Below are 138,036 nucleotides of genomic sequence, written 5' to 3'. Positions count from 1 at the left end.
AGCGGGATCAATGCCCGCATTCTCCACTTTTCTTTTGGCTCGGGTAATTGTTCAGACGCAAGAGTTGTGTCAGGTGTGGTGTGAGCCCATCTGCTTCTGAAGGTCACCGCAGGTTGAGGGACATCAAATCCTTTGGTGTGCTGTCTCAGCAAAACTTTCCGATTTTTGCATGAATGCAGCTGAAATGAAAGAAGGAAAAACTTCTATGCAAGTATCAACGCCTTCTCTAAGGATCGAACTCAGGACCTTCAGATTATGAGACTGACACGCTGCCTACTGCACTAAGAAGACACTTGCCAGCTTAGTAACTGGAGAATGTGACCAACTATGTTCGCTTCCGTGGCATCCAAAGCCAGAATGCAAAGATTGCAAAAATGCTCGAGCCAGGTAGGAGCCGAACCTGCAATCTTCTAATCCGTAGTCAGACGCGGTATCCATTGCGCCGCCGGCCCAAGCTGTGAAAAATAGCTGCGACATCAGGAAGTACACAAGACGGGCAGCATTGAAAGGCATGCGGCAGAGAATCACCAAAGATAGGCACCTCTGCCGCTTCCCTTCGATTGACAGGTGGGGAGCGGAGCAGTGCAGTCGAAAACAAAGCAAAGCAAAGTCGTCCTTAGGTGGTTGGTTGCACTCCGTCTTGAAGCAGTGCGCATTCTTTTGAAGTAAGTATGTGCGTGGTAAGTGGCAATTCGCTAAAGGCAGAGCTCATAATATGACGAGCAGTTTGCAGCTGAACATGTTGCAGCTGAGGCACAGGACAGTGCCTTCGCCGTTTTGCTTGAACACTTGCATGTGTGTGTCAGCAGGGAGTGCCTTTGAGCAGCAATGCATGTAAAGAGCCAGCACTTTCTTTCAGGCAAAGCCTCAGGCAATAGAAGTCATCTGTCCATCAGTCAGACAGGGCTCTCGCCTGCTCCCTCTCGCTCGTGGCGGCTGCGACGTTGCGCTCAAGTCGCTTCCCTTGCGCAGGCTCGAGCTCTTCTCGGCGTCTTTCACCATATCCATGGCTTCCAGTCCTGCCCTTGCTCGCCTGCTATTTGCTCAGTAACGTCGATTGGAGCAAAGCATTGAAAGTGTTCAGTGAGCAGGCCAACCTGAAGCAGGAGATTTCTGCTGGTCGTGGAATAGCGAGGAGGCAAGTGATAAGGGGCTAGTCAGATGCAAACTGGGAGCTAATGCCAGACGTGAATGGGGAATTAGCTCAAATGGTAGAGCGCTCGCTTTGCATGTGAGAGGTAGCGGGATCAATGCCCGCATTCTCCACTTTTCTTTTGGCTCGGGTAATTGTTCAGACGCAAGAGTTGTGTCAGGTGTGGTGTGAGCCCATCTGCTTCTGAAGGTCACCGCAGGCTGAGGGACATCAAATCCTTTGGTGTGCTGTCGCAGCAAAACTTTCCGATTTTTGCATGAATGCAGCTGAAATGAAAGAAGGAAAAACTTCTATGCAAGTATCAACGCCTTCTCTAAGGATCAAACTCAGGACCTTCAGATTATGAGACTGACACGCTGCCTACTGCGCTAAGAAGACACTTGTCAGCTGAGTAACTGGAGAATGTGACCAACTATGTTCGCTTCCGTGGCATCCAAAGCCAGAATGCAAAGATTGCAAAAATGCTCGAGCCAGGTAGGAGCCGAACCTGCAATCTTCTAATCCGTAGTCAGACGCGTTATCCATTGCACCGCCGGCCCAGGCTGTGAAAAATAGCTGCGACATCAGGAAGTACACAGGACGGGCAGCATTGAAAGGCACGCGGCAGAGAATCACCAAAGATAGGCACCTCTGCCGCTTCCCTTCGATTGACAGGTGGGGAGCGGAGCAGTGCAGTCGAAAACAAAGCAAAGCAAAGTCGTCCTTAGGTGGTTGGTTGCACTCCGTCTTGAAGCAGTGCGCATTCTTTTGAAGTAAGTATGTGCGTGGTAAGTGGCAATTCGCTAAAGGCAGAGCTCATAATATGACGAGCAGTTTTCAGCTGAACATGTTGCAGCTGAGGCACAGGACAGTGCCTTCGCCGTTTTGCTTGAACACTTGCATGTGTGTGTCAGCAGGGAGTGCCTTTGAGCAGCAATGCATGTAAAGAGCCAGCACTTTCTTTCAGGCAAAGCCTCAGGCAATAGAAGTCATCTGTCCATCAGTCAGAAAGGGCTCTCGCCTGCTCCCTCATGCTCGTGGCGGCTGCGACGTTGCGCTCAAGTCGCTTCCCTTGCGCAGGCTCGAGCTCTTCTCGGCGTCTTTCACCATATCCATGGCTTCCAGTCCTGCCCTTGCTCGCCTGCTATTGCTCAGTAACGTCGATTGGAGCAAAGCATTGAAAGTGTTCAGTGAGCAGGCCAACCTGAAGCAGGAGATTTCTGCTGGTCGTGGAATAGCGAGGAGGCAAGTGATAAGGGGCTAGTCAGATGCAAACTGGGAGCTAATGCCAGACGTGAATGGGGAATTAGCTCAAATGGTAGAGCGCTCGCTTTGCATGTGAGAGGTAGCGGGATCAATGCCCGCATTCTCCACTTTTCTTTTGGCTCGGGTAATTGTTCAGACGCAAGAGTTGTGTCAGGTGTGGTGTGAGCCCATCTGCTTCTGAAGGTCACCGCAGGTTGAGGGACATCAAATCCTTTGGTGTGCTGTCTCAGCAAAACTTTCCGATTTTTGCATGAATGCAGCTGAAATGAAAGAAGGAAAAACTTCTATGCAAGTATCAACGCCTTCTCTAAGGATCGAACTCAGGACCTTCAGATTATGAGACTGACACGCTGCCTACTGCACTAAGAAGACACTTGCCAGCTTAGTAACTGGAGAATGTGACCAACTATGTTCGCTTCCGTGGCATCCAAAGCCAGAATGCAAAGATTGCAAAAATGCTCGAGCCAGGTAGGAGCCGAACCTGCAATCTTCTAATCCGTAGTCAGACGCGGTATCCATTGCGCCGCCGGCCCAGGCTGTGAAAAATAGCTGCGACATCAGGAAGTACACAAGACGGGCAGCATTGAAAGGCATGCGGCAGAGAATCACCAAAGATAGGCACCTCTGCCGCTTCCCTTCGATTGACAGGTGGGGAGCGGAGCAGTGCAGTCGAAAACAAAGCAAAGCAAAGTCGTCCTTAGGTGGTTGGTTGCACTCCGTCTTGAAGCAGTGCGCATTCTTTTGAAGTAAGTATGTGCGTGGTAAGTGGCAATTCGCTAAAGGCAGAGCTCATAATATGACGAGCAGTTTGCAGCTGAACATGTTGCAGCTGAGGCACAGGACAGTGCCTTCGCCGTTTTGCTTGAACACTTGCATGTGTGTGTCAGCAGGGAGTGCCTTTGAGCAGCAATGCATGTAAAGAGCCAGCACTTTCTTTCAGGCAAAGCCTCAGGCAATAGAAGTCATCTGTCCATCAGTCAGAAAGGGCTCTCGCCTGCTCCCTCTCGCTCGTGGCGGCTGCGACGTTGCGCTCAAGTCGCTTCCCTTGCGCAGGCTCGAGCTCTTCTCGGCGTCTTTCACCATATCCATGGCTTCCAGTCCTGCCCTTGCTCGCCTGCTATTTGCTCAGTAACGTCGATTGGAGCAAAGCATTGAAAGTGTTCAGTGAGCAGGCCAACCTGAAGCAGGAGATTTCTGCTGGTCGTGGAATAGCGAGGAGGCAAGTGATAAGGGGCTAGTCAGATGCAAACTGGGAGCTAATGCCAGACGTGAATGGGGAATTAGCTCAAATGGTAGAGCGCTCGCTTTGCATGTGAGAGGTAGCGGGATCAATGCCCGCATTCTCCACTTTTCTTTTGGCTCGGGTAATTGTTCAGACGCAAGAGTTGTGTCAGGTGTGGTGTGAGCCCATCTGCTTCTGAAGGTCACCGCAGGCTGAGGGACATCAAATCCTTTGGTGTGCTGTCGCAGCAAAACTTTCCGATTTTTGCATGAATGCAGCTGAAATGAAAGAAGGAAAAACTTCTATGCAAGTATCAACGCCTTCTCTAAGGATCAAACTCAGGACCTTCAGATTATGAGACTGACACGCTGCCTACTGCGCTAAGAAGACACTTGTCAGCTGAGTAACTGGAGAATGTGACCAACTATGTTCGCTTCCGTGGCATCCAAAGCCAGAATGCAAAGATTGCAAAAATGCTCGAGCCAGGTAGGAGCCGAACCTGCAATCTTCTAATCCGTAGTCAGACGCGTTATCCATTGCGCCGCCGGCCCAGGCTGTGAAAAATAGCTGCGACATCAGGAAGTACACAGGACGGGCAGCATTGAAAGGCATGCGGCAGAGAATCACCAAAGATAGGCACCTCTGCCGCTTCCCTTCGATTGACAGGTGGGGAGCGGAGCAGTGCAGTCGAAAACAAAGCAAAGCAAAGTCGTCCTTAGGTGGTTGGTTGCACTCCGTCTTGAAGCAGTGCGCATTCTTTTGAAGTAAGTATGTGCGTGGTAAGTGGCAATTCGCTAAAGGCAGAGCTCATAATATGACGAGCAGTTTGCAGCTGAACATGTTGCAGCTGAGGCACAGGACAGTGCCTTCGCCGTTTTGCTTGAACACTTGCATGTGTGTGTCAGCAGGGAGTGCCTTTGAGCAGCAATGCATGTAAAGAGCCAGCACTTTCTTTCAGGCAAAGCCTCAGGCAATAGAAGTCATCTGTCCATCAGTCAGAAAGGGCTCTCGCCTGCTCCCTCTCGCTCGTGGCGGCTGCGACGTTGCGCTCAAGTCGCTTCCCTTGCGCAGGCTCGAGCTCTTCTCGGCGTCTTTCACCATATCCATGGCTTCCAGTCCTGCCCTTGCTCGCCTGCTATTTGCTCAGTAACGTCGATTGGAGCAAAGCATTGAAAGTGTTCAGTGAGCAGGCCAACCTGAAGCAGGAGATTTCTGCTGGTCGTGGAATAGCGAGGAGGCAAGTGATAAGGGGCTAGTCAGATGCAAACTGGGAGCTAATGCCAGACGTGAATGGGGAATTAGCTCAAATGGTAGAGCGCTCGCTTTGCATGTGAGAGGTAGCGGGATCAATGCCCGCATTCTCCACTTTTCTTTTGGCTCGGGTAATTGTTCAGACGCAAGAGTTGTGTCAGGTGTGGTGTGAGCCCATCTGCTTCTGAAGGTCACCGCAGGCTGAGGGACATCAAATCCTTTGGTGTGCTGTCGCAGCAAAACTTTCCGATTTTTGCATGAATGCAGCTGAAATGAAAGAAGGAAAAACTTCTATGCAAGTATCAACGCCTTCTCTAAGGATCAAACTCAGGACCTTCAGATTATGAGACTGACACGCTGCCTACTGCGCTAAGAAGACACTTGTCAGCTGAGTAACTGGAGAATGTGACCAACTATGTTCGCTTCCGTGGCATCCAAAGCCAGAATGCAAAGATTGCAAAAATGCTCGAGCCAGGTAGGAGCCGAACCTGCAATCTTCTAATCCGTAGTCAGACGCGTTATCCATTGCGCCGCCGGCCCAGGCTGTGAAAAATAGCTGCGACATCAGGAAGTACACAGGACGGGCAGCATTGAAAGGCATGCGGCAGAGAATCACCAAAGATAGGCACCTCTGCCGCTTCCCTTCGATTGACAGGTGGGGAGCGGAGCAGTGCAGTCGAAAACAAAGCAAAGCAAAGTCGTCCTTAGGTGGTTGGTTGCACTCCGTCTTGAAGCAGTGCGCATTCTTTTGAAGTAAGTATGTGCGTGGTAAGTGGCAATTCGCTAAAGGCAGAGCTCATAATATGACGAGCAGTTTGCAGCTGAACATGTTGCAGCTGAGGCACAGGACAGTGCCTTCGCCGTTTTGCTTGAACACTTGCATGTGTGTGTCAGCAGGGAGTGCCTTTGAGCAGCAATGCATGTAAAGAGCCAGCACTTTCTTTCAGGCAAAGCCTCAGGCAATAGAAGTCATCTGTCCATCAGTCAGAAAGGGCTCTCGCCTGCTCCCTCACGCTCGTGGCGGCTGCGACGTTGCGCTCAAGTCGCTTCCCTTGCGCAGGCTCGAGCTCTTCTCGGCGTCTTTCACCATATCCATGGCTTCCAGTCCTGCCCTTGCTCGCCTGCTATTGCTCAGTAACGTCGATTGGAGCAAAGCATTGAAAGTGTTCAGTGAGCAGGCCAACCTGAAGCAGGAGATTTCTGCTGGTCGTGGAATAGCGAGGAGGCAAGTGATAAGGGGCTAGTCAGATGCAAACTGGGAGCTAATGCCAGACGTGAATGGGGAATTAGCTCAAATGGTAGAGCGCTCGCTTTGCATGTGAGAGGTAGCGGGATCAATGCCCGCATTCTCCACTTTTCTTTTGGCTCGGGTAATTGTTCAGACGCAAGAGTTGTGTCAGGTGTGGTGTGAGCCCATCTGCTTCTGAAGGTCACCGCAGGTTGAGGGACATCAAATCCTTTGGTGTGCTGTCTCAGCAAAACTTTCCGATTTTTGCATGAATGCAGCTGAAATGAAAGAAGGAAAAACTTCTATGCAAGTATCAACGCCTTCTCTAAGGATCGAACTCAGGACCTTCAGATTATGAGACTGACACGCTGCCTACTGCACTAAGAAGACACTTGCCAGCTTAGTAACTGGAGAATGTGACCAACTATGTTCGCTTCCGTGGCATCCAAAGCCAGAATGCAAAGATTGCAAAAATGCTCGAGCCAGGTAGGAGCCGAACCTGCAATCTTCTAATCCGTAGTCAGACGCGGTATCCATTGCGCCGCCGGCCCAAGCTGTGAAAAATAGCTGCGACATCAGGAAGTACACAAGACGGGCAGCATTGAAAGGCATGCGGCAGAGAATCACCAAAGATAGGCACCTCTGCCGCTTCCCTTCGATTGACAGGTGGGGAGCGGAGCAGTGCAGTCGAAAACAAAGCAAAGCAAAGTCGTCCTTAGGTGGTTGGTTGCACTCCGTCTTGAAGCAGTGCGCATTCTTTTGAAGTAAGTATGTGCGTGGTAAGTGGCAATTCGCTAAAGGCAGAGCTCATAATATGACGAGCAGTTTGCAGCTGAACATGTTGCAGCTGAGGCACAGGACAGTGCCTTCGCCGTTTTGCTTGAACACTTGCATGTGTGTGTCAGCAGGGAGTGCCTTTGAGCAGCAATGCATGTAAAGAGCCAGCACTTTCTTTCAGGCAAAGCCTCAGGCAATAGAAGTCATCTGTCCATCAGTCAGACAGGGCTCTCGCCTGCTCCCTCTCGCTCGTGGCGGCTGCGACGTTGCGCTCAAGTCGCTTCCCTTGCGCAGGCTCGAGCTCTTCTCGGCGTCTTTCACCATATCCATGGCTTCCAGTCCTGCCCTTGCTCGCCTGCTATTTGCTCAGTAACGTCGATTGGAGCAAAGCATTGAAAGTGTTCAGTGAGCAGGCCAACCTGAAGCAGGAGATTTCTGCTGGTCGTGGAATAGCGAGGAGGCAAGTGATAAGGGGCTAGTCAGATGCAAACTGGGAGCTAATGCCAGACGTGAATGGGGAATTAGCTCAAATGGTAGAGCGCTCGCTTTGCATGTGAGAGGTAGCGGGATCAATGCCCGCATTCTCCACTTTTCTTTTGGCTCGGGTAATTGTTCAGACGCAAGAGTTGTGTCAGGTGTGGTGTGAGCCCATCTGCTTCTGAAGGTCACCGCAGGCTGAGGGACATCAAATCCTTTGGTGTGCTGTCGCAGCAAAACTTTCCGATTTTTGCATGAATGCAGCTGAAATGAAAGAAGGAAAAACTTCTATGCAAGTATCAACGCCTTCTCTAAGGATCAAACTCAGGACCTTCAGATTATGAGACTGACACGCTGCCTACTGCGCTAAGAAGACACTTGTCAGCTGAGTAACTGGAGAATGTGACCAACTATGTTCGCTTCCGTGGCATCCAAAGCCAGAATGCAAAGATTGCAAAAATGCTCGAGCCAGGTAGGAGCCGAACCTGCAATCTTCTAATCCGTAGTCAGACGCGTTATCCATTGCACCGCCGGCCCAGGCTGTGAAAAATAGCTGCGACATCAGGAAGTACACAGGACGGGCAGCATTGAAAGGCACGCGGCAGAGAATCACCAAAGATAGGCACCTCTGCCGCTTCCCTTCGATTGACAGGTGGGGAGCGGAGCAGTGCAGTCGAAAACAAAGCAAAGCAAAGTCGTCCTTAGGTGGTTGGTTGCACTCCGTCTTGAAGCAGTGCGCATTCTTTTGAAGTAAGTATGTGCGTGGTAAGTGGCAATTCGCTAAAGGCAGAGCTCATAATATGACGAGCAGTTTTCAGCTGAACATGTTGCAGCTGAGGCACAGGACAGTGCCTTCGCCGTTTTGCTTGAACACTTGCATGTGTGTGTCAGCAGGGAGTGCCTTTGAGCAGCAATGCATGTAAAGAGCCAGCACTTTCTTTCAGGCAAAGCCTCAGGCAATAGAAGTCATCTGTCCATCAGTCAGAAAGGGCTCTCGCCTGCTCCCTCATGCTCGTGGCGGCTGCGACGTTGCGCTCAAGTCGCTTCCCTTGCGCAGGCTCGAGCTCTTCTCGGCGTCTTTCACCATATCCATGGCTTCCAGTCCTGCCCTTGCTCGCCTGCTATTGCTCAGTAACGTCGATTGGAGCAAAGCATTGAAAGTGTTCAGTGAGCAGGCCAACCTGAAGCAGGAGATTTCTGCTGGTCGTGGAATAGCGAGGAGGCAAGTGATAAGGGGCTAGTCAGATGCAAACTGGGAGCTAATGCCAGACGTGAATGGGGAATTAGCTCAAATGGTAGAGCGCTCGCTTTGCATGTGAGAGGTAGCGGGATCAATGCCCGCATTCTCCACTTTTCTTTTGGCTCGGGTAATTGTTCAGACGCAAGAGTTGTGTCAGGTGTGGTGTGAGCCCATCTGCTTCTGAAGGTCACCGCAGGTTGAGGGACATCAAATCCTTTGGTGTGCTGTCTCAGCAAAACTTTCCGATTTTTGCATGAATGCAGCTGAAATGAAAGAAGGAAAAACTTCTATGCAAGTATCAACGCCTTCTCTAAGGATCGAACTCAGGACCTTCAGATTATGAGACTGACACGCTGCCTACTGCACTAAGAAGACACTTGCCAGCTTAGTAACTGGAGAATGTGACCAACTATGTTCGCTTCCGTGGCATCCAAAGCCAGAATGCAAAGATTGCAAAAATGCTCGAGCCAGGTAGGAGCCGAACCTGCAATCTTCTAATCCGTAGTCAGACGCGGTATCCATTGCGCCGCCGGCCCAGGCTGTGAAAAATAGCTGCGACATCAGGAAGTACACAAGACGGGCAGCATTGAAAGGCATGCGGCAGAGAATCACCAAAGATAGGCACCTCTGCCGCTTCCCTTCGATTGACAGGTGGGGAGCGGAGCAGTGCAGTCGAAAACAAAGCAAAGCAAAGTCGTCCTTAGGTGGTTGGTTGCACTCCGTCTTGAAGCAGTGCGCATTCTTTTGAAGTAAGTATGTGCGTGGTAAGTGGCAATTCGCTAAAGGCAGAGCTCATAATATGACGAGCAGTTTGCAGCTGAACATGTTGCAGCTGAGGCACAGGACAGTGCCTTCGCCGTTTTGCTTGAACACTTGCATGTGTGTGTCAGCAGGGAGTGCCTTTGAGCAGCAATGCATGTAAAGAGCCAGCACTTTCTTTCAGGCAAAGCCTCAGGCAATAGAAGTCATCTGTCCATCAGTCAGAAAGGGCTCTCGCCTGCTCCCTCTCGCTCGTGGCGGCTGCGACGTTGCGCTCAAGTCGCTTCCCTTGCGCAGGCTCGAGCTCTTCTCGGCGTCTTTCACCATATCCATGGCTTCCAGTCCTGCCCTTGCTCGCCTGCTATTTGCTCAGTAACGTCGATTGGAGCAAAGCATTGAAAGTGTTCAGTGAGCAGGCCAACCTGAAGCAGGAGATTTCTGCTGGTCGTGGAATAGCGAGGAGGCAAGTGATAAGGGGCTAGTCAGATGCAAACTGGGAGCTAATGCCAGACGTGAATGGGGAATTAGCTCAAATGGTAGAGCGCTCGCTTTGCATGTGAGAGGTAGCGGGATCAATGCCCGCATTCTCCACTTTTCTTTTGGCTCGGGTAATTGTTCAGACGCAAGAGTTGTGTCAGGTGTGGTGTGAGCCCATCTGCTTCTGAAGGTCACCGCAGGCTGAGGGACATCAAATCCTTTGGTGTGCTGTCGCAGCAAAACTTTCCGATTTTTGCATGAATGCAGCTGAAATGAAAGAAGGAAAAACTTCTATGCAAGTATCAACGCCTTCTCTAAGGATCAAACTCAGGACCTTCAGATTATGAGACTGACACGCTGCCTACTGCGCTAAGAAGACACTTGTCAGCTGAGTAACTGGAGAATGTGACCAACTATGTTCGCTTCCGTGGCATCCAAAGCCAGAATGCAAAGATTGCAAAAATGCTCGAGCCAGGTAGGAGCCGAACCTGCAATCTTCTAATCCGTAGTCAGACGCGTTATCCATTGCGCCGCCGGCCCAGGCTGTGAAAAATAGCTGCGACATCAGGAAGTACACAGGACGGGCAGCATTGAAAGGCATGCGGCAGAGAATCACCAAAGATAGGCACCTCTGCCGCTTCCCTTCGATTGACAGGTGGGGAGCGGAGCAGTGCAGTCGAAAACAAAGCAAAGCAAAGTCGTCCTTAGGTGGTTGGTTGCACTCCGTCTTGAAGCAGTGCGCATTCTTTTGAAGTAAGTATGTGCGTGGTAAGTGGCAATTCGCTAAAGGCAGAGCTCATAATATGACGAGCAGTTTGCAGCTGAACATGTTGCAGCTGAGGCACAGGACAGTGCCTTCGCCGTTTTGCTTGAACACTTGCATGTGTGTGTCAGCAGGGAGTGCCTTTGAGCAGCAATGCATGTAAAGAGCCAGCACTTTCTTTCAGGCAAAGCCTCAGGCAATAGAAGTCATCTGTCCATCAGTCAGAAAGGGCTTTCGCCTGCTCCCTCTCGCTCGTGGCGGCTGCGACGTTGCGCTCAAGTCGCTTCCCTTGCGCAGGCTCGAGCTCTTCTCGGCGTCTTTCACCATATCCATGGCTTCCAGTCCTGCCCTTGCTCGCCTGCTATTGCTCAGTAACGTCGATTGGAGCAAAGCATTGAAAGTGTTCAGTGAGCAGGCCAACCTGAAGCAGGAGATTTCTGCTGGTCGTGGAATAGCGAGGAGGCAAGTGATAAGGGGCTAGTCAGATGCAAACTGGGAGCTAATGCCAGACGTGAATGGGGAATTAGCTCAAATGGTAGAGCGCTCGCTTTGCATGTGAGAGGTAGCGGGATCAATGCCCGCATTCTCCACTTTTCTTTTGGCTCGGGTAATTGTTCAGACGCAAGAGTTGTGTCAGGTGTGGTGTGAGCCCATCTGCTTCTGAAGGTCACCGCAGGTTGAGGGACATCAAATCCTTTGGTGTGCTGTCTCAGCAAAACTTTCCGATTTTTGCATGAATGCAGCTGAAATGAAAGAAGGAAAAACTTCTATGCAAGTATCAACGCCTTCTCTAAGGATCGAACTCAGGACCTTCAGATTATGAGACTGACACGCTGCCTACTGCACTAAGAAGACACTTGCCAGCTTAGTAACTGGAGAATGTGACCAACTATGTTCGCTTCCGTGGCATCCAAAGCCAGAATGCAAAGATTGCAAAAATGCTCGAGCCAGGTAGGAGCCGAACCTGCAATCTTCTAATCCGTAGTCAGACGCGGTATCCATTGCGCCGCCGGCCCAGGCTGTGAAAAATAGCTGCGACATCAGGAAGTACACAAGACGGGCAGCATTGAAAGGCATGCGGCAGAGAATCACCAAAGATAGGCACCTCTGCCGCTTCCCTTCGATTGACAGGTGGGGAGCGGAGCAGTGCAGTCGAAAACAAAGCAAAGCAAAGTCGTCCTTAGGTGGTTGGTTGCACTCCGTCTTGAAGCAGTGCGCATTCTTTTGAAGTAAGTATGTGCGTGGTAAGTGGCAATTCGCTAAAGGCAGAGCTCATAATATGACGAGCAGTTTGCAGCTGAACATGTTGCAGCTGAGGCACAGGACAGTGCCTTCGCCGTTTTGCTTGAACACTTGCATGTGTGTGTCAGCAGGGAGTGCCTTTGAGCAGCAATGCATGTAAAGAGCCAGCACTTTCTTTCAGGCAAAGCCTCAGGCAATAGAAGTCATCTGTCCATCAGTCAGAAAGGGCTCTCGCCTGCTCCCTCTCGCTCGTGGCGGCTGCGACGTTGCGCTCAAGTCGCTTCCCTTGCGCAGGCTCGAGCTCTTCTCGGCGTCTTTCACCATATCCATGGCTTCCAGTCCTGCCCTTGCTCGCCTGCTATTTGCTCAGTAACGTCGATTGGAGCAAAGCATTGAAAGTGTTCAGTGAGCAGGCCAACCTGAAGCAGGAGATTTCTGCTGGTCGTGGAATAGCGAGGAGGCAAGTGATAAGGGGCTAGTCAGATGCAAACTGGGAGCTAATGCCAGACGTGAATGGGGAATTAGCTCAAATGGTAGAGCGCTCGCTTTGCATGTGAGAGGTAGCGGGATCAATGCCCGCATTCTCCACTTTTCTTTTGGCTCGGGTAATTGTTCAGACGCAAGAGTTGTGTCAGGTGTGGTGTGAGCCCATCTGCTTCTGAAGGTCACCGCAGGCTGAGGGACATCAAATCCTTTGGTGTGCTGTCGCAGCAAAACTTTCCGATTTTTGCATGAATGCAGCTGAAATGAAAGAAGGAAAAACTTCTATGCAAGTATCAACGCCTTCTCTAAGGATCAAACTCAGGACCTTCAGATTATGAGACTGACACGCTGCCTACTGCGCTAAGAAGACACTTGTCAGCTGAGTAACTGGAGAATGTGACCAACTATGTTCGCTTCCGTGGCATCCAAAGCCAGAATGCAAAGATTGCAAAAATGCTCGAGCCAGGTAGGAGCCGAACCTGCAATCTTCTAATCCGTAGTCAGACGCGTTATCCATTGCGCCGCCGGCCCAGGCTGTGAAAAATAGCTGCGACATCAGGAAGTACACAGGACGGGCAGCATTGAAAGGCATGCGGCAGAGAATCACCAAAGATAGGCACCTCTGCCGCTTCCCTTCGATTGACAGGTGGGGAGCGGAGCAGTGCAGTCGAAAACAAAGCAAAGCAAAGTCGTCCTTAGGTGGTTGGTTGCACTCCGTCTTGAAGCAGTGCGCATTCTTTTGAAGTAAGTATGTGCGTGGTAAGTGGCAATTCGCTAAAGGCAGAGCTCATAATATGACGAGCAGTTTGCAGCTGAACATGTTGCAGCTGAGGCACAGGACAGTGCCTTCGCCGTTTTGCTTGAACACTTGCATGTGTGTGTCAGCAGGGAGTGCCTTTGAGCAGCAATGCATGTAAAGAGCCAGCACTTTCTTTCAGGCAAAGCCTCAGGCAATAGAAGTCATCTGTCCATCAGTCAGAAAGGGCTTTCGCCTGCTCCCTCTCGCTCGTGGCGGCTGCGACGTTGCGCTCAAGTCGCTTCCCTTGCGCAGGCTCGAGCTCTTCTCGGCGTCTTTCACCATATCCATGGCTTCCAGTCCTGCCCTTGCTCGCCTGCTATTGCTCAGTAACGTCGATTGGAGCAAAGCATTGAAAGTGTTCAGTGAGCAGGCCAACCTGAAGCAGGAGATTTCTGCTGGTCGTGGAATAGCGAGGAGGCAAGTGATAAGGGGCTAGTCAGATGCAAACTGGGAGCTAATGCCAGACGTGAATGGGGAATTAGCTCAAATGGTAGAGCGCTCGCTTTGCATGTGAGAGGTAGCGGGATCAATGCCCGCATTCTCCACTTTTCTTTTGGCTCGGGTAATTGTTCAGACGCAAGAGTTGTGTCAGGTGTGGTGTGAGCCCATCTGCTTCTGAAGGTCACCGCAGGTTGAGGGACATCAAATCCTTTGGTGTGCTGTCTCAGCAAAACTTTCCGATTTTTGCATGAATGCAGCTGAAATGAAAGAAGGAAAAACTTCTATGCAAGTATCAACGCCTTCTCTAAGGATCGAACTCAGGACCTTCAGATTATGAGACTGACACGCTGCCTACTGCACTAAGAAGACACTTGCCAGCTTAGTAACTGGAGAATGTGACCAACTATGTTCGCTTCCGTGGCATCCAAAGCCAGAATGCAAAGATTGCAAAAATGCTCGAGCCAGGTAGGAGCCGAACCTGCAATCTTCTAATCCGTAGTCAGACGCGGTATCCATTGCGCCGCCGGCCCAGGCTGTGAAAAATAGCTGCGACATCAGGAAGTACACAAGACGGGCAGCATTGAAAGGCATGCGGCAGAGAATCACCAAAGATAGGCACCTCTGCCGCTTCCCTTCGATTGAGAGGTGGGGAGCGGAGCAGTGCAGTCGAAAACAAAGCAAAGCAAAGTCGTCCTTAGGTGGTTGGTTGCACTCCGTCTTGAAGCAGTGCGCATTCTTTTGAAGTAAGTATGTGCGTGGTAAGTGGCAATTCGCTAAAGGCAGAGCTCATAATATGACGAGCAGTTTGCAGCTGAACATGTTGCAGCTGAGGCACAGGACAGTGCCTTCGCCGTTTTGCTTGAACACTTGCATGTGTGTGTCAGCAGGGAGTGCCTTTGAGCAGCAATGCATGTAAAGAGCCAGCACTTTCTTTCAGGCAAAGCCTCAGGCAATAGAAGTCATCTGTCCATCAGTCAGAAAGGGCTCTCGCCTGCTCCCTCTCGCTCGTGGCGGCTGCGACGTTGCGCTCAAGTCGCTTCCCTTGCGCAGGCTCGAGCTCTTCTCGGCGTCTTTCACCATATCCATGGCTTCCAGTCCTGCCCTTGCTCGCCTGCTATTTGCTCAGTAACGTCGATTGGAGCAAAGCATTGAAAGTGTTCAGTGAGCAGGCCAACCTGAAGCAGGAGATTTCTGCTGGTCGTGGAATAGCGAGGAGGCAAGTGATAAGGGGCTAGTCAGATGCAAACTGGGAGCTAATGCCAGACGTGAATGGGGAATTAGCTCAAATGGTAGAGCGCTCGCTTTGCATGTGAGAGGTAGCGGGATCAATGCCCGCATTCTCCACTTTTCTTTTGGCTCGGGTAATTGTTCAGACGCAAGAGTTGTGTCAGGTGTGGTGTGAGCCCATCTGCTTCTGAAGGTCACCGCAGGCTGAGGGACATCAAATCCTTTGGTGTGCTGTCGCAGCAAAACTTTCCGATTTTTGCATGAATGCAGCTGAAATGAAAGAAGGAAAAACTTCTATGCAAGTATCAACGCCTTCTCTAAGGATCAAACTCAGGACCTTCAGATTATGAGACTGACACGCTGCCTACTGCGCTAAGAAGACACTTGTCAGCTGAGTAACTGGAGAATGTGACCAACTATGTTCGCTTCCGTGGCATCCAAAGCCAGAATGCAAAGATTGCAAAAATGCTCGAGCCAGGTAGGAGCCGAACCTGCAATCTTCTAATCCGTAGTCAGACGCGTTATCCATTGCACCGCCAGCCCAGGCTGTGAAAAATAGCTGCGACATCAGGAAGTACACAGGACGGGCAGCATTGAAAGGCACGCGGCAGAGAATCACCAAAGATAGGCACCTCTGCCGCTTCCCTTCGATTGACAGGTGGGGAGCGGAGCAGTGCAGTCGAAAACAAAGCAAAGCAAAGTCGTCCTTAGGTGGTTGGTTGCACTCCGTCTTGAAGCAGTGCGCATTCTTTTGAAGTAAGTATGTGCGTGGTAAGTGGCAATTCGCTAAAGGCAGAGCTCATAATATGACGAGCAGTTTTCAGCTGAACATGTTGCAGCTGAGGCACAGGACAGTGCCTTCGCCGTTTTGCTTGAACACTTGCATGTGTGTGTCAGCAGGGAGTGCCTTTGAGCAGCAATGCATGTAAAGAGCCAGCACTTTCTTTCAGGCAAAGCCTCAGGCAATAGAAGTCATCTGTCCATCAGTCAGAAAGGGCTCTCGCCTGCTCCCTCATGCTCGTGGCGGCTGCGACGTTGCGCTCAAGTCGCTTCCCTTGCGCAGGCTCGAGCTCTTCTCGGCGTCTTTCACCATATCCATGGCTTCCAGTCCTGCCCTTGCTCGCCTGCTATTGCTCAGTAACGTCGATTGGAGCAAAGCATTGAAAGTGTTCAGTGAGCAGGCCAACCTGAAGCAGGAGATTTCTGCTGGTCGTGGAATAGCGAGGAGGCAAGTGATAAGGGGCTAGTCAGATGCAAACTGGGAGCTAATGCCAGACGTGAATGGGGAATTAGCTCAAATGGTAGAGCGCTCGCTTTGCATGTGAGAGGTAGCGGGATCAATGCCCGCATTCTCCACTTTTCTTTTGGCTCGGGTAATTGTTCAGACGCAAGAGTTGTGTCAGGTGTGGTGTGAGCCCATCTGCTTCTGAAGGTCACCGCAGGTTGAGGGACATCAAATCCTTTGGTGTGCTGTCTCAGCAAAACTTTCCGATTTTTGCATGAATGCAGCTGAAATGAAAGAAGGAAAAACTTCTATGCAAGTATCAACGCCTTCTCTAAGGATCGAACTCAGGACCTTCAGATTATGAGACTGACACGCTGCCTACTGCACTAAGAAGACACTTGCCAGCTTAGTAACTGGAGAATGTGACCAACTATGTTCGCTTCCGTGGCATCCAAAGCCAGAATGCAAAGATTGCAAAAATGCTCGAGCCAGGTAGGAGCCGAACCTGCAATCTTCTAATCCGTAGTCAGACGCGGTATCCATTGCGCCGCCGGCCCAGGCTGTGAAAAATAGCTGCGACATCAGGAAGTACACAAGACGGGCAGCATTGAAAGGCATGCGGCAGAGAATCACCAAAGATAGGCACCTCTGCCGCTTCCCTTCGATTGACAGGTGGGGAGCGGAGCAGTGCAGTCGAAAACAAAGCAAAGCAAAGTCGTCCTTAGGTGGTTGGTTGCACTCCGTCTTGAAGCAGTGCGCATTCTTTTGAAGTAAGTATGTGCGTGGTAAGTGGCAATTCGCTAAAGGCAGAGCTCATAATATGACGAGCAGTTTGCAGCTGAACATGTTGCAGCTGAGGCACAGGACAGTGCCTTCGCCGTTTTGCTTGAACACTTGCATGTGTGTGTCAGCAGGGAGTGCCTTTGAGCAGCAATGCATGTAAAGAGCCAGCACTTTCTTTCAGGCAAAGCCTCAGGCAATAGAAGTCATCTGTCCATCAGTCAGAAAGGGCTTTCGCCTGCTCCCTCTCGCTCGTGGCGGCTGCGACGTTGCGCTCAAGTCGCTTCCCTTGCGCAGGCTCGAGCTCTTCTCGGCGTCTTTCACCATATCCATGGCTTCCAGTCCTGCCCTTGCTCGCCTGCTATTGCTCAGTAACGTCGATTGGAGCAAAGCATTGAAAGTGTTCAGTGAGCAGGCCAACCTGAAGCAGGAGATTTCTGCTGGTCGTGGAATAGCGAGGAGGCAAGTGATAAGGGGCTAGTCAGATGCAAACTGGGAGCTAATGCCAGACGTGAATGGGGAATTAGCTCAAATGGTAGAGCGCTCGCTTTGCATGTGAGAGGTAGCGGGATCAATGCCCGCATTCTCCACTTTTCTTTTGGCTCGGGTAATTGTTCAGACGCAAGAGTTGTGTCAGGTGTGGTGTGAGCCCATCTGCTTCTGAAGGTCACCGCAGGTTGAGGGACATCAAATCCTTTGGTGTGCTGTCTCAGCAAAACTTTCCGATTTTTGCATGAATGCAGCTGAAATGAAAGAAGGAAAAACTTCTATGCAAGTATCAACGCCTTCTCTAAGGATCGAACTCAGGACCTTCAGATTATGAGACTGACACGCTGCCTACTGCACTAAGAAGACACTTGCCAGCTTAGTAACTGGAGAATGTGACCAACTATGTTCGCTTCCGTGGCATCCAAAGCCAGAATGCAAAGATTGCAAAAATGCTCGAGCCAGGTAGGAGCCGAACCTGCAATCTTCTAATCCGTAGTCAGACGCGGTATCCATTGCGCCGCCGGCCCAGGCTGTGAAAAATAGCTGCGACATCAGGAAGTACACAAGACGGGCAGCATTGAAAGGCATGCGGCAGAGAATCACCAAAGATAGGCACCTCTGCCGCTTCCCTTCGATTGACAGGTGGGGAGCGGAGCAGTGCAGTCGAAAACAAAGCAAAGCAAAGTCGTCCTTAGGTGGTTGGTTGCACTCCGTCTTGAAGCAGTGCGCATTCTTTTGAAGTAAGTATGTGCGTGGTAAGTGGCAATTCGCTAAAGGCAGAGCTCATAATATGACGAGCAGTTTGCAGCTGAACATGTTGCAGCTGAGGCACAGGACAGTGCCTTCGCCGTTTTGCTTGAACACTTGCATGTGTGTGTCAGCAGGGAGTGCCTTTGAGCAGCAATGCATGTAAAGAGCCAGCACTTTCTTTCAGGCAAAGCCTCAGGCAATAGAAGTCATCTGTCCATCAGTCAGAAAGGGCTCTCGCCTGCTCCCTCTCGCTCGTGGCGGCTGCGACGTTGCGCTCAAGTCGCTTCCCTTGCGCAGGCTCGAGCTCTTCTCGGCGTCTTTCACCATATCCATGGCTTCCAGTCCTGCCCTTGCTCGCCTGCTATTTGCTCAGTAACGTCGATTGGAGCAAAGCATTGAAAGTGTTCAGTGAGCAGGCCAACCTGAAGCAGGAGATTTCTGCTGGTCGTGGAATAGCGAGGAGGCAAGTGATAAGGGGCTAGTCAGATGCAAACTGGGAGCTAATGCCAGACGTGAATGGGGAATTAGCTCAAATGGTAGAGCGCTCGCTTTGCATGTGAGAGGTAGCGGGATCAATGCCCGCATTCTCCACTTTTCTTTTGGCTCGGGTAATTGTTCAGACGCAAGAGTTGTGTCAGGTGTGGTGTGAGCCCATCTGCTTCTGAAGGTCACCGCAGGCTGAGGGACATCAAATCCTTTGGTGTGCTGTCGCAGCAAAACTTTCCGATTTTTGCATGAATGCAGCTGAAATGAAAGAAGGAAAAACTTCTATGCAAGTATCAACACCTTCTCTAAGGATCAAACTCAGGACCTTCAGATTATGAGACTGACACGCTGCCTACTGCGCTAAGAAGACACTTGTCAGCTGAGTAACTGGAGAATGTGACCAACTATGTTCGCTTCCGTGGCATCCAAAGCCAGAATGCAAAGATTGCAAAAATGCTCGAGCCAGGTAGGAGCCGAACCTGCAATCTTCTAATCCGTAGTCAGACGCGTTATCCATTGCGCCGCCGGCCCAGGCTGTGAAAAATAGCTGCGACATCAGGAAGTACACAGGACGGGCAGCATTGAAAGGCATGCGGCAGAGAATCACCAAAGATAGGCACCTCTGCCGCTTCCCTTCGATTGACAGGTGGGGAGCGGAGCAGTGCAGTCGAAAACAAAGCAAAGCAAAGTCGTCCTTAGGTGGTTGGTTGCACTCCGTCTTGAAGCAGTGCGCATTCTTTTGAAGTAAGTATGTGCGTGGTAAGTGGCAATTCGCTAAAGGCAGAGCTCATAATATGACGAGCAGTTTGCAGCTGAACATGTTGCAGCTGAGGCACAGGACAGTGCCTTCGCCGTTTTGCTTGAACACTTGCATGTGTGTGTCAGCAGGGAGTGCCTTTGAGCAGCAATGCATGTAAAGAGCCAGCACTTTCTTTCAGGCAAAGCCTCAGGCAATAGAAGTCATCTGTCCATCAGTCAGAAAGGGCTTTCGCCTGCTCCCTCTCGCTCGTGGCGGCTGCGACGTTGCGCTCAAGTCGCTTCCCTTGCGCAGGCTCGAGCTCTTCTCGGCGTCTTTCACCATATCCATGGCTTCCAGTCCTGCCCTTGCTCGCCTGCTATTGCTCAGTAACGTCGATTGGAGCAAAGCATTGAAAGTGTTCAGTGAGCAGGCCAACCTGAAGCAGGAGATTTCTGCTGGTCGTGGAATAGCGAGGAGGCAAGTGATAAGGGGCTAGTCAGATGCAAACTGGGAGCTAATGCCAGACGTGAATGGGGAATTAGCTCAAATGGTAGAGCGCTCGCTTTGCATGTGAGAGGTAGCGGGATCAATGCCCGCATTCTCCACTTTTCTTTTGGCTCGGGTAATTGTTCAGACGCAAGAGTTGTGTCAGGTGTGGTGTGAGCCCATCTGCTTCTGAAGGTCACCGCAGGTTGAGGGACATCAAATCCTTTGGTGTGCTGTCTCAGCAAAACTTTCCGATTTTTGCATGAATGCAGCTGAAATGAAAGAAGGAAAAACTTCTATGCAAGTATCAACGCCTTCTCTAAGGATCGAACTCAGGACCTTCAGATTATGAGACTGACACGCTGCCTACTGCACTAAGAAGACACTTGCCAGCTTAGTAACTGGAGAATGTGACCAACTATGTTCGCTTCCGTGGCATCCAAAGCCAGAATGCAAAGATTGCAAAAATGCTCGAGCCAGGTAGGAGCCGAACCTGCAATCTTCTAATCCGTAGTCAGACGCGGTATCCATTGCGCCGCCGGCCCAGGCTGTGAAAAATAGCTGCGACATCAGGAAGTACACAAGACGGGCAGCATTGAAAGGCATGCGGCAGAGAATCACCAAAGATAGGCACCTCTGCCGCTTCCCTTCGATTGACAGGTGGGGAGCGGAGCAGTGCAGTCGAAAACAAAGCAAAGCAAAGTCGTCCTTAGGTGGTTGGTTGCACTCCGTCTTGAAGCAGTGCGCATTCTTTTGAAGTAAGTATGTGCGTGGTAAGTAGCAATTCGCTAAAGGCAGAGCTCATAATATGACGAGCAGTTTGCAGCTGAACATGTTGCAGCTGAGGCACAGGACAGTGCCTTCGCCGTTTTGCTTGAACACTTGCATGTGTGTGTCAGCAGGGAGTGCCTTTGAGCAGCAATGCATGTAAAGAGCCAGCACTTTCTTTCAGGCAAAGCCTCAGGCAATAGAAGTCATCTGTCCATCAGTCAGAAAGGGCTTTCGCCTGCTCCCTCTCGCTCGTGGCGGCTGCGACGTTGCGCTCAAGTCGCTTCCCTTGCGCAGGCTCGAGCTCTTCTCGGCGTCTTTCACCATATCCATGGCTTCCAGTCCTGCCCTTGCTCGCCTGCTATTGCTCAGTAACGTCGATTGGAGCAAAGCATTGAAAGTGTTCAGTGAGCAGGCCAACCTGAAGCAGGAGATTTCTGCTGGTCGTGGAATAGCGAGGAGGCAAGTGATAAGGGGCTAGTCAGATGCAAACTGGGAGCTAATGCCAGACGTGAATGGGGAATTAGCTCAAATGGTAGAGCGCTCGCTTTGCATGTGAGAGGTAGCGGGATCAATGCCCGCATTCTCCACTTTTCTTTTGGCTCGGGTAATTGTTCAGACGCAAGAGTTGTGTCAGGTGTGGTGTGAGCCCATCTGCTTCTGAAGGTCACCGCAGGTTGAGGGACATCAAATCCTTTGGTGTGCTGTCTCAGCAAAACTTTCCGATTTTTGCATGAATGCAGCTGAAATGAAAGAAGGAAAAACTTCTATGCAAGTATCAACGCCTTCTCTAAGGATCGAACTCAGGACCTTCAGATTATGAGACTGACACGCTGCCTACTGCACTAAGAAGACACTTGCCAGCTTAGTAACTGGAGAATGTGACCAACTATGTTCGCTTCCGTGGCATCCAAAGCCAGAATGCAAAGATTGCAAAAATGCTCGAGCCAGGTAGGAGCCGAACCTGCAATCTTCTAATCCGTAGTCAGACGCGGTATCCATTGCGCCGCCGGCCCAGGCTGTGAAAAATAGCTGCGACATCAGGAAGTACACAAGACGGGCAGCATTGAAAGGCATGCGGCAGAGAATCACCAAAGATAGGCACCTCTGCCGCTTCCCTTCGATTGACAGGTGGGGAGCGGAGCAGTGCAGTCGAAAACAAAGCAAAGCAAAGTCGTCCTTAGGTGGTTGGTTGCACTCCGTCTTGAAGCAGTGCGCATTCTTTTGAAGTAAGTATGTGCGTGGTAAGTGGCAATTCGCTAAAGGCAGAGCTCATAATATGACGAGCAGTTTGCAGCTGAACATGTTGCAGCTGAGGCACAGGACAGTGCCTTCGCCGTTTTGCTTGAACACTTGCATGTGTGTGTCAGCAGGGAGTGCCTTTGAGCAGCAATGCATGTAAAGAGCCAGCACTTTCTTTCAGGCAAAGCCTCAGGCAATAGAAGTCATCTGTCCATCAGTCAGAAAGGGCTTTCGCCTGCTCCCTCTCGCTCGTGGCGGCTGCGACGTTGCGCTCAAGTCGCTTCCCTTGCGCAGGCTCGAGCTCTTCTCGGCGTCTTTCACCATATCCATGGCTTCCAGTCCTGCCCTTGCTCGCCTGCTATTGCTCAGTAACGTCGATTGGAGCAAAGCATTGAAAGTGTTCAGTGAGCAGGCCAACCTGAAGCAGGAGATTTCTGCTGGTCGTGGAATAGCGAGGAGGCAAGTGATAAGGGGCTAGTCAGATGCAAACTGGGAGCTAATGCCAGACATGAATGGGGAATTAGCTCAAATGGTAGAGCGCTCGCTTTGCATGTGAGAGGTAGCGGGATCAATGCCCGCATTCTCCACTTTTCTTTTGGCTCGGGTAATTGTTCAGACGCAAGAGTTGTGTCAGGTGTGGTGTGAGCCCATCTGCTTCTGAAGGTCACCGCAGGCTGAGGGACATCAAATCCTTTGGTGTGCTGTCGCAGCAAAACTTTCCGATTTTTGCATGAATGCAGCTGAAATGAAAGAAGGAAAAACTTCTATGCAAGTATCAATGCCTTCTCTAAGGATCGAACTCAGGACCTTCAGATTCTGAGACTGACACGCTGCCTACTGCGCTAAGAAGACACTTGCCAGCTTAGTAACTGGAGAATGTGACCAACTATGTTCGCTTCCGTGGCATCCAAAGCCAGAATGCAAAGATTGCAAAAATGCTCGAGCCAGGTAGGAGCCGAACCTGCAATCTTCTAATCCGTAGTCAGACGCGTTATCCATTGCACCGCCGGCCCAGGCTGTGAAAAATAGCTGCGACATCAGGAAGTACACAGGACGGGCAGCATTGAAAGGCACGCGGCAGAGAATCACCAAAGATAGGCACCTCTGCCGCTTCCCTTCGATTGACAGGTGGGGAGCGGAGCAGTGCAGTCGAAAACAAAGCAAAGCAAAGTCGTCCTTAGGTGGTTGGTTGCACTCCGTCTTGAAGCAGTGCGCATTCTTTTGAAGTAAGTATGTGCGTGGTAAGTGGCAATTCGCTAAAGGCAGAGCTCATAATATGACGAGCAGTTTTCAGCTGAACATGTTGCAGCTGAGGCACAGGACAGTGCCTTCGCCGTTTTGCTTGAACACTTGCATGTGTGTGTCAGCAGGGAGTGCCTTTGAGCAGCAATGCATGTAAAGAGCCAGCACTTTCTTTCAGGCAAAGCCTCAGGCAATAGAAGTCATCTGTCCATCAGTCAGAAAGGGCTCTCGCCTGCTCCCTCATGCTCGTGGCGGCTGCGACGTTGCGCTCAAGTCGCTTCCCTTGCGCAGGCTCGAGCTCTTCTCGGCGTCTTTCACCATATCCATGGCTTCCAGTCCTGCCCTTGCTCGCCTGCTATTGCTCAGTAACGTCGATTGGAGCAAAGCATTGAAAGTGTTCAGTGAGCAGGCCAACCTGAAGCAGGAGATTTCTGCTGGTCGTGGAATAGCGAGGAGGCAAGTGATAAGGGGCTAGTCAGATGCAAACTGGGAGCTAATGCCAGACGTGAATGGGGAATTAGCTCAAATGGTAGAGCGCTCGCTTTGCATGTGAGAGGTAGCGCGATCAATGCCCGCATTCTCCACTTTTCTTTTGGCTCGGGTAATTGTTCAGACGCAAGAGTTGTGTCAGGTGTGGTGTGAGCCCATCTGCTTCTGAAGGTCACCGCAGGTTGAGGGACATCAAATCCTTTGGTGTGCTGTCTCAGCAAAACTTTCCGATTTTTGCATGAATGCAGCTGAAATGAAAGAAGGAAAAACTTCTATGCAAGTATCAACGCCTTCTCTAAGGATCGAACTCAGGACCTTCAGATTATGAGACTGACACGCTGCCTACTGCACTAAGAAGACACTTGCCAGCTTAGTAACTGGAGAATGTGACCAACTATGTTCGCTTCCGTGGCATCCAAAGCCAGAATGCAAAGATTGCAAAAATGCTCGAGCCAGGTAGGAGCCGAACCTGCAATCTTCTAATCCGTAGTCAGACGCGGTATCCATTGCGCCGCCGGCCCAGGCTGTGAAAAATAGCTGCGACATCAGGAAGTACACAAGACGGGCAGCATTGAAAGGCATGCGGCAGAGAATCACCAAAGATAGGCACCTCTGCCGCTTCCCTTCGATTGACAGGTGGGGAGCGGAGCAGTGCAGTCGAAAACAAAGCAAAGCAAAGTCGTCCTTAGGTGGTTGGTTGCACTCCGTCTTGAAGCAGTGCGCATTCTTTTGAAGTAAGTATGTGCGTGGTAAGTGGCAATTCGCTAAAGGCAGAGCTCATAATATGACGAGCAGTTTGCAGCTGAACATGTTGCAGCTGAGGCACAGGACAGTGCCTTCGCCGTTTTGCTTGAACACTTGCATGTGTGTGTCAGCAGGGAGTGCCTTTGAGCAGCAATGCATGTAAAGAGCCAGCACTTTCTTTCAGGCAAAGCCTCAGGCAATAGAAGTCATCTGTCCATCAGTCAGAAAGGGCTTTCGCCTGCTCCCTCTCGCTCGTGGCGGCTGCGACGTTGCGCTCAAGTCGCTTCCCTTGCGCAGGCTCGAGCTCTTCTCGGCGTCTTTCACCATATCCATGGCTTCCAGTCCTGCCCTTGCTCGCCTGCTATTGCTCAGTAACGTCGATTGGAGCAAAGCATTGAAAGTGTTCAGTGAGCAGGCCAACCTGAAGCAGGAGATTTCTGCTGGTCGTGGAATAGCGAGGAGGCAAGTGATAAGGGGCTAGTCAGATGCAAACTGGGAGCTAATGCCAGACATGAATGGGGAATTAGCTCAAATGGTAGAGCGCTCGCTTTGCATGTGAGAGGTAGCGGGATCAATGCCCGCATTCTCCACTTTTCTTTTGGCTCGGGTAATTGTTCAGACGCAAGAGTTGTGTCAGGTGTGGTGTGAGCCCATCTGCTTCTGAAGGTCACCGCAGGCTGAGGGACATCAAATCCTTTGGTGTGCTGTCGCAGCAAAACTTTCCGATTTTTGCATGAATGCAGCTGAAATGAAAGAAGGAAAAACTTCTATGCAAGTATCAATGCCTTCGCTAAGGATCGAACTCAGGACCTTCAGATTCTGAGACTGACACGCTGCCTACTGCGCTAAGAAGACACTTGCCAGCTTAGTAACTGGAGAATGTGACCAACTATGTTCGCTTCCGTGGCATCCAAAGCCAGAATGCAAAGATTGCAAAAATGCTCGAGCCAGGTAGGAGCCGAACCTGCAATCTTCTAATCCGTAGTCAGACGCGTTATCCATTGCACCGCCGGCCCAGGCTGTGAAAAATAGCTGCGACATCAGGAAGTACACAGGACGGGCAGCATTGAAAGGCACGCGGCAGAGAATCACCAAAGATAGGCACCTCTGCCGCTTCCCTTCGATTGACAGGTGGGGAGCGGAGCAGTGCAGTCGAAAACAAAGCAAAGCAAAGTCGTCCTTAGGTGGTTGGTTGCACTCCGTCTTGAAGCAGTGCGCATTCTTTTGAAGTAAGTATGTGCGTGGTAAGTGGCAATTCGCTAAAGGCAGAGCTCATAATATGACGAGCAGTTTTCAGCTGAACATGTTGCAGCTGAGGCACAGGACAGTGCCTTCGCCGTTTTGCTTGAACACTTGCATGTGTGTGTCAGCAGGGAGTGCCTTTGAGCAGCAATGCATGTAAAGAGCCAGCACTTTCTTTCAGGCAAAGCCTCAGGCAATAGAAGTCATCTGTCCATCAGTCAGAAAGGGCTCTCGCCTGCTCCCTCACGCTCGTGGCGGCTGCGACGTTGCGCTCAAGTCGCTTCCCTTGCGCAGGCTCGAGCTCTTCTCGGCGTCTTTCACCATATCCATGGCTTCCAGTCCTGCCCTTGCTCGCCTGCTATTGCTCAGTAACGTCGATTGGAGCAAAGCATTGAAAGTGTTCAGTGAGCAGGCCAACCTGAAGCAGGAGATTTCTGCTGGTCGTGGAATAGCGAGGAGGCAAGTGATAAGGGGCTAGTCAGATGCAAACTGGGAGCTAATGCCAGACGTGAATGGGGAATTAGCTCAAATGGTAGAGCGCTCGCTTTGCATGTGAGAGGTAGCGGGATCAATGCCCGCATTCTCCACTTTTCTTTTGGCTCGGGTAATTGTTCAGACGCAAGAGTTGTGTCAGGTGTGGTGTGAGCCCATCTGCTTCTGAAGGTCACCGCAGGTTGAGGGACATCAAATCCTTTGGTGTGCTGTCTCAGCAAAACTTTCCGATTTTTGCATGAATGCAGCTGAAATGAAAGAAGGAAAAACTTCTATGCAAGTATCAACGCCTTCTCTAAGGATCGAACTCAGGACCTTCAGATTATGAGACTGACACGCTGCCTACTGCACTAAGAAGACACTTGCCAGCTTAGTAACTGGAGAATGTGACCAACTATGTTCGCTTCCGTGGCATCCAAAGCCAGAATGCAAAGATTGCAAAAATGCTCGAGCCAGGTAGGAGCCGAACCTGCAATCTTCTAATCCGTAGTCAGACGCGGTATCCATTGCGCCGCCGGCCCAGGCTGTGAAAAATAGCTGCGACATCAGGAAGTACACAAGACGGGCAGCATTGAAAGGCATGCGGCAGAGAATCACCAAAGATAGGCACCTCTGCCGCTTCCCTTCGATTGACAGGTGGGGAGCGGAGCAGTGCAGTCGAAAACAAAGCAAAGCAAAGTCGTCCTTAGGTGGTTGGTTGCACTCCGTCTTGAAGCAGTGCGCATTCTTTTGAAGTAAGTATGTGCGTGGTAAGTGGCAATTCGCTAAAGGCAGAGCTCATAATATGACGAGCAGTTTGCAGCTGAACATGTTGCAGCTGAGGCACAGGACAGTGCCTTCGCCGTTTTGCTTGAACACTTGCATGTGTGTGTCAGCAGGGAGTGCCTTTGAGCAGCAATGCATGTAAAGAGCCAGCACTTTCTTTCAGGCAAAGCCTCAGGCAATAGAAGTCATCTGTCCATCAGTCAGAAAGGGCTTTCGCCTGCTCCCTCTCGCTCGTGGCGGCTGCGACGTTGCGCTCAAGTCGCTTCCCTTGCGCAGGCTCGAGCTCTTCTCGGCGTCTTTCACCATATCCATGGCTTCCAGTCCTGCCCTTGCTCGCCTGCTATTGCTCAGTAACGTCGATTGGAGCAAAGCATTGAAAGTGTTCAGTGAGCAGGCCAACCTGAAGCAGGAGATTTCTGCTGGTCGTGGAATAGCGAGGAGGCAAGTGATAAGGGGCTAGTCAGATGCAAACTGGGAGCTAATGCCAGACGTGAATGGGGAATTAGCTCAAATGGTAGAGCGCTCGCTTTGCATGTGAGAGGTAGCGGGATCAATGCCCGCATTCTCCACTTTTCTTTTGGCTCGGGTAATTGTTCAGACGCAAGAGTTGTGTCAGGTGTGGTGTGAGCCCATCTGCTTCTGAAGGTCACCGCAGGTTGAGGGACATCAAATCCTTTGGTGTGCTGTCTCAGCAAAACTTTCCGATTTTTGCATGAATGCAGCTGAAATGAAAGAAGGAAAAACTTCTATGCAAGTATCAACGCCTTCTCTAAGGATCGAACTCAGGACCTTCAGATTATGAGACTGACACGCTGCCTACTGCACTAAGAAGACACTTGCCAGCTTAGTAACTGGAGAATGTGACCAACTATGTTCGCTTCCGTGGCATCCAAAGCCAGAATGCAAAGATTGCAAAAATGCTCGAGCCAGGTAGGAGCCGAACCTGCAATCTTCTAATCCGTAGTCAGACGCGGTATCCATTGCGCCGCCGGCCCAGGCTGTGAAAAATAGCTGCGACATCAGGAAGTACACAAGACGGGCAGCATTGAAAGGCATGCGGCAGAGAATCACCAAAGATAGGCACCTCTGCCGCTTCCCTTCGATTGACAGGTGGGGAGCGGAGCAGTGCAGTCGAAAACAAAGCAAAGCAAAGTCGTCCTTAGGTGGTTGGTTGCACTCCGTCTTGAAGCAGTGCGCATTCTTTTGAAGTAAGTATGTGCGTGGTAAGTGGCAATTCGCTAAAGGCAGAGCTCATAATATGACGAGCAGTTTGCAGCTGAACATGTTGCAGCTGAGGCACAGGACAGTGCCTTCGCCGTTTTGCTTGAACACTTGCATGTGTGTGTCAGCAGGGAGTGCCTTTGAGCAGCAATGCATGTAAAGAGCCAGCACTTTCTTTCAGGCAAAGCCTCAGGCAATAGAAGTCATCTGTCCATCAGTCAGAAAGGGCTTTCGCCTGCTCCCTCTCGCTCGTGGCGGCTGCGACGTTGCGCTCAAGTCGCTTCCCTTGCGCAGGCTCGAGCTCTTCTCGGCGTCTTTCACCATATCCATGGCTTCCAGTCCTGCCCTTGCTCGCCTGCTATTGCTCAGTAACGTCGATTGGAGCAAAGCATTGAAAGTGTTCAGTGAGCAGGCCAACCTGAAGCAGGAGATTTCTGCTGGTCGTGGAATAGCGAGGAGGCAAGTGATAAGGGGCTAGTCAGATGCAAACTGGGAGCTAATGCCAGACATGAATGGGGAATTAGCTCAAATGGTAGAGCGCTCGCTTTGCATGTGAGAGGTAGCGGGATCAATGCCCGCATTCTCCACTTTTCTTTTGGCTCGGGTAATTGTTCAGACGCAAGAGTTGTGTCAGGTGTGGTGTGAGCCCATCTGCTTCTGAAGGTCACCGCAGGCTGAGGGACATCAAATCCTTTGGTGTGCTGTCGCAGCAAAACTTTCCGATTTTTGCATGAATGCAGCTGAAATGAAAGAAGGAAAAACTTCTATGCAAGTATCAATGCCTTCTCTAAGGATCGAACTCAGGACCTTCAGATTCTGAGACTGACACGCTGCCTACTGCGCTAAGAAGACACTTGCCAGCTTAGTAACTGGAGAATGTGACCAACTATGTTCGCTTCCGTGGCATCCAAAGCCAGAATGCAAAGATTGCAAAAATGCTCGAGCCAGGTAGGAGCCGAACCTGCAATCTTCTAATCCGTAGTCAGACGCGTTATCCATTGCACCGCCGGCCCAGGCTGTGAAAAATAGCTGCGACATCAGGAAGTACACAGGACGGGCAGCATTGAAAGGCACGCGGCAGAGAATCACCAAAGATAGGCACCTCTGCCGCTTCCCTTCGATTGACAGGTGGGGAGCGGAGCAGTGCAGTCGAAAACAAAGCAAAGCAAAGTCGTCCTTAGGTGGTTGGTTGCACTCCGTCTTGAAGCAGTGCGCATTCTTTTGAAGTAAGTATGTGCGTGGTAAGTGGCAATTCGCTAAAGGCAGAGCTCATAATATGACGAGCAGTTTTCAGCTGAACATGTTGCAGCTGAGGCACAGGACAGTGCCTTCGCCGTTTTGCTTGAACACTTGCATGTGTGTGTCAGCAGGGAGTGCCTTTGAGCAGCAATGCATGTAAAGAGCCAGCACTTTCTTTCAGGCAAAGCCTCAGGCAATAGAAGTCATCTGTCCATCAGTCAGAAAGGGCTCTCGCCTGCTCCCTCTCGCTCGTGGCGGCTGCGACGTTGCGCTCAAGTCGCTTCCCTTGCGCAGGCTCGAGCTCTTCTCGGCGTCTTTCACCATATCCATGGCTTCCAGTCCTGCCCTTGCTCGCCTGCTATTGCTCAGTAACGTCGATTGGAGCAAAGCATTGAAAGTGTTCAGTGAGCAGGCCAACCTGAAGCAGGAGATTTCTGCTGGTCGTGGAATAGCGAGGAGGCAAGTGATAAGGGGCTAGTCAGATGCAAACTGGGAGCTAATGCCAGACGTGAATGGGGAATTAGCTCAAATGGTAGAGCGCTCGCTTTGCATGTGAGAGGTAGCGGGATCAATGCCCGCATTCTCCACTTTTCTTTTGGCTCGGGTAATTGTTCAGACGCAAGAGTTGTGTCAGGTGTGGTGTGAGCCCATCTGCTTCTGAAGGTCACCGCAGGTTGAGGGACATCAAATCCTTTGGTGTGCTGTCTCAGCAAAACTTTCCGATTTTTGCATGAATGCAGCTGAAATGAAAGAAGGAAAAACTTCTATGCAAGTATCAACGCCTTCTCTAAGGATCGAACTCAGGACCTTCAGATTATGAGACTGACACGCTGCCTACTGCACTAAGAAGACACTTGCCAGCTTAGTAACTGGAGAATGTGACCAACTATGTTCGCTTCCGTGGCATCCAAAGCCAGAATGCAAAGATTGCAAAAATGCTCGAGCCAGGTAGGAGCCGAACCTGCAATCTTCTAATCCGTAGTCAGACGCGGTATCCATTGCGCCGCCGGCCCAGGCTGTGAAAAATAGCTGCGACATCAGGAAGTACACAAGACGGGCAGCATTGAAAGGCATGCGGCAGAGAATCACCAAAGATAGGCACCTCTGCCGCTTCCCTTCGATTGACAGGTGGGGAGCGGAGCAGTGCAGTCGAAAACAAAGCAAAGCAAAGTCGTCCTTAGGTGGTTGGTTGCACTCCGTCTTGAAGCAGTGCGCATTCTTTTGAAGTAAGTATGTGCGTGGTAAGTGGCAATTCGCTAAAGGCAGAGCTCATAATATGACGAGCAGTTTGCAGCTGAACATGTTGCAGCTGAGGCACAGGACAGTGCCTTCGCCGTTTTGCTTGAACACTTGCATGTGTGTGTCAGCAGGGAGTGCCTTTGAGCAGCAATGCATGTAAAGAGCCAGCACTTTCTTTCAGGCAAAGCCTCAGGCAATAGAAGTCATCTGTCCATCAGTCAGAAAGGGCTTTCGCCTGCTCCCTCTCGCTCGTGGCGGCTGCGACGTTGCGCTCAAGTCGCTTCCCTTGCGCAGGCTCGAGCTCTTCTCGGCGTCTTTCACCATATCCATGGCTTCCAGTCCTGCCCTTGCTCGCCTGCTATTGCTCAGTAACGTCGATTGGAGCAAAGCATTGAAAGTGTTCAGTGAGCAGGCCAACCTGAAGCAGGAGATTTCTGCTGGTCGTGGAATAGCGAGGAGGCAAGTGATAAGGGGCTAGTCAGATGCAAACTGGGAGCTAATGCCAGACGTGAATGGGGAATTAGCTCAAATGGTAGAGCGCTCGCTTTGCATGTGAGAGGTAGCGGGATCAATGCCCGCATTCTCCACTTTTCTTTTGGCTCGGGTAATTGTTCAGACGCAAGAGTTGTGTCAGGTGTGGTGTGAGCCCATCTGCTTCTGAAGGTCACCGCAGGTTGAGGGACATCAAATCCTTTGGTGTGCTGTCTCAGCAAAACTTTCCGATTTTTGCATGAATGCAGCTGAAATGAAAGAAGGAAAAACTTCTATGCAAGTATCAACGCCTTCTCTAAGGATCGAACTCAGGACCTTCAGATTATGAGACTGACACGCTGCCTACTGCACTAAGAAGACACTTGCCAGCTTAGTAACTGGAGAATGTGACCAACTATGTTCGCTTCCGTGGCATCCAAAGCCAGAATGCAAAGATTGCAAAAATGCTCGAGCCAGGTAGGAGCCGAACCTGCAATCTTCTAATCCGTAGTCAGACGCGGTATCCATTGCGCCGCCGGCCCAGGCTGTGAAAAATAGCTGCGACATCAGGAAGTACACAAGACGGGCAGCATTGAAAGGCATGCGGCAGAGAATCACCAAAGATAGGCACCTCTGCCGCTTCCCTTCGATTGACAGGTGGGGAGCGGAGCAGTGCAGTCGAAAACAAAGCAAAGCAAAGTCGTCCTTAGGTGGTTGGTTGCACTCCGTCTTGAAGCAGTGCGCATTCTTTTGAAGTAAGTATGTGCGTGGTAAGTGGCAATTCGCTAAAGGCAGAGCTCATAATATGACGAGCAGTTTGCAGCTGAACATGTTGCAGCTGAGGCACAGGACAGTGCCTTCGCCGTTTTGCTTGAACACTTGCATGTGTGTGTCAGCAGGGAGTGCCTTTGAGCAGCAATGCATGTAAAGAGCCAGCACTTTCTTTCAGGCAAAGCCTCAGGCAATAGAAGTCATCTGTCCATCAGTCAGAAAGGGCTTTCGCCTGCTCCCTCTCGCTCGTGGCGGCTGCGACGTTGCGCTCAAGTCGCTTCCCTTGCGCAGGCTCGAGCTCTTCTCGGCGTCTTTCACCATATCCATGGCTTCCAGTCCTGCCCTTGCTCGCCTGCTATTGCTCAGTAACGTCGATTGGAGCAAAGCATTGAAAGTGTTCAGTGAGCAGGCCAACCTGAAGCAGGAGATTTCTGCTGGTCGTGGAATAGCGAGGAGGCAAGTGATAAGGGGCTAGTCAGATGCAAACTGGGAGCTAATGCCAGACATGAATGGGGAATTAGCTCAAATGGTAGAGCGCTCGCTTTGCATGTGAGAGGTAGCGGGATCAATGCCCGCATTCTCCACTTTTCTTTTGGCTCGGGTAATTGTTCAGACGCAAGAGTTGTGTCAGGTGTGGTGTGAGCCCATCTGCTTCTGAAGGTCACCGCAGGCTGAGGGACATCAAATCCTTTGGTGTGCTGTCGCAGCAAAACTTTCCGATTTTTGCATGAATGCAGCTGAAATGAAAGAAGGAAAAACTTCTATGCAAGTATCAATGCCTTCTCTAAGGATCGAACTCAGGACCTTCAGATTCTGAGACTGACACGCTGCCTACTGCGCTAAGAAGACACTTGCCAGGTTAGTAACTGGAGAATGTGACCAACTATGTTCGCTTCCGTGGCATCCAAAGCCAGAATGCAAAGATTGCAAAAATGCTCGAGCCAGGTAGGAGCCGAACCTGCAATCTTCTAATCCGTAGTCAGACGCGGTATCCATTGCGCCGCCGGCCCAGGCTGTGAAAAATAGCTGCGACATCAGGAAGTACACAAGACGGGCAGCATTGAAAGGCATGCGGCAGAGAATCACCAAAGATAGGCACCTCTGCCGCTTCCCTTCGATTGACAGGTGGGGAGCGGAGCAGTGCAGTCGAAAACAAAGCAAAGCAAAGTCGTCCTTAGGTGGTTGGTTGCACTCCGTCTTGAAGCAGTGCGCATTCTTTTGAAGTAAGTATGTGCGTGGTAAGTGGCAATTCGCTAAAGGCAGAGCTCATAATATGACGAGCAGTTTGCAGCTGAACATGTTGCAGCTGAGGCACAGGACAGTGCCTTCGCCGTTTTGCTTGAACACTTGCATGTGTGTGTCAGCAGGGAGTGCCTTTGAGCAGCAATGCATGTAAAGAGCCAGCACTTTCTTTCAGGCAAAGCCTCAGGCAATAGAAGTCATCTGTCCATCAGTCAGAAAGGGCTTTCGCCTGCTCCCTCTCGCTCGTGGCGGCTGCGACGTTGCGCTCAAGTCGCTTCCCTTGCGCAGGCTCGAGCTCTTCTCGGCGTCTTTCACCATATCCATGGCTTCCAGTCCTGCCCTTGCTCGCCTGCTATTGCTCAGTAACGTCGATTGGAGCAAAGCATTGAAAGTGTTCAGTGAGCAGGCCAACCTGAAGCAGGAGATTTCTGCTGGTCGTGGAATAGCGAGGAGGCAAGTGATAAGGGGCTAGTCAGATGCAAACTGGGAGCTAATGCCAGACGTGAATGGGGAATTAGCTCAAATGGTAGAGCGCTCGCTTTGCATGTGAGAGGTAGCGGGATCAATGCCCGCATTCTCCACTTTTCTTTTGGCTCGGGTAATTGTTCAGACGCAAGAGTTGTGTCAGGTGTGGTGTGAGCCCATCTGCTTCTGAAGGTCACCGCAGGTTGAGGGACATCAAATCCTTTGGTGTGCTGTCTCAGCAAAACTTTCCGATTTTTGCATGAATGCAGCTGAAATGAAAGAAGGAAAAACTTCTATGCAAGTATCAACGCCTTCTCTAAGGATCGAACTCAGGACCTTCAGATTATGAGACTGACACGCTGCCTACTGCACTAAGAAGACACTTGCCAGCTGAGTAACTGGAGAATGTGACCAACTATGTTCGCTTCCGTGGCATCCAAAGCCAGAATGCAAAGATTGCAAAAATGCTCGAGCCAGGTAGGAGCCGAACCTGCAATCTTCTAATCCGTAGTCAGACGCGGTATCCATTGCGCCGCCGGCCCAGGCTGTGAAAAATAGCTGCGACATCAGGAAGTACACAAGACGGGCAGCATTGAAAGGCATGCGGCAGAGAATCACCAAAGATAGGCACCTCTGCCGCTTCCCTTCGATTGACAGGTGGGGAGCGGAGCAGTGCAGTCGAAAACAAAGCAAAGCAAAGTCGTCCTTAGGTGGTTGGTTGCACTCCGTCTTGAAGCAGTGCGCATTCTTTTGAAGTAAGTATGTGCGTGGTAAGTGGCAATTCGCTAAAGGCAGAGCTCATAATATGACGAGCAGTTTGCAGCTGAACATGTTGCAGCTGAGGCACAGGACAGTGCCTTCGCCGTTTTGCTTGAACACTTGCATGTGTGTGTCAGCAGGGAGTGCCTTTGAGCAGCAATGCATGTAAAGAGCCAGCACTTTCTTTCAGGCAAAGCCTCAGGCAATAGAAGTCATCTGTCCATCAGTCAGAAAGGGCTTTCGCCTGCTCCCTCTCGCTCGTGGCGGCTGCGACGTTGCGCTCAAGTCGCTTCCCTTGCGCAGGCTCGAGCTCTTCTCGGCGTCTTTCACCATATCCATGGCTTCCAGTCCTGCCCTTGCTCGCCTGCTATTGCTCAGTAACGTCGATTGGAGCAAAGCATTGAAAGTGTTCAGTGAGCAGGCCAACCTGAAGCAGGAGATTTCTGCTGGTCGTGGAATAGCGAGGAGGCAAGTGATAAGGGGCTAGTCAGATGCAAACTGGGAGCTAATGCCAGACATGAATGGGGAATTAGCTCAAATGGTAGAGCGCTCGCTTTGCATGTGAGAGGTAGCGGGATCAATGCCCGCATTCTCCACTTTTCTTTTGGCTCGGGTAATTGTTCAGACGCAAGAGTTGTGTCAGGTGTGGTGTGAGCCCATCTGCTTCTGAAGGTCACCGCAGGCTGAGGGACATCAAATCCTTTGGTGTGCTGTCGCAGCAAAACTTTCCGATTTTTGCATGAATGCAGCTGAAATGAAAGAAGGAAAAACTTCTATGCAAGTATCAATGCCTTCTCTAAGGATCGAACTCAGGACCTTCAGATTCTGAGACTGACACGCTGCCTACTGCGCTAAGAAGACACTTGCCAGCTTAGTAACTGGAGAATGTGACCAACTATGTTCGCTTCCGTGGCATCCAAAGCCAGAATGCAAAGATTGCAAAAATGCTCGAGCCAGGTAGGAGCCGAACCTGCAATCTTCTAATCCGTAGTCAGACGCGTTATCCATTGCACCGCCGGCCCAGGCTGTGAAAAATAGCTGCGACATCAGGAAGTACACAGGACGGGCAGCATTGAAAGGCACGCGGCAGAGAATCACCAAAGATAGGCACCTCTGCCGCTTCCCTTCGATTGACAGGTGGGGAGCGGAGCAGTGCAGTCGAAAACAAAGCAAAGCAAAGTCGTCCTTAGGTGGTTGGTTGCACTCCGTCTTGAAGCAGTGCGCATTCTTTTGAAGTAAGTATGTGCGTGGTAAGTGGCAATTCGCTAAAGGCAGAGCTCATAATATGACGAGCAGTTTTCAGCTGAACATGTTGCAGCTGAGGCACAGGACAGTGCCTTCGCCGTTTTGCTTGAACACTTGCATGTGTGTGTCAGCAGGGAGTGCCTTTGAGCAGCAATGCATGTAAAGAGCCAGCACTTTCTTTCAGGCAAAGCCTCAGGCAATAGAAGTCATCTGTCCATCAGTCAGAAAGGGCTCTCGCCTGCTCCCTCACGCTCGTGGCGGCTGCGACGTTGCGCTCAAGTCGCTTCCCTTGCGCAGGCTCGAGCTCTTCTCGGCGTCTTTCACCATATCCATGGCTTCCAGTCCTGCCCTTGCTCGCCTGCTATTTGCTCAGTAACGTCGATTGGAGCAAAGCATTGAAAGTGTTCAGTGAGCAGGCCAACCTGAAGCAGGAGATTTCTGCTGGTCGTGGAATAGCGAGGAGGCAAGTGATAAGGGGCTAGTCAGATGCAAACTGGGAGCTAATGCCAGACGTGAATGGGGAATTAGCTCAAATGGTAGAGCGCTTGCTTTGCATGTGAGAGGTAGCGGGATCAATGCCCGCATTCTCCACTTTTCTTTTGGCTCGGGTAATTGTTCAGACGCAAGAGTTGTGTCAGGTGTGGTGTGAGCCCATCTGCTTCTGAAGGTCACCGCAGGCTGAGGGACATCAAATCCTTTGGTGTGCTGTCGCAGCAAAACTTTCCGATTTTTGCATGAATGCAGCTGAAATGAAAGAAGGAAAAACTTCTATGCAAGTATCAACGCCTTCTCTAAGGATCAAACTCAGGACCTTCAGATTATGAGACTGACACGCTGCCTACTGCGCTAAGAAGACACTTGTCAGCTGAGTAACTGGAGAATGTGACCAACTATGTTCGCTTCCGTGGCATCCAAAGCCAGAATGCAAAGATTGCAAAAATGCTCGAGCCAGGTAGGAGCCGAACCTGCAATCTTCTAATCCGTAGTCAGACGCGTTATCCATTGCGCCGCCGGCCCAGGCTGTGAAAAATAGCTGCGACATCAGGAAGTACACAGGACGGGCAGCATTGAAAGGCATGCGGCAGAGAATCACCAAAGATAGGCACCTCTGCCGCTTCCCTTCGATTGACAGGTGGGGAGCGGAGCAGTGCAGTCGAAAACAAAGCAAAGCAAAGTCGTCCTTAGGTGGTTGGTTGCACTCCGTCTTGAAGCAGTGCGCATTCTTTTGAAGTAAGTATGTGCGTGGTAAGTGGCAATTCGCTAAAGGCAGAGCTCATAATATGACGAGCAGTTTGCAGCTGAACATGTTGCAGCTGAGGCACAGGACAGTGCCTTCGCCGTTTTGCTTGAACACTTGCATGTGTGTGTCAGCAGGGAGTGCCTTTGAGCAGCAATGCATGTAAAGAGCCAGCACTTTCTTTCAGGCAAAGCCTCAGGCAATAGAAGTCATCTGTCCATCAGTCAGAAAGGGCTTTCGCCTGCTCCCTCTCGCTCGTGGCGGCTGCGACGTTGCGCTCAAGTCGCTTCCCTTGCGCAGGCTCGAGCTCTTCTCGGCGTCTTTCACCATATCCATGGCTTCCAGTCCTGCCCTTGCTCGCCTGCTATTGCTCAGTAACGTCGATTGGAGCAAAGCATTGAAAGTGTTCAGTGAGCAGGCCAACCTGAAGCAGGAGATTTCTGCTGGTCGTGGAATAGCGAGGAGGCAAGTGATAAGGGGCTAGTCAGATGCAAACTGGGAGCTAATGCCAGACATGAATGGGGAATTAGCTCAAATGGTAGAGCGCTCGCTTTGCATGTGAGAGGTAGCGGGATCAATGCCCGCATTCTCCACTTTTCTTTTGGCTCGGGTAATTGTTCAGACGCAAGAGTTGTGTCAGGTGTGGTGTGAGCCCATCTGCTTCTGAAGGTCACCGCAGGCTGAGGGACATCAAATCCTTTGGTGTGCTGTCGCAGCAAAACTTTCCGATTTTTGCATGAATGCAGCTGAAATGAAAGAAGGAAAAACTTCTATGCAAGTATCAACGCCTTCTCTAAGGATCGAACTCAGGACCTTCAGATTATGAGACTGACACGCTGCCTACTGCACTAAGAAGACACTTGTCAGCTGAGTAACTGGAGAATGTGACCAACTATGTTCGCTTCCGTGGCATCCAAAGCCAGAATGCAAAGATTGCAAAAATGCTCGAGCCAGGTAGGAGCCGAACCTGCAATCTTCTAATCCGTAGTCAGACGCGGTATCCATTGCGCCGCCGGCCCAGGCTGTGAAAAATAGCTGCGACATCAGGAAGTACACAAGACGGGCAGCATTGAAAGGCATGCGGCAGAGAATCACCAAAGATAGGCACCTCTGCCGCTTCCCTTCGATTGACAGGTGGGGAGCGGAGCAGTGCAGTCGAAAACAAAGCAAAGCAAAGTCGTCCTTAGGTGGTTGGTTGCACTCCATCTTGAAGCAGTGCGCATTCTTTTGAAGTAAGTATGTGCGTGGTAAGTGGCAATTCGCTAAAGGCAGAGCTCATAATATGACGAGCAGTTTGCAGCTGAACATGTTGCAGCTGAGGCACAGGACAGTGCCTTCGCCGTTTTGCTTGAACACTTGCATGTGTGTGTCAGCAGGGAGTGCCTTTGAGCAGCAATGCATGTAAAGAGCCAGCACTTTCTTTCAGGCAAAGCCTCAGGCAATAGAAGTCATCTGTCCATCAGTCAGAAAGGGCTTTCGCCTGCTCCCTCTCGCTCGTGGCGGCTGCGACGTTGCGCTCAAGTCGCTTCCCTTGCGCAGGCTCGAGCTCTTCTCGGCGTCTTTCACCATATCCATGGCTTCCAGTCCTGCCCTTGCTCGCCTGCTATTGCTCAGTAACGTCGATTGGAGCAAAGCATTGAAAGTGTTCAGTGAGCAGGCCAACCTGAAGCAGGAGATTTCTGCTGGTCGTGGAATAGCGAGGAGGCAAGTGATAAGGGGCTAGTCAGATGCAAACTGGGAGCTAATGCCAGACATGAATGGGGAATTAGCTCAAATGGTAGAGCGCTCGCTTTGCATGTGAGAGGTAGCGGGATCAATGCCCGCATTCTCCACTTTTCTTTTGGCTCGGGTAATTGTTCAGACGCAAGAGTTGTGTCAGGTGTGGTGTGAGCCCATCTGCTTCTGAAGGTCACCGCAGGCTGAGGGACATCAAATCCTTTGGTGTGCTGTCGCAGCAAAACTTTCCGATTTTTGCATGAATGCAGCTGAAATGAAAGAAGGAAAAACTTCTATGCAAGTATCAATGCCTTCTCTAAGGATCGAGCTCAGGACCTTCAGATTCTGAGACTGACACGCTGCCTACTGCGCTAAGAAGACACTTGCCAGCTTAGTAACTGGAGAATGTGACCAACTATGTTCGCTTCCGTGGCATCCAAAGCCAGAATGCAAAGATTGCAAAAATGCTCGAGCCAGGTAGGAGCCGAACCTGCAATCTTCTAATCCGTAGTCAGACGCGTTATCCATTGCACCGCCGGCCCAGGCTGTGAAAAATAGCTGCGACATCAGGAAGTACACAGGACGGGCAGCATTGAAAGGCACGCGGCAGAGAATCACCAAAGATAGGCACCTCTGCCGCTTCCCTTCGATTGACAGGTGGGGAGCGGAGCAGTGCAGTCGAAAACAAAGCAAACCAAAGTCGTCCTTAGGTGGTTGGTTGCACTCCGTCTTGAAGCAGTGCGCATTCTTTTGAAGTAAGTATGTGCGTGGTAAGTGGCAATTCGCTAAAGGCAGAGCTCATAATATGACGAGCAGTTTTCAGCTGAACATGTTGCAGCTGAGGCACAGGACAGTGCCTTCGCCGTTTTGCTTGAACACTTGCATGTGTGTGTCAGCAGGGAGTGCCTTTGAGCAGCAATGCATGTAAAGAGCCAGCACTTTCTTTCAGGCAAAGCCTCAGGCAATAGAAGTCATCTGTCCATCAGTCAGAAAGGGCTCTCGCCTGCTCCCTCACGCTCGTGGCGGCTGCGACGTTGCGCTCAAGTCGCTTCCCTTGCGCAGGCTCGAGCTCTTCTCGGCGTCTTTCACCATATCCATGGCTTCCAGTCCTGCCCTTGCTCGCCTGCTATTTGCTCAGTAACGTCGATTGGAGCAAAGCATTGAAAGTGTTCAGTGAGCAGGCCAACCTGAAGCAGGAGATTTCTGCTGGTCGTGGAATAGCGAGGAGGCAAGTGATAAGGGGCTAGTCAGATGCAAACTGGGAGCTAATGCCAGACGTGAATGGGGAATTAGCTCAAATGGTAGAGCGCTCGCTTTGCATGTGAGAGGTAGCGGGATCAATGCCCGCATTCTCCACTTTTCTTTTGGCTCGGGTAATTGTTCAGACGCAAGAGTTGTGTCAGGTGTGGTGTGAGCCCATCTGCTTCTGAAGGTCACCGCAGGCTGAGGGACATCAAATCCTTTGGTGTGCTGTCGCAGCAAAACTTTCCGATTTTTGCATGAATGCAGCTGAAATGAAAGAAGGAAAAACTTCTATGCAAGTATCAACGCCTTCTCTAAGGATCAAACTCAGGACCTTCAGATTATGAGACTGACACGCTGCCTACTGCGCTAAGAAGACACTTGTCAGCTGAGTAACTGGAGAATGTGACCAACTATGTTCGCTTCCGTGGCATCCAAAGCCAGAATGCAAAGATTGCAAAAATGCTCGAGCCAGGTAGGAGCCGAACCTGCAATCTTCTAATCCGTAGTCAGACGCGTTATCCATTGCGCCGCCGGCCCAGGCTGTGAAAAATAGCTGCGACATCAGGAAGTACACAGGACGGGCAGCATTGAAAGGCATGCGGCAGAGAATCACCAAAGATAGGCACCTCTGCCGCTTCCCTTCGATTGACAGGTGGGGAGCGGAGCAGTGCAGTCGAAAACAAAGCAAAGCAAAGTCGTCCTTAGGTGGTTGGTTGCACTCCGTCTTGAAGCAGTGCGCATTCTTTTGAAGTAAGTATGTGCGTGGTAAGTGGCAATTCGCTAAAGGCAGAGCTCATAATATGACGAGCAGTTTTCAGCTGAACATGTTGCAGCTGAGGCACAGGACAGTGCCTTCGCCGTTTTGCTTGAACACTTGCATGTGTGTGTCAGCAGGGAGTGCCTTTGAGCAGCAATGCATGTAAAGAGCCAGCACTTTCTTTCAGGCAAAGCCTCAGGCAATAGAAGTCATCTGTCCATCAGTCAGAAAGGGCTCTCGCCTGCTCCCTCACGCTCGTGGCGGCTGCGACGTTGCGCTCAAGTCGCTTCCCTTGCGCAGGCTCGAGCTCTTCTCGGCGTCTTTCACCATATCCATGGCTTCCAGTCCTGCCCTTGCTCGCCTGCTATTTGCTCAGTAACGTCGATTGGAGCAAAGCATTGAAAGTGTTCAGTGAGCAGGCCAACCTGAAGCAGGAGATTTCTGCTGGTCGTGGAATAGCGAGGAGGCAAGTGATAAGGGGCTAGTCAGATGCAAACTGGGAGCTAATGCCAGACGTGAATGGGGAATTAGCTCAAATGGTAGAGCGCTCGCTTTGCATGTGAGAGGTAGCGGGATCAATGCCCGCATTCTCCACTTTTCTTTTGGCTCGGGTAATTGTTCAGACGCAAGAGTTGTGTCAGGTGTGGTGTGAGCCCATCTGCTTCTGAAGGTCACCGCAGGCTGAGGGACATCAAATCCTTTGGTGTGCTGTCGCAGCAAAACTTTCCGATTTTTGCATGAATGCAGCTGAAATGAAAGAAGGAAAAACTTCTATGCAAGTATCAACGCCTTCTCTAAGGATCAAACTCAGGACCTTCAGATTATGAGACTGACACGCTGCCTACTGCGCTAAGAAGACACTTGTCAGCTGAGTAACTGGAGAATGTGACCAACTATGTTCGCTTCCGTGGCATCCAAAGCCAGAATGCAAAGATTGCAAAAATGCTCGAGCCAGGTAGGAGCCGAACCTGCAATCTTCTAATCCGTAGTCAGACGCGTTATCCATTGCGCCGCCGGCCCAGGCTGTGAAAAATAGCTGCGACATCAGGAAGTACACAGGACGGGCAGCATTGAAAGGCATGCGGCAGAGAATCACCAAAGATAGGCACCTCTGCCGCTTCCCTTCGATTGACAGGTGGGGAGCGGAGCAGTGCAGTCGAAAACAAAGCAAAGCAAAGTCGTCCTTAGGTGGTTGGTTGCACTCCGTCTTGAAGCAGTGCGCATTCTTTTGAAGTAAGTATGTGCGTGGTAAGTGGCAATTCGCTAAAGGCAGAGCTCATAATATGACGAGCAGTTTGCAGCTGAACATGTTGCAGCTGAGGCACAGGACAGTGCCTTCGCCGTTTTGCTTGAACACTTGCATGTGTGTGTCAGCAGGGAGTGCCTTTGAGCAGCAATGCATGTAAAGAGCCAGCACTTTCTTTCAGGCAAAGCCTCAGGCAATAGAAGTCATCTGTCCATCAGTCAGAAAGGGCTTTCGCCTGCTCCCTCTCGCTCGTGGCGGCTGCGACGTTGCGCTCAAGTCGCTTCCCTTGCGCAGGCTCGAGCTCTTCTCGGCGTCTTTCACCATATCCATGGCTTCCAGTCCTGCCCTTGCTCGCCTGCTATTGCTCAGTAACGTCGATTGGAGCAAAGCATTGAAAGTGTTCAGTGAGCAGGCCAACCTGAAGCAGGAGATTTCTGCTGGTCGTGGAATAGCGAGGAGGCAAGTGATAAGGGGCTAGTCAGATGCAAACTGGGAGCTAATGCCAGACATGAATGGGGAATTAGCTCAAATGGTAGAGCGCTCGCTTTGCATGTGAGAGGTAGCGGGATCAATGCCCGCATTCTCCACTTTTCTTTTGGCTCGGGTAATTGTTCAGACGCAAGAGTTGTGTCAGGTGTGGTGTGAGCCCATCTGCTTCTGAAGGTCACCGCAGGCTGAGGGACATCAAATCCTTTGGTGTGCTGTCGCAGCAAAACTTTCCGATTTTTGCATGAATGCAGCTGAAATGAAAGAAGGAAAAACTTCTATGCAAGTATCAACGCCTTCTCTAAGTATCGAACTCAGGACCTTCAGATTATGAGACTGACACGCTGCCTACTGCACTAAGAAGACACTTGTCAGCTGAGTAACTGGAGAATGTGACCAACTATGTTCGCTTCCGTGGCATCCAAAGCCAGAATGCAAAGATTGCAAAAATGCTCGAGCCAGGTAGGAGCCGAACCTGCAATCTTCTAATCCGTAGTCAGACGCGGTATCCATTGCGCCGCCGGCCCAGGCTGTGAAAAATAGCTGCGACATCAGGAAGTACACAAGACGGGCAGCATTGAAAGGCATGCGGCAGAGAATCACCAAAGATAGGCACCTCTGCCGCTTCCCTTCGATTGACAGGTGGGGAGCGGAGCAGTGCAGTCGAAAACAAAGCAAAGCAAAGTCGTCCTTAGGTGGTTGGTTGCACTCCGTCTTGAAGCAGTGCGCATTCTTTTGAAGTAAGTATGTGCGTGGTAAGTGGCAATTCGCTAAAGGCAGAGCTCATAATATGACGAGCAGTTTGCAGCTGAACATGTTGCAGCTGAGGCACAGGACAGTGCCTTCGCCGTTTTGCTTGAACACTTGCATGTGTGTGTCAGCAGGGAGTGCCTTTGAGCAGCAATGCATGTAAAGAGCCAGCACTTTCTTTCAGGCAAAGCCTCAGGCAATAGAAGTCATCTGTCCATCAGTCAGAAAGGGCTCTCGCCTGCTCCCTCACGCTCGTGGCGGCTGCGACGTTGCGCTCAAGTCGCTTCCCTTGCGCAGGCTCGAGCTCTTCTCGGCGTCTTTCACCATATCCATGGCTTCCAGTCCTGCCCTTGCTCGCCTGCTATTTGCTCAGTAACGTCGATTGGAGCAAAGCATTGAAAGTGTTCAGTGAGCAGGCCAACCTGAAGCAGGAGATTTCTGCTGGTCGTGGAATAGCGAGGAGGCAAGTGATAAGGGGCTAGTCAGATGCAAACTGGGAGCTAATGCCAGACGTGAATGGGGAATTAGCTCAAATGGTAGAGCGCTCGCTTTGCATGTGAGAGGTAGCGGGATCAATGCCCGCATTCTCCACTTTTCTTTTGGCTCGGGTAATTGTTCAGACGCAAGAGTTGTGTCAGGTGTGGTGTGAGCCCATCTGCTTCTGAAGGTCACCGCAGGCTGAGGGACATCAAATCCTTTGGTGTGCTGTCGCAGCAAAACTTTCCGATTTTTGCATGAATGCAGCTGAAATGAAAGAAGGAAAAACTTCTATGCAAGTATCAACGCCTTCTCTAAGGATCAAACTCAGGACCTTCAGATTATGAGACTGACACGCTGCCTACTGCGCTAAGAAGACACTTGTCAGCTGAGTAACTGGAGAATGTGACCAACTATGTTCGCTTCCGTGGCATCCAAAGCCAGAATGCAAAGATTGCAAAAATGCTCGAGCCAGGTAGGAGCCGAACCTGCAATCTTCTAATCCGTAGTCAGACGCGTTATCCATTGCGCCGCCGGCCCAGGCTGTGAAAAATAGCTGCGACATCAGGAAGTACACAGGACGGGCAGCATTGAAAGGCATGCGGCAGAGAATCACCAAAGATAGGCACCTCTGCCGCTTCCCTTCGATTGACAGGTGGGGAGCGGAGCAGTGCAGTCGAAAACAAAGCAAAGCAAAGTCGTCCTTAGGTGGTTGGTTGCACTCCGTCTTGAAGCAGTGCGCATTCTTTTGAAGTAAGTATGTGCGTGGTAAGTGGCAATTCGCTAAAGGCAGAGCTCATAATATGACGAGCAGTTTGCAGCTGAACATGTTGCAGCTGAGGCACAGGACAGTGCCTTCGCCGTTTTGCTTGAACACTTGCATGTGTGTGTCAGCAGGGAGTGCCTTTGAGCAGCAATGCATGTAAAGAGCCAGCACTTTCTTTCAGGCAAAGCCTCAGGCAATAGAAGTCATCTGTCCATCAGTCAGAAAGGGCTCTCGCCTGCTCCCTCTCGCTCGTGGCGGCTGCGACGTTGCGCTCAAGTCGCTTCCCTTGCGCAGGCTCGAGCTCTTCTCGGCGTCTTTCACCATATCCATGGCTTCCAGTCCTGCCCTTGCTCGCCTGCTATTGCTCAGTAACGTCGATTGGAGCAAAGCATTGAAAGTGTTCAGTGAGCAGGCCAACCTGAAGCAGGAGATTTCTGCTGGTCGTGGAATAGCGAGGAGGCAAGTGATAAGGGGCTAGTCAGATGCAAACTGGGAGCTAATGCCAGACATGAATGGGGAATTAGCTCAAATGGTAGAGCGCTCGCTTTGCATGTGAGAGGTAGCGGGATCAATGCCCGCATTCTCCACTTTTCTTTTGGCTCGGGTAATTGTTCAGACGCAAGAGTTGTGTCAGGTGTGGTGTGAGCCCATCTGCTTCTGAAGGTCACCGCAGGCTGAGGGACATCAAATCCTTTGGTGTGCTGTCGCAGCAAAACTTTCCGATTTTTGCATGAATGCAGCTGAAATGAAAGAAGGAAAAACTTCTATGCAAGTATCAATGCCTTCTCTAAGGATCGAACTCAGGACCTTCAGATTCTGAGACTGACACGCTGCCTACTGCGCTAAGAAGACACTTGCCAGCTTAGTAACTGGAGAATGTGACCAACTATGTTCGCTTCCGTGGCATCCAAAGCCAGAATGCAAAGATTGCAAAAATGCTCGAGCCAGGTAGGAGCCGAACCTGCAATCTTCTAATCCGTAGTCAGACGCGTTATCCATTGCACCGCCGGCCCAGGCTGTGAAAAATAGCTGCGACATCAGGAAGTACACAGGACGGGCAGCATTGAAAGGCACGCGGCAGAGAATCACCAAAGATAGGCACCTCTGCCGCTTCCCTTCGATTGACAGGTGGGGAGCGGAGCAGTGCAGTCGAAAACAAAGCAAAGCAAAGTCGTCCTTAGGTGGTTGGTTGCACTCCGTCTTGAAGCAGTGCGCATTCTTTTGAAGTAAGTATGTGCGTGGTAAGTGGCAATTCGCTAAAGGCAGAGCTCATAATATGACGAGCAGTTTTCAGCTGAACATGTTGCAGCTGAGGCACAGGACAGTGCCTTCGCCGTTTTGCTTGAACACTTGCATGTGTGTGTCAGCAGGGAGTGCCTTTGAGCAGCAATGCATGTAAAGAGCCAGCACTTTCTTTCAGGCAAAGCCTCAGGCAATAGAAGTCATCTGTCCATCAGTCAGAAAGGGCTCTCGCCTGCTCCCTCACGCTCGTGGCGGCTGCGACGTTGCGCTCAAGTCGCTTCCCTTGCGCAGGCTCGAGCTCTTCTCGGCGTCTTTCACCATATCCATGGCTTCCAGTCCTGCCCTTGCTCGCCTGCTATTTGCTCAGTAACGTCGATTGGAGCAAAGCATTGAAAGTGTTCAGTGAGCAGGCCAACCTGAAGCAGGAGATTTCTGCTGGTCGTGGAATAGCGAGGAGGCAAGTGATAAGGGGCTAGTCAGATGCAAACTGGGAGCTAATGCCAGACGTGAATGGGGAATTAGCTCAAATGGTAGAGCGCTCGCTTTGCATGTGAGAGGTAGCGGGATCAATGCCCGCATTCTCCACTTTTCTTTTGGCTCGGGTAATTGTTCAGACGCAAGAGTTGTGTCAGGTGTGGTGTGAGCCCATCTGCTTCTGAAGGTCACCGCAGGCTGAGGGACATCAAATCCTTTGGTGTGCTGTCGCAGCAAAACTTTCCGATTTTTGCATGAATGCAGCTGAAATGAAAGAAGGAAAAACTTCTATGCAAGTATCAACGCCTTCTCTAAGGATCAAACTCAGGACCTTCAGATTATGAGACTGACACGCTGCCTACTGCGCTAAGAAGACACTTGTCAGCTGAGTAACTGGAGAATGTGACCAACTATGTTCGCTTCCGTGGCATCCAAAGCCAGAATGCAAAGATTGCAAAAATGCTCGAGCCAGGTAGGAGCCGAACCTGCAATCTTCTAATCCGTAGTCAGACGCGTTATCCATTGCGCCGCCGGCCCAGGCTGTGAAAAATAGCTGCGACATCAGGAAGTACACAGGACGGGCAGCATTGAAAGGCATGCGGCAGAGAATCACCAAAGATAGGCACCTCTGCCGCTTCCCTTCGATTGACAGGTGGGGAGCGGAGCAGTGCAGTCGAAAACAAAGCAAAGCAAAGTCGTCCTTAGGTGGTTGGTTGCACTCCGTCTTGAAGCAGTGCGCATTCTTTTGAAGTAAGTATGTGCGTGGTAAGTGGCAATTCGCTAAAGGCAGAGCTCATAATATGACGAGCAGTTTGCAGCTGAACATGTTGCAGCTGAGGCACAGGACAGTGCCTTTGCCGTTTTGCTTGAACACTTGCATGTGTGTGTCAGCAGGGAGTGCCTTTGAGCAGCAATGCATGTAAAGAGCCAGCACTTTCTTTCAGGCAAAGCCTCAGGCAATAGAAGTCATCTGTCCATCAGTCAGAAAGGGCTTTCGCCTGCTCCCTCTCGCTCGTGGCGGCTGCGACGTTGCGCTCAAGTCGCTTCCCTTGCGCAGGCTCGAGCTCTTCTCGGCGTCTTTCACCATATCCATGGCTTCCAGTCCTGCCCTTGCTCGCCTGCTATTGCTCAGTAACGTCGATTGGAGCAAAGCATTGAAAGTGTTCAGTGAGCAGGCCAACCTGAAGCAGGAGATTTCTGCTGGTCGTGGAATAGCGAGGAGGCAAGTGATAAGGGGCTAGTCAGATGCAAACTGGGAGCTAATGCCAGACATGAATGGGGAATTAGCTCAAATGGTAGAGCGCTCGCTTTGCATGTGAGAGGTAGCGGGATCAATGCCCGCATTCTCCACTTTTCTTTTGGCTCGGGTAATTGTTCAGACGCAAGAGTTGTGTCAGGTGTGGTGTGAGCCCATCTGCTTCTGAAGGTCACCGCAGGCTGAGGGACATCAAATCCTTTGGTGTGCTGTCGCAGCAAAACTTTCCGATTTTTGCATGAATGCAGCTGAAATGAAAGAAGGAAAAACTTCTATGCAAGTATCAACGCCTTCTCTAAGGATCGAACTCAGGACCTTCAGATTATGAGACTGACACGCTGCCTACTGCACTAAGAAGACACTTGTCAGCTGAGTAACTGGAGAATGTGACCAACTATGTTCGCTTCCGTGGCATCCAAAGCCAGAATGCAAAGATTGCAAAAATGCTCGAGCCAGGTAGGAGCCGAACCTGCAATCTTCTAATCCGTAGTCAGACGCGGTATCCATTGCGCCGCCGGCCCAGGCTGTGAAAAATAGCTGCGACATCAGGAAGTACACAAGACGGGCAGCATTGAAAGGCATGCGGCAGAGAATCACCAAAGATAGGCACCTCTGCCGCTTCCCTTCGATTGACAGGTGGGGAGCGGAGCAGTGCAGTCGAAAACAAAGCAAAGCAAAGTCGTCCTTAGGTGGTTGGTTGCACTCCGTCTTGAAGCAGTGCGCATTCTTTTGAAGTAAGTATGTGCGTGGTAAGTGGCAATTCGCTAAAGGCAGAGCTCATAATATGACGAGCAGTTTGCAGCTGAACATGTTGCAGCTGAGGCACAGGACAGTGCCTTCGCCGTTTTGCTTGAACACTTGCATGTGTGTGTCAGCAGGGAGTGCCTTTGAGCAGCAATGCATGTAAAGAGCCAGCACTTTCTTTCAGGCAAAGCCTCAGGCAATAGAAGTCATCTGTCCATCAGTCAGAAAGGGCTTTCGCCTGCTCCCTCTCGCTCGTGGCGGCTGCGACGTTGCGCTCAAGTCGCTTCCCTTGCGCAGGCTCGAGCTCTTCTCGGCGTCTTTCACCATATCCATGGCTTCCAGTCCTGCCCTTGCTCGCCTGCTATTGCTCAGTAACGTCGATTGGAGCAAAGCATTGAAAGTGTTCAGTGAGCAGGCCAACCTGAAGCAGGAGATTTCTGCTGGTCGTGGAATAGCGAGGAGGCAAGTGATAAGGGGCTAGTCAGATGCAAACTGGGAGCTAATGCCAGACATGAATGGGGAATTAGCTCAAATGGTAGAGCGCTCGCTTTGCATGTGAGAGGTAGCGGGATCAATGCCCGCATTCTCCACTTTTCTTTTGGCTCGGGTAATTGTTCAGACGCAAGAGTTGTGTCAGGTGTGGTGTGAGCCCATCTGCTTCTGAAGGTCACCGCAGGCTGAGGGACATCAAATCCTTTGGTGTGCTGTCGCAGCAAAACTTTCCGATTTTTGCATGAATGCAGCTGAAATGAAAGAAGGAAAAACTTCTATGCAAGTATCAATGCCTTCTCTAAGGATCGAGCTCAGGACCTTCAGATTCTGAGACTGACACGCTGCCTACTGCGCTAAGAAGACACTTGCCAGCTTAGTAACTGGAGAATGTGACCAACTATGTTCGCTTCCGTGGCATCCAAAGCCAGAATGCAAAGATTGCAAAAATGCTCGAGCCAGGTAGGAGCCGAACCTGCAATCTTCTAATCCGTAGTCAGACGCGTTATCCATTGCACCGCCGGCCCAGGCTGTGAAAAATAGCTGCGACATCAGGAAGTACACAGGACGGGCAGCATTGAAAGGCACGCGGCAGAGAATCACCAAAGATAGGCACCTCTGCCGCTTCCCTTCGATTGACAGGTGGGGAGCGGAGCAGTGCAGTCGAAAACAAAGCAAAGCAAAGTCGTCCTTAGGTGGTTGGTTGCACTCCGTCTTGAAGCAGTGCGCATTCTTTTGAAGTAAGTATGTGCGTGGTAAGTGGCAATTCGCTAAAGGCAGAGCTCATAATATGACGAGCAGTTTTCAGCTGAACATGTTGCAGCTGAGGCACAGGACAGTGCCTTCGCCGTTTTGCTTGAACACTTGCATGTGTGTGTCAGCAGGGAGTGCCTTTGAGCAGCAATGCATGTAAAGAGCCAGCACTTTCTTTCAGGCAAAGCCTCAGGCAATAGAAGTCATCTGTCCATCAGTCAGAAAGGGCTCTCGCCTGCTCCCTCACGCTCGTGGCGGCTGCGACGTTGCGCTCAAGTCGCTTCCCTTGCGCAGGCTCGAGCTCTTCTCGGCGTCTTTCACCATATCCATGGCTTCCAGTCCTGCCCTTGCTCGCCTGCTATTTGCTCAGTAACGTCGATTGGAGCAAAGCATTGAAAGTGTTCAGTGAGCAGGCCAACCTGAAGCAGGAGATTTCTGCTGGTCGTGGAATAGCGAGGAGGCAAGTGATAAGGGGCTAGTCAGATGCAAACTGGGAGCTAATGCCAGACGTGAATGGGGAATTAGCTCAAATGGTAGAGCGCTCGCTTTGCATGTGAGAGGTAGCGGGTCAATGCCCGCATTCTCCACTTTTCTTTTGGCTCGGGTAATTGTTCAGACGCAAGAGTTGTGTCAGGTGTGGTGTGAGCCCATCTGCTTCTGAAGGTCACCGCAGGCTGAGGGACATCAAATCCTTTGGTGTGCTGTCGCAGCAAAACTTTCCGATTTTTGCATGAATGCAGCTGAAATGAAAGAAGGAAAAACTTCTATGCAAGTATCAACGCCTTCTCTAAGGATCAAACTCAGGACCTTCAGATTATGAGACTGACACGCTGCCTACTGCGCTAAGAAGACACTTGTCAGCTGAGTAACTGGAGAATGTGACCAACTATGTTCGCTTCCGTGGCATCCAAAGCCAGAATGCAAAGATTGCAAAAATGCTCGAGCCAGGTAGGAGCCGAACCTGCAATCTTCTAATCCGTAGTCAGACGCGTTATCCATTGCGCCGCCGGCCCAGGCTGTGAAAAATAGCTGCGACATCAGGAAGTACACAGGACGGGCAGCATTGAAAGGCATGCGGCAGAGAATCACCAAAGATAGGCACCTCTGCCGCTTCCCTTCGATTGACAGGTGGGGAGCGGAGCAGTGCAGTCGAAAACAAAGCAAAGCAAAGTCGTCCTTAGGTGGTTGGTTGCACTCCGTCTTGAAGCAGTGCGCATTCTTTTGAAGTAAGTATGTGCGTGGTAAGTGGCAATTCGCTAAAGGCAGAGCTCATAATATGACGAGCAGTTTGCAGCTGAACATGTTGCAGCTGAGGCACAGGACAGTGCCTTCGCCGTTTTGCTTGAACACTTGCATGTGTGTGTCAGCAGGGAGTGCCTTTGAGCAGCAATGCATGTAAAGAGCCAGCACTTTCTTTCAGGCAAAGCCTCAGGCAATAGAAGTCATCTGTCCATCAGTCAGAAAGGGCTCTCGCCTGCTCCCTCTCGCTCGTGGCGGCTGCGACGTTGCGCTCAAGTCGCTTCCCTTGCGCAGGCTCGAGCTCTTCTCGGCGTCTTTCACCATATCCATGGCTTCCAGTCCTGCCCTTGCTCGCCTGCTATTGCTCAGTAACGTCGATTGGAGCAAAGCATTGAAAGTGTTCAGTGAGCAGGCCAACCTGAAGCAGGAGATTTCTGCTGGTCGTGGAATAGCGAGGAGGCAAGTGATAAGGGGCTAGTCAGATGCAAACTGGGAGCTAATGCCAGACATGAATGGGGAATTAGCTCAAATGGTAGAGTGCTCGCTTTGCATGTGAGAGGTAGCGGGATCAATGCCCGCATTCTCCACTTTTCTTTTGGCTCGGGTAATTGTTCAGACGCAAGAGTTGTGTCAGGTGTGGTGTGAGCCCATCTGCTTCTGAAGGTCACCGCAGGCTGAGGGACATCAAATCCTTTGGTGTGCTGTCGCAGCAAAACTTTCCGATTTTTGCATGAATGCAGCTGAAATGAAAGAAGGAAAAACTTCTATGCAAGTATCAATGCCTTCTCTAAGGATCGAACTCAGGACCTTCAGATTCTGAGACTGACACGCTGCCTACTGCGCTAAGAAGACACTTGCCAGCTTAGTAACTGGAGAATGTGACCAACTATGTTCGCTTCCGTGGCATCCAAAGCCAGAATGCAAAGATTGCAAAAATGCTCGAGCCAGGTAGGAGCCGAACCTGCAATCTTCTAATCCGTAGTCAGACGCGTTATCCATTGCACCGCCGGCCCAGGCTGTGAAAAATAGCTGCGACATCAGGAAGTACACAGGACGGGCAGCATTGAAAGGCACGCGGCAGAGAATCACCAAAGATAGGCACCTCTGCCGCTTCCCTTCGATTGACAGGTGGGGAGCGGAGCAGTGCAGTCGAAAACAAAGCAAAGCAAAGTCGTCCTTAGGTGGTTGGTTGCACTCCGTCTTGAAGCAGTGCGCATTCTTTTGAAGTAAGTATGTGCGTGGTAAGTGGCAATTCGCTAAAGGCAGAGCTCATAATATGACGAGCAGTTTGCAGCTGAACATGTTGCAGCTGAGGCACAGGACAGTGCCTTCGCCGTTTTGCTTGAACACTTGCATGTGTGTGTCAGCAGGGAGTGCCTTTGAGCAGCAATGCATGTAAAGAGCCAGCACTTTCTTTCAGGCAAAGCCTCAGGCAATAGAAGTCATCTGTCCATCAGTCAGAAAGGGCTTTCGCCTGCTCCCTCTCGCTCGTGGCGGCTGCGACGTTGCGCTCAAGTCGCTTCCCTTGCGCAGGCTCGAGCTCTTCTCGGCGTCTTTCACCATATCCATGGCTTCCAGTCCTGCCCTTGCTCGCCTGCTATTGCTCAGTAACGTCGATTGGAGCAAAGCATTGAAAGTGTTCAGTGAGCAGGCCAACCTGAAGCAGGAGATTTCTGCTGGTCGTGGAATAGCGAGGAGGCAAGTGATAAGGGGCTAGTCAGATGCAAACTGGGAGCTAATGCCAGACATGAATGGGGAATTAGCTCAAATGGTAGAGCGCTCGCTTTGCATGTGAGAGGTAGCGGGATCAATGCCCGCATTCTCCACTTTTCTTTTGGCTCGGGTAATTGTTCAGACGCAAGAGTTGTGTCAGGTGTGGTGTGAGCCCATCTGCTTCTGAAGGTCACCGCAGGCTGAGGGACATCAAATCCTTTGGTGTGCTGTCGCAGCAAAACTTTCCGATTTTTGCATGAATGCAGCTGAAATGAAAGAAGGAAAAACTTCTATGCAAGTATCAATGCCTTCTCTAAGGATCGAGCTCAGGACCTTCAGATTCTGAGACTGACACGCTGCCTACTGCGCTAAGAAGACACTTGCCAGCTTAGTAACTGGAGAATGTGACCAACTATGTTCGCTTCCGTGGCATCCAAAGCCAGAATGCAAAGATTGCAAAAATGCTCGAGCCAGGTAGGAGCCGAACCTGCAATCTTCTAATCCGTAGTCAGACGCGTTATCCATTGCACCGCCGGCCCAGGCTGTGAAAAATAGCTGCGACATCAGGAAGTACACAGGACGGGCAGCATTGAAAGGCACGCGGCAGAGAATCACCAAAGATAGGCACCTCTGCCGCTTCCCTTCGATTGACAGGTGGGGAGCGGAGCAGTGCAGTCGAAAACAAAGCAAAGCAAAGTCGTCCTTAGGTGGTTGGTTGCACTCCGTCTTGAAGCAGTGCGCATTCTTTTGAAGTAAGTATGTGCGTGGTAAGTGGCAATTCGCTAAAGGCAGAGCTCATAATATGACGAGCAGTTTTCAGCTGAACATGTTGCAGCTGAGGCACAGGACAGTGCCTTCGCCGTTTTGCTTGAACACTTGCATGTGTGTGTCAGCAGGGAGTGCCTTTGAGCAGCAATGCATGTAAAGAGCCAGCACTTTCTTTCAGGCAAAGCCTCAGGCAATAGAAGTCATCTGTCCATCAGTCAGAAAGGGCTCTCGCCTGCTCCCTCTCGCTCGTGGCGGCTGCGACGTTGCGCTCAAGTCGCTTCCCTTGCGCAGGCTCGAGCTCTTCTCGGCGTCTTTCACCATATCCATGGCTTCCAGTCCTGCCCTTGCTCGCCTGCTATTTGCTCAGTAACGTCGATTGGAGCAAAGCATTGAAAGTGTTCAGTGAGCAGGCCAACCTGAAGCAGGAGATTTCTGCTGGTCGTGGAATAGCGAGGAGGCAAGTGATAAGGGGCTAGTCAGATGCAAACTGGGAGCTAATGCCAGACGTGAATGGGGAATTAGCTCAAATGGTAGAGCGCTCGCTTTGCATGTGAGAGGTAGCGGGTCAATGCCCGCATTCTCCACTTTTCTTTTGGCTCGGGTAATTGTTCAGACGCAAGAGTTGTGTCAGGTGTGGTGTGAGCCCATCTGCTTCTGAAGGTCACCGCAGGCTGAGGGACATCAAATCCTTTGGTGTGCTGTCGCAGCAAAACTTTCCGATTTTTGCATGAATGCAGCTGAAATGAAAGAAGGAAAAACTTCTATGCAAGTATCAACGCCTTCTCTAAGGATCAAACTCAGGACCTTCAGATTATGAGACTGACACGCTGCCTACTGCGCTAAGAAGACACTTGTCAGCTGAGTAACTGGAGAATGTGACCAACTATGTTCGCTTCCGTGGCATCCAAAGCCAGAATGCAAAGATTGCAAAAATGCTCGAGCCAGGTAGGAGCCGAACCTGCAATCTTCTAATCCGTAGTCAGACGCGTTATCCATTGCGCCGCCGGCCCAGGCTGTGAAAAATAGCTGCGACATCAGGAAGTACACAGGACGGGCAGCATTGAAAGGCATGCGGCAGAGAATCACCAAAGATAGGCACCTCTGCCGCTTCCCTTCGATTGACAGGTGGGGAGCGGAGCAGTGCAGTCGAAAACAAAGCAAAGCAAAGTCGTCCTTAGGTGGTTGGTTGCACTCCGTCTTGAAGCAGTGCGCATTCTTTTGAAGTAAGTATGTGCGTGGTAAGTGGCAATTCGCTAAAGGCAGAGCTCATAATATGACGAGCAGTTTGCAGCTGAACATGTTGCAGCTGAGGCACAGGACAGTGCCTTCGCCGTTTTGCTTGAACACTTGCATGTGTGTGTCAGCAGGGAGTGCCTTTGAGCAGCAATGCATGTAAAGAGCCAGCACTTTCTTTCAGGCAAAGCCTCAGGCAATAGAAGTCATCTGTCCATCAGTCAGAAAGGGCTCTCGCCTGCTCCCTCTCGCTCGTGGCGGCTGCGACGTTGCGCTCAAGTCGCTTCCCTTGCGCAGGCTCGAGCTCTTCTCGGCGTCTTTCACCATATCCATGGCTTCCAGTCCTGCCCTTGCTCGCCTGCTATTGCTCAGTAACGTCGATTGGAGCAAAGCATTGAAAGTGTTCAGTGAGCAGGCCAACCTGAAGCAGGAGATTTCTGCTGGTCGTGGAATAGCGAGGAGGCAAGTGATAAGGGGCTAGTCAGATGCAAACTGGGAGCTAATGCCAGACATGAATGGGGAATTAGCTCAAATGGTAGAGCGCTCGCTTTGCATGTGAGAGGTAGCGGGATCAATGCCCGCATTCTCCACTTTTCTTTTGGCTCGGGTAATTGTTCAGACGCAAGAGTTGTGTCAGGTGTGGTGTGAGCCCATCTGCTTCTGAAGGTCACCGCAGGCTGAGGGACATCAAATCCTTTGGTGTGCTGTCGCAGCAAAACTTTCCGATTTTTGCATGAATGCAGCTGAAATGAAAGAAGGAAAAACTTCTATGCAAGTATCAATGCCTTCTCTAAGGATCGAACTCAGGACCTTCAGATTCTGAGACTGACACGCTGCCTACTGCGCTAAGAAGACACTTGCCAGCTTAGTAACTGGAGAATGTGACCAACTATGTTCGCTTCCGTGGCATCCAAAGCCAGAATGCAAAGATTGCAAAAATGCTCGAGCCAGGTAGGAGCCGAACCTGCAATCTTCTAATCCGTAGTCAGACGCGTTATCCATTGCACCGCCGGCCCAGGCTGTGAAAAATAGCTGCGACATCAGGAAGTACACAGGACGGGCAGCATTGAAAGGCACGCGGCAGAGAATCACCAAAGATAGGCACCTCTGCCGCTTCCCTTCGATTGACAGGTGGGGAGCGGAGCAGTGCAGTCGAAAACAAAGCAAAGCAAAGTCGTCCTTAGGTGGTTGGTTGCACTCCGTCTTGAAGCAGTGCGCATTCTTTTGAAGTAAGTATGTGCGTGGTAAGTGGCAATTCGCTAAAGGCAGAGCTCATAATATGACGAGCAGTTTGCAGCTGAACATGTTGCAGCTGAGGCACAGGACAGTGCCTTCGCCGTTTTGCTTGAACACTTGCATGTGTGTGTCAGCAGGGAGTGCCTTTGAGCAGCAATGCATGTAAAGAGCCAGCACTTTCTTTCAGGCAAAGCCTCAGGCAATAGAAGTCATCTGTCCATCAGTCAGAAAGGGCTCTCGCCTGCTCCCTCTCGCTCGTGGCGGCTGCGACGTTGCGCTCAAGTCGCTTCCCTTGCGCAGGCTCGAGCTCTTCTCGGCGTCTTTCACCATATCCATGGCTTCCAGTCCTGCCCTTGCTCGCCTGCTATTTGCTCAGTAACGTCGATTGGAGCAAAGCATTGAAAGTGTTCAGTGAGCAGGCCAACCTGAAGCAGGAGATTTCTGCTGGTCGTGGAATAGCGAGGAGGCAAGTGATAAGGGGCTAGTCAGATGCAAACTGGGAGCTAATGCCAGACGTGAATGGGGAATTAGCTCAAATGGTAGAGCGCTCGCTTTGCATGTGAGAGGTAGCGGGTCAATGCCCGCATTCTCCACTTTTCTTTTGGCTCGGGTAATTGTTCAGACGCAAGAGTTGTGTCAGGTGTGGTGTGAGCCCATCTGCTTCTGAAGGTCACCGCAGGCTGAGGGACATCAAATCCTTTGGTGTGCTGTCGCAGCAAAACTTTCCGATTTTTGCATGAATGCAGCTGAAATGAAAGAAGGAAAAACTTCTATGCAAGTATCAACGCCTTCTCTAAGGATCAAACTCAGGACCTTCAGATTATGAGACTGACACGCTGCCTACTGCGCTAAGAAGACACTTGTCAGCTGAGTAACTGGAGAATGTGACCAACTATGTTCGCTTCCGTGGCATCCAAAGCCAGAATGCAAAGATTGCAAAAATGCTCGAGCCAGGTAGGAGCCGAACCTGCAATCTTCTAATCCGTAGTCAGACGCGTTATCCATTGCGCCGCCGGCCCAGGCTGTGAAAAATAGCTGCGACATCAGGAAGTACACAGGACGGGCAGCATTGAAAGGCATGCGGCAGAGAATCACCAAAGATAGGCACCTCTGCCGCTTCCCTTCGATTGACAGGTGGGGAGCGGAGCAGTGCAGTCGAAAACAAAGCAAAGCAAAGTCGTCCTTAGGTGGTTGGTTGCACTCCGTCTTGAAGCAGTGCGCATTCTTTTGAAGTAAGTATGTGCGTGGTAAGTGGCAATTCGCTAAAGGCAGAGCTCATAATATGACGAGCAGTTTGCAGCTGAACATGTTGCAGCTGAGGCACAGGACAGTGCCTTCGCCGTTTTGCTTGAACACTTGCATGTGTGTGTCAGCAGGGAGTGCCTTTGAGCAGCAATGCATGTAAAGAGCCAGCACTTTCTTTCAGGCAAAGCCTCAGGCAATAGAAGTCATCTGTCCATCAGTCAGAAAGGGCTCTCGCCTGCTCCCTCTCGCTCGTGGCGGCTGCGACGTTGCGCTCAAGTCGCTTCCCTTGCGCAGGCTCGAGCTCTTCTCGGCGTCTTTCACCATATCCATGGCTTCCAGTCCTGCCCTTGCTCGCCTGCTATTGCTCAGTAACGTCGATTGGAGCAAAGCATTGAAAGTGTTCAGTGAGCAGGCCAACCTGAAGCAGGAGATTTCTGCTGGTCGTGGAATAGCGAGGAGGCAAGTGATAAGGGGCTAGTCAGATGCAAACTGGGAGCTAATGCCAGACATGAATGGGGAATTAGCTCAAATGGTAGAGCGCTCGCTTTGCATGTGAGAGGTAGCGGGATCAATGCCCGCATTCTCCACTTTTCTTTTGGCTCGGGTAATTGTTCAGACGCAAGAGTTGTGTCAGGTGTGGTGTGAGCCCATCTGCTTCTGAAGGTCACCGCAGGCTGAGGGACATCAAATCCTTTGGTGTGCTGTCGCAGCAAAACTTTCCGATTTTTGCATGAATGCAGCTGAAATGAAAGAAGGAAAAACTTCTATGCAAGTATCAATGCCTTCTCTAAGGATCGAACTCAGGACCTTCAGATTCTGAGACTGACACGCTGCCTACTGCGCTAAGAAGACACTTGCCAGCTTAGTAACTGGAGAATGTGACCAACTATGTTCGCTTCCGTGGCATCCAAAGCCAGAATGCAAAGATTGCAAAAATGCTCGAGCCAGGTAGGAGCCGAACCTGCAATCTTCTAATCCGTAGTCAGACGCGTTATCCATTGCACCGCCGGCCCAGGCTGTGAAAAATAGCTGCGACATCAGGAAGTACACAGGACGGGCAGCATTGAAAGGCACGCGGCAGAGAATCACCAAAGATAGGCACCTCTGCCGCTTCCCTTCGATTGACAGGTGGGGAGCGGAGCAGTGCAGTCGAAAACAAAGCAAAGCAAAGTCGTCCTTAGGTGGTTGGTTGCACTCCGTCTTGAAGCAGTGCGCATTCTTTTGAAGTAAGTATGTGCGTGGTAAGTGGCAATTCGCTAAAGGCAGAGCTCATAATATGACGAGCAGTTTGCAGCTGAACATGTTGCAGCTGAGGCACAGGACAGTGCCTTCGCCGTTTTGCTTGAACACTTGCATGTGTGTGTCAGCAGGGAGTGCCTTTGAGCAGCAATGCATGTAAAGAGCCAGCACTTTCTTTCAGGCAAAGCCTCAGGCAATAGAAGTCATCTGTCCATCAGTCAGAAAGGGCTTTCGCCTGCTCCCTCTCGCTCGTGGCGGCTGCGACGTTGCGCTCAAGTCGCTTCCCTTGCGCAGGCTCGAGCTCTTCTCGGCGTCTTTCACCATATCCATGGCTTCCAGTCCTGCCCTTGCTCGCCTGCTATTGCTCAGTAACGTCGATTGGAGCAAAGCATTGAAAGTGTTCAGTGAGCAGGCCAACCTGAAGCAGGAGATTTCTGCTGGTCGTGGAATAGCGAGGAGGCAAGTGATAAGGGGCTAGTCAGATGCAAACTGGGAGCTAATGCCAGACATGAATGGGGAATTAGCTCAAATGGTAGAGCGCTCGCTTTGCATGTGAGAGGTAGCGGGATCAATGCCCGCATTCTCCACTTTTCTTTTGGCTCGGGTAATTGTTCAGACGCAAGAGTTGTGTCAGGTGTGGTGTGAGCCCATCTGCTTCTGAAGGTCACCGCAGGCTGAGGGACATCAAATCCTTTGGTGTGCTGTCGCAGCAAAACTTTCCGATTTTTGCATGAATGCAGCTGAAATGAAAGAAGGAAAAACTTCTATGCAAGTATCAATGCCTTCTCTAAGGATCGAGCTCAGGACCTTCAGATTCTGAGACTGACACGCTGCCTACTGCGCTAAGAAGACACTTGCCAGCTTAGTAACTGGAGAATGTGACCAACTATGTTCGCTTCCGTGGCATCCAAAGCCAGAATGCAAAGATTGCAAAAATGCTCGAGCCAGGTAGGAGCCGAACCTGCAATCTTCTAATCCGTAGTCAGACGCGTTATCCATTGCACCGCCGGCCCAGGCTGTGAAAAATAGCTGCGACATCAGGAAGTACACAGGACGGGCAGCATTGAAAGGCACGCGGCAGAGAATCACCAAAGATAGGCACCTCTGCCGCTTCCCTTCGATTGACAGGTGGGGAGCGGAGCAGTGCAGTCGAAAACAAAGCAAAGCAAAGTCGTCCTTAGGTGGTTGGTTGCACTCCGTCTTGAAGCAGTGCGCATTCTTTTGAAGTAAGTATGTGCGTGGTAAGTGGCAATTCGCTAAAGGCAGAGCTCATAATATGACGAGCAGTTTTCAGCTGAACATGTTGCAGCTGAGGCACAGGACAGTGCCTTCGCCGTTTTGCTTGAACACTTGCATGTGTGTGTCAGCAGGGAGTGCCTTTGAGCAGCAATGCATGTAAAGAGCCAGCACTTTCTTTCAGGCAAAGCCTCAGGCAATAGAAGTCATCTGTCCATCAGTCAGAAAGGGCTCTCGCCTGCTCCCTCACGCTCGTGGCGGCTGCGACGTTGCGCTCAAGTCGCTTCCCTTGCGCAGGCTCGAGCTCTTCTCGGCGTCTTTCACCATATCCATGGCTTCCAGTCCTGCCCTTGCTCGCCTGCTATTTGCTCAGTAACGTCGATTGGAGCAAAGCATTGAAAGTGTTCAGTGAGCAGGCCAACCTGAAGCAGGAGATTTCTGCTGGTCGTGGAATAGCGAGGAGGCAAGTGATAAGGGGCTAGTCAGATGCAAACTGGGAGCTAATGCCAGACGTGAATGGGGAATTAGCTCAAATGGTAGAGCGCTCGCTTTGCATGTGAGAGGTAGCGGGTCAATGCCCGCATTCTCCACTTTTCTTTTGGCTCGGGTAATTGTTCAGACGCAAGAGTTGTGTCAGGTGTGGTGTGAGCCCATCTGCTTCTGAAGGTCACCGCAGGCTGAGGGACATCAAATCCTTTGGTGTGCTGTCGCAGCAAAACTTTCCGATTTTTGCATGAATGCAGCTGAAATGAAAGAAGGAAAAACTTCTATGCAAGTATCAACGCCTTCTCTAAGGATCAAACTCAGGACCTTCAGATTATGAGACTGACACGCTGCCTACTGCGCTAAGAAGACACTTGTCAGCTGAGTAACTGGAGAATGTGACCAACTATGTTCGCTTCCGTGGCATCCAAAGCCAGAATGCAAAGATTGCAAAAATGCTCGAGCCAGGTAGGAGCCGAACCTGCAATCTTCTAATCCGTAGTCAGACGCGTTATCCATTGCGCCGCCGGCCCAGGCTGTGAAAAATAGCTGCGACATCAGGAAGTACACAGGACGGGCAGCATTGAAAGGCATGCGGCAGAGAATCACCAAAGATAGGCACCTCTGCCGCTTCCCTTCGATTGACAGGTGGGGAGCGGAGCAGTGCAGTCGAAAACAAAGCAAAGCAAAGTCGTCCTTAGGTGGTTGGTTGCACTCCGTCTTGAAGCAGTGCGCATTCTTTTGAAGTAAGTATGTGCGTGGTAAGTGGCAATTCGCTAAAGGCAGAGCTCATAATATGACGAGCAGTTTGCAGCTGAACATGTTGCAGCTGAGGCACAGGACAGTGCCTTCGCCGTTTTGCTTGAACACTTGCATGTGTGTGTCAGCAGGGAGTGCCTTTGAGCAGCAATGCATGTAAAGAGCCAGCACTTTCTTTCAGGCAAAGCCTCAGGCAATAGAAGTCATCTGTCCATCAGTCAGAAAGGGCTCTCGCCTGCTCCCTCTCGCTCGTGGCGGCTGCGACGTTGCGCTCAAGTCGCTTCCCTTGCGCAGGCTCGAGCTCTTCTCGGCGTCTTTCACCATATCCATGGCTTCCAGTCCTGCCCTTGCTCGCCTGCTATTGCTCAGTAACGTCGATTGGAGCAAAGCATTGAAAGTGTTCAGTGAGCAGGCCAACCTGAAGCAGGAGATTTCTGCTGGTCGTGGAATAGCGAGGAGGCAAGTGATAAGGGGCTAGTCAGATGCAAACTGGGAGCTAATGCCAGACATGAATGGGGAATTAGCTCAAATGGTAGAGCGCTCGCTTTGCATGTGAGAGGTAGCGGGATCAATGCCCGCATTCTCCACTTTTCTTTTGGCTCGGGTAATTGTTCAGACGCAAGAGTTGTGTCAGGTGTGGTGTGAGCCCATCTGCTTCTGAAGGTCACCGCAGGCTGAGGGACATCAAATCCTTTGGTGTGCTGTCGCAGCAAAACTTTCCGATTTTTGCATGAATGCAGCTGAAATGAAAGAAGGAAAAACTTCTATGCAAGTATCAATGCCTTCTCTAAGGATCGAGCTCAGGACCTTCAGATTCTGAGACTGACACGCTGCCTACTGCGCTAAGAAGACACTTGCCAGCTTAGTAACTGGAGAATGTGACCAACTATGTTCGCTTCCGTGGCATCCAAAGCCAGAATGCAAAGATTGCAAAAATGCTCGAGCCAGGTAGGAGCCGAACCTGCAATCTTCTAATCCGTAGTCAGACGCGTTATCCATTGCACCGCCGGCCCAGGCTGTGAAAAATAGCTGCGACATCAGGAAGTACACAGGACGGGCAGCATTGAAAGGCACGCGGCAGAGAATCACCAAAGATAGGCACCTCTGCCGCTTCCCTTCGATTGACAGGTGGGGAGCGGAGCAGTGCAGTCGAAAACAAAGCAAAGCAAAGTCGTCCTTAGGTGGTTGGTTGCACTCCGTCTTGAAGCAGTGCGCATTCTTTTGAAGTAAGTATGTGCGTGGTAAGTGGCAATTCGCTAAAGGCAGAGCTCATAATATGACGAGCAGTTTGCAGCTGAACATGTTGCAGCTGAGGCACAGGACAGTGCCTTCGCCGTTTTGCTTGAACACTTGCATGTGTGTGTCAGCAGGGAGTGCCTTTGAGCAGCAATGCATGTAAAGAGCCAGCACTTTCTTTCAGGCAAAGCCTCAGGCAATAGAAGTCATCTGTCCATCAGTCAGAAAGGGCTCTCGCCTGCTCCCTCACGCTCGTGGCGGCTGCGACGTTGCGCTCAAGTCGCTTCCCTTGCGCAGGCTCGAGCTCTTCTCGGCGTCTTTCACCATATCCATGGCTTCCAGTCCTGCCCTTGCTCGCCTGCTATTTGCTCAGTAACGTCGATTGGAGCAAAGCATTGAAAGTGTTCAGTGAGCAGGCCAACCTGAAGCAGGAGATTTCTGCTGGTCGTGGAATAGCGAGGAGGCAAGTGATAAGGGGCTAGTCAGATGCAAACTGGGAGCTAATGCCAGACGTGAATGGGGAATTAGCTCAAATGGTAGAGCGCTCGCTTTGCATGTGAGAGGTAGCGGGATCAATGCCCGCATTCTCCACTTTTCTTTTGGCTCGGGTAATTGTTCAGACGCAAGAGTTGTGTCAGGTGTGGTGTGAGCCCATCTGCTTCTGAAGGTCACCGCAGGCTGAGGGACATCAAATCCTTTGGTGTGCTGTCGCAGCAAAACTTTCCGATTTTTGCATGAATGCAGCTGAAATGAAAGAAGGAAAAACTTCTATGCAAGTATCAACGCCTTCTCTAAGGATCAAACTCAGGACCTTCAGATTATGAGACTGACACGCTGCCTACTGCGCTAAGAAGACACTTGTCAGCTGAGTAACTGGAGAATGTGACCAACTATGTTCGCTTCCGTGGCATCCAAAGCCAGAATGCAAAGATTGCAAAAATGCTCGAGCCAGGTAGGAGCCGAACCTGCAATCTTCTAATCCGTAGTCAGACGCGTTATCCATTGCGCCGCCGGCCCAGGCTGTGAAAAATAGCTGCGACATCAGGAAGTACACAGGACGGGCAGCATTGAAAGGCATGCGGCAGAGAATCACCAAAGATAGGCACCTCTGCCGCTTCCCTTCGATTGACAGGTGGGGAGCGGAGCAGTGCAGTCGAAAACAAAGCAAAGCAAAGTCGTCCTTAGGTGGTTGGTTGCACTCCGTCTTGAAGCAGTGCGCATTCTTTTGAAGTAAGTATGTGCGTGGTAAGTGGCAATTCGCTAAAGGCAGAGCTCATAATATGACGAGCAGTTTGCAGCTGAACATGTTGCAGCTGAGGCACAGGACAGTGCCTTCGCCGTTTTGCTTGAACACTTGCATGTGTGTGTCAGCAGGGAGTGCCTTTGAGCAGCAATGCATGTAAAGAGCCAGCACTTTCTTTCAGGCAAAGCCTCAGGCAATAGAAGTCATCTGTCCATCAGTCAGAAAGGGCTCTCGCCTGCTCCCTCTCGCTCGTGGCGGCTGCGACGTTGCGCTCAAGTCGCTTCCCTTGCGCAGGCTCGAGCTCTTCTCGGCGTCTTTCACCATATCCATGGCTTCCAGTCCTGCCCTTGCTCGCCTGCTATTGCTCAGTAACGTCGATTGGAGCAAAGCATTGAAAGTGTTCAGTGAGCAGGCCAACCTGAAGCAGGAGATTTCTGCTGGTCGTGGAATAGCGAGGAGGCAAGTGATAAGGGGCTAGTCAGATGCAAACTGGGAGCTAATGCCAGACATGAATGGGGAATTAGCTCAAATGGTAGAGCGCTCGCTTTGCATGTGAGAGGTAGCGGGATCAATGCCCGCATTCTCCACTTTTCTTTTGGCTCGGGTAATTGTTCAGACGCAAGAGTTGTGTCAGGTGTGGTGTGAGCCCATCTGCTTCTGAAGGTCACCGCAGGCTGAGGGACATCAAATCCTTTGGTGTGCTGTCGCAGCAAAACTTTCCGATTTTTGCATGAATGCAGCTGAAATGAAAGAAGGAAAAACTTCTATGCAAGTATCAACGCCTTCTCTAAGGATCGAACTCAGGACCTTCAGATTATGAGACTGACACGCTGCCTACTGCACTAAGAAGACACTTGTCAGCTGAGTAACTGGAGAATGTGACCAACTATGTTCGCTTCCGTGGCATCCAAAGCCAGAATGCAAAGATTGCAAAAATGCTCGAGCCAGGTAGGAGCCGAACCTGCAATCTTCTAATCCGTAGTCAGACGCGTTATCCATTGCACCGCCGGCCCAGGCTGTGAAAAATAGCTGCGACATCAGGAAGTACACAGGACGGGCAGCATTGAAAGGCACGCGGCAGAGAATCACCAAAGATAGGCACCTCTGCCGCTTCCCTTCGATTGACAGGTGGGGAGCGGAGCAGTGCAGTCGAAAACAAAGCAAAGCAAAGTCGTCCTTAGGTGGTTGGTTGCACTCCGTCTTGAAGCAGTGCGCATTCTTTTGAAGTAAGTATGTGCGTGGTAAGTGGCAATTCGCTAAAGGCAGAGCTCATAATATGACGAGCAGTTTTCAGCTGAACATGTTGCAGCTGAGGCACAGGACAGTGCCTTCGCCGTTTTGCTTGAACACTTGCATGTGTGTGTCAGCAGGGAGTGCCTTTGAGCAGCAATGCATGTAAAGAGCCAGCACTTTCTTTCAGGCAAAGCCTCAGGCAATAGAAGTCATCTGTCCATCAGTCAGAAAGGGCTCTCGCCTGCTCCCTCACGCTCGTGGCGGCTGCGACGTTGCGCTCAAGTCGCTTCCCTTGCGCAGGCTCGAGCTCTTCTCGGCGTCTTTCACCATATCCATGGCTTCCAGTCCTGCCCTTGCTCGCCTGCTATTTGCTCAGTAACGTCGATTGGAGCAAAGCATTGAAAGTGTTCAGTGAGCAGGCCAACCTGAAGCAGGAGATTTCTGCTGGTCGTGGAATAGCGAGGAGGCAAGTGATAAGGGGCTAGTCAGATGCAAACTGGGAGCTAATGCCAGACGTGAATGGGGAATTAGCTCAAATGGTAGAGCGCTCGCTTTGCATGTGAGAGGTAGCGGGATCAATGTCCGCATTCTCCACTTTTCTTTTGGCTCGGGTAATTGTTCAGACGCAAGAGTTGTGTCAGGTGTGGTGTGAGCCCATCTGCTTCTGAAGGTCACCGCAGGCTGAGGGACATCAAATCCTTTGGTGTGCTGTCGCAGCAAAACTTTCCGATTTTTGCATGAATGCAGCTGAAATGAAAGAAGGAAAAACTTCTATGCAAGTATCAACGCCTTCTCTAAGGATCAAACTCAGGACCTTCAGATTATGAGACTGACACGCTGCCTACTGCGCTAAGAAGACACTTGTCAGCTGAGTAACTGGAGAATGTGACCAACTATGTTCGCTTCCGTGGCATCCAAAGCCAGAATGCAAAGATTGCAAAAATGCTCGAGCCAGGTAGGAGCCGAACCTGCAATCTTCTAATCCGTAGTCAGACGCGTTATCCATTGCGCCGCCGGCCCAGGCTGTGAAAAATAGCTGCGACATCAGGAAGTACACAGGACGGGCAGCATTGAAAGGCATGCGGCAGAGAATCACCAAAGATAGGCACCTCTGCCGCTTCCCTTCGATTGACAGGTGGGGAGCGGAGCAGTGCAGTCGAAAACAAAGCAAAGCAAAGTCGTCCTTAGGTGGTTGGTTGCACTCCGTCTTGAAGCAGTGCGCATTCTTTTGAAGTAAGTATGTGCGTGGTAAGTGGCAATTCGCTAAAGGCAGAGCTCATAATATGACGAGCAGTTTGCAGCTGAACATGTTGCAGCTGAGGCACAGGACAGTGCCTTCGCCGTTTTGCTTGAACACTTGCATGTGTGTGTCAGCAGGGAGTGCCTTTGAGCAGCAATGCATGTAAAGAGCCAGCACTTTCTTTCAGGCAAAGCCTCAGGCAATAGAAGTCATCTGTCCATCAGTCAGAAAGGGCTCTCGCCTGCTCCCTCTCGCTCGTGGCGGCTGCGACGTTGCGCTCAAGTCGCTTCCCTTGCGCAGGCTCGAGCTCTTCTCGGCGTCTTTCACCATATCCATGGCTTCCAGTCCTGCCCTTGCTCGCCTGCTATTGCTCAGTAACGTCGATTGGAGCAAAGCATTGAAAGTGTTCAGTGAGCAGGCCAACCTGAAGCAGGAGATTTCTGCTGGTCGTGGAATAGCGAGGAGGCAAGTGATAAGGGGCTAGTCAGATGCAAACTGGGAGCTAATGCCAGACATGAATGGGGAATTAGCTCAAATGGTAGAGCGCTCGCTTTGCATGTGAGAGGTAGCGGGATCAATGCCCGCATTCTCCACTTTTCTTTTGGCTCGGGTAATTGTTCAGACGCAAGAGTTGTGTCAGGTGTGGTGTGAGCCCATCTGCTTCTGAAGGTCACCGCAGGCTGAGGGACATCAAATCCTTTGGTGTGCTGTCGCAGCAAAACTTTCCGATTTTTGCATGAATGCAGCTGAAATGAAAGAAGGAAAAACTTCTATGCAAGTATCAATGCCTTCTCTAAGGATCGAACTCAGGACCTTCAGATTCTGAGACTGACACGCTGCCTACTGCGCTAAGAAGACACTTGCCAGCTTAGTAACTGGAGAATGTGACCAACTATGTTCGCTTCCGTGGCATCCAAAGCCAGAATGCAAAGATTGCAAAAATGCTCGAGCCAGGTAGGAGCCGAACCTGCAATCTTCTAATCCGTAGTCAGACGCGTTATCCATTGCACCGCCGGCCCAGGCTGTGAAAAATAGCTGCGACATCAGGAAGTACACAGGACGGGCAGCATTGAAAGGCACGCGGCAGAGAATCACCAAAGATAGGCACCTCTGCCGCTTCCCTTCGATTGACAGGTGGGGAGCGGAGCAGTGCAGTCGAAAACAAAGCAAAGCAAAGTCGTCCTTAGGTGGTTGGTTGCACTCCGTCTTGAAGCAGTGCGCATTCTTTTGAAGTAAGTATGTGCGTGGTAAGTGGCAATTCGCTAAAGGCAGAGCTCATAATATGACGAGCAGTTTTCAGCTGAACATGTTGCAGCTGAGGCACAGGACAGTGCCTTCGCCGTTTTGCTTGAACACTTGCATGTGTGTGTCAGCAGGGAGTGCCTTTGAGCAGCAATGCATGTAAAGAGCCAGCACTTTCTTTCAGGCAAAGCCTCAGGCAATAGAAGTCATCTGTCCATCAGTCAGAAAGGGCTCTCGCCTGCTCCCTCACGCTCGTGGCGGCTGCGACGTTGCGCTCAAGTCGCTTCCCTTGCGCAGGCTCGAGCTCTTCTCGGCGTCTTTCACCATATCCATGGCTTCCAGTCCTGCCCTTGCTCGCCTGCTATTTGCTCAGTAACGTCGATTGGAGCAAAGCATTGAAAGTGTTCAGTGAGCAGGCCAACCTGAAGCAGGAGATTTCTGCTGGTCGTGGAATAGCGAGGAGGCAAGTGATAAGGGGCTAGTCAGATGCAAACTGGGAGCTAATGCCAGACGTGAATGGGGAATTAGCTCAAATGGTAGAGCGCTCGCTTTGCATGTGAGAGGTAGCGGGTCAATGCCCGCATTCTCCACTTTTCTTTTGGCTCGGGTAATTGTTCAGACGCAAGAGTTGTGTCAGGTGTGGTGTGAGCCCATCTGCTTCTGAAGGTCACCGCAGGCTGAGGGACATCAAATCCTTTGGTGTGCTGTCGCAGCAAAACTTTCCGATTTTTGCATGAATGCAGCTGAAATGAAAGAAGGAAAAACTTCTATGCAAGTATCAACGCCTTCTCTAAGGATCAAACTCAGGACCTTCAGATTATGAGACTGACACGCTGCCTACTGCGCTAAGAAGACACTTGTCAGCTGAGTAACTGGAGAATGTGACCAACTATGTTCGCTTCCGTGGCATCCAAAGCCAGAATGCAAAGATTGCAAAAATGCTCGAGCCAGGTAGGAGCCGAACCTGCAATCTTCTAATCCGTAGTCAGACGCGTTATCCATTGCGCCGCCGGCCCAGGCTGTGAAAAATAGCTGCGACATCAGGAAGTACACAGGACGGGCAGCATTGAAAGGCATGCGGCAGAGAATCACCAAAGATAGGCACCTCTGCCGCTTCCCTTCGATTGACAGGTGGGGAGCGGAGCAGTGCAGTCGAAAACAAAGCAAAGCAAAGTCGTCCTTAGGTGGTTGGTTGCACTCCGTCTTGAAGCAGTGCGCATTCTTTTGAAGTAAGTATGTGCGTGGTAAGTGGCAATTCGCTAAAGGCAGAGCTCATAATATGACGAGCAGTTTGCAGCTGAACATGTTGCAGCTGAGGCACAGGACAGTGCCTTCGCCGTTTTGCTTGAACACTTGCATGTGTGTGTCAGCAGGGAGTGCCTTTGAGCAGCAATGCATGTAAAGAGCCAGCACTTTCTTTCAGGCAAAGCCTCAGGCAATAGAAGTCATCTGTCCATCAGTCAGAAAGGGCTCTCGCCTGCTCCCTCTCGCTCGTGGCGGCTGCGACGTTGCGCTCAAGTCGCTTCCCTTGCGCAGGCTCGAGCTCTTCTCGGCGTCTTTCACCATATCCATGGCTTCCAGTCCTGCCCTTGCTCGCCTGCTATTGCTCAGTAACGTCGATTGGAGCAAAGCATTGAAAGTGTTCAGTGAGCAGGCCAACCTGAAGCAGGAGATTTCTGCTGGTCGTGGAATAGCGAGGAGGCAAGTGATAAGGGGCTAGTCAGATGCAAACTGGGAGCTAATGCCAGACATGAATGGGGAATTAGCTCAAATGGTAGAGCGCTCGCTTTGCATGTGAGAGGTAGCGGGATCAATGCCCGCATTCTCCACTTTTCTTTTGGCTCGGGTAATTGTTCAGACGCAAGAGTTGTGTCAGGTGTGGTGTGAGCCCATCTGCTTCTGAAGGTCACCGCAGGCTGAGGGACATCAAATCCTTTGGTGTGCTGTCGCAGCAAAACTTTCCGATTTTTGCATGAATGCAGCTGAAATGAAAGAAGGAAAAACTTCTATGCAAGTATCAATGCCTTCTCTAAGGATCGAGCTCAGGACCTTCAGATTCTGAGACTGACACGCTGCCTACTGCGCTAAGAAGACACTTGCCAGCTTAGTAACTGGAGAATGTGACCAACTATGTTCGCTTCCGTGGCATCCAAAGCCAGAATGCAAAGATTGCAAAAATGCTCGAGCCAGGTAGGAGCCGAACCTGCAATCTTCTAATCCGTAGTCAGACGCGTTATCCATTGCACCGCCGGCCCAGGCTGTGAAAAATAGCTGCGACATCAGGAAGTACACAGGACGGGCAGCATTGAAAGGCACGCGGCAGAGAATCACCAAAGATAGGCACCTCTGCCGCTTCCCTTCGATTGACAGGTGGGGAGCGGAGCAGTGCAGTCGAAAACAAAGCAAAGCAAAGTCGTCCTTAGGTGGTTGGTTGCACTCCGTCTTGAAGCAGTGCGCATTCTTTTGAAGTAAGTATGTGCGTGGTAAGTGGCAATTCGCTAAAGGCAGAGCTCATAATATGACGAGCAGTTTGCAGCTGAACATGTTGCAGCTGAGGCACAGGACAGTGCCTTCGCCGTTTTGCTTGAACACTTGCATGTGTGTGTCAGCAGGGAGTGCCTTTGAGCAGCAATGCATGTAAAGAGCCAGCACTTTCTTTCAGGCAAAGCCTCAGGCAATAGAAGTCATCTGTCCATCAGTCAGAAAGGGCTCTCGCCTGCTCCCTCACGCTCGTGGCGGCTGCGACGTTGCGCTCAAGTCGCTTCCCTTGCGCAGGCTCGAGCTCTTCTCGGCGTCTTTCACCATATCCATGGCTTCCAGTCCTGCCCTTGCTCGCCTGCTATTTGCTCAGTAACGTCGATTGGAGCAAAGCATTGAAAGTGTTCAGTGAGCAGGCCAACCTGAAGCAGGAGATTTCTGCTGGTCGTGGAATAGCGAGGAGGCAAGTGATAAGGGGCTAGTCAGATGCAAACTGGGAGCTAATGCCAGACGTGAATGGGGAATTAGCTCAAATGGTAGAGCGCTCGCTTTGCATGTGAGAGGTAGCGGGATCAATGCCCGCATTCTCCACTTTTCTTTTGGCTCGGGTAATTGTTCAGACGCAAGAGTTGTGTCAGGTGTGGTGTGAGCCCATCTGCTTCTGAAGGTCACCGCAGGCTGAGGGACATCAAATCCTTTGGTGTGCTGTCGCAGCAAAACTTTCCGATTTTTGCATGAATGCAGCTGAAATGAAAGAAGGAAAAACTTCTATGCAAGTATCAACGCCTTCTCTAAGGATCAAACTCAGGACCTTCAGATTATGAGACTGACACGCTGCCTACTGCGCTAAGAAGACACTTGTCAGCTGAGTAACTGGAGAATGTGACCAACTATGTTCGCTTCCGTGGCATCCAAAGCCAGAATGCAAAGATTGCAAAAATGCTCGAGCCAGGTAGGAGCCGAACCTGCAATCTTCTAATCCGTAGTCAGACGCGTTATCCATTGCGCCGCCGGCCCAGGCTGTGAAAAATAGCTGCGACATCAGGAAGTACACAGGACGGGCAGCATTGAAAGGCATGCGGCAGAGAATCACCAAAGATAGGCACCTCTGCCGCTTCCCTTCGATTGACAGGTGGGGAGCGGAGCAGTGCAGTCGAAAACAAAGCAAAGCAAAGTCGTCCTTAGGTGGTTGGTTGCACTCCGTCTTGAAGCAGTGCGCATTCTTTTGAAGTAAGTATGTGCGTGGTAAGTGGCAATTCGCTAAAGGCAGAGCTCATAATATGACGAGCAGTTTGCAGCTGAACATGTTGCAGCTGAGGCACAGGACAGTGCCTTCGCCGTTTTGCTTGAACACTTGCATGTGTGTGTCAGCAGGGAGTGCCTTTGAGCAGCAATGCATGTAAAGAGCCAGCACTTTCTTTCAGGCAAAGCCTCAGGCAATAGAAGTCATCTGTCCATCAGTCAGAAAGGGCTCTCGCCTGCTCCCTCACGCTCGTGGCGGCTGCGACGTTGCGCTCAAGTCGCTTCCCTTGCGCAGGCTCGAGCTCTTCTCGGCGTCTTTCACCATATCCATGGCTTCCAGTCCTGCCCTTGCTCGCCTGCTATTTGCTCAGTAACGTCGATTGGAGCAAAGCATTGAAAGTGTTCAGTGAGCAGGCCAACCTGAAGCAGGAGATTTCTGCTGGTCGTGGAATAGCGAGGAGGCAAGTGATAAGGGGCTAGTCAGATGCAAACTGGGAGCTAATGCCAGACGTGAATGGGGAATTAGCTCAAATGGTAGAGCGCTCGCTTTGCATGTGAGAGGTAGCGGGATCAATGCCCGCATTCTCCACTTTTCTTTTGGCTCGGGTAATTGTTCAGACGCAAGAGTTGTGTCAGGTGTGGTGTGAGCCCATCTGCTTCTGAAGGTCACCGCAGGCTGAGGGACATCAAATCCTTTGGTGTGCTGTCGCAGCAAAACTTTCCGATTTTTGCATGAATGCAGCTGAAATGAAAGAAGGAAAAACTTCTATGCAAGTATCAACGCCTTCTCTAAGGATCAAACTCAGGACCTTCAGATTATGAGACTGACACGCTGCCTACTGCGCTAAGAAGACACTTGTCAGCTGAGTAACTGGAGAATGTGACCAACTATGTTCGCTTCCGTGGCATCCAAAGCCAGAATGCAAAGATTGCAAAAATGCTCGAGCCAGGTAGGAGCCGAACCTGCAATCTTCTAATCCGTAGTCAGACGCGTTATCCATTGCGCCGCCGGCCCAGGCTGTGAAAAATAGCTGCGACATCAGGAAGTACACAGGACGGGCAGCATTGAAAGGCATGCGGCAGAGAATCACCAAAGATAGGCACCTCTGCCGCTTCCCTTCGATTGACAGGTGGGGAGCGGAGCAGTGCAGTCGAAAACAAAGCAAAGCAAAGTCGTCCTTAGGTGGTTGGTTGCACTCCGTCTTGAAGCAGTGCGCATTCTTTTGAAGTAAGTATGTGCGTGGTAAGTGGCAATTCGCTAAAGGCAGAGCTCATAATATGACGAGCAGTTTGCAGCTGAACATGTTGCAGCTGAGGCACAGGACAGTGCCTTCGCCGTTTTGCTTGAACACTTGCATGTGTGTGTCAGCAGGGAGTGCCTTTGAGCAGCAATGCATGTAAAGAGCCAGCACTTTCTTTCAGGCAAAGCCTCAGGCAATAGAAGTCATCTGTCCATCAGTCAGAAAGGGCTCTCGCCTGCTCCCTCTCGCTCGTGGCGGCTGCGACGTTGCGCTCAAGTCGCTTCCCTTGCGCAGGCTCGAGCTCTTCTCGGCGTCTTTCACCATATCCATGGCTTCCAGTCCTGCCCTTGCTCGCCTGCTATTGCTCAGTAACGTCGATTGGAGCAAAGCATTGAAAGTGTTCAGTGAGCAGGCCAACCTGAAGCAGGAGATTTCTGCTGGTCGTGGAATAGCGAGGAGGCAAGTGATAAGGGGCTAGTCAGATGCAAACTGGGAGCTAATGCCAGACATGAATGGGGAATTAGCTCAAATGGTAGAGCGCTCGCTTTGCATGTGAGAGGTAGCGGGATCAATGCCCGCATTCTCCACTTTTCTTTTGGCTCGGGTAATTGTTCAGACGCAAGAGTTGTGTCAGGTGTGGTGTGAGCCCATCTGCTTCTGAAGGTCACCGCAGGCTGAGGGACATCAAATCCTTTGGTGTGCTGTCGCAGCAAAACTTTCCGATTTTTGCATGAATGCAGCTGAAATGAAAGAAGGAAAAACTTCTATGCAAGTATCAACGCCTTCTCTAAGGATCGAACTCAGGACCTTCAGATTATGAGACTGACACGCTGCCTACTGCACTAAGAAGACACTTGTCAGCTGAGTAACTGGAGAATGTGACCAACTATGTTCGCTTCCGTGGCATCCAAAGCCAGAATGCAAAGATTGCAAAAATGCTCGAGCCAGGTAGGAGCCGAACCTGCAATCTTCTAATCCGTAGTCAGACGCGTTATCCATTGCACCGCCGGCCCAGGCTGTGAAAAATAGCTGCGACATCAGGAAGTACACAGGACGGGCAGCATTGAAAGGCACGCGGCAGAGAATCACCAAAGATAGGCACCTCTGCCGCTTCCCTTCGATTGACAGGTGGGGAGCGGAGCAGTGCAGTCGAAAACAAAGCAAAGCAAAGTCGTCCTTAGGTGGTTGGTTGCACTCCGTCTTGAAGCAGTGCGCATTCTTTTGAAGTAAGTATGTGCGTGGTAAGTGGCAATTCGCTAAAGGCAGAGCTCATAATATGACGAGCAGTTTTCAGCTGAACATGTTGCAGCTGAGGCACAGGACAGTGCCTTCGCCGTTTTGCTTGAACACTTGCATGTGTGTGTCAGCAGGGAGTGCCTTTGAGCAGCAATGCATGTAAAGAGCCAGCACTTTCTTTCAGGCAAAGCCTCAGGCAATAGAAGTCATCTGTCCATCAGTCAGAAAGGGCTCTCGCCTGCTCCCTCACGCTCGTGGCGGCTGCGACGTTGCGCTCAAGTCGCTTCCCTTGCGCAGGCTCGAGCTCTTCTCGGCGTCTTTCACCATATCCATGGCTTCCAGTCCTGCCCTTGCTCGCCTGCTATTGCTCAGTAACGTCGATTGGAGCAAAGCATTGAAAGTGTTCAGTGAGCAGGCCAACCTGAAGCAGGAGATTTCTGCTGGTCGTGGAATAGCGAGGAGGCAAGTGATAAGGGGCTAGTCAGATGCAAACTGGGAGCTAATGCCAGACGTGAATGGGGAATTAGCTCAAATGGTAGAGCGCTCGCTTTGCATGTGAGAGGTAGCGGGATCAATGCCCGCATTCTCCACTTTTCTTTTGGCTCGGGTAATTGTTCAGACGCAAGAGTTGTGTCAGGTGTGGTGTGAGCCCATCTGCTTCTGAAGGTCACCGCAGGCTGAGGGACATCAAATCCTTTGGTGTGCTGTCGCAGCAAAACTTTCCGATTTTTGCATGAATGCAGCTGAAATGAAAGAAGGAAAAACTTCTATGCAAGTATCAACGCCTTCTCTAAGGATCAAACTCAGGACCTTCAGATTATGAGACTGACACGCTGCCTACTGCGCTAAGAAGACACTTGTCAGCTGAGTAACTGGAGAATGTGACCAACTATGTTCGCTTCCGTGGCATCCAAAGCCAGAATGCAAAGATTGCAAAAATGCTCGAGCCAGGTAGGAGCCGAACCTGCAATCTTCTAATCCGTAGTCAGACGCGTTATCCATTGCGCCGCCGGCCCAGGCTGTGAAAAATAGCTGCGACATCAGGAAGTACACAGGACGGGCAGCATTGAAAGGCATGCGGCAGAGAATCACCAAAGATAGGCACCTCTGCCGCTTCCCTTCGATTGACAGGTGGGGAGCGGAGCAGTGCAGTCGAAAACAAAGCAAAGCAAAGTCGTCCTTAGGTGGTTGGTTGCACTCCGTCTTGAAGCAGTGCGCATTCTTTTGAAGTAAGTATGTGCGTGGTAAGTGGCAATTCGCTAAAGGCAGAGCTCATAATATGACGAGCAGTTTGCAGCTGAACATGTTGCAGCTGAGGCACAGGACAGTGCCTTCGCCGTTTTGCTTGAACACTTGCATGTGTGTGTCAGCAGGGAGTGCCTTTGAGCAGCAATGCATGTAAAGAGCCAGCACTTTCTTTCAGGCAAAGCCTCAGGCAATAGAAGTCATCTGTCCATCAGTCAGAAAGGGCTCTCGCCTGCTCCCTCTCGCTCGTGGCGGCTGCGACGTTGCGCTCAAGTCGCTTCCCTTGCGCAGGCTCGAGCTCTTCTCGGCGTCTTTCACCATATCCATGGCTTCCAGTCCTGCCCTTGCTCGCCTGCTATTGCTCAGTAACGTCGATTGGAGCAAAGCATTGAAAGTGTTCAGTGAGCAGGCCAACCTGAAGCAGGAGATTTCTGCTGGTCGTGGAATAGCGAGGAGGCAAGTGATAAGGGGCTAGTCAGATGCAAACTGGGAGCTAATGCCAGACATGAATGGGGAATTAGCTCAAATGGTAGAGCGCTCGCTTTGCATGTGAGAAGTAGCGGGATCAATGCCCGCATTCTCCACTTTTCTTTTGGCTCGGGTAATTGTTCAGACGCAAGAGTTGTGTCAGGTGTGGTGTGAGCCCATCTGCTTCTGAAGGTCACCGCAGGCTGAGGGACATCAAATCCTTTGGTGTGCTGTCGCAGCAAAACTTTCCGATTTTTGCATGAATGCAGCTGAAATGAAAGAAGGAAAAACTTCTATGCAAGTATCAATGCCTTCTCTAAGGATCGAACTCAGGACCTTCAGATTCTGAGACTGACACGCTGCCTACTGCGCTAAGAAGACACTTGCCAGCTTAGTAACTGGAGAATGTGACCAACTATGTTCGCTTCCGTGGCATCCAAAGCCAGAATGCAAAGATTGCAAAAATGCTCGAGCCAGGTAGGAGCCGAACCTGCAATCTTCTAATCCGTAGTCAGACGCGTTATCCATTGCGCCGCCGGCCCAGGCTGTGAAAAATAGCTGCGACATCAGGAAGTACACAAGACGGGCAGCATTGAAAGGCATGCGGCAGAGAATCACCAAAGATAGGCACCTCTGCCGCTTCCCTTCGATTGACAGGTGGGGAGCGGAGCAGTGCAGTCGAAAACAAAGCAAAGCAAAGTCGTCCTTAGGTGGTTGGTTGCACTCCGTCTTGAAGCAGTGCGCATTCTTTTGAAGTAAGTATGTGCGTGGTAAGTGGCAATTCGCTAAAGGCAGAGCTCATAATATGACGAGCAGTTTGCAGCTGAACATGTTGCAGCTGAGGCACAGGACAGTGCCTTCGCCGTTTTGCTTGAACACTTGCATGTGTGTGTCAGCAGGGAGTGCCTTTGAGCAGCAATGCATGTAAAGAGCCAGCACTTTCTTTCAGGCAAAGCCTCAGGCAATAGAAGTCATCTGTCCATCAGTCAGAAAGGGCTCTCGCCTGCTCCCTCTCGCTCGTGGCGGCTGCGACGTTGCGCTCAAGTCGCTTCCCTTGCGCAGGCTCGAGCTCTTCTCGGCGTCTTTCACCATATCCATGGCTTCCAGTCCTGCCCTTGCTCGCCTGCTATTGCTCAGTAACGTCGATTGGAGCAAAGCATTGAAAGTGTTCAGTGAGCAGGCCAACCTGAAGCAGGAGATTTCTGCTGGTCGTGGAATAGCGAGGAGGCAAGTGATAAGGGGCTAGTCAGATGCAAACTGGGAGCTAATGCCAGACGTGAATGGGGAATTAGCTCAAATGGTAGAGCGCTCGCTTTGCATGTGAGAGGTAGCGGGATCAATGCCCGCATTCTCCACTTTTCTTTTGGCTCGGGTAATTGTTCAGACGCAAGAGTTGTGTCAGGTGTGGTGTGAGCCCATCTGCTTCTGAAGGTCACCGCAGGCTGAGGGACATCAAATCCTTTGGTGTGCTGTCGCAGCAAAACTTTCCGATTTTTGCATGAATGCAGCTGAAATGAAAGAAGGAAAAACTTCTATGCAAGTATCAACGCCTTCTCTAAGGATCAAACTCAGGACCTTCAGATTATGAGACTGACACGCTGCCTACTGCGCTAAGAAGACACTTGTCAGCTGAGTAACTGGAGAATGTGACCAACTATGTTCGCTTCCGTGGCATCCAAAGCCAGAATGCAAAGATTGCAAAAATGCTCGAGCCAGGTAGGAGCCGAACCTGCAATCTTCTAATCCGTAGTCAGACGCGTTATCCATTGCGCCGCCGGCCCAGGCTGTGAAAAATAGCTGCGACATCAGGAAGTACACAGGACGGGCAGCATTGAAAGGCATGCGGCAGAGAATCACCAAAGATAGGCACCTCTGCCGCTTCCCTTCGATTGACAGGTGGGGAGCGGAGCAGTGCAGTCGAAAACAAAGCAAAGCAAAGTCGTCCTTAGGTGGTTGGTTGCACTCCGTCTTGAAGCAGTGCGCATTCTTTTGAAGTAAGTATGTGCGTGGTAAGTGGCAATTCGCTAAAGGCAGAGCTCATAATATGACGAGCAGTTTTCAGCTGAACATGTTGCAGCTGAGGCACAGGACAGTGCCTTCGCCGTTTTGCTTGAACACTTGCATGTGTGTGTCAGCAGGGAGTGCCTTTGAGCAGCAATGCATGTAAAGAGCCAGCACTTTCTTTCAGGCAAAGCCTCAGGCAATAGAAGTCATCTGTCCATCAGTCAGAAAGGGCTCTCGCCTGCTCCCTCACGCTCGTGGCGGCTGCGACGTTGCGCTCAAGTCGCTTCCCTTGCGCAGGCTCGAGCTCTTCTCGGCGTCTTTCACCATATCCATGGCTTCCAGTCCTGCCCTTGCTCGCCTGCTATTTGCTCAGTAACGTCGATTGGAGCAAAGCATTGAAAGTGTTCAGTGAGCAGGCCAACCTGAAGCAGGAGATTTCTGCTGGTCGTGGAATAGCGAGGAGGCAAGTGATAAGGGGCTAGTCAGATGCAAACTGGGAGCTAATGCCAGACGTGAATGGGGAATTAGCTCAAATGGTAGAGCGCTCGCTTTGCATGTGAGAGGTAGCGGGATCAATGCCCGCATTCTCCACTTTTCTTTTGGCTCGGGTAATTGTTCAGACGCAAGAGTTGTGTCAGGTGTGGTGTGAGCCCATCTGCTTCTGAAGGTCACCGCAGGCTGAGGGACATCAAATCCTTTGGTGTGCTGTCGCAGCAAAACTTTCCGATTTTTGCATGAATGCAGCTGAAATGAAAGAAGGAAAAACTTCTATGCAAGTATCAACGCCTTCTCTAAGGATCAAACTCAGGACCTTCAGATTATGAGACTGACACGCTGCCTACTGCGCTAAGAAGACACTTGTCAGCTGAGTAACTGGAGAATGTGACCAACTATGTTCGCTTCCGTGGCATCCAAAGCCAGAATGCAAAGATTGCAAAAATGCTCGAGCCAGGTAGGAGCCGAACCTGCAATCTTCTAATCCGTAGTCAGACGCGTTATCCATTGCGCCGCCGGCCCAGGCTGTGAAAAATAGCTGCGACATCAGGAAGTACACAGGACGGGCAGCATTGAAAGGCATGCGGCAGAGAATCACCAAAGATAGGCACCTCTGCCGCTTCCCTTCGATTGACAGGTGGGGAGCGGAGCAGTGCAGTCGAAAACAAAGCAAAGCAAAGTCGTCCTTAGGTGGTTGGTTGCACTCCGTCTTGAAGCAGTGCGCATTCTTTTGAAGTAAGTATGTGCGTGGTAAGTGGCAATTCGCTAAAGGCAGAGCTCATAATATGACGAGCAGTTTGCAGCTGAACATGTTGCAGCTGAGGCACAGGACAGTGCCTTCGCCGTTTTGCTTGAACACTTGCATGTGTGTGTCAGCAGGGAGTGCCTTTGAGCAGCAATGCATGTAAAGAGCCAGCACTTTCTTTCAGGCAAAGCCTCAGGCAATAGAAGTCATCTGTCCATCAGTCAGAAAGGGCTCTCGCCTGCTCCCTCTCGCTCGTGGCGGCTGCGACGTTGCGCTCAAGTCGCTTCCCTTGCGCAGGCTCGAGCTCTTCTCGGCGTCTTTCACCATATCCATGGCTTCCAGTCCTGCCCTTGCTCGCCTGCTATTGCTCAGTAACGTCGATTGGAGCAAAGCATTGAAAGTGTTCAGTGAGCAGGCCAACCTGAAGCAGGAGATTTCTGCTGGTCGTGGAATAGCGAGGAGGCAAGTGATAAGGGGCTAGTCAGATGCAAACTGGGAGCTAATGCCAGACATGAATGGGGAATTAGCTCAAATGGTAGAGCGCTCGCTTTGCATGTGAGAGGTAGCGGGATCAATGCCCGCATTCTCCACTTTTCTTTTGGCTCGGGTAATTGTTCAGACGCAAGAGTTGTGTCAGGTGTGGTGTGAGCCCATCTGCTTCTGAAGGTCACCGCAGGCTGAGGGACATCAAATCCTTTGGTGTGCTGTCGCAGCAAAACTTTCCGATTTTTGCATGAATGCAGCTGAAATGAAAGAAGGAAAAACTTCTATGCAAGTATCAATGCCTTCTCTAAGGATCGAACTCAGGACCTTCAGATTCTGAGACTGACACGCTGCCTACTGCGCTAAGAAGACACTTGCCAGCTTAGTAACTGGAGAATGTGACCAACTATGTTCGCTTCCGTGGCATCCAAAGCCAGAATGCAAAGATTGCAAAAATGCTCGAGCCAGGTAGGAGCCGAACCTGCAATCTTCTAATCCGTAGTCAGACGCGTTATCCATTGCACCGCCGGCCCAGGCTGTGAAAAATAGCTGCGACATCAGGAAGTACACAGGACGGGCAGCATTGAAAGGCACGCGGCAGAGAATCACCAAAGATAGGCACCTCTGCCGCTTCCCTTCGATTGACAGGTGGGGAGCGGAGCAGTGCAGTCGAAAACAAAGCAAAGCAAAGTCGTCCTTAGGTGGTTGGTTGCACTCCGTCTTGAAGCAGTGCGCATTCTTTTGAAGTAAGTATGTGCGTGGTAAGTGGCAATTCGCTAAAGGCAGAGCTCATAATATGACGAGCAGTTTGCAGCTGAACATGTTGCAGCTGAGGCACAGGACAGTGCCTTCGCCGTTTTGCTTGAACACTTGCATGTGTGTGTCAGCAGGGAGTGCCTTTGAGCAGCAATGCATGTAAAGAGCCAGCACTTTCTTTCAGGCAAAGCCTCAGGCAATAGAAGTCATCTGTCCATCAGTCAGAAAGGGCTCTCGCCTGCTCCCTCACGCTCGTGGCGGCTGCGACGTTGCGCTCAAGTCGCTTCCCTTGCGCAGGCTCGAGCTCTTCTCGGCGTCTTTCACCATATCCATGGCTTCCAGTCCTGCCCTTGCTCGCCTGCTATTTGCTCAGTAACGTCGATTGGAGCAAAGCATTGAAAGTGTTCAGTGAGCAGGCCAACCTGAAGCAGGAGATTTCTGCTGGTCGTGGAATAGCGAGGAGGCAAGTGATAAGGGGCTAGTCAGATGCAAACTGGGAGCTAATGCCAGACGTGAATGGGGAATTAGCTCAAATGGTAGAGCGCTCGCTTTGCATGTGAGAGGTAGCGGGATCAATGCCCGCATTCTCCACTTTTCTTTTGGCTCGGGTAATTGTTCAGACGCAAGAGTTGTGTCAGGTATGGTGTGAGCCCATCTGCTTCTGAAGGTCACCGCAGGCTGAGGGACATCAAATCCTTTGGTGTGCTGTCGCAGCAAAACTTTCCGATTTTTGCATGAATGCAGCTGAAATGAAAGAAGGAAAAACTTCTATGCAAGTATCAACGCCTTCTCTAAGGATCAAACTCAGGACCTTCAGATTATGAGACTGACACGCTGCCTACTGCGCTAAGAAGACACTTGTCAGCTGAGTAACTGGAGAATGTGACCAACTATGTTCGCTTCCGTGGCATCCAAAGCCAGAATGCAAAGATTGCAAAAATGCTCGAGCCAGGTAGGAGCCGAACCTGCAATCTTCTAATCCGTAGTCAGACGCGTTATCCATTGCGCCGCCGGCCCAGGCTGTGAAAAATAGCTGCGACATCAGGAAGTACACAGGACGGGCAGCATTGAAAGGCATGCGGCAGAGAATCACCAAAGATAGGCACCTCTGCCGCTTCCCTTCGATTGACAGGTGGGGAGCGGAGCAGTGCAGTCGAAAACAAAGCAAAGCAAAGTCGTCCTTAGGTGGTTGGTTGCACTCCGTCTTGAAGCAGTGCGCATTCTTTTGAAGTAAGTATGTGCGTGGTAAGTGGCAATTCGCTAAAGGCAGAGCTCATAATATGACGAGCAGTTTTCAGCTGAACATGTTGCAGCTGAGGCACAGGACAGTGCCTTCGCCGTTTTGCTTGAACACTTGCATGTGTGTGTCAGCAGGGAGTGCCTTTGAGCAGCAATGCATGTAAAGAGCCAGCACTTTCTTTCAGGCAAAGCCTCAGGCAATAGAAGTCATCTGTCCATCAGTCAGAAAGGGCTCTCGCCTGCTCCCTCACGCTCGTGGCGGCTGCGACGTTGCGCTCAAGTCGCTTCCCTTGCGCAGGCTCGAGCTCTTCTCGGCGTCTTTCACCATATCCATGGCTTCCAGTCCTGCCCTTGCTCGCCTGCTATTTGCTCAGTAACGTCGATTGGAGCAAAGCATTGAAAGTGTTCAGTGAGCAGGCCAACCTGAAGCAGGAGATTTCTGCTGGTCGTGGAATAGCGAGGAGGCAAGTGATAAGGGGCTAGTCAGATGCAAACTGGGAGCTAATGCCAGACGTGAATGGGGAATTAGCTCAAATGGTAGAGCGCTCGCTTTGCATGTGAGAGGTAGCGGGATCAATGCCCGCATTCTCCACTTTTCTTTTGGCTCGGGTAATTGTTCAGACGCAAGAGTTGTGTCAGGTGTGGTGTGAGCCCATCTGCTTCTGAAGGTCACCGCAGGCTGAGGGACATCAAATCCTTTGGTGTGCTGTCGCAGCAAAACTTTCCGATTTTTGCATGAATGCAGCTGAAATGAAAGAAGGAAAAACTTCTATGCAAGTATCAACGCCTTCTCTAAGGATCGAACTCAGGACCTTCAGATTCTGAGACTGACACGCTGCCTACTGCGCTAAGAAGACACTTGCCAGCTTAGTAACTGGAGAATGTGACCAACTATGTTCGCTTCCGTGGCATCCAAAGCCAGAATGCAAAGATTGCAAAAATGCTCGAGCCAGGTAGGAGCCGAACCTGCAATCTTCTAATCCGTAGTCAGACGCGTTATCCATTGCACCGCCGGCCCAGGCTGTGAAAAATAGCTGCGACATCAGGAAGTACACAGGACGGGCAGCATTGAAAGGCACGCGGCAGAGAATCACCAAAGATAGGCACCTCTGCCGCTTCCCTTCGATTGACAGGTGGGGAGCGGAGCAGTGCAGTCGAAAACAAAGCAAAGCAAAGTCGTCCTTAGGTGGTTGGTTGCACTCCGTCTTGAAGCAGTGCGCATTCTTTTGAAGTAAGTATGTGCGTGGTAAGTGGCAATTCGCTAAAGGCAGAGCTCATAATATGACGAGCAGTTTGCAGCTGAACATGTTGCAGCTGAGGCACAGGACAGTGCCTTCGCCGTTTTGCTTGAACACTTGCATGTGTGTGTCAGCAGGGAGTGCCTTTGAGCAGCAATGCATGTAAAGAGCCAGCACTTTCTTTCAGGCAAAGCCTCAGGCAATAGAAGTCATCTGTCCATCAGTCAGAAAGGGCTCTCGCCTGCTCCCTCACGCTCGTGGCGGCTGCGACGTTGCGCTCAAGTCGCTTCCCTTGCGCAGGCTCGAGCTCTTCTCGGCGTCTTTCACCATATCCATGGCTTCCAGTCCTGCCCTTGCTCGCCTGCTATTTGCTCAGTAACGTCGATTGGAGCAAAGCATTGAAAGTGTTCAGTGAGCAGGCCAACCTGAAGCAGGAGATTTCTGCTGGTCGTGGAATAGCGAGGAGGCAAGTGATAAGGGGCTAGTCAGATGCAAACTGGGAGCTAATGCCAGACGTGAATGGGGAATTAGCTCAAATGGTAGAGCGCTCGCTTTGCATGTGAGAGGTAGCGGGATCAATGCCCGCATTCTCCACTTTTCTTTTGGCTCGGGTAATTGTTCAGACGCAAGAGTTGTGTCAGGTATGGTGTGAGCCCATCTGCTTCTGAAGGTCACCGCAGGCTGAGGGACATCAAATCCTTTGGTGTGCTGTCGCAGCAAAACTTTCCGATTTTTGCATGAATGCAGCTGAAATGAAAGAAGGAAAAACTTCTATGCAAGTATCAACGCCTTCTCTAAGGATCAAACTCAGGACCTTCAGATTATGAGACTGACACGCTGCCTACTGCGCTAAGAAGACACTTGTCAGCTGAGTAACTGGAGAATGTGACCAACTATGTTCGCTTCCGTGGCATCCAAAGCCAGAATGCAAAGATTGCAAAAATGCTCGAGCCAGGTAGGAGCCGAACCTGCAATCTTCTAATCCGTAGTCAGACGCGTTATCCATTGCGCCGCCGGCCCAGGCTGTGAAAAATAGCTGCGACATCAGGAAGTACACAGGACGGGCAGCATTGAAAGGCATGCGGCAGAGAATCACCAAAGATAGGCACCTCTGCCGCTTCCCTTCGATTGACAGGTGGGGAGCGGAGCAGTGCAGTCGAAAACAAAGCAAAGCAAAGTCGTCCTTAGGTGGTTGGTTGCACTCCGTCTTGAAGCAGTGCGCATTCTTTTGAAGTAAGTATGTGCGTGGTAAGTGGCAATTCGCTAAAGGCAGAGCTCATAATATGACGAGCAGTTTTCAGCTGAACATGTTGCAGCTGAGGCACAGGACAGTGCCTTCGCCGTTTTGCTTGAACACTTGCATGTGTGTGTCAGCAGGGAGTGCCTTTGAGCAGCAATGCATGTAAAGAGCCAGCACTTTCTTTCAGGCAAAGCCTCAGGCAATAGAAGTCATCTGTCCATCAGTCAGAAAGGGCTCTCGCCTGCTCCCTCACGCTCGTGGCGGCTGCGACGTTGCGCTCAAGTCGCTTCCCTTGCGCAGGCTCGAGCTCTTCTCGGCGTCTTTCACCATATCCATGGCTTCCAGTCCTGCCCTTGCTCGCCTGCTATTTGCTCAGTAACGTCGATTGGAGCAAAGCATTGAAAGTGTTCAGTGAGCAGGCCAACCTGAAGCAGGAGATTTCTGCTGGTCGTGGAATAGCGAGGAGGCAAGTGATAAGGGGCTAGTCAGATGCAAACTGGGAGCTAATGCCAGACGTGAATGGGGAATTAGCTCAAATGGTAGAGCGCTCGCTTTGCATGTGAGAGGTAGCGGGATCAATGCCCGCATTCTCCACTTTTCTTTTGGCTCGGGTAATTGTTCAGACGCAAGAGTTGTGTCAGGTGTGGTGTGAGCCCATCTGCTTCTGAAGGTCACCGCAGGCTGAGGGACATCAAATCCTTTGGTGTGCTGTCGCAGCAAAACTTTCCGATTTTTGCATGAATGCAGCTGAAATGAAAGAAGGAAAAACTTCTATGCAAGTATCAACGCCTTCTCTAAGGATCAAACTCAGGACCTTCAGATTATGAGACTGACACGCTGCCTACTGCGCTAAGAAGACACTTGTCAGCTGAGTAACTGGAGAATGTGACCAACTATGTTCGCTTCCGTGGCATCCAAAGCCAGAATGCAAAGATTGCAAAAATGCTCGAGCCAGGTAGGAGCCGAACCTGCAATCTTCTAATCCGTAGTCAGACGCGTTATCCATTGCGCCGCCGGCCCAGGCTGTGAAAAATAGCTGCGACATCAGGAAGTACACAGGACGGGCAGCATTGAAAGGCATGCGGCAGAGAATCACCAAAGATAGGCACCTCTGCCGCTTCCCTTCGATTGACAGGTGGGGAGCGGAGCAGTGCAGTCGAAAACAAAGCAAAGCAAAGTCGTCCTTAGGTGGTTGGTTGCACTCCGTCTTGAAGCAGTGCGCATTCTTTTGAAGTAAGTATGTGCGTGGTAAGTGGCAATTCGCTAAAGGCAGAGCTCATAATATGACGAGCAGTTTGCAGCTGAACATGTTGCAGCTGAGGCACAGGACAGTGCCTTCGCCGTTTTGCTTGAACACTTGCATGTGTGTGTCAGCAGGGAGTGCCTTTGAGCAGCAATGCATGTAAAGAGCCAGCACTTTCTTTCAGGCAAAGCCTCAGGCAATAGAAGTCATCTGTCCATCAGTCAGAAAGGGCTCTCGCCTGCTCCCTCTCGCTCGTGGCGGCTGCGACGTTGCGCTCAAGTCGCTTCCCTTGCGCAGGCTCGAGCTCTTCTCGGCGTCTTTCACCATATCCATGGCTTCCAGTCCTGCCCTTGCTCGCCTGCTATTGCTCAGTAACGTCGATTGGAGCAAAGCATTGAAAGTGTTCAGTGAGCAGGCCAACCTGAAGCAGGAGATTTCTGCTGGTCGTGGAATAGCGAGGAGGCAAGTGATAAGGGGCTAGTCAGATGCAAACTGGGAGCTAATGCCAGACATGAATGGGGAATTAGCTCAAATGGTAGAGCGCTCGCTTTGCATGTGAGAGGTAGCGGGATCAATGCCCGCATTCTCCACTTTTCTTTTGGCTCGGGTAATTGTTCAGACGCAAGAGTTGTGTCAGGTGTGGTGTGAGCCCATCTGCTTCTGAAGGTCACCGCAGGCTGAGGGACATCAAATCCTTTGGTGTGCTGTCGCAGCAAAACTTTCCGATTTTTGCATGAATGCAGCTGAAATGAAAGAAGGAAAAACTTCTATGCAAGTATCAATGCCTTCTCTAAGGATCGAGCTCAGGACCTTCAGATTCTGAGACTGACACGCTGCCTACTGCGCTAAGAAGACACTTGCCAGCTTAGTAACTGGAGAATGTGACCAACTATGTTCGCTTCCGTGGCATCCAAAGCCAGAATGCAAAGATTGCAAAAATGCTCGAGCCAGGTAGGAGCCGAACCTGCAATCTTCTAATCCGTAGTCAGACGCGTTATCCATTGCACCGCCGGCCCAGGCTGTGAAAAATAGCTGCGACATCAGGAAGTACACAGGACGGGCAGCATTGAAAGGCACGCGGCAGAGAATCACCAAAGATAGGCACCTCTGCCGCTTCCCTTCGATTGACAGGTGGGGAGCGGAGCAGTGCAGTCGAAAACAAAGCAAAGCAAAGTCGTCCTTAGGTGGTTGGTTGCACTCCGTCTTGAAGCAGTGCGCATTCTTTTGAAGTAAGTATGTGCGTGGTAAGTGGCAATTCGCTAAAGGCAGAGCTCATAATATGACGAGCAGTTTTCAGCTGAACATGTTGCAGCTGAGGCACAGGACAGTGCCTTCGCCGTTTTGCTTGAACACTTGCATGTGTGTGTCAGCAGGGAGTGCCTTTGAGCAGCAATGCATGTAAAGAGCCAGCACTTTCTTTCAGGCAAAGCCTCAGGCAATAGAAGTCATCTGTCCATCAGTCAGAAAGGGCTTTCGCCTGCTCCCTCACGCTCGTGGCGGCTGCGACGTTGCGCTCAAGTCGCTTCCCTTGCGCAGGCTCGAGCTCTTCTCGGCGTCTTTCACCATATCCATGGCTTCCAGTCCTGCCCTTGCTCGCCTGCTATTTGCTCAGTAACGTCGATTGGAGCAAAGCATTGAAAGTGTTCAGTGAGCAGGCCAACCTGAAGCAGGAGATTTCTGCTGGTCGTGGAATAGCGAGGAGGCAAGTGATAAGGGGCTAGTCAGATGCAAACTGGGAGCTAATGCCAGACGTGAATGGGGAATTAGCTCAAATGGTAGAGCGCTCGCTTTGCATGTGAGAGGTAGCGGGTCAATGCCCGCATTCTCCACTTTTCTTTTGGCTCGGGTAATTGTTCAGACGCAAGAGTTGTGTCAGGTGTGGTGTGAGCCCATCTGCTTCTGAAGGTCACCGCAGGCTGAGGGACATCAAATCCTTTGGTGTGCTGTCGCAGCAAAACTTTCCGATTTTTGCATGAATGCAGCTGAAATAAAAGAAGGAAAAACTTCTATGCAAGTATCAACGCCTTCTCTAAGGATCAAACTCAGGACCTTCAGATTATGAGACTGACACGCTGCCTACTGCGCTAAGAAGACACTTGTCAGCTGAGTAACTGGAGAATGTGACCAACTATGTTCGCTTCCGTGGCATCCAAAGCCAGAATGCAAAGATTGCAAAAATGCTCGAGCCAGGTAGGAGCCGAACCTGCAATCTTCTAATCCGTAGTCAGACGCGTTATCCATTGCGCCGCCGGCCCAGGCTGTGAAAAATAGCTGCGACATCAGGAAGTACACAGGACGGGCAGCATTGAAAGGCATGCGGCAGAGAATCACCAAAGATAGGCACCTCTGCCGCTTCCCTTCGATTGACAGGTGGGGAGCGGAGCAGTGCAGTCGAAAACAAAGCAAAGCAAAGTCGTCCTTAGGTGGTTGGTTGCACTCCGTCTTGAAGCAGTGCGCATTCTTTTGAAGTAAGTATGTGCGTGGTAAGTGGCAATTCGCTAAAGGCAGAGCTCATAATATGACGAGCAGTTTGCAGCTGAACATGTTGCAGCTGAGGCACAGGACAGTGCCTTCGCCGTTTTGCTTGAACACTTGCATGTGTGTGTCAGCAGGGAGTGCCTTTGAGCAGCAATGCATGTAAAGAGCCAGCACTTTCTTTCAGGCAAAGCCTCAGGCAATAGAAGTCATCTGTCCATCAGTCAGAAAGGGCTCTCGCCTGCTCCCTCTCGCTCGTGGCGGCTGCGACGTTGCGCTCAAGTCGCTTCCCTTGCGCAGGCTCGAGCTCTTCTCGGCGTCTTTCACCATATCCATGGCTTCCAGTCCTGCCCTTGCTCGCCTGCTATTGCTCAGTAACGTCGATTGGAGCAAAGCATTGAAAGTGTTCAGTGAGCAGGCCAACCTGAAGCAGGAGATTTCTGCTGGTCGTGGAATAGCGAGGAGGCAAGTGATAAGGGGCTAGTCAGATGCAAACTGGGAGCTAATGCCAGACATGAATGGGGAATTAGCTCAAATGGTAGAGCGCTCGCTTTGCATGTGAGAGGTAGCGGGATCAATGCCCGCATTCTCCACTTTTCTTTTGGCTCGGGTAATTGTTCAGACGCAAGAGTTGTGTCAGGTGTGGTGTGAGCCCATCTGCTTCTGAAGGTCACCGCAGGCTGAGGGACATCAAATCCTTTGGTGTGCTGTCGCAGCAAAACTTTCCGATTTTTGCATGAATGCAGCTGAAATGAAAGAAGGAAAAACTTCTATGCAAGTATCAATGCCTTCTCTAAGGATCGAGCTCAGGACCTTCAGATTCTGAGACTGACACGCTGCCTACTGCGCTAAGAAGACACTTGCCAGCTTAGTAACTGGAGAATGTGACCAACTATGTTCGCTTCCGTGGCATCCAAAGCCAGAATGCAAAGATTGCAAAAATGCTCGAGCCAGGTAGGAGCCGAACCTGCAATCTTCTAATCCGTAGTCAGACGCGTTATCCATTGCACCGCCGGCCCAGGCTGTGAAAAATAGCTGCGACATCAGGAAGTACACAGGACGGGCAGCATTGAAAGGCACGCGGCAGAGAATCACCAAAGATAGGCACCTCTGCCGCTTCCCTTCGATTGACAGGTGGGGAGCGGAGCAGTGCAGTCGAAAACAAAGCAAAGCAAAGTCGTCCTTAGGTGGTTGGTTGCACTCCGTCTTGAAGCAGTGCGCATTCTTTTGAAGTAAGTATGTGCGTGGTAAGTGGCAATTCGCTAAAGGCAGAGTTCTTAATATGACGAGCAGTTTTCAGCTGAACATGTTGCAGCTGAGGCACAGGACAGTGCCTTCGCCGTTTTGCTTGAACACTTGCATGTGTGTGTCAGCAGGGAGTGCCTTTGAGCAGCAATGCATGTAAAGAGCCAGCACTTTCTTTCAGGCAAAGCCTCAGGCAATAGAAGTCATCTGTCCATCAGTCAGAAAGGGCTCTCGCCTGCTCCCTCACGCTCGTGGCGGCTGCGACGTTGCGCTCAAGTCGCTTCCCTTGCGCAGGCTCGAGCTCTTCTCGGCGTCTTTCACCATATCCATGGCTTCCAGTCCTGCCCTTGCTCGCCTGCTATTTGCTCAGTAACGTCGATTGGAGCAAAGCATTGAAAGTGTTCAGTGAGCAGGCCAACCTGAAGCAGGAGATTTCTGCTGGTCGTGGAATAGCGAGGAGGCAAGTGATAAGGGGCTAGTCAGATGCAAACTGGGAGCTAATGCCAGACGTGAATGGGGAATTAGCTCAAATGGTAGAGCGCTCGCTTTGCATGTGAGAGGTAGCGGGTCAATGCCCGCATTCTCCACTTTTCTTTTGGCTCGGGTAATTGTTCAGACGCAAGAGTTGTGTCAGGTGTGGTGTGAGCCCATCTGCTTCTGAAGGTCACCGCAGGCTGAGGGACATCAAATCCTTTGGTGTGCTGTCGCAGCAAAACTTTCCGATTTTTGCATGAATGCAGCTGAAATGAAAGAAGGAAAAACTTCTATGCAAGTATCAACGCCTTCTCTAAGGATCAAACTCAGGACCTTCAGATTATGAGACTGACACGCTGCCTACTGCGCTAAGAAGACACTTGTCAGCTGAGTAACTGGAGAATGTGACCAACTATGTTCGCTTCCGTGGCATCCAAAGCCAGAATGCAAAGATTGCAAAAATGCTCGAGCCAGGTAGGAGCCGAACCTGCAATCTTCTAATCCGTAGTCAGACGCGTTATCCATTGCGCCGCCGGCCCAGGCTGTGAAAAATAGCTGCGACATCAGGAAGTACACAGGACGGGCAGCATTGAAAGGCATGCGGCAGAGAATCACCAAAGATAGGCACCTCTGCCGCTTCCCTTCGATTGACAGGTGGGGAGCGGAGCAGTGCAGTCGAAAACAAAGCAAAGCAAAGTCGTCCTTAGGTGGTTGGTTGCACTCCGTCTTGAAGCAGTGCGCATTCTTTTGAAGTAAGTATGTGCGTGGTAAGTGGCAATTCGCTAAAGGCAGAGCTCATAATATGACGAGCAGTTTGCAGCTGAACATGTTGCAGCTGAGGCACAGGACAGTGCCTTCGCCGTTTTGCTTGAACACTTGCATGTGTGTGTCAGCAGGGAGTGCCTTTGAGCAGCAATGCATGTAAAGAGCCAGCACTTTCTTTCAGGCAAAGCCTCAGGCAATAGAAGTCATCTGTCCATCAGTCAGAAAGGGCTCTCGCCTGCTCCCTCTCGCTCGTGGCGGCTGCGACGTTGCGCTCAAGTCGCTTCCCTTGCGCAGGCTCGAGCTCTTCTCGGCGTCTTTCACCATATCCATGGCTTCCAGTCCTGCCCTTGCTCGCCTGCTATTGCTCAGTAACGTCGATTGGAGCAAAGCATTGAAAGTGTTCAGTGAGCAGGCCAACCTGAAGCAGGAGATTTCTGCTGGTCGTGGAATAGCGAGGAGGCAAGTGATAAGGGGCTAGTCAGATGCAAACTGGGAGCTAATGCCAGACATGAATGGGGAATTAGCTCAAATGGTAGAGCGCTCGCTTTGCATGTGAGAGGTAGCGGGATCAATGCCCGCATTCTCCACTTTTCTTTTGGCTCGGGTAATTGTTCAGACGCAAGAGTTGTGTCAGGTGTGGTGTGAGCCCATCTGCTTCTGAAGGTCACCGCAGGCTGAGGGACATCAAATCCTTTGGTGTGCTGTCGCAGCAAAACTTTCCGATTTTTGCATGAATGCAGCTGAAATGAAAGAAGGAAAAACTTCTATGCAAGTATCAATGCCTTCTCTAAGGATCGAGCTCAGGACCTTCAGATTCTGAGACTGACACGCTGCCTACTGCGCTAAGAAGACACTTGCCAGCTTAGTAACTGGAGAATGTGACCAACTATGTTCGCTTCCGTGGCATCCAAAGCCAGAATGCAAAGATTGCAAAAATGCTCGAGCCAGGTAGGAGCCGAACCTGCAATCTTCTAATCCGTAGTCAGACGCGTTATCCATTGCACCGCCGGCCCAGGCTGTGAAAAATAGCTGCGACATCAGGAAGTACACAGGACGGGCAGCATTGAAAGGCACGCGGCAGAGAATCACCAAAGATAGGCACCTCTGCCGCTTCCCTTCGATTGACAGGTGGGGAGCGGAGCAGTGCAGTCGAAAACAAAGCAAAGCAAAGTCGTCCTTAGGTGGTTGGTTGCACTCCGTCTTGAAGCAGTGCGCATTCTTTTGAAGTAAGTATGTGCGTGGTAAGTGGCAATTCGCTAAAGGCAGAGCTCATAATATGACGAGCAGTTTTCAGCTGAACATGTTGCAGCTGAGGCACAGGACAGTGCCTTCGCCGTTTTGCTTGAACACTTGCATGTGTGTGTCAGCAGGGAGTGCCTTTGAGCAGCAATGCATGTAAAGAGCCAGCACTTTCTTTCAGGCAAAGCCTCAGGCAATAGAAGTCATCTGTCCATCAGTCAGAAAGGGCTTTCGCCTGCTCCCTCACGCTCGTGGCGGCTGCGACGTTGCGCTCAAGTCGCTTCCCTTGCGCAGGCTCGAGCTCTTCTCGGCGTCTTTCACCATATCCATGGCTTCCAGTCCTGCCCTTGCTCGCCTGCTATTTGCTCAGTAACGTCGATTGGAGCAAAGCATTGAAAGTGTTCAGTGAGCAGGCCAACCTGAAGCAGGAGATTTCTGCTGGTCGTGGAATAGCGAGGAGGCAAGTGATAAGGGGCTAGTCAGATGCAAACTGGGAGCTAATGCCAGACGTGAATGGGGAATTAGCTCAAATGGTAGAGCGCTCGCTTTGCATGTGAGAGGTAGCGGGATCAATGCCCGCATTCTCCACTTTTCTTTTGGCTCGGGTAATTGTTCAGACGCAAGAGTTGTGTCAGGTGTGGTGTGAGCCCATCTGCTTCTGAAGGTCACCGCAGGCTGAGGGACATCAAATCCTTTGGTGTGCTGTCGCAGCAAAACTTTCCGATTTTTGCATGAATGCAGCTGAAATGAAAGAAGGAAAAACTTCTATGCAAGTATCAACACCTTCTCTAAGGATCAAACTCAGGACCTTCAGATTATGAGACTGACACGCTGCCTACTGCGCTAAGAAGACACTTGTCAGCTGAGTAACTGGAGAATGTGACCAACTATGTTCGCTTCCGTGGCATCCAAAGCCAGAATGCAAAGATTGCAAAAATGCTCGAGCCAGGTAGGAGCCGAACCTGCAATCTTCTAATCCGTAGTCAGACGCGTTATCCATTGCGCCGCCGGCCCAGGCTGTGAAAAATAGCTGCGACATCAGGAAGTACACAGGACGGGCAGCATTGAAAGGCATGCGGCAGAGAATCACCAAAGATAGGCACCTCTGCCGCTTCCCTTCGATTGACAGGTGGGGAGCGGAGCAGTGCAGTCGAAAACAAAGCAAAGCAAAGTCGTCCTTAGGTGGTTGGTTGCACTCCGTCTTGAAGCAGTGCGCATTCTTTTGAAGTAAGTATGTGCGTGGTAAGTGGCAATTCGCTAAAGGCAGAGCTCATAATATGACGAGCAGTTTGCAGCTGAACATGTTGCAGCTGAGGCACAGGACAGTGCCTTCGCCGTTTTGCTTGAACACTTGCATGTGTGTGTCAGCAGGGAGTGCCTTTGAGCAGCAATGCATGTAAAGAGCCAGCACTTTCTTTCAGGCAAAGCCTCAGGCAATAGAAGTCATCTGTCCATCAGTCAGAAAGGGCTCTCGCCTGCTCCCTCTCGCTCGTGGCGGCTGCGACGTTGCGCTCAAGTCGCTTCCCTTGCGCAGGCTCGAGCTCTTCTCGGCGTCTTTCACCATATCCATGGCTTCCAGTCCTGCCCTTGCTCGCCTGCTATTGCTCAGTAACGTCGATTGGAGCAAAGCATTGAAAGTGTTCAGTGAGCAGGCCAACCTGAAGCAGGAGATTTCTGCTGGTCGTGGAATAGCGAGGAGGCAAGTGATAAGGGGCTAGTCAGATGCAAACTGGGAGCTAATGCCAGACATGAATGGGGAATTAGCTCAAATGGTAGAGCGCTCGCTTTGCATGTGAGAGGTAGCGGGATCAATGCCCGCATTCTCCACTTTTCTTTTGGCTCGGGTAATTGTTCAGACGCAAGAGTTGTGTCAGGTGTGGTGTGAGCCCATCTGCTTCTGAAGGTCACCGCAGGCTGAGGGACATCAAATCCTTTGGTGTGCTGTCGCAGCAAAACTTTCCGATTTTTGCATGAATGCAGCTGAAATGAAAGAAGGAAAAACTTCTATGCAAGTATCAACGCCTTCTCTAAGGATCGAACTCAGGACCTTCAGATTATGAGACTGACACGCTGCCTACTGCACTAAGAAGACACTTGTCAGCTGAGTAACTGGAGAATGTGACCAACTATGTTCGCTTCCGTGGCATCCAAAGCCAGAATGCAAAGATTGCAAAAATGCTCGAGCCAGGTAGGAGCCGAACCTGCAATCTTCTAATCCGTAGTCAGACGCGTTATCCATTGCACCGCCGGCCCAGGCTGTGAAAAATAGCTGCGACATCAGGAAGTACACAGGACGGGCAGCATTGAAAGGCACGCGGCAGAGAATCACCAAAGATAGGCACCTCTGCCGCTTCCCTTCGATTGACAGGTGGGGAGCGGAGCAGTGCAGTCGAAAACAAAGCAAAGCAAAGTCGTCCTTAGGTGGTTGGTTGCACTCCGTCTTGAAGCAGTGCGCATTCTTTTGAAGTAAGTATGTGCGTGGTAAGTGGCAATTCGCTAAAGGCAGAGCTCATAATATGACGAGCAGTTTTCAGCTGAACATGTTGCAGCTGAGGCACAGGACAGTGCCTTCGCCGTTTTGCTTGAACACTTGCATGTGTGTGTCAGCAGGGAGTGCCTTTGAGCAGCAATGCATGTAAAGAGCCAGCACTTTCTTTCAGGCAAAGCCTCAGGCAATAGAAGTCATCTGTCCATCAGTCAGAAAGGGCTCTCGCCTGCTCCCTCACGCTCGTGGCGGCTGCGACGTTGCGCTCAAGTCGCTTCCCTTGCGCAGGCTCGAGCTCTTCTCGGCGTCTTTCACCATATCCATGGCTTCCAGTCCTGCCCTTGCTCGCCTGCTATTTGCTCAGTAACGTCGATTGGAGCAAAGCATTGAAAGTGTTCAGTGAGCAGGCCAACCTGAAGCAGGAGATTTCTGCTGGTCGTGGAATAGCGAGGAGGCAAGTGATAAGGGGCTAGTCAGATGCAAACTGGGAGCTAATGCCAGACGTGAATGGGGAATTAGCTCAAATGGTAGAGCGCTCGCTTTGCATGTGAGAGGTAGCGGGATCAATGCCCGCATTCTCCACTTTTCTTTTGGCTCGGGTAATTGTTCAGACGCAAGAGTTGTGTCAGGTGTGGTGTGAGCCCATCTGCTTCTGAAGGTCACCGCAGGCTGAGGGACATCAAATCCTTTGGTGTGCTGTCGCAGCAAAACTTTCCGATTTTTGCATGAATGCAGCTGAAATGAAAGAAGGAAAAACTTCTATGCAAGTATCAACGCCTTCTCTAAGGATCAAACTCAGGACCTTCAGATTATGAGACTGACACGCTGCCTACTGCGCTAAGAAGACACTTGTCAGCTGAGTAACTGGAGAATGTGACCAACTATGTTCGCTTCCGTGGCATCCAAAGCCAGAATGCAAAGATTGCAAAAATGCTCGAGCCAGGTAGGAGCCGAACCTGCAATCTTCTAATCCGTAGTCAGACGCGTTATCCATTGCGCCGCCGGCCCAGGCTGTGAAAAATAGCTGCGACATCAGGAAGTACACAGGACGGGCAGCATTGAAAGGCATGCGGCAGAGAATCACCAAAGATAGGCACCTCTGCCGCTTCCCTTCGATTGACAGGTGGGGAGCGGAGCAGTGCAGTCGAAAACAAAGCAAAGCAAAGTCGTCCTTAGGTGGTTGGTTGCACTCCGTCTTGAAGCAGTGCGCATTCTTTTGAAGTAAGTATGTGCGTGGTAAGTGGCAATTCGCTAAAGGCAGAGCTCATAATATGACGAGCAGTTTGCAGCTGAACATGTTGCAGCTGAGGCACAGGACAGTGCCTTCGCCGTTTTGCTTGAACACTTGCATGTGTGTGTCAGCAGGGAGTGCCTTTGAGCAGCAATGCATGTAAAGAGCCAGCACTTTCTTTCAGGCAAAGCCTCAGGCAATAGAAGTCATCTGTCCATCAGTCAGAAAGGGCTCTCGCCTGCTCCCTCTCGCTCGTGGCGGCTGCGACGTTGCGCTCAAGTCGCTTCCCTTGCGCAGGCTCGAGCTCTTCTCGGCGTCTTTCACCATATCCATGGCTTCCAGTCCTGCCCTTGCTCGCCTGCTATTGCTCAGTAACGTCGATTGGAGCAAAGCATTGAAAGTGTTCAGTGAGCAGGCCAACCTGAAGCAGGAGATTTCTGCTGGTCGTGGAATAGCGAGGAGGCAAGTGATAAGGGGCTAGTCAGATGCAAACTGGGAGCTAATGCCAGACATGAATGGGGAATTAGCTCAAATGGTAGAGCGCTCGCTTTGCATGTGAGAGGTAGCGGGATCAATGCCCGCATTCTCCACTTTTCTTTTGGCTCGGGTAATTGTTCAGACGCAAGAGTTGTGTCAGGTGTGGTGTGAGCCCATCTGCTTCTGAAGGTCACCGCAGGCTGAGGGACATCAAATCCTTTGGTGTGCTGTCGCAGCAAAACTTTCCGATTTTTGCATGAATGCAGCTGAAATGAAAGAAGGAAAAACTTCTATGCAAGTATCAATGCCTTCTCTAAGGATCGAACTCAGGACCTTCAGATTCTGAGACTGACACGCTGCCTACTGCGCTAAGAAGACACTTGCCAGCTTAGTAACTGGAGAATGTGACCAACTATGTTCGCTTCCGTGGCATCCAAAGCCAGAATGCAAAGATTGCAAAAATGCTCGAGCCAGGTAGGAGCCGAACCTGCAATCTTCTAATCCGTAGTCAGACGCGTTATCCATTGCACCGCCGGCCCAGGCTGTGAAAAATAGCTGCGACATCAGGAAGTACACAGGACGGGCAGCATTGAAAGGCACGCGGCAGAGAATCACCAAAGATAGGCACCTCTGCCGCTTCCCTTCGATTGACAGGTGGGGAGCGGAGCAGTGCAGTCGAAAACAAAGCAAAGCAAAGTCGTCCTTAGGTGGTTGGTTGCACTCCGTCTTGAAGCAGTGCGCATTCTTTTGAAGTAAGTATGTGCGTGGTAAGTGGCAATTCGCTAAAGGCAGAGCTCATAATATGACGAGCAGTTTTCAGCTGAACATGTTGCAGCTGAGGCACAGGACAGTGCCTTCGCCGTTTTGCTTGAACACTTGCATGTGTGTGTCAGCAGGGAGTGCCTTTGAGCAGCAATGCATGTAAAGAGCCAGCACTTTCTTTCAGGCAAAGCCTCAGGCAATAGAAGTCATCTGTCCATCAGTCAGAAAGGGCTCTCGCCTGCTCCCTCACGCTCGTGGCGGCTGCGACGTTGCGCTCAAGTCGCTTCCCTTGCGCAGGCTCGAGCTCTTCTCGGCGTCTTTCACCATATCCATGGCTTCCAGTCCTGCCCTTGCTCGCCTGCTATTTGCTCAGTAACGTCGATTGGAGCAAAGCATTGAAAGTGTTCAGTGAGCAGGCCAACCTGAAGCAGGAGATTTCTGCTGGTCGTGGAATAGCGAGGAGGCAAGTGATAAGGGGCTAGTCAGATGCAAACTGGGAGCTAATGCCAGACGTGAATGGGGAATTAGCTCAAATGGTAGAGCGCTCGCTTTGCATGTGAGAGGTAGCGGGATCAATGCCCGCATTCTCCACTTTTCTTTTGGCTCGGGTAATTGTTCAGACGCAAGAGTTGTGTCAGGTGTGGTGTGAGCCCATCTGCTTCTGAAGGTCACCGCAGGCTGAGGGACATCAAATCCTTTGGTGTGCTGTCGCAGCAAAACTTTCCGATTTTTGCATGAATGCAGCTGAAATGAAAGAAGGAAAAACTTCTATGCAAGTATCAACGCCTTCTCTAAGGATCAAACTCAGGACCTTCAGATTATGAGACTGACACGCTGCCTACTGCGCTAAGAAGACACTTGTCAGCTGAGTAACTGGAGAATGTGACCAACTATGTTCGCTTCCGTGGCATCCAAAGCCAGAATGCAAAGATTGCAAAAATGCTCGAGCCAGGTAGGAGCCGAACCTGCAATCTTCTAATCCGTAGTCAGACGCGTTATCCATTGCGCCGCCGGCCCAGGCTGTGAAAAATAGCTGCGACATCAGGAAGTACACAGGACGGGCAGCATTGAAAGGCATGCGGCAGAGAATCACCAAAGATAGGCACCTCTGCCGCTTCCCTTCGATTGACAGGTGGGGAGCGGAGCAGTGCAGTCGAAAACAAAGCAAAGCAAAGTCGTCCTTAGGTGGTTGGTTGCACTCCGTCTTGAAGCAGTGCGCATTCTTTTGAAGTAAGTATGTGCGTGGTAAGTGGCAATTCGCTAAAGGCAGAGCTCATAATATGACGAGCAGTTTGCAGCTGAACATGTTGCAGCTGAGGCACAGGACAGTGCCTTCGCCGTTTTGCTTGAACACTTGCATGTGTGTGTCAGCAGGGAGTGCCTTTGAGCAGCAATGCATGTAAAGAGCCAGCACTTTCTTTCAGGCAAAGCCTCAGGCAATAGAAGTCATCTGTCCATCAGTCAGAAAGGGCTCTCGCCTGCTCCCTCTCGCTCGTGGCGGCTGCGACGTTGCGCTCAAGTCGCTTCCCTTGCGCAGGCTCGAGCTCTTCTCGGCGTCTTTCACCATATCCATGGCTTCCAGTCCTGCCCTTGCTCGCCTGCTATTGCTCAGTAACGTCGATTGGAGCAAAGCATTGAAAGTGTTCAGTGAGCAGGCCAACCTGAAGCAGGAGATTTCTGCTGGTCGTGGAATAGCGAGGAGGCAAGTGATAAGGGGCTAGTCAGATGCAAACTGGGAGCTAATGCCAGACATGAATGGGGAATTAGCTCAAATGGTAGAGCGCTCGCTTTGCATGTGAGAGGTAGCGGGATCAATGCCCGCATTCTCCACTTTTCTTTTGGCTCGGGTAATTGTTCAGACGCAAGAGTTGTGTCAGGTGTGGTGTGAGCCCATCTGCTTCTGAAGGTCACCGCAGGCTGAGGGACATCAAATCCTTTGGTGTGCTGTCGCAGCAAAACTTTCCGATTTTTGCATGAATGCAGCTGAAATGAAAGAAGGAAAAACTTCTATGCAAGTATCAACGCCTTCTCTAAGGATCGAACTCAGGACCTTCAGATTATGAGACTGACACGCTGCCTACTGCACTAAGAAGACACTTGTCAGCTGAGTAACTGGAGAATGTGACCAACTATGTTCGCTTCCGTGGCATCCAAAGCCAGAATGCAAAGATTGCAAAAATGCTCGAGCCAGGTAGGAGCCGAACCTGCAATCTTCTAATCCGTAGTCAGACGCGGTATCCATTGCGCCGCCGGCCCAGGCTGTGAAAAATAGCTGCGACATCAGGAAGTACACAAGACGGGCAGCATTGAAAGGCATGCGGCAGAGAATCACCAAAGATAGGCACCTCTGCCGCTTCCCTTCGATTGACAGGTGGGGAGCGGAGCAGTGCAGTCGAAAACAAAGCAAAGCAAAGTCGTCCTTAGGTGGTTGGTTGCACTCCGTCTTGAAGCAGTGCGCATTCTTTTGAAGTAAGTATGTGCGTGGTAAGTGGCAATTCGCTAAAGGCAGAGCTCATAATATGACGAGCAGTTTGCAGCTGAACATGTTGCAGCTGAGGCACAGGACAGTGCCTTCGCCGTTTTGCTTGAACACTTGCATGTGTGTGTCAGCAGGGAGTGCCTTTGAGCAGCAATGCATGTAAAGAGCCAGCACTTTCTTTCAGGCAAAGCCTCAGGCAATAGAAGTCATCTGTCCATCAGTCAGAAAGGGCTTTCGCCTGCTCCCTCTCGCTCGTGGCGGCTGCGACGTTGCGCTCAAGTCGCTTCCCTTGCGCAGGCTCGAGCTCTTCTCGGCGTCTTTCACCATATCCATGGCTTCCAGTCCTGCCCTTGCTCGCCTGCTATTGCTCAGTAACGTCGATTGGAGCAAAGCATTGAAAGTGTTCAGTGAGCAGGCCAACCTGAAGCAGGAGATTTCTGCTGGTCGTGGAATAGCGAGGAGGCAAGTGATAAGGGGCTAGTCAGATGCAAACTGGGAGCTAATGCCAGACATGAATGGGGAATTAGCTCAAATGGTAGAGCGCTCGCTTTGCATGTGAGAGGTAGCGGGATCAATGCCCGCATTCTCCACTTTTCTTTTGGCTCGGGTAATTGTTCAGACGCAAGAGTTGTGTCAGGTGTGGTGTGAGCCCATCTGCTTCTGAAGGTCACCGCAGGCTGAGGGACATCAAATCCTTTGGTGTGCTGTCGCAGCAAAACTTTCCGATTTTTGCATGAATGCAGCTGAAATGAAAGAAGGAAAAACTTCTATGCAAGTATCAATGCCTTCTCTAAGGATCGAACTCAGGACCTTCAGATTCTGAGACTGACACGCTGCCTACTGCGCTAAGAAGACACTTGCCAGCTTAGTAACTGGAGAATGTGACCAACTATGTTCGCTTCCGTGGCATCCAAAGCCAGAATGCAAAGATTGCAAAAATGCTCGAGCCAGGTAGGAGCCGAACCTGCAATCTTCTAATCCGTAGTCAGACGCGTTATCCATTGCACCGCCGGCCCAGGCTGTGAAAAATAGCTGCGACATCAGGAAGTACACAGGACGGGCAGCATTGAAAGGCACGCGGCAGAGAATCACCAAAGATAGGCACCTCTGCCGCTTCCCTTCGATTGACAGGTGGGGAGCGGAGCAGTGCAGTCGAAAACAAAGCAAAGCAAAGTCGTCCTTAGGTGGTTGGTTGCACTCCGTCTTGAAGCAGTGCGCATTCTTTTGAAGTAAGTATGTGCGTGGTAAGTGGCAATTCGCTAAAGGCAGAGCTCATAATATGACGAGCAGTTTTCAGCTGAACATGTTGCAGCTGAGGCACAGGACAGTGCCTTCGCCGTTTTGCTTGAACACTTGCATGTGTGTGTCAGCAGGGAGTGCCTTTGAGCAGCAATGCATGTAAAGAGCCAGCACTTTCTTTCAGGCAAAGCCTCAGGCAATAGAAGTCATCTGTCCATCAGTCAGAAAGGGCTCTCGCCTGCTCCCTCACGCTCGTGGCGGCTGCGACGTTGCGCTCAAGTCGCTTCCCTTGCGCAGGCTCGAGCTCTTCTCGGCGTCTTTCACCATATCCATGGCTTCCAGTCCTGCCCTTGCTCGCCTGCTATTTGCTCAGTAACGTCGATTGGAGCAAAGCATTGAAAGTGTTCAGTGAGCAGGCCAACCTGAAGCAGGAGATTTCTGCTGGTCGTGGAATAGCGAGGAGGCAAGTGATAAGGGGCTAGTCAGATGCAAACTGGGAGCTAATGCCAGACGTGAATGGGGAATTAGCTCAAATGGTAGAGCGCTCGCTTTGCATGTGAGAGGTAGCGGGATCAATGCCCGCATTCTCCACTTTTCTTTTGGCTCGGGTAATTGTTCAGACGCAAGAGTTGTGTCAGGTGTGGTGTGAGCCCATCTGCTTCTGAAGGTCACCGCAGGCTGAGGGACATCAAATCCTTTGGTGTGCTGTCGCAGCAAAACTTTCCGATTTTTGCATGAATGCAGCTGAAATGAAAGAAGGAAAAACTTCTATGCAAGTATCAACGCCTTCTCTAAGGATCGAACTCAGGACCTTCAGATTATGAGACTGACACGCTGCCTACTGCGCTAAGAAGACACTTGTCAGCTGAGTAACTGGAGAATGTGACCAACTATGTTCGCTTCCGTGGCATCCAAAGCCAGAATGCAAAGATTGCAAAAATGCTCGAGCCAGGTAGGAGCCGAACCTGCAATCTTCTAATCCGTAGTCAGACGCGTTATCCATTGCGCCGCCGGCCCAGGCTGTGAAAAATAGCTGCGACATCAGGAAGTACACAGGACGGGCAGCATTGAAAGGCATGCGGCAGAGAATCACCAAAGATAGGCACCTCTGCCGCTTCCCTTCGATTGACAGGTGGGGAGCGGAGCAGTGCAGTCGAAAACAAAGCAAAGCAAAGTCGTCCTTAGGTGGTTGGTTGCACTCCGTCTTGAAGCAGTGCGCATTCTTTTGAAGTAAGTATGTGCGTGGTAAGTGGCAATTCGCTAAAGGCAGAGCTCATAATATGACGAGCAGTTTGCAGCTGAACATGTTGCAGCTGAGGCACAGGACAGTGCCTTCGCCGTTTTGCTTGAACACTTGCATGTGTGTGTCAGCAGGGAGTGCCTTTGAGCAGCAATGCATGTAAAGAGCCAGCACTTTCTTTCAGGCAAAGCCTCAGGCAATAGAAGTCATCTGTCCATCAGTCAGAAAGGGCTCTCGCCTGCTCCCTCTCGCTCGTGGCGGCTGCGACGTTGCGCTCAAGTCGCTTCCCTTGCGCAGGCTCGAGCTCTTCTCGGCGTCTTTCACCATATCCATGGCTTCCAGTCCTGCCCTTGCTCGCCTGCTATTGCTCAGTAACGTCGATTGGAGCAAAGCATTGAAAGTGTTCAGTGAGCAGGCCAACCTGAAGCAGGAGATTTCTGCTGGTCGTGGAATAGCGAGGAGGCAAGTGATAAGGGGCTAGTCAGATGCAAACTGGGAGCTAATGCCAGACATGAATGGGGAATTAGCTCAAATGGTAGAGCGCTCGCTTTGCATGTGAGAGGTAGCGGGATCAATGCCCGCATTCTCCACTTTTCTTTTGGCTCGGGTAATTGTTCAGACGCAAGAGTTGTGTCAGGTGTGGTGTGAGCCCATCTGCTTCTGAAGGTCACCGCAGGCTGAGGGACATCAAATCCTTTGGTGTGCTGTCGCAGCAAAACTTTCCGATTTTTGCATGAATGCAGCTGAAATGAAAGAAGGAAAAACTTCTATGCAAGTATCAATGCCTTCTCTAAGGATCGAACTCAGGACCTTCAGATTCTGAGACTGACACGCTGCCTACTGCGCTAAGAAGACACTTGCCAGCTTAGTAACTGGAGAATGTGACCAACTATGTTCGCTTCCGTGGCATCCAAAGCCAGAATGCAAAGATTGCAAAAATGCTCGAGCCAGGTAGGAGCCGAACCTGCAATCTTCTAATCCGTAGTCAGACGCGTTATCCATTGCACCGCCGGCCCAGGCTGTGAAAAATAGCTGCGACATCAGGAAGTACACAGGACGGGCAGCATTGAAAGGCACGCGGCAGAGAATCACCAAAGATAGGCACCTCTGCCGCTTCCCTTCGATTGACAGGTGGGGAGCGGAGCAGTGCAGTCGAAAACAAAGCAAAGCAAAGTCGTCCTTAGGTGGTTGGTTGCACTCCGTCTTGAAGCAGTGCGCATTCTTTTGAAGTAAGTATGTGCGTGGTAAGTGGCAATTCGCTAAAGGCAGAGCTCATAATATGACGAGCAGTTTTCAGCTGAACATGTTGCAGCTGAGGCACAGGACAGTGCCTTCGCCGTTTTGCTTGAACACTTGCATGTGTGTGTCAGCAGGGAGTGCCTTTGAGCAGCAATGCATGTAAAGAGCCAGCACTTTCTTTCAGGCAAAGCCTCAGGCAATAGAAGTCATCTGTCCATCAGTCAGAAAGGGCTCTCGCCTGCTCCCTCACGCTCGTGGCGGCTGCGACGTTGCGCTCAAGTCGCTTCCCTTGCGCAGGCTCGAGCTCTTCTCGGCGTCTTTCACCATATCCATGGCTTCCAGTCCTGCCCTTGCTCGCCTGCTATTTGCTCAGTAACGTCGATTGGAGCAAAGCATTGAAAGTGTTCAGTGAGCAGGCCAACCTGAAGCAGGAGATTTCTGCTGGTCGTGGAATAGCGAGGAGGCAAGTGATAAGGGGCTAGTCAGATGCAAACTGGGAGCTAATGCCAGACGTGAATGGGGAATTAGCTCAAATGGTAGAGCGCTCGCTTTGCATGTGAGAGGTAGCGGGATCAATGCCCGCATTCTCCACTTTTCTTTTGGCTCGGGTAATTGTTCAGACGCAAGAGTTGTGTCAGGTGTGGTGTGAGCCCATCTGCTTCTGAAGGTCACCGCAGGCTGAGGGACATCAAATCCTTTGGTGTGCTGTCGCAGCAAAACTTTCCGATTTTTGCATGAATGCAGCTGAAATGAAAGAAGGAAAAACTTCTATGCAAGTATCAACGCCTTCTCTAAGGATCGAACTCAGGACCTTCAGATTATGAGACTGACACGCTGCCTACTGCACTAAGAAGACACTTGTCAGCTGAGTAACTGGAGAATGTGACCAACTATGTTCGCTTCCGTGGCATCCAAAGCCAGAATGCAAAGATTGCAAAAATGCTCGAGCCAGGTAGGAGCCGAACCTGCAATCTTCTAATCCGTAGTCAGACGCGGTATCCATTGCGCCGCCGGCCCAGGCTGTGAAAAATAGCTGCGACATCAGGAAGTACACAAGACGGGCAGCATTGAAAGGCATGCGGCAGAGAATCACCAAAGATAGGCACCTCTGCCGCTTCCCTTCGATTGACAGGTGGGGAGCGGAGCAGTGCAGTCGAAAACAAAGCAAAGCAAAGTCGTCCTTAGGTGGTTGGTTGCACTCCGTCTTGAAGCAGTGCGCATTCTTTTGAAGTAAGTATGTGCGTGGTAAGTGGCAATTCGCTAAAGGCAGAGCTCATAATATGACGAGCAGTTTGCAGCTGAACATGTTGCAGCTGAGGCACAGGACAGTGCCTTCGCCGTTTTGCTTGAACACTTGCATGTGTGTGTCAGCAGGGAGTGCCTTTGAGCAGCAATGCATGTAAAGAGCCAGCACTTTCTTTCAGGCAAAGCCTCAGGCAATAGAAGTCATCTGTCCATCAGTCAGAAAGGGCTCTCGCCTGCTCCCTCTCGCTCGTGGCGGCTGCGACGTTGCGCTCAAGTCGCTTCCCTTGCGCAGGCTCGAGCTCTTCTCGGCGTCTTTCACCATATCCATGGCTTCCAGTCCTGCCCTTGCTCGCCTGCTATTGCTCAGTAACGTCGATTGGAGCAAAGCATTGAAAGTGTTCAGTGAGCAGGCCAACCTGAAGCAGGAGATTTCTGCTGGTCGTGGAATAGCGAGGAGGCAAGTGATAAGGGGCTAGTCAGATGCAAACTGGGAGCTAATGCCAGACATGAATGGGGAATTAGCTCAAATGGTAGAGCGCTCGCTTTGCATGTGAGAGGTAGCGGGATCAATGCCCGCATTCTCCACTTTTCTTTTGGCTCGGGTAATTGTTCAGACGCAAGAGTTGTGTCAGGTGTGGTGTGAGCCCATCTGCTTCTGAAGGTCACCGCAGGCTGAGGGACATCAAATCCTTTGGTGTGCTGTCGCAGCAAAACTTTCCGATTTTTGCATGAATGCAGCTGAAATGAAAGAAGGAAAAACTTCTATGCAAGTATCAATGCCTTCTCTAAGGATCGAGCTCAGGACCTTCAGATTCTGAGACTGACACGCTGCCTACTGCGCTAAGAAGACACTTGCCAGCTTAGTAACTGGAGAATGTGACCAACTATGTTCGCTTCCGTGGCATCCAAAGCCAGAATGCAAAGATTGCAAAAATGCTCGAGCCAGGTAGGAGCCGAACCTGCAATCTTCTAATCCGTAGTCAGACGCGTTATCCATTGCGCCGCCGGCCCAGGCTGTGAAAAATAGCTGCGACATCAGGAAGTACACAGGACGGGCAGCATTGAAAGGCATGCGGCAGAGAATCACCAAAGATAGGCACCTCTGCCGCTTCCCTTCGATTGACAGGTGGGGAGCGGAGCAGTGCAGTCGAAAACAAAGCAAAGCAAAGTCGTCCTTAGGTGGTTGGTTGCACTCCGTCTTGAAGCAGTGCGCATTCTTTTGAAGTAAGTATGTGCGTGGTAAGTGGCAATTCGCTAAAGGCAGAGCTCATAATATGATGAGCAGTTTGCAGCTGAACATGTTGCAGCTGAGGCACAGGACAGTGCCTTCGCCGTTTTGCTTGAACACTTGCATGTGTGTGTCAGCAGGGAGTGCCTTTGAGCAGCAATGCATGTAAAGAGCCAGCACTTTCTTTCAGGCAAAGCCTCAGGCAATAGAAGTCATCTGTCCATCAGTCAGAAAGGGCTCTCGCCTGCTCCCTCTCGCTCGTGGCGGCTGCGACGTTGCGCTCAAGTCGCTTCCCTTGCGCAGGCTCGAGCTCTTCTCGGCGTCTTTCACCATATCCATGGCTTCCAGTCCTGCCCTTGCTCGCCTGCTATTGCTCAGTAACGTCGATTGGAGCAAAGCATTGAAAGTGTTCAGTGAGCAGGCCAACCTGAAGCAGGAGATTTCTGCTGGTCGTGGAATAGCGAGGAGGCAAGTGATAAGGGGCTAGTCAGATGCAAACTGGGAGCTAATGCCAGACGTGAATGGGGAATTAGCTCAAATGGTAGAGCGCTCGCTTTGCATGTGAGAGGTAGCGGGATCAATGCCCGCATTCTCCACTTTTCTTTTGGCTCGGGTAATTGTTCAGACGCAAGAGTTGTGTCAGGTGTGGTGTGAGCCCATCTGCTTCTGAAGGTCACCGCAGGCTGAGGGACATCAAATCCTTTGGTGTGCTGTCGCAGCAAAACTTTCCGATTTTTGCATGAATGCAGCTGAAATGAAAGAAGGAAAAACTTCTATGCAAGTATCAATGCCTTCTCTAAGGATCGAACTCAGGACCTTCAGATTCTGAGACTGACACGCTGCCTACTGCGCTAAGAAGACACTTGCCAGCTTAGTAACTGGAGAATGTGACCAACTATGTTCGCTTCCGTGGCATCCAAAGCCAGAATGCAAAGATTGCAAAAATGCTCGAGCCAGGTAGGAGCCGAACCTGCAATCTTCTAATCCGTAGTCAGACGCGTTATCCATTGCACCGCCGGCCCAGGCTGTGAAAAATAGCTGCGACATCAGGAAGTACACAGGACGGGCAGCATTGAAAGGCACGCGGCAGAGAATCACCAAAGATAGGCACCTCTGCCGCTTCCCTTCGATTGACAGGTGGGGAGCGGAGCAGTGCAGTCGAAAACAAAGCAAAGCAAAGTCGTCCTTAGGTGGTTGGTTGCACTCCGTCTTGAAGCAGTGCGCATTCTTTTGAAGTAAGTATGTGCGTGGTAAGTGGCAATTCGCTAAAGGCAGAGCTCATAATATGACGAGCAGTTTTCAGCTGAACATGTTGCAGCTGAGGCACAGGACAGTGCCTTCGCCGTTTTGCTTGAACACTTGCATGTGTGTGTCAGCAGGGAGTGCCTTTGAGCAGCAATGCATGTAAAGAGCCAGCACTTTCTTTCAGGCAAAGCCTCAGGCAATAGAAGTCATCTGTCCATCAGTCAGAAAGGGCTCTCGCCTGCTCCCTCACGCTCGTGGCGGCTGCGACGTTGCGCTCAAGTCGCTTCCCTTGCGCAGGCTCGAGCTCTTCTCGGCGTCTTTCACCATATCCATGGCTTCCAGTCCTGCCCTTGCTCGCCTGCTATTTGCTCAGTAACGTCGATTGGAGCAAAGCATTGAAAGTGTTCAGTGAGCAGGCCAACCTGAAGCAGGAGATTTCTGCTGGTCGTGGAATAGCGAGGAGGCAAGTGATAAGGGGCTAGTCAGATGCAAACTGGGAGCTAATGCCAGACGTGAATGGGGAATTAGCTCAAATGGTAGAGCGCTCGCTTTGCATGTGAGAGGTAGCGGGATCAATGCCCGCATTCTCCACTTTTCTTTTGGCTCGGGTAATTGTTCAGACGCAAGAGTTGTGTCAGGTGTGGTGTGAGCCCATCTGCTTCTGAAGGTCACCGCAGGCTGAGGGACATCAAATCCTTTGGTGTGCTGTCGCAGCAAAACTTTCCGATTTTTGCATGAATGCAGCTGAAATGAAAGAAGGAAAAACTTCTATGCAAGTATCAACGCCTTCTCTAAGGATCAAACTCAGGACCTTCAGATTATGAGACTGACACGCTGCCTACTGCGCTAAGAAGACACTTGTCAGCTGAGTAACTGGAGAATGTGACCAACTATGTTCGCTTCCGTGGCATCCAAAGCCAGAATGCAAAGATTGCAAAAATGCTCGAGCCAGGTAGGAGCCGAACCTGCAATCTTCTAATCAGTAGTCAGACGCGTTATCCATTGCGCCGCCGGCCCAGGCTGTGAAAAATAGCTGCGACATCAGGAAGTACACAGGACGGGCAGCATTGAAAGGCATGCGGCAGAGAATCACCAAAGATAGGCACCTCTGCCGCTTCCCTTCGATTGACAGGTGGGGAGCGGAGCAGTGCAGTCGAAAACAAAGCAAAGCAAAGTCGTCCTTAGGTGGTTGGTTGCACTCCGTCTTGAAGCAGTGCGCATTCTTTTGAAGTAAGTATGTGCGTGGTAAGTGGCAATTCGCTAAAGGCAGAGCTCATAATATGACGAGCAGTTTGCAGCTGAACATGTTGCAGCTGAGGCACAGGACAGTGCCTTCGCCGTTTTGCTTGAACACTTGCATGTGTGTGTCAGCAGGGAGTGCCTTTGAGCAGCAATGCATGTAAAGAGCCAGCACTTTCTTTCAGGCAAAGCCTCAGGCAATAGAAGTCATCTGTCCATCAGTCAGAAAGGGCTCTCGCCTGCTCCCTCTCGCTCGTGGCGGCTGCGACGTTGCGCTCAAGTCGCTTCCCTTGCGCAGGCTCGAGCTCTTCTCGGCGTCTTTCACCATATCCATGGCTTCCAGTCCTGCCCTTGCTCGCCTGCTATTGCTCAGTAACGTCGATTGGAGCAAAGCATTGAAAGTGTTCAGTGAGCAGGCCAACCTGAAGCAGGAGATTTCTGCTGGTCGTGGAATAGCGAGGAGGCAAGTGATAAGGGGCTAGTCAGATGCAAACTGGGAGCTAATGCCAGACATGAATGGGGAATTAGCTCAAATGGTAGAGCGCTCGCTTTGCATGTGAGAGGTAGCGGGATCAATGCCCGCATTCTCCACTTTTCTTTTGGCTCGGGTAATTGTTCAGACGCAAGAGTTGTGTCAGGTGTGGTGTGAGCCCATCTGCTTCTGAAGGTCACCGCAGGCTGAGGGACATCAAATCCTTTGGTGTGCTGTCGCAGCAAAACTTTCCGATTTTTGCATGAATGCAGCTGAAATGAAAGAAGGAAAAACTTCTATGCAAGTATCAACGCCTTCTCTAAGGATCGAACTCAGGACCTTCAGATTATGAGACTGACACGCTGCCTACTGCACTAAGAAGACACTTGTCAGCTGAGTAACTGGAGAATGTGACCAACTATGTTCGCTTCCGTGGCATCCAAAGCCAGAATGCAAAGATTGCAAAAATGCTCGAGCCAGGTAGGAGCCGAACCTGCAATCTTCTAATCCGTAGTCAGACGCGGTATCCATTGCGCCGCCGGCCCAGGCTGTGAAAAATAGCTGCGACATCAGGAAGTACACAAGACGGGCAGCATTGAAAGGCATGCGGCAGAGAATCACCAAAGATAGGCACCTCTGCCGCTTCCCTTCGATTGACAGGTGGGGAGCGGAGCAGTGCAGTCGAAAACAAAGCAAAGCAAAGTCGTCCTTAGGTGGTTGGTTGCACTCCGTCTTGAAGCAGTGCGCATTCTTTTGAAGTAAGTATGTGCGTGGTAAGTGGCAATTCGCTAAAGGCAGAGCTCATAATATGACGAGCAGTTTTCAGCTGAACATGTTGCAGCTGAGGCACAGGACAGTGCCTTCGCCGTTTTGCTTGAACACTTGCATGTGTGTGTCAGCAGGGAGTGCCTTTGAGCAGCAATGCATGTAAAGAGCCAGCACTTTCTTTCAGGCAAAGCCTCAGGCAATAGAAGTCATCTGTCCATCAGTCAGAAAGGGCTCTCGCCTGCTCCCTCACGCTCGTGGCGGCTGCGACGTTGCGCTCAAGTCGCTTCCCTTGCGCAGGCTCGAGCTCTTCTCGGCGTCTTTCACCATATCCATGGCTTCCAGTCCTGCCCTTGCTCGCCTGCTATTTGCTCAGTAACGTCGATTGGAGCAAAGCATTGAAAGTGTTCAGTGAGCAGGCCAACCTGAAGCAGGAGATTTCTGCTGGTCGTGGAATAGCGAGGAGGCAAGTGATAAGGGGCTAGTCAGATGCAAACTGGGAGCTAATGCCAGACGTGAATGGGGAATTAGCTCAAATGGTAGAGCGCTCGCTTTGCATGTGAGAGGTAACGGGATCAATGCCCGCATTCTCCACTTTTCTTTTGGCTCGGGTAATTGTTCAGACGCAAGAGTTGTGTCAGGTGTGGTGTGAGCCCATCTGCTTCTGAAGGTCACCGCAGGCTGAGGGACATCAAATCCTTTGGTGTGCTGTCGCAGCAAAACTTTCCGATTTTTGCATGAATGCAGCTGAAATGAAAGAAGGAAAAACTTCTATGCAAGTATCAACGCCTTCTCTAAGGATCAAACTCAGGACCTTCAGATTATGAGACTGACACGCTGCCTACTGCGCTAAGAAGACACTTGTCAGCTGAGTAACTGGAGAATGTGACCAACTATGTTCGCTTCCGTGGCATCCAAAGCCAGAATGCAAAGATTGCAAAAATGCTCGAGCCAGGTAGGAGCCGAACCTGCAATCTTCTAATCCGTAGTCAGACGCGTTATCCATTGCGCCGCCGGCCCAGGCTGTGAAAAATAGCTGCGACATCAGGAAGTACACAGGACGGGCAGCATTGAAAGGCATGCGGCAGAGAATCACCAAAGATAGGCACCTCTGCCGCTTCCCTTCGATTGACAGGTGGGGAGCGGAGCAGTGCAGTCGAAAACAAAGCAAAGCAAAGTCGTCCTTAGGTGGTTGGTTGCACTCCGTCTTGAAGCAGTGCGCATTCTTTTGAAGTAAGTATGTGCGTGGTAAGTGGCAATTCGCTAAAGGCAGAGCTCATAATATGACGAGCAGTTTGCAGCTGAACATGTTGCAGCTGAGGCACAGGACAGTGCCTTCGCCGTTTTGCTTGAACACTTGCATGTGTGTGTCAGCAGGGAGTGCCTTTGAGCAGCAATGCATGTAAAGAGCCAGCACTTTCTTTCAGGCAAAGCCTCAGGCAATAGAAGTCATCTGTCCATCAGTCAGAAAGGGCTTTCGCCTGCTCCCTCTCGCTCGTGGCGGCTGCGACGTTGCGCTCAAGTCGCTTCCCTTGCGCAGGCTCGAGCTCTTCTCGGCGTCTTTCACCATATCCATGGCTTCCAGTCCTGCCCTTGCTCGCCTGCTATTGCTCAGTAACGTCGATTGGAGCAAAGCATTGAAAGTGTTCAGTGAGCAGGCCAACCTGAAGCAGGAGATTTCTGCTGGTCGTGGAATAGCGAGGAGGCAAGTGATAAGGGGCTAGTCAGATGCAAACTGGGAGCTAATGCCAGACGTGAATGGGGAATTAGCTCAAATGGTAGAGCGCTCGCTTTGCATGTGAGAGGTAGCGGGATCAATGCCCGCATTCTCCACTTTTCTTTTGGCTCGGGTAATTGTTCAGACGCAAGAGTTGTGTCAGGTGTGGTGTGAGCCCATCTGCTTCTGAAGGTCACCGCAGGTTGAGGGACATCAAATCCTTTGGTGTGCTGTCTCAGCAAAACTTTCCGATTTTTGCATGAATGCAGCTGAAATGAAAGAAGGAAAAACTTCTATGCAAGTATCAACGCCTTCTCTAAGGATCAAACTCAGGACCTTCAGATTATGAGACTGACACGCTGCCTACTGCGCTAAGAAGACACTTGTCAGCTGAGTAACTGGAGAATGTGACCAACTATGTTCGCTTCCGTGGCATCCAAAGCCAGAATGCAAAGATTGCAAAAATGCTCGAGCCAGGTAGGAGCCGAACCTGCAATCTTCTAATCCGTAGTCAGACGCGTTATCCATTGCGCCGCCGGCCCAGGCTGTGAAAAATAGCTGCGACATCAGGAAGTACACAGGACGGGCAGCATTGAAAGGCATGCGGCAGAGAATCACCAAAGATAGGCACCTCTGCCGCTTCCCTTCGATTGACAGGTGGGGAGCGGAGCAGTGCAGTCGAAAACAAAGCAAAGCAAAGTCGTCCTTAGGTGGTTGGTTGCACTCCGTCTTGAAGCAGTGCGCATTCTTTTGAAGTAAGTATGTGCGTGGTAAGTGGCAATTCGCTAAAGGCAGAGCTCATAATATGACGAGCAGTTTTCAGCTGAACATGTTGCAGCTGAGGCACAGGACAGTGCCTTCGCCGTTTTGCTTGAACACTTGCATGTGTGTGTCAGCAGGGAGTGCCTTTGAGCAGCAATGCATGTAAAGAGCCAGCACTTTCTTTCAGGCAAAGCCTCAGGCAATAGAAGTCATCTGTCCATCAGTCAGAAAGGGCTCTCGCCTGCTCCCTCTCGCTCGTGGCGGCTGCGACGTTGCGCTCAAGTCGCTTCCCTTGCGCAGGCTCGAGCTCTTCTCGGCGTCTTTCACCATATCCATGGCTTCCAGTCCTGCCCTTGCTCGCCTGCTATTTGCTCAGTAACGTCGATTGGAGCAAAGCATTGAAAGTGTTCAGTGAGCAGGCCAACCTGAAGCAGGAGATTTCTGCTGGTCGTGGAATAGCGAGGAGGCAAGTGATAAGGGGCTAGTCAGATGCAAACTGGGAGCTAATGCCAGACGTGAATGGGGAATTAGCTCAAATGGTAGAGCGCTCGCTTTGCATGTGAGAGGTAGCGGGATCAATGCCCGCATTCTCCACTTTTCTTTTGGCTCGGGTAATTGTTCAGACGCAAGAGTTGTGTCAGGTGTGGTGTGAGCCCATCTGCTTCTGAAGGTCACCGCAGGCTGAGGGACATCAAATCCTTTGGTGTGCTGTCGCAGCAAAACTTTCCGATTTTTGCATGAATGCAGCTGAAATGAAAGAAGGAAAAACTTCTATGCAAGTATCAACGCCTTCTCTAAGGATCAAACTCAGGACCTTCAGATTATGAGACTGACACGCTGCCTACTGCGCTAAGAAGACACTTGTCAGCTGAGTAACTGGAGAATGTGACCAACTATGTTCGCTTCCGTGGCATCCAAAGCCAGAATGCAAAGATTGCAAAAATGCTCGAGCCAGGTAGGAGCCGAACCTGCAATCTTCTAATCAGTAGTCAGACGCGTTATCCATTGCGCCGCCGGCCCAGGCTGTGAAAAATAGCTGCGACATCAGGAAGTACACAGGACGGGCAGCATTGAAAGGCATGCGGCAGAGAATCACCAAAGATAGGCACCTCTGCCGCTTCCCTTCGATTGACAGGTGGGGAGCGGAGCAGTGCAGTCGAAAACAAAGCAAAGCAAAGTCGTCCTTAGGTGGTTGGTTGCACTCCGTCTTGAAGCAGTGCGCATTCTTTTGAAGTAAGTATGTGCGTGGTAAGTGGCAATTCGCTAAAGGCAGAGCTCATAATATGACGAGCAGTTTGCAGCTGAACATGTTGCAGCTGAGGCACAGGACAGTGCCTTCGCCGTTTTGCTTGAACACTTGCATGTGTGTGTCAGCAGGGAGTGCCTTTGAGCAGCAATGCATGTAAAGAGCCAGCACTTTCTTTCAGGCAAAGCCTCAGGCAATAGAAGTCATCTGTCCATCAGTCAGAAAGGGCTCTCGCCTGCTCCCTCTCGCTCGTGGCGGCTGCGACGTTGCGCTCAAGTCGCTTCCCTTGCGCAGGCTCGAGCTCTTCTCGGCGTCTTTCACCATATCCATGGCTTCCAGTCCTGCCCTTGCTCGCCTGCTATTGCTCAGTAACGTCGATTGGAGCAAAGCATTGAAAGTGTTCAGTGAGCAGGCCAACCTGAAGCAGGAGATTTCTGCTGGTCGTGGAATAGCGAGGAGGCAAGTGATAAGGGGCTAGTCAGATGCAAACTGGGAGCTAATGCCAGACATGAATGGGGAATTAGCTCAAATGGTAGAGCGCTCGCTTTGCATGTGAGAGGTAGCGGGATCAATGCCCGCATTCTCCACTTTTCTTTTGGCTCGGGTAATTGTTCAGACGCAAGAGTTGTGTCAGGTGTGGTGTGAGCCCATCTGCTTCTGAAGGTCACCGCAGGCTGAGGGACATCAAATCCTTTGGTGTGCTGTCGCAGCAAAACTTTCCGATTTTTGCATGAATGCAGCTGAAATGAAAGAAGGAAAAACTTCTATGCAAGTATCAACGCCTTCTCTAAGGATCGAACTCAGGACCTTCAGATTATGAGACTGACACGCTGCCTACTGCACTAAGAAGACACTTGTCAGCTGAGTAACTGGAGAATGTGACCAACTATGTTCGCTTCCGTGGCATCCAAAGCCAGAATGCAAAGATTGCAAAAATGCTCGAGCCAGGTAGGAGCCGAACCTGCAATCTTCTAATCCGTAGTCAGACGCGGTATCCATTGCGCCGCCGGCCCAGGCTGTGAAAAATAGCTGCGACATCAGGAAGTACACAAGACGGGCAGCATTGAAAGGCATGCGGCAGAGAATCACCAAAGATAGGCACCTCTGCCGCTTCCCTTCGATTGACAGGTGGGGAGCGGAGCAGTGCAGTCGAAAACAAAGCAAAGCAAAGTCGTCCTTAGGTGGTTGGTTGCACTCCGTCTTGAAGCAGTGCGCATTCTTTTGAAGTAAGTATGTGCGTGGTAAGTGGCAATTCGCTAAAGGCAGAGCTCATAATATGACGAGCAGTTTTCAGCTGAACATGTTGCAGCTGAGGCACAGGACAGTGCCTTCGCCGTTTTGCTTGAACACTTGCATGTGTGTGTCAGCAGGGAGTGCCTTTGAGCAGCAATGCATGTAAAGAGCCAGCACTTTCTTTCAGGCAAAGCCTCAGGCAATAGAAGTCATCTGTCCATCAGTCAGAAAGGGCTCTCGCCTGCTCCCTCACGCTCGTGGCGGCTGCGACGTTGCGCTCAAGTCGCTTCCCTTGCGCAGGCTCGAGCTCTTCTCGGCGTCTTTCACCATATCCATGGCTTCCAGTCCTGCCCTTGCTCGCCTGCTATTTGCTCAGTAACGTCGATTGGAGCAAAGCATTGAAAGTGTTCAGTGAGCAGGCCAACCTGAAGCAGGAGATTTCTGCTGGTCGTGGAATAGCGAGGAGGCAAGTGATAAGGGGCTAGTCAGATGCAAACTGGGAGCTAATGCCAGACGTGAATGGGGAATTAGCTCAAATGGTAGAGCGCTCGCTTTGCATGTGAGAGGTAACGGGATCAATGCCCGCATTCTCCACTTTTCTTTTGGCTCGGGTAATTGTTCAGACGCAAGAGTTGTGTCAGGTGTGGTGTGAGCCCATCTGCTTCTGAAGGTCACCGCAGGCTGAGGGACATCAAATCCTTTGGTGTGCTGTCGCAGCAAAACTTTCCGATTTTTGCATGAATGCAGCTGAAATGAAAGAAGGAAAAACTTCTATGCAAGTATCAACGCCTTCTCTAAGGATCAAACTCAGGACCTTCAGATTATGAGACTGACACGCTGCCTACTGCGCTAAGAAGACACTTGTCAGCTGAGTAACTGGAGAATGTGACCAACTATGTTCGCTTCCGTGGCATCCAAAGCCAGAATGCAAAGATTGCAAAAATGCTCGAGCCAGGTAGGAGCCGAACCTGCAATCTTCTAATCCGTAGTCAGACGCGTTATCCATTGCGCCGCCGGCCCAGGCTGTGAAAAATAGCTGCGACATCAGGAAGTACACAGGACGGGCAGCATTGAAAGGCATGCGGCAGAGAATCACCAAAGATAGGCACCTCTGCCGCTTCCCTTCGATTGACAGGTGGGGAGCGGAGCAGTGCAGTCGAAAACAAAGCAAAGCAAAGTCGTCCTTAGGTGGTTGGTTGCACTCCGTCTTGAAGCAGTGCGCATTCTTTTGAAGTAAGTATGTGCGTGGTAAGTGGCAATTCGCTAAAGGCAGAGCTCATAATATGACGAGCAGTTTGCAGCTGAACATGTTGCAGCTGAGGCACAGGACAGTGCCTTCGCCGTTTTGCTTGAACACTTGCATGTGTGTGTCAGCAGGGAGTGCCTTTGAGCAGCAATGCATGTAAAGAGCCAGCACTTTCTTTCAGGCAAAGCCTCAGGCAATAGAAGTCATCTGTCCATCAGTCAGAAAGGGCTTTCGCCTGCTCCCTCTCGCTCGTGGCGGCTGCGACGTTGCGCTCAAGTCGCTTCCCTTGCGCAGGCTCGAGCTCTTCTCGGCGTCTTTCACCATATCCATGGCTTCCAGTCCTGCCCTTGCTCGCCTGCTATTGCTCAGTAACGTCGATTGGAGCAAAGCATTGAAAGTGTTCAGTGAGCAGGCCAACCTGAAGCAGGAGATTTCTGCTGGTCGTGGAATAGCGAGGAGGCAAGTGATAAGGGGCTAGTCAGATGCAAACTGGGAGCTAATGCCAGACATGAATGGGGAATTAGCTCAAATGGTAGAGCGCTCGCTTTGCATGTGAGAGGTAGCGGGATCAATGCCCGCATTCTCCACTTTTCTTTTGGCTCGGGTAATTGTTCAGACGCAAGAGTTGTGTCAGGTGTGGTGTGAGCCCATCTGCTTCTGAAGGTCACCGCAGGCTGAGGGACATCAAATCCTTTGGTGTGCTGTCGCAGCAAAACTTTCCGATTTTTGCATGAATGCAGCTGAAATGAAAGAAGGAAAAACTTCTATGCAAGTATCAATGCCTTCTCTAAGGATCGAACTCAGGACCTTCAGATTCTGAGACTGACACGCTGCCTACTGCGCTAAGAAGACACTTGCCAGCTTAGTAACTGGAGAATGTGACCAACTATGTTCGCTTCCGTGGCATCCAAAGCCAGAATGCAAAGATTGCAAAAATGCTCGAGCCAGGTAGGAGCCGAACCTGCAATCTTCTAATCCGTAGTCAGACGCGTTATCCATTGCACCGCCGGCCCAGGCTGTGAAAAATAGCTGCGACATCAGGAAGTACACAGGACGGGCAGCATTGAAAGGCACGCGGCAGAGAATCACCAAAGATAGGCACCTCTGCCGCTTCCCTTCGATTGACAGGTGGGGAGCGGAGCAGTGCAGTCGAAAACAAAGCAAAGCAAAGTCGTCCTTAGGTGGTTGGTTGCACTCCGTCTTGAAGCAGTGCGCATTCTTTTGAAGTAAGTATGTGTGTGGTAAGTGGCAATTCGCTAAAGGCAGAGCTCATAATATGACGAGCAGTTTTCAGCTGAACATGTTGCAGCTGAGGCACAGGACAGTGCCTTCGCCGTTTTGCTTGAACACTTGCATGTGTGTGTCAGCAGGGAGTGCCTTTGAGCAGCAATGCATGTAAAGAGCCAGCACTTTCTTTCAGGCAAAGCCTCAGGCAATAGAAGTCATCTGTCCATCAGTCAGAAAGGGCTCTCGCCTGCTCCCTCACGCTCGTGGCGGCTGCGACGTTGCGCTCAAGTCGCTTCCCTTGCGCAGGCTCGAGCTCTTCTCGGCGTCTTTCACCATATCCATGGCTTCCAGTCCTGCCCTTGCTCGCCTGCTATTTGCTCAGTAACGTCGATTGGAGCAAAGCATTGAAAGTGTTCAGTGAGCAGGCCAACCTGAAGCAGGAGATTTCTGCTGGTCGTGGAATAGCGAGGAGGCAAGTGATAAGGGGCTAGTCAGATGCAAACTGGGAGCTAATGCCAGACGTGAATGGGGAATTAGCTCAAATGGTAGAGCGCTCGCTTTGCATGTGAGAGGTAGCGGGATCAATGCCCGCATTCTCCACTTTTCTTTTGGCTCGGGTAATTGTTCAGACGCAAGAGTTGTGTCAGGTGTGGTGTGAGCCCATCTGCTTCTGAAGGTCACCGCAGGCTGAGGGACATCAAATCCTTTGGTGTGCTGTCGCAGCAAAACTTTCCGATTTTTGCATGAATGCAGCTGAAATGAAAGAAGGAAAAACTTCTATGCAAGTATCAACGCCTTCTCTAAGGATCAAACTCAGGACCTTCAGATTATGAGACTGACACGCTGCCTACTGCGCTAAGAAGACACTTGTCAGCTGAGTAACTGGAGAATGTGACCAACTATGTTCGCTTCCGTGGCATCCAAAGCCAGAATGCAAAGATTGCAAAAATGCTCGAGCCAGGTAGGAGCCGAACCTGCAATCTTCTAATCCGTAGTCAGACGCGTTATCCATTGCGCCGCCGGCCCAGGCTGTGAAAAATAGCTGCGACATCAGGAAGTACACAGGACGGGCAGCATTGAAAGGCATGCGGCAGAGAATCACCAAAGATAGGCACCTCTGCCGCTTCCCTTCGATTGACAGGTGGGGAGCGGAGCAGTGCAGTCGAAAACAAAGCAAAGCAAAGTCGTCCTTAGGTGGTTGGTTGCACTCCGTCTTGAAGCAGTGCGCATTCTTTTGAAGTAAGTATGTGCGTGGTAAGTGGCAATTCGCTAAAGGCAGAGCTCATAATATGACGAGCAGTTTTCAGCTGAACATGTTGCAGCTGAGGCACAGGACAGTGCCTTCGCCGTTTTGCTTGAACACTTGCATGTGTGTGTCAGCAGGGAGTGCCTTTGAGCAGCAATGCATGTAAAGAGCCAGCACTTTCTTTCAGGCAAAGCCTCAGGCAATAGAAGTCATCTGTCCATCAGTCAGAAAGGGCTTTCGCCTGCTCCCTCTCGCTCGTGGCGGCTGCGACGTTGCGCTCAAGTCGCTTCCCTTGCGCAGGCTCGAGCTCTTCTCGGCGTCTTTCACCATATCCATGGCTTCCAGTCCTGCCCTTGCTCGCCTGCTATTGCTCAGTAACGTCGATTGGAGCAAAGCATTGAAAGTGTTCAGTGAGCAGGCCAACCTGAAGCAGGAGATTTCTGCTGGTCGTGGAATAGCGAGGAGGCAAGTGATAAGGGGCTAGTCAGATGCAAACTGGGAGCTAATGCCAGACATGAATGGGGAATTAGCTCAAATGGTAGAGCGCTCGCTTTGCATGTGAGAGGTAGCGGGATCAATGCCCGCATTCTCCACTTTTCTTTTGGCTCGGGTAATTGTTCAGACGCAAGAGTTGTGTCAGGTGTGGTGTGAGCCCATCTGCTTCTGAAGGTCACCGCAGGCTGAGGGACATCAAATCCTTTGGTGTGCTGTCGCAGCAAAACTTTCCGATTTTTGCATGAATGCAGCTGAAATGAAAGAAGGAAAAACTTCTATGCAAGTATCAATGCCTTCTCTAAGGATCGAACTCAGGACCTTCAGATTCTGAGACTGACACGCTGCCTACTGCGCTAAGAAGACACTTGCCAGCTTAGTAACTGGAGAATGTGACCAACTATGTTCGCTTCCGTGGCATCCAAAGCCAGAATGCAAAGATTGCAAAAATGCTCGAGCCAGGTAGGAGCCGAACCTGCAATCTTCTAATCCGTAGTCAGACGCGTTATCCATTGCACCGCCGGCCCAGGCTGTGAAAAATAGCTGCGACATCAGGAAGTACACAGGACGGGCAGCATTGAAAGGCACGCGGCAGAGAATCACCAAAGATAGGCACCTCTGCCGCTTCCCTTCGATTGACAGGTGGGGAGCGGAGCAGTGCAGTCGAAAACAAAGCAAAGCAAAGTCGTCCTTAGGTGGTTGGTTGCACTCCGTCTTGAAGCAGTGCGCATTCTTTTGAAGTAAGTATGTGCGTGGTAAGTGGCAATTCGCTAAAGGCAGAGCTCATAATATGACGAGCAGTTTTCAGCTGAACATGTTGCAGCTGAGGCACAGGACAGTGCCTTCGCCGTTTTGCTTGAACACTTGCATGTGTGTGTCAGCAGGGAGTGCCTTTGAGCAGCAATGCATGTAAAGAGCCAGCACTTTCTTTCAGGCAAAGCCTCAGGCAATAGAAGTCATCTGTCCATCAGTCAGAAAGGGCTCTCGCCTGCTCCCTCACGCTCGTGGCGGCTGCGACGTTGCGCTCAAGTCGCTTCCCTTGCGCAGGCTCGAGCTCTTCTCGGCGTCTTTCACCATATCCATGGCTTCCAGTCCTGCCCTTGCTCGCCTGCTATTTGCTCAGTAACGTCGATTGGAGCAAAGCATTGAAAGTGTTCAGTGAGCAGGCCAACCTGAAGCAGGAGATTTCTGCTGGTCGTGGAATAGCGAGGAGGCAAGTGATAAGGGGCTAGTCAGATGCAAACTGGGAGCTAATGCCAGACGTGAATGGGGAATTAGCTCAAATGGTAGAGCGCTCGCTTTGCATGTGAGAGGTAGCGGGATCAATGCCCGCATTCTCCACTTTTCTTTTGGCTCGGGTAATTGTTCAGACGCAAGAGTTGTGTCAGGTGTGGTGTGAGCCCATCTGCTTCTGAAGGTCACCGCAGGCTGAGGGACATCAAATCCTTTGGTGTGCTGTCGCAGCAAAACTTTCCGATTTTTGCATGAATGCAGCTGAAATGAAAGAAGGAAAAACTTCTATGCAAGTATCAACGCCTTCTCTAAGGATCAAACTCAGGACCTTCAGATTATGAGACTGACACGCTGCCTACTGCGCTAAGAAGACACTTGTCAGCTGAGTAACTGGAGAATGTGACCAACTATGTTCGCTTCCGTGGCATCCAAAGCCAGAATGCAAAGATTGCAAAAATGCTCGAGCCAGGTAGGAGCCGAACCTGCAATCTTCTAATCCGTAGTCAGACGCGTTATCCATTGCGCCGCCGGCCCAGGCTGTGAAAAATAGCTGCGACATCAGGAAGTACACAGGACGGGCAGCATTGAAAGGCATGCGGCAGAGAATCACCAAAGATAGGCACCTCTGCCGCTTCCCTTCGATTGACAGGTGGGGAGCGGAGCAGTGCAGTCGAAAACAAAGCAAAGCAAAGTCGTCCTTAGGTGGTTGGTTGCACTCCGTCTTGAAGCAGTGCGCATTCTTTTGAAGTAAGTATGTGCGTGGTAAGTGGCAATTCGCTAAAGGCAGAGCTCATAATATGACGAGCAGTTTGCAGCTGAACATGTTGCAGCTGAGGCACAGGACAGTGCCTTCGCCGTTTTGCTTGAACACTTGCATGTGTGTGTCAGCAGGGAGTGCCTTTGAGCAGCAATGCATGTAAAGAGCCAGCACTTTCTTTCAGGCAAAGCCTCAGGCAATAGAAGTCATCTGTCCATCAGTCAGAAAGGGCTCTCGCCTGCTCCCTCTCGCTCGTGGCGGCTGCGACGTTGCGCTCAAGTCGCTTCCCTTGCGCAGGCTCGAGCTCTTCTCGGCGTCTTTCACCATATCCATGGCTTCCAGTCCTGCCCTTGCTCGCCTGCTATTGCTCAGTAACGTCGATTGGAGCAAAGCATTGAAAGTGTTCAGTGAGCAGGCCAACCTGAAGCAGGAGATTTCTGCTGGTCGTGGAATAGCGAGGAGGCAAGTGATAAGGGGCTAGTCAGATGCAAACTGGGAGCTAATGCCAGACATGAATGGGGAATTAGCTCAAATGGTAGAGCGCTCGCTTTGCATGTGAGAGGTAGCGGGATCAATGCCCGCATTCTCCACTTTTCTTTTGGCTCGGGTAATTGTTCAGACGCAAGAGTTGTGTCAGGTGTGGTGTGAGCCCATCTGCTTCTGAAGGTCACCGCAGGCTGAGGGACATCAAATCCTTTGGTGTGCTGTCGCAGCAAAACTTTCCGATTTTTGCATGAATGCAGCTGAAATGAAAGAAGGAAAAACTTCTATGCAAGTATCAATGCCTTCTCTAAGGATCGAGCTCAGGACCTTCAGATTCTGAGACTGACACGCTGCCTACTGCGCTAAGAAGACACTTGCCAGCTTAGTAACTGGAGAATGTGACCAACTATGTTCGCTTCCGTGGCATCCAAAGCCAGAATGCAAAGATTGCAAAAATGCTCGAGCCAGGTAGGAGCCGAACCTGCAATCTTCTAATCCGTAGTCAGACGCGTTATCCATTGCGCCGCCGGCCCAGGCTGTGAAAAATAGCTGCGACATCAGGAAGTACACAGGACGGGCAGCATTGAAAGGCACGCGGCAGAGAATCACCAAAGATAGGCACCTCTGCCGCTTCCCTTCGATTGACAGGTGGGGAGCGGAGCAGTGCAGTCGAAAACAAAGCAAAGCAAAGTCGTCCTTAGGTGGTTGGTTGCACTCCGTCTTGAAGCAGTGCGCATTCTTTTGAAGTAAGTATGTGCGTGGTAAGTGGCAATTCGCTAAAGGCAGAGCTCATAATATGACGAGCAGTTTTCAGCTGAACATGTTGCAGCTGAGGCACAGGACAGTGCCTTCGCCGTTTTGCTTGAACACTTGCATGTGTGTGTCAGCAGGGAGTGCCTTTGAGCAGCAATGCATGTAAAGAGCCAGCACTTTCTTTCAGGCAAAGCCTCAGGCAATAGAAGTCATCTGTCCATCAGTCAGAAAGGGCTCTCGCCTGCTCCCTCACGCTCGTGGCGGCTGCGACGTTGCGCTCAAGTCGCTTCCCTTGCGCAGGCTCGAGCTCTTCTCGGCGTCTTTCACCATATCCATGGCTTCCAGTCCTGCCCTTGCTCGCCTGCTATTTGCTCAGTAACGTCGATTGGAGCAAAGCATTGAAAGTGTTCAGTGAGCAGGCCAACCTGAAGCAGGAGATTTCTGCTGGTCGTGGAATAGCGAGGAGGCAAGTGATAAGGGGCTAGTCAGATGCAAACTGGGAGCTAATGCCAGACGTGAATGGGGAATTAGCTCAAATGGTAGAGCGCTCGCTTTGCATGTGAGAGGTAGCGGGATCAATGCCCGCATTCTCCACTTTTCTTTTGGCTCGGGTAATTGTTCAGACGCAAGAGTTGTGTCAGGTGTGGTGTGAGCCCATCTGCTTCTGAAGGTCACCGCAGGCTGAGGGACATCAAATCCTTTGGTGTGCTGTCGCAGCAAAACTTTCCGATTTTTGCATGAATGCAGCTGAAATGAAAGAAGGAAAAACTTCTATGCAAGTATCAACGCCTTCTCTAAGGATCAAACTCAGGACCTTCAGATTATGAGACTGACACGCTGCCTACTGCGCTAAGAAGACACTTGTCAGCTGAGTAACTGGAGAATGTGACCAACTATGTTCGCTTCCGTGGCATCCAAAGCCAGAATGCAAAGATTGCAAAAATGCTCGAGCCAGGTAGGAGCCGAACCTGCAATCTTCTAATCCGTAGTCAGACGCGTTATCCATTGCGCCGCCGGCCCAGGCTGTGAAAAATAGCTGCGACATCAGGAAGTACACAGGACGGGCAGCATTGAAAGGCATGCGGCAGAGAATCACCAAAGATAGGCACCTCTGCCGCTTCCCTTCGATTGACAGGTGGGGAGCGGAGCAGTGCAGTCGAAAACAAAGCAAAGCAAAGTCGTCCTTAGGTGGTTGGTTGCACTCCGTCTTGAAGCAGTGCGCATTCTTTTGAAGTAAGTATGTGCGTGGTAAGTGGCAATTCGCTAAAGGCAGAGCTCATAATATGACGAGCAGTTTGCAGCTGAACATGTTGCAGCTGAGGCACAGGACAGTGCCTTCGCCGTTTTGCTTGAACACTTGCATGTGTGTGTCAGCAGGGAGTGCCTTTGAGCAGCAATGCATGTAAAGAGCCAGCACTTTCTTTCAGGCAAAGCCTCAGGCAATAGAAGTCATCTGTCCATCAGTCAGAAAGGGCTCTCGCCTGCTCCCTCTCGCTCGTGGCGGCTGCGACGTTGCGCTCAAGTCGCTTCCCTTGCGCAGGCTCGAGCTCTTCTCGGCGTCTTTCACCATATCCATGGCTTCCAGTCCTGCCCTTGCTCGCCTGCTATTGCTCAGTAACGTCGATTGGAGCAAAGCATTGAAAGTGTTCAGTGAGCAGGCCAACCTGAAGCAGGAGATTTCTGCTGGTCGTGGAATAGCGAGGAGGCAAGTGATAAGGGGCTAGTCAGATGCAAACTGGGAGCTAATGCCAGACATGAATGGGGAATTAGCTCAAATGGTAGAGCGCTCGCTTTGCATGTGAGAGGTAGCGGGATCAATGCCCGCATTCTCCACTTTTCTTTTGGCTCGGGTAATTGTTCAGACGCAAGAGTTGTGTCAGGTGTGGTGTGAGCCCATCTGCTTCTGAAGGTCACCGCAGGCTGAGGGACATCAAATCCTTTGGTGTGCTGTCGCAGCAAAACTTTCCGATTTTTGCATGAATGCAGCTGAAATGAAAGAAGGAAAAACTTCTATGCAAGTATCAACGCCTTCTCTAAGGATCGAACTCAGGACCTTCAGATTATGAGACTGACACGCTGCCTACTGCACTAAGAAGACACTTGTCAGCTGAGTAACTGGAGAATGTGACCAACTATGTTCGCTTCCGTGGCATCCAAAGCCAGAATGCAAAGATTGCAAAAATGCTCGAGCCAGGTAGGAGCCGAACCTGCAATCTTCTAATCCGTAGTCAGACGCGGTATCCATTGCGCCGCCGGCCCAGGCTGTGAAAAATAGCTGCGACATCAGGAAGTACACAAGACGGGCAGCATTGAAAGGCATGCGGCAGAGAATCACCAAAGATAGGCACCTCTGCCGCTTCCCTTCGATTGACAGGTGGGGAGCGGAGCAGTGCAGTCGAAAACAAAGCAAAGCAAAGTCGTCCTTAGGTGGTTGGTTGCACTCCGTCTTGAAGCAGTGCGCATTCTTTTGAAGTAAGTATGTGCGTGGTAAGTGGCAATTCGCTAAAGGCAGAGCTCATAATATGACGAGCAGTTTGCAGCTGAACATGTTGCAGCTGAGGCACAGGACAGTGCCTTCGCCGTTTTGCTTGAACACTTGCATGTGTGTGTCAGCAGGGAGTGCCTTTGAGCAGCAATGCATGTAAAGAGCCAGCACTTTCTTTCAGGCAAAGCCTCAGGCAATAGAAGTCATCTGTCCATCAGTCAGAAAGGGCTTTCGCCTGCTCCCTCACGCTCGTGGCGGCTGCGACGTTGCGCTCAAGTCGCTTCCCTTGCGCAGGCTCGAGCTCTTCTCGGCGTCTTTCACCATATCCATGGCTTCCAGTCCTGCCCTTGCTCGCCTGCTATTGCTCAGTAACGTCGATTGGAGCAAAGCATTGAAAGTGTTCAGTGAGCAGGCCAACCTGAAGCAGGAGATTTCTGCTGGTCGTGGAATAGCGAGGAGGCAAGTGATAAGGGGCTAGTCAGATGCAAACTGGGAGCTAATGCCAGACATGAATGGGGAATTAGCTCAAATGGTAGAGCGCTCGCTTTGCATGTGAGAGGTAGCGGGATCAATGCCCGCATTCTCCACTTTTCTTTTGGCTCGGGTAATTGTTCAGACGCAAGAGTTGTGTCAGGTGTGGTGTGAGCCCATCTGCTTCTGAAGGTCACCGCAGGCTGAGGGACATCAAATCCTTTGGTGTGCTGTCGCAGCAAAACTTTCCGATTTTTGCATGAATGCAGCTGAAATGAAAGAAGGAAAAACTTCTATGCAAGTATCAATGCCTTCTCTAAGGATCGAACTCAGGACCTTCAGATTCTGAGACTGACACGCTGCCTACTGCGCTAAGAAGACACTTGCCAGCTTAGTAACTGGAGAATGTGACCAACTATGTTCGCTTCCGTGGCATCCAAAGCCAGAATGCAAAGATTGCAAAAATGCTCGAGCCAGGTAGGAGCCGAACCTGCAATCTTCTAATCCGTAGTCAGACGCGTTATCCATTGCACCGCCGGCCCAGGCTGTGAAAAATAGCTGCGACATCAGGAAGTACACAGGACGGGCAGCATTGAAAGGCACGCGGCAGAGAATCACCAAAGATAGGCACCTCTGCCGCTTCCCTTCGATTGACAGGTGGGGAGCGGAGCAGTGCAGTCGAAAACAAAGCAAAGCAAAGTCGTCCTTAGGTGGTTGGTTGCACTCCGTCTTGAAGCAGTGCGCATTCTTTTGAAGTAAGTATGTGCGTGGTAAGTGGCAATTCGCTAAAGGCAGAGCTCATAATATGACGAGCAGTTTTCAGCTGAACATGTTGCAGCTGAGGCACAGGACAGTGCCTTCGCCGTTTTGCTTGAACACTTGCATGTGTGTGTCAGCAGGGAGTGCCTTTGAGCAGCAATGCATGTAAAGAGCCAGCACTTTCTTTCAGGCAAAGCCTCAGGCAATAGAAGTCATCTGTCCATCAGTCAGAAAGGGCTCTCGCCTGCTCCCTCACGCTCGTGGCGGCTGCGACGTTGCGCTCAAGTCGCTTCCCTTGCGCAGGCTCGAGCTCTTCTCGGCGTCTTTCACCATATCCATGGCTTCCAGTCCTGCCCTTGCTCGCCTGCTATTTGCTCAGTAACGTCGATTGGAGCAAAGCATTGAAAGTGTTCAGTGAGCAGGCCAACCTGAAGCAGGAGATTTCTGCTGGTCGTGGAATAGCGAGGAGGCAAGTGATAAGGGGCTAGTCAGATGCAAACTGGGAGCTAATGCCAGACGTGAATGGGGAATTAGCTCAAATGGTAGAGCGCTCGCTTTGCATGTGAGAGGTAGCGGGATCAATGCCCGCATTCTCCACTTTTCTTTTGGCTCGGGTAATTGTTCAGACGCAAGAGTTGTGTCAGGTGTGGTGTGAGCCCATCTGCTTCTGAAGGTCACCGCAGGCTGAGGGACATCAAATCCTTTGGTGTGCTGTCGCAGCAAAACTTTCCGATTTTTGCATGAATGCAGCTGAAATGAAAGAAGGAAAAACTTCTATGCAAGTATCAACGCCTTCTCTAAGGATCAAACTCAGGACCTTCAGATTATGAGACTGACACGCTGCCTACTGCGCTAAGAAGACACTTGTCAGCTGAGTAACTGGAGAATGTGACCAACTATGTTCGCTTCCGTGGCATCCAAAGCCAGAATGCAAAGATTGCAAAAATGCTCGAGCCAGGTAGGAGCCGAACCTGCAATCTTCTAATCCGTAGTCAGACGCGTTATCCATTGCGCCGCCGGCCCAGGCTGTGAAAAATAGCTGCGACATCAGGAAGTACACAGGACGGGCAGCATTGAAAGGCATGCGGCAGAGAATCACCAAAGATAGGCACCTCTGCCGCTTCCCTTCGATTGACAGGTGGGGAGCGGAGCAGTGCAGTCGAAAACAAAGCAAAGCAAAGTCGTCCTTAGGTGGTTGGTTGCACTCCGTCTTGAAGCAGTGCGCATTCTTTTGAAGTAAGTATGTGCGTGGTAAGTGGCAATTCGCTAAAGGCAGAGCTCATAATATGACGAGCAGTTTTCAGCTGAACATGTTGCAGCTGAGGCACAGGACAGTGCCTTCGCCGTTTTGCTTGAACACTTGCATGTGTGTGTCAGCAGGGAGTGCCTTTGAGCAGCAATGCATGTAAAGAGCCAGCACTTTCTTTCAGGCAAAGCCTCAGGCAATAGAAGTCATCTGTCCATCAGTCAGAAAGGGCTCTCGCCTGCTCCCTCACGCTCGTGGCGGCTGCGACGTTGCGCTCAAGTCGCTTCCCTTGCGCAGGCTCGAGCTCTTCTCGGCGTCTTTCACCATATCCATGGCTTCCAGTCCTGCCCTTGCTCGCCTGCTATTTGCTCAGTAACGTCGATTGGAGCAAAGCATTGAAAGTGTTCAGTGAGCAGGCCAACCTGAAGCAGGAGATTTCTGCTGGTCGTGGAATAGCGAGGAGGCAAGTGATAAGGGGCTAGTCAGATGCAAACTGGGAGCTAATGCCAGACGTGAATGGGGAATTAGCTCAAATGGTAGAGCGCTCGCTTTGCATGTGAGAGGTAGCGGGATCAATGCCCGCATTCTCCACTTTTCTTTTGGCTCGGGTAATTGTTCAGACGCAAGAGTTGTGTCAGGTGTGGTGTGAGCCCATCTGCTTCTGAAGGTCACCGCAGGCTGAGGGACATCAAATCCTTTGGTGTGCTGTCGCAGCAAAACTTTCCGATTTTTGCATGAATGCAGCTGAAATGAAAGAAGGAAAAACTTCTATGCAAGTATCAACGCCTTCTCTAAGGATCAAACTCAGGACCTTCAGATTATGAGACTGACACGCTGCCTACTGCGCTAAGAAGACACTTGTCAGCTGAGTAACTGGAGAATGTGACCAACTATGTTCGCTTCCGTGGCATCCAAAGCCAGAATGCAAAGATTGCAAAAATGCTCGAGCCAGGTAGGAGCCGAACCTGCAATCTTCTAATCCGTAGTCAGACGCGTTATCCATTGCGCCGCCGGCCCAGGCTGTGAAAAATAGCTGCGACATCAGGAAGTACACAGGACGGGCAGCATTGAAAGGCATGCGGCAGAGAATCACCAAAGATAGGCACCTCTGCCGCTTCCCTTCGATTGACAGGTGGGGAGCGGAGCAGTGCAGTCGAAAACAAAGCAAAGCAAAGTCGTCCTTAGGTGGTTGGTTGCACTCCGTCTTGAAGCAGTGCGCATTCTTTTGAAGTAAGTATGTGCGTGGTAAGTGGCAATTCGCTAAAGGCAGAGCTCATAATATGACGAGCAGTTTGCAGCTGAACATGTTGCAGCTGAGGCACAGGACAGTGCCTTCGCCGTTTTGCTTGAACACTTGCATGTGTGTGTCAGCAGGGAGTGCCTTTGAGCAGCAATGCATGTAAAGAGCCAGCACTTTCTTTCAGGCAAAGCCTCAGGCAATAGAAGTCATCTGTCCATCAGTCAGAAAGGGCTTTCGCCTGCTCCCTCTCGCTCGTGGCGGCTGCGACGTTGCGCTCAAGTCGCTTCCCTTGCGCAGGCTCGAGCTCTTCTCGGCGTCTTTCACCATATCCATGGCTTCCAGTCCTGCCCTTGCTCGCCTGCTATTGCTCAGTAACGTCGATTGGAGCAAAGCATTGAAAGTGTTCAGTGAGCAGGCCAACCTGAAGCAGGAGATTTCTGCTGGTCGTGGAATAGCGAGGAGGCAAGTGATAAGGGGCTAGTCAGATGCAAACTGGGAGCTAATGCCAGACATGAATGGGGAATTAGCTCAAATGGTAGAGCGCTCGCTTTGCATGTGAGAGGTAGCGGGATCAATGCCCGCATTCTCCACTTTTCTTTTGGCTCGGGTAATTGTTCAGACGCAAGAGTTGTGTCAGGTGTGGTGTGAGCCCATCTGCTTCTGAAGGTCACCGCAGGCTGAGGGACATCAAATCCTTTGGTGTGCTGTCGCAGCAAAACTTTCCGATTTTTGCATGAATGCAGCTGAAATGAAAGAAGGAAAAACTTCTATGCAAGTATCAATGCCTTCTCTAAGGATCGAACTCAGGACCTTCAGATTCTGAGACTGACACGCTGCCTACTGCGCTAAGAAGACACTTGCCAGCTTAGTAACTGGAGAATGTGACCAACTATGTTCGCTTCCGTGGCATCCAAAGCCAGAATGCAAAGATTGCAAAAATGCTCGAGCCAGGTAGGAGCCGAACCTGCAATCTTCTAATCCGTAGTCAGACGCGTTATCCATTGCACCGCCGGCCCAGGCTGTGAAAAATAGCTGCGACATCAGGAAGTACACAGGACGGGCAGCATTGAAAGGCACGCGGCAGAGAATCACCAAAGATAGGCACCTCTGCCGCTTCCCTTCGATTGACAGGTGGGGAGCGGAGCAGTGCAGTCGAAAACAAAGCAAAGCAAAGTCGTCCTTAGGTGGTTGGTTGCACTCCGTCTTGAAGCAGTGCGCATTCTTTTGAAGTAAGTATGTGCGTGGTAAGTGGCAATTCGCTAAAGGCAGAGCTCATAATATGACGAGCAGTTTTCAGCTGAACATGTTGCAGCTGAGGCACAGGACAGTGCCTTCGCCGTTTTGCTTGAACACTTGCATGTGTGTGTCAGCAGGGAGTGCCTTTGAGCAGCAATGCATGTAAAGAGCCAGCACTTTCTTTCAGGCAAAGCCTCAGGCAATAGAAGTCATCTGTCCATCAGTCAGAAAGGGCTCTCGCCTGCTCCCTCACGCTCGTGGCGGCTGCGACGTTGCGCTCAAGTCGCTTCCCTTGCGCAGGCTCGAGCTCTTCTCGGCGTCTTTCACCATATCCATGGCTTCCAGTCCTGCCCTTGCTCGCCTGCTATTTGCTCAGTAACGTCGATTGGAGCAAAGCATTGAAAGTGTTCAGTGAGCAGGCCAACCTGAAGCAGGAGATTTCTGCTGGTCGTGGAATAGCGAGGAGGCAAGTGATAAGGGGCTAGTCAGATGCAAACTGGGAGCTAATGCCAGACGTGAATGGGGAATTAGCTCAAATGGTAGAGCGCTCGCTTTGCATGTGAGAGGTAGCGGGATCAATGCCCGCATTCTCCACTTTTCTTTTGGCTCGGGTAATTGTTCAGACGCAAGAGTTGTGTCAGGTGTGGTGTGAGCCCATCTGCTTCTGAAGGTCACCGCAGGCTGAGGGACATCAAATCCTTTGGTGTGCTGTCGCAGCAAAACTTTCCGATTTTTGCATGAATGCAGCTGAAATGAAAGAAGGAAAAACTTCTATGCAAGTATCAACGCCTTCTCTAAGGATCAAACTCAGGACCTTCAGATTATGAGACTGACACGCTGCCTACTGCGCTAAGAAGACACTTGTCAGCTGAGTAACTGGAGAATGTGACCAACTATGTTCGCTTCCGTGGCATCCAAAGCCAGAATGCAAAGATTGCAAAAATGCTCGAGCCAGGTAGGAGCCGAACCTGCAATCTTCTAATCCGTAGTCAGACGCGTTATCCATTGCGCCGCCGGCCCAGGCTGTGAAAAATAGCTGCGACATCAGGAAGTACACAGGACGGGCAGCATTGAAAGGCATGCGGCAGAGAATCACCAAAGATAGGCACCTCTGCCGCTTCCCTTCGATTGACAGGTGGGGAGCGGAGCAGTGCAGTCGAAAACAAAGCAAAGCAAAGTCGTCCTTAGGTGGTTGGTTGCACTCCGTCTTGAAGCAGTGCGCATTCTTTTGAAGTAAGTATGTGCGTGGTAAGTGGCAATTCGCTAAAGGCAGAGCTCATAATATGACGAGCAGTTTGCAGCTGAACATGTTGCAGCTGAGGCACAGGACAGTGCCTTCGCCGTTTTGCTTGAACACTTGCATGTGTGTGTCAGCAGGGAGTGCCTTTGAGCAGCAATGCATGTAAAGAGCCAGCACTTTCTTTCAGGCAAAGCCTCAGGCAATAGAAGTCATCTGTCCATCAGTCAGAAAGGGCTCTCGCCTGCTCCCTCTCGCTCGTGGCGGCTGCGACGTTGCGCTCAAGTCGCTTCCCTTGCGCAGGCTCGAGCTCTTCTCGGCGTCTTTCACCATATCCATGGCTTCCAGTCCTGCCCTTGCTCGCCTGCTATTGCTCAGTAACGTCGATTGGAGCAAAGCATTGAAAGTGTTCAGTGAGCAGGCCAACCTGAAGCAGGAGATTTCTGCTGGTCGTGGAATAGCGAGGAGGCAAGTGATAAGGGGCTAGTCAGATGCAAACTGGGAGCTAATGCCAGACATGAATGGGGAATTAGCTCAAATGGTAGAGCGCTCGCTTTGCATGTGAGAGGTAGCGGGATCAATGCCCGCATTCTCCACTTTTCTTTTGGCTCGGGTAATTGTTCAGACGCAAGAGTTGTGTCAGGTGTGGTGTGAGCCCATCTGCTTCTGAAGGTCACCGCAGGCTGAGGGACATCAAATCCTTTGGTGTGCTGTCGCAGCAAAACTTTCCGATTTTTGCATGAATGCAGCTGAAATGAAAGAAGGAAAAACTTCTATGCAAGTATCAACGCCTTCTCTAAGGATCGAACTCAGGACCTTCAGATTATGAGACTGACACGCTGCCTACTGCACTAAGAAGACACTTGTCAGCTGAGTAACTGGAGAATGTGACCAACTATGTTCGCTTCCGTGGCATCCAAAGCCAGAATGCAAAGATTGCAAAAATGCTCGAGCCAGGTAGGAGCCGAACCTGCAATCTTCTAATCCGTAGTCAGACGCGGTATCCATTGCGCCGCCGGCCCAGGCTGTGAAAAATAGCTGCGACATCAGGAAGTACACAAGACGGGCAGCATTGAAAGGCATGCGGCAGAGAATCACCAAAGATAGGCACCTCTGCCGCTTCCCTTCGATTGACAGGTGGGGAGCGGAGCAGTGCAGTCGAAAACAAAGCAAAGCAAAGTCGTCCTTAGGTGGTTGGTTGCACTCCGTCTTGAAGCAGTGCGCATTCTTTTGAAGTAAGTATGTGCGTGGTAAGTGGCAATTCGCTAAAGGCAGAGCTCATAATATGACGAGCAGTTTGCAGCTGAACATGTTGCAGCTGAGGCACAGGACAGTGCCTTCGCCGTTTTGCTTGAACACTTGCATATGTGTGTCAGCAGGGAGTGCCTTTGAGCAGCAATGCATGTAAAGAGCCAGCACTTTCTTTCAGGCAAAGCCTCAGGCAATAGAAGTCATCTGTCCATCAGTCAGAAAGGGCTCTCGCCTGCTCCCTCACGCTCGTGGCGGCTGCGACGTTGCGCTCAAGTCGCTTCCCTTGCGCAGGCTCGAGCTCTTCTCGGCGTCTTTCACCATATCCATGGCTTCCAGTCCTGCCCTTGCTCGCCTGCTATTTGCTCAGTAACGTCGATTGGAGCAAAGCATTGAAAGTGTTCAGTGAGCAGGCCAACCTGAAGCAGGAGATTTCTGCTGGTCGTGGAATAGCGAGGAGGCAAGTGATAAGGGGCTAGTCAGATGCAAACTGGGAGCTAATGCCAGACGTGAATGGGGAATTAGCTCAAATGGTAGAGCGCTCGCTTTGCATGTGAGAGGTAGCGGGATCAATGCCCGCATTCTCCACTTTTCTTTTGGCTCGGGTAATTGTTCAGACGCAAGAGTTGTGTCAGGTGTGGTGTGAGCCCATCTGCTTCTGAAGGTCACCGCAGGCTGAGGGACATCAAATCCTTTGGTGTGCTGTCGCAGCAAAACTTTCCGATTTTTGCATGAATGCAGCTGAAATGAAAGAAGGAAAAACTTCTATGCAAGTATCAACGCCTTCTCTAAGGATCGAACTCAGGACCTTCAGATTATGAGACTGACACGCTGCCTACTGCACTAAGAAGACACTTGTCAGCTGAGTAACTGGAGAATGTGACCAACTATGTTCGCTTCCGTGGCATCCAAAGCCAGAATGCAAAGATTGCAAAAATGCTCGAGCCAGGTAGGAGCCGAACCTGCAATCTTCTAATCCGTAGTCAGACGCGGTATCCATTGCGCCGCCGGCCCAGGCTGTGAAAAATAGCTGCGACATCAGGAAGTACACAAGACGGGCAGCATTGAAAGGCATGCGGCAGAGAATCACCAAAGATAGGCACCTCTGCCGCTTCCCTTCGATTGACAGGTGGGGAGCGGAGCAGTGCAGTCGAAAACAAAGCAAAGCAAAGTCGTCCTTAGGTGGTTGGTTGCACTCCGTCTTGAAGCAGTGCGCATTCTTTTGAAGTAAGTATGTGCGTGGTAAGTGGCAATTCGCTAAAGGCAGAGCTCATAATATGACGAGCAGTTTGCAGCTGAACATGTTGCAGCTGAGGCACAGGACAGTGCCTTCGCCGTTTTGCTTGAACACTTGCATGTGTGTGTCAGCAGGGAGTGCCTTTGAGCAGCAATGCATGTAAAGAGCCAGCACTTTCTTTCAGGCAAAGCCTCAGGCAATAGAAGTCATCTGTCCATCAGTCAGAAAGGGCTTTCGCCTGCTCCCTCTCGCTCGTGGCGGCTGCGACGTTGCGCTCAAGTCGCTTCCCTTGCGCAGGCTCGAGCTCTTCTCGGCGTCTTTCACCATATCCATGGCTTCCAGTCCTGCCCTTGCTCGCCTGCTATTGCTCAGTAACGTCGATTGGAGCAAAGCATTGAAAGTGTTCAGTGAGCAGGCCAACCTGAAGCAGGAGATTTCTGCTGGTCGTGGAATAGCGAGGAGGCAAGTGATAAGGGGCTAGTCAGATGCAAACTGGGAGCTAATGCCAGACATGAATGGGGAATTAGCTCAAATGGTAGAGCGCTCGCTTTGCATGTGAGAGGTAGCGGGATCAATGCCCGCATTCTCCACTTTTCTTTTGGCTCGGGTAATTGTTCAGACGCAAGAGTTGTGTCAGGTGTGGTGTGAGCCCATCTGCTTCTGAAGGTCACCGCAGGCTGAGGGACATCAAATCCTTTGGTGTGCTGTCGCAGCAAAACTTTCCGATTTTTGCATGAATGCAGCTGAAATGAAAGAAGGAAAAACTTCTATGCAAGTATCAATGCCTTCTCTAAGGATCGAGCTCAGGACCTTCAGATTCTGAGACTGACACGCTGCCTACTGCGCTAAGAAGACACTTGCCAGCTTAGTAACTGGAGAATGTGACCAACTATGTTCGCTTCCGTGGCATCCAAAGCCAGAATGCAAAGATTGCAAAAATGCTCGAGCCAGGTAGGAGCCGAACCTGCAATCTTCTAATCCGTAGTCAGACGCGTTATCCATTGCGCCGCCGGCCCAGGCTGTGAAAAATAGCTGCGACATCAGGAAGTACACAGGACGGGCAGCATTGAAAGGCATGCGGCAGAGAATCACCAAAGATAGGCACCTCTGCCGCTTCCCTTCGATTGACAGGTGGGGAGCGGAGCAGTGCAGTCGAAAACAAAGCAAAGCAAAGTCGTCCTTAGGTGGTTGGTTGCACTCCGTCTTGAAGCAGTGCGCATTCTTTTGAAGTAAGTATGTGCGTGGTAAGTGGCAATTCGCTAAAGGCAGAGCTCATAATATGATGAGCAGTTTGCAGCTGAACATGTTGCAGCTGAGGCACAGGACAGTGCCTTCGCCGTTTTGCTTGAACACTTGCATGTGTGTGTCAGCAGGGAGTGCCTTTGAGCAGCAATGCATGTAAAGAGCCAGCACTTTCTTTCAGGCAAAGCCTCAGGCAATAGAAGTCATCTGTCCATCAGTCAGAAAGGGCTCTCGCCTGCTCCCTCTCGCTCGTGGCGGCTGCGACGTTGCGCTCAAGTCGCTTCCCTTGCGCAGGCTCGAGCTCTTCTCGGCGTCTTTCACCATATCCATGGCTTCCAGTCCTGCCCTTGCTCGCCTGCTATTGCTCAGTAACGTCGATTGGAGCAAAGCATTGAAAGTGTTCAGTGAGCAGGCCAACCTGAAGCAGGAGATTTCTGCTGGTCGTGGAATAGCGAGGAGGCAAGTGATAAGGGGCTAGTCAGATGCAAACTGGGAGCTAATGCCAGACGTGAATGGGGAATTAGCTCAAATGGTAGAGCGCTCGCTTTGCATGTGAGAGGTAGCGGGATCAATGCCCGCATTCTCCACTTTTCTTTTGGCTCGGGTAATTGTTCAGACGCAAGAGTTGTGTCAGGTGTGGTGTGAGCCCATCTGCTTCTGAAGGTCACCGCAGGCTGAGGGACATCAAATCCTTTGGTGTGCTGTCGCAGCAAAACTTTCCGATTTTTGCATGAATGCAGCTGAAATGAAAGAAGGAAAAACTTCTATGCAAGTATCAACGCCTTCTCTAAGGATCGAACTCAGGACCTTCAGATTATGAGACTGACACGCTGCCTACTGCACTAAGAAGACACTTGTCAGCTGAGTAACTGGAGAATGTGACCAACTATGTTCGCTTCCGTGGCATCCAAAGCCAGAATGCAAAGATTGCAAAAATGCTCGAGCCAGGTAGGAGCCGAACCTGCAATCTTCTAATCCGTAGTCAGACGCGGTATCCATTGCGCCGCCGGCCCAGGCTGTGAAAAATAGCTGCGACATCAGGAAGTACACAGGACGGGCAGCATTGAAAGGCATGCGGCAGAGAATCACCAAAGATAGGCACCTCTGCCGCTTCCCTTCGATTGACAGGTGGGGAGCGGAGCAGTGCAGTCGAAAACAAAGCAAAGCAAAGTCGTCCTTAGGTGGTTGGTTGCACTCCGTCTTGAAGCAGTGCGCATTCTTTTGAAGTAAGTATGTGCGTGGTAAGTGGCAATTCGCTAAAGGCAGAGCTCATAATATGACGAGCAGTTTTCAGCTGAACATGTTGCAGCTGAGGCACAGGACAGTGCCTTCGCCGTTTTGCTTGAACACTTGCATGTGTGTGTCAGCAGGGAGTGCCTTTGAGCAGCAATGCATGTAAAGAGCCAGCACTTTCTTTCAGGCAAAGCCTCAGGCAATAGAAGTCATCTGTCCATCAGTCAGAAAGGGCTTTCGCCTGCTCCCTCTCGCTCGTGGCGGCTGCGACGTTGCGCTCAAGTCGCTTCCCTTGCGCAGGCTCGAGCTCTTCTCGGCGTCTTTCACCATATCCATGGCTTCCAGTCCTGCCCTTGCTCGCCTGCTATTGCTCAGTAACGTCGATTGGAGCAAAGCATTGAAAGTGTTCAGTGAGCAGGCCAACCTGAAGCAGGAGATTTCTGCTGGTCGTGGAATAGCGAGGAGGCAAGTGATAAGGGGCTAGTCAGATGCAAACTGGGAGCTAATGCCAGACATGAATGGGGAATTAGCTCAAATGGTAGAGCGCTCGCTTTGCATGTGAGAGGTAGCGGGATCAATGCCCGCATTCTCCACTTTTCTTTTGGCTCGGGTAATTGTTCAGACGCAAGAGTTGTGTCAGGTGTGGTGTGAGCCCATCTGCTTCTGAAGGTCACCGCAGGCTGAGGGACATCAAATCCTTTGGTGTGCTGTCGCAGCAAAACTTTCCGATTTTTGCATGAATGCAGCTGAAATGAAAGAAGGAAAAACTTCTATGCAAGTATCAACGCCTTCTCTAAGGATCGAACTCAGGACCTTCAGATTATGAGACTGACACGCTGCCTACTGCACTAAGAAGACACTTGTCAGCTGAGTAACTGGAGAATGTGACCAACTATGTTCGCTTCCGTGGCATCCAAAGCCAGAATGCAAAGATTGCAAAAATGCTCGAGCCAGGTAGGAGCCGAACCTGCAATCTTCTAATCCGTAGTCAGACGCGGTATCCATTGCGCCGCCGGCCCAGGCTGTGAAAAATAGCTGCGACATCAGGAAGTACACAGGACGGGCAGCATTGAAAGGCATGCGGCAGAGAATCACCAAAGATAGGCACCTCTGCCGCTTCCCTTCGATTGACAGGTGGGGAGCGGAGCAGTGCAGTCGAAAACAAAGCAAAGCAAAGTCGTCCTTAGGTGGTTGGTTGCACTCCGTCTTGAAGCAGTGCGCATTCTTTTGAAGTAAGTATGTGCGTGGTAAGTGGCAATTCGCTAAAGGCAGAGCTCATAATATGACGAGCAGTTTTCAGCTGAACATGTTGCAGCTGAGGCACAGGACAGTGCCTTCGCCGTTTTGCTTGAACACTTGCATGTGTGTGTCAGCAGGGAGTGCCTTTGAGCAGCAATGCATGTAAAGAGCCAGCACTTTCTTTCAGGCAAAGCCTCAGGCAATAGAAGTCATCTGTCCATCAGTCAGAAAGGGCTCTCGCCTGCTCCCTCACGCTCGTGGCGGCTGCGACGTTGCGCTCAAGTCGCTTCCCTTGCGCAGGCTCGAGCTCTTCTCGGCGTCTTTCACCATATCCATGGCTTCCAGTCCTGCCCTTGCTCGCCTGCTATTTGCTCAGTAACGTCGATTGGAGCAAAGCATTGAAAGTGTTCAGTGAGCAGGCCAACCTGAAGCAGGAGATTTCTGCTGGTCGTGGAATAGCGAGGAGGCAAGTGATAAGGGGCTAGTCAGATGCAAACTGGGAGCTAATGCCAGACGTGAATGGGGAATTAGCTCAAATGGTAGAGCGCTCGCTTTGCATGTGAGAGGTAGCGGGATCAATGCCCGCATTCTCCACTTTTCTTTTGGCTCGGGTAATTGTTCAGACGCAAGAGTTGTGTCAGGTGTGGTGTGAGCCCATCTGCTTCTGAAGGTCACCGCAGGCTGAGGGACATCAAATCCTTTGGTGTGCTGTCGCAGCAAAACTTTCCGATTTTTGCATGAATGCAGCTGAAATGAAAGAAGGAAAAACTTCTATGCAAGTATCAACGCCTTCTCTAAGGATCAAACTCAGGACCTTCAGATTATGAGACTGACACGCTGCCTACTGCGCTAAGAAGACACTTGTCAGCTGAGTAACTGGAGAATGTGACCAACTATGTTCGCTTCCGTGGCATCCAAAGCCAGAATGCAAAGATTGCAAAAATGCTCGAGCCAGGTAGGAGCCGAACCTGCAATCTTCTAATCCGTAGTCAGACGCGTTATCCATTGCGCCGCCGGCCCAGGCTGTGAAAAATAGCTGCGACATCAGGAAGTACACAGGACGGGCAGCATTGAAAGGCATGCGGCAGAGAATCACCAAAGATAGGCACCTCTGCCGCTTCCCTTCGATTGACAGGTGGGGAGCGGAGCAGTGCAGTCGAAAACAAAGCAAAGCAAAGTCGTCCTTAGGTGGTTGGTTGCACTCCGTCTTGAAGCAGTGCGCATTCTTTTGAAGTAAGTATGTGCGTGGTAAGTGGCAATTCGCTAAAGGCAGAGCTCATAATATGACGAGCAGTTTGCAGCTGAACATGTTGCAGCTGAGGCACAGGACAGTGCCTTCGCCGTTTTGCTTGAACACTTGCATGTGTGTGTCAGCAGGGAGTGCCTTTGAGCAGCAATGCATGTAAAGAGCCAGCACTTTCTTTCAGGCAAAGCCTCAGGCAATAGAAGTCATCTGTCCATCAGTCAGAAAGGGCTCTCGCCTGCTCCCTCTCGCTCGTGGCGGCTGCGACGTTGCGCTCAAGTCGCTTCCCTTGCGCAGGCTCGAGCTCTTCTCGGCGTCTTTCACCATATCCATGGCTTCCAGTCCTGCCCTTGCTCGCCTGCTATTGCTCAGTAACGTCGATTGGAGCAAAGCATTGAAAGTGTTCAGTGAGCAGGCCAACCTGAAGCAGGAGATTTCTGCTGGTCGTGGAATAGCGAGGAGGCAAGTGATAAGGGGCTAGTCAGATGCAAACTGGGAGCTAATGCCAGACATGAATGGGGAATTAGCTCAAATGGTAGAGCGCTCGCTTTGCATGTGAGAGGTAGCGGGATCAATGCCCGCATTCTCCACTTTTCTTTTGGCTCGGGTAATTGTTCAGACGCAAGAGTTGTGTCAGGTGTGGTGTGAGCCCATCTGCTTCTGAAGGTCACCGCAGGCTGAGGGACATCAAATCCTTTGGTGTGCTGTCGCAGCAAAACTTTCCGATTTTTGCATGAATGCAGCTGAAATGAAAGAAGGAAAAACTTCTATGCAAGTATCAATGCCTTCTCTAAGGATCGAGCTCAGGACCTTCAGATTCTGAGACTGACACGCTGCCTACTGCGCTAAGAAGACACTTGCCAGCTTAGTAACTGGAGAATGTGACCAACTATGTTCGCTTCCGTGGCATCCAAAGCCAGAATGCAAAGATTGCAAAAATGCTCGAGCCAGGTAGGAGCCGAACCTGCAATCTTCTAATCCGTAGTCAGACGCGTTATCCATTGCGCCGCCGGCCCAGGCTGTGAAAAATAGCTGCGACATCAGGAAGTACACAGGACGGGCAGCATTGAAAGGCACGCGGCAGAGAATCACCAAAGATAGGCACCTCTGCCGCTTCCCTTCGATTGACAGGTGGGGAGCGGAGCAGTGCAGTCGAAAACAAAGCAAAGCAAAGTCGTCCTTAGGTGGTTGGTTGCACTCCGTCTTGAAGCAGTGCGCATTCTTTTGAAGTAAGTATGTGCGTGGTAAGTGGCAATTCGCTAAAGGCAGAGCTCATAATATGACGAGCAGTTTTCAGCTGAACATGTTGCAGCTGAGGCACAGGACAGTGCCTTCGCCGTTTTGCTTGAACACTTGCATGTGTGTGTCAGCAGGGAGTGCCTTTGAGCAGCAATGCATGTAAAGAGCCAGCACTTTCTTTCAGGCAAAGCCTCAGGCAATAGAAGTCATCTGTCCATCAGTCAGAAAGGGCTCTCGCCTGCTCCCTCACGCTCGTGGCGGCTGCGACGTTGCGCTCAAGTCGCTTCCCTTGCGCAGGCTCGAGCTCTTCTCGGCGTCTTTCACCATATCCATGGCTTCCAGTCCTGCCCTTGCTCGCCTGCTATTTGCTCAGTAACGTCGATTGGAGCAAAGCATTGAAAGTGTTCAGTGAGCAGGCCAACCTGAAGCAGGAGATTTCTGCTGGTCGTGGAATAGCGAGGAGGCAAGTGATAAGGGGCTAGTCAGATGCAAACTGGGAGCTAATGCCAGACGTGAATGGGGAATTAGCTCAAATGGTAGAGCGCTCGCTTTGCATGTGAGAGGTAGCGGGATCAATGCCCGCATTCTCCACTTTTCTTTTGGCTCGGGTAATTGTTCAGACGCAAGAGTTGTGTCAGGTGTGGTGTGAGCCCATCTGCTTCTGAAGGTCACCGCAGGCTGAGGGACATCAAATCCTTTGGTGTGCTGTCGCAGCAAAACTTTCCGATTTTTGCATGAATGCAGCTGAAATGAAAGAAGGAAAAACTTCTATGCAAGTATCAACGCCTTCTCTAAGGATCAAACTCAGGACCTTCAGATTATGAGACTGACACGCTGCCTACTGCGCTAAGAAGACACTTGTCAGCTGAGTAACTGGAGAATGTGACCAACTATGTTCGCTTCCGTGGCATCCAAAGCCAGAATGCAAAGATTGCAAAAATGCTCGAGCCAGGTAGGAGCCGAACCTGCAATCTTCTAATCCGTAGTCAGACGCGTTATCCATTGCGCCGCCGGCCCAGGCTGTGAAAAATA

General features: G+C 51.0%; 20 non-coding genes across 20 annotated transcripts; all 20 read right to left on the bottom strand.

The window, feature by feature from the left end:
* Positions 1-22,528: 22,528 nt before the first annotated feature.
* On the bottom strand, positions 22,529-22,601 carry trnal-cag (transfer RNA leucine (anticodon CAG)). The gene has a single exon. It is a non-coding gene; the product is annotated as a tRNA-Leu (tRNA).
* Positions 22,602-28,723: 6,122 nt separating this feature from the next.
* Positions 28,724-28,796, bottom strand: trnal-cag (transfer RNA leucine (anticodon CAG)). Its single transcript has one exon. It is a non-coding gene; the product is annotated as a tRNA-Leu (tRNA).
* A 3,644-nt stretch (positions 28,797-32,440) lies between these two features.
* trnal-cag (transfer RNA leucine (anticodon CAG)) lies at positions 32,441-32,513 on the bottom strand. Its single transcript has one exon. It is a non-coding gene; the product is annotated as a tRNA-Leu (tRNA).
* Positions 32,514-34,918: 2,405 nt separating this feature from the next.
* Positions 34,919-34,991, bottom strand: trnal-cag (transfer RNA leucine (anticodon CAG)). The gene has a single exon. It is a non-coding gene; the product is annotated as a tRNA-Leu (tRNA).
* A 9,843-nt stretch (positions 34,992-44,834) lies between these two features.
* trnal-cag (transfer RNA leucine (anticodon CAG)) lies at positions 44,835-44,907 on the bottom strand. Its single transcript has one exon. It is a non-coding gene; the product is annotated as a tRNA-Leu (tRNA).
* A 6,123-nt stretch (positions 44,908-51,030) lies between these two features.
* trnal-cag (transfer RNA leucine (anticodon CAG)) lies at positions 51,031-51,103 on the bottom strand. The gene has a single exon. It is a non-coding gene; the product is annotated as a tRNA-Leu (tRNA).
* A 3,644-nt stretch (positions 51,104-54,747) lies between these two features.
* On the bottom strand, positions 54,748-54,820 carry trnal-cag (transfer RNA leucine (anticodon CAG)). Its single transcript has one exon. It is a non-coding gene; the product is annotated as a tRNA-Leu (tRNA).
* A 2,405-nt stretch (positions 54,821-57,225) lies between these two features.
* Positions 57,226-57,298, bottom strand: trnal-cag (transfer RNA leucine (anticodon CAG)). Its single transcript has one exon. It is a non-coding gene; the product is annotated as a tRNA-Leu (tRNA).
* Positions 57,299-65,900: 8,602 nt separating this feature from the next.
* trnal-cag (transfer RNA leucine (anticodon CAG)) lies at positions 65,901-65,973 on the bottom strand. Its single transcript has one exon. It is a non-coding gene; the product is annotated as a tRNA-Leu (tRNA).
* An 8,602-nt stretch (positions 65,974-74,575) lies between these two features.
* trnal-cag (transfer RNA leucine (anticodon CAG)) lies at positions 74,576-74,648 on the bottom strand. Its single transcript has one exon. It is a non-coding gene; the product is annotated as a tRNA-Leu (tRNA).
* A 3,645-nt stretch (positions 74,649-78,293) lies between these two features.
* Positions 78,294-78,366, bottom strand: trnal-cag (transfer RNA leucine (anticodon CAG)). Its single transcript has one exon. It is a non-coding gene; the product is annotated as a tRNA-Leu (tRNA).
* Positions 78,367-94,406: 16,040 nt separating this feature from the next.
* trnal-cag (transfer RNA leucine (anticodon CAG)) lies at positions 94,407-94,479 on the bottom strand. Its single transcript has one exon. It is a non-coding gene; the product is annotated as a tRNA-Leu (tRNA).
* Positions 94,480-98,124: 3,645 nt separating this feature from the next.
* On the bottom strand, positions 98,125-98,197 carry trnal-cag (transfer RNA leucine (anticodon CAG)). Its single transcript has one exon. It is a non-coding gene; the product is annotated as a tRNA-Leu (tRNA).
* Positions 98,198-99,364: 1,167 nt separating this feature from the next.
* On the bottom strand, positions 99,365-99,437 carry trnam-cau (transfer RNA methionine (anticodon CAU)). The gene has a single exon. It is a non-coding gene; the product is annotated as a tRNA-Met (tRNA).
* A 1,166-nt stretch (positions 99,438-100,603) lies between these two features.
* trnal-cag (transfer RNA leucine (anticodon CAG)) lies at positions 100,604-100,676 on the bottom strand. The gene has a single exon. It is a non-coding gene; the product is annotated as a tRNA-Leu (tRNA).
* A 3,645-nt stretch (positions 100,677-104,321) lies between these two features.
* Positions 104,322-104,394, bottom strand: trnal-cag (transfer RNA leucine (anticodon CAG)). The gene has a single exon. It is a non-coding gene; the product is annotated as a tRNA-Leu (tRNA).
* Positions 104,395-114,237: 9,843 nt separating this feature from the next.
* trnal-cag (transfer RNA leucine (anticodon CAG)) lies at positions 114,238-114,310 on the bottom strand. Its single transcript has one exon. It is a non-coding gene; the product is annotated as a tRNA-Leu (tRNA).
* A 2,406-nt stretch (positions 114,311-116,716) lies between these two features.
* Positions 116,717-116,789, bottom strand: trnal-cag (transfer RNA leucine (anticodon CAG)). Its single transcript has one exon. It is a non-coding gene; the product is annotated as a tRNA-Leu (tRNA).
* Positions 116,790-122,913: 6,124 nt separating this feature from the next.
* trnal-cag (transfer RNA leucine (anticodon CAG)) lies at positions 122,914-122,986 on the bottom strand. Its single transcript has one exon. It is a non-coding gene; the product is annotated as a tRNA-Leu (tRNA).
* Positions 122,987-126,632: 3,646 nt separating this feature from the next.
* Positions 126,633-126,705, bottom strand: trnal-cag (transfer RNA leucine (anticodon CAG)). The gene has a single exon. It is a non-coding gene; the product is annotated as a tRNA-Leu (tRNA).
* Positions 126,706-138,036: the final 11,331 nt, after the last annotated feature.

The sequence above is a fragment of the Pristiophorus japonicus genome, chromosome 1 (genome assembly GCF_044704955.1).
Source record: "Pristiophorus japonicus isolate sPriJap1 chromosome 1, sPriJap1.hap1, whole genome shotgun sequence".
NCBI lineage: Eukaryota > Metazoa > Chordata > Chondrichthyes > Pristiophoridae > Pristiophorus > Pristiophorus japonicus.
Note: the sequence above shows the minus strand (reverse complement) of the source record. Positions and strands in the feature narration are given on the sequence as shown.